Consider the following 144,179-nt stretch of genomic DNA (forward strand, 5'->3'; position numbering starts at 1 on the left):
CCTCCAGCCACAGACCTCAGGAAGTGACCACTGCTCAGCGCCCAGGAGGACCCAGATAGAGCAAACCATACGACCGACTGTTCAGGCAGGGAGGAGTCTGGTTCTCCTCATTCCCACAGACTGGAACTATTTACCGGGAAAGCGGATCACCGTGCGTGAGACAGGGAGAAGCGTGAGGAATGAGGACCAGCAGAGAGGGGGCTCTGTGCATCACGGCATGTTTCCCGCATGGAACTCTTGCGCCTGGCCTCAAGCTCGCGTGTTGTAGCCACATGAAAGCCCCCAGTTCGGCAGACCCATTCTTCTCCGGAAGCCGGGGAGCACCAGGCTCCGACCCTGCACCTAGGGGCATATCAAATAGCCCTTTGTTTTGGAGCTATCCTCTAGCAGACGGCCCCTTCTTTTGGCCACTGCCCACTGCAGATTGCTGTCCAATTCAACATCTCTCTATAAGATAAAGCAACCACTGACCTGTCACCAAAGAGACAGGGCAGCTTAAGAAGTCTGAGAGACACAGCCACCTGCTAGCTTGGGCTACTGCCTGGGCTCACTCTGTTGATGCAGCACAAGGGCTGTTTGGGGCAGGACAAACGTAACAGGATTTCAGGCTCTTCCCTCCAGCTTAGAGACCTGCCTTAACGACCTTCCCTGTGTGCTTCTCTGGGGCTTATCCCTTGCTGAGATCAGACCCCATTTTCCTAGAATGTAAACACTTGTTTCTCTTTTTAATAGAGATGCCTTTGGCGGAGTGCAGGGAGATGGCACAAATAGAGCATAGCCACATGTGAGCTGTGAGACACAGCTTGTTTACCTTCAGACTTACCATTTAGGCATCTACTTCTAATGGCGTGTGTCAGCACTTACATACGAAGACACGGCAGAAAGGCCATGGTGATGGGTTTAAAAGATAAGCTTATTTTGATGCCATTTTTTTTTAAATCCATGCATAGTTTTTTCTTAATACTCAGTTTCCATGAACTTTTGGAAGCACCCTTGAATGTGATTAAAAGACATAAGGTTGGGGCCGGCGCTGTGGCGTACCAGGTAAAGCTGCCGCCTGCAGTGCCGGCACCCCATATGGGCGCTGATTTGAGTCCTGGCTGTTCCACTTCCAATCCAGCAGATAGAAGACACCACTCTCTCTCTCTTTCTCTGCCTCTCCTTCTCTCTCTGTGTAACTCTGACTTATAAATAAATCTTTTTTTAAAAAAGGCATAAGGTTGGGGGCCGGCGCCGTGGCTCACTTGGTTAATCCTCCGCCTGCGGCGCCGGCATCCCATATGGGTGCCGGGTTTTAGTCCCGGTTGCTCCTCGTCCAGTCCAGCTCTCTGCTGTGGCCTGGGAAGGCAGTGGAGGATGGTCCAGGTGCTTGGGTGCCTGCACCCACGTGGGAGACCAGGAAAAGCACCTGGCTCCTGGCTTCCGATCAGCGCAGTGCGCCAGCCATAGCAGCCATTTGGGGGGGGGGGGTGAACCAACGGAAGGAAGACCTTTCCCTCTGTCTCTCACTAACTCTGCTTGTCTAATTAAAAAAAAAAAAAAGGCATAAGGTTGTTCAGGGCATCTGAGGGGACTTCATAAAGTTCATGGAAAGCATGTATTATGAAAAAAAAAAGCAGATTTCAAAATTTTGTGCCCCCAAATAAACTTACCTTCTAGTTCAGTTCCCATGAATTTCTTTAAAAAATTTATGTATTTGAAAAGCAGAGTTACACAGAGAGAGAAAGAGAGGGGGAGAGGAAGAGAGGGGGAGAGAGAGAGAGAGAGAGGGAGAGAGGGAGAGAAGAAGAGAGAGAGAGAGAGAGAGAGAGAGAGAGAGAGATCTTCTATCCTCTGGTTCACTCCCCAAACGGCAGCAACACCCAGGATGGGCCAGGTCAAGGCCAGGAGCCGGGAGCTTCATCCAGGTCTCCCAAGCACTTGGACTATCTTTCACTCCTTTCGCAGGCACAATTGCAGGGAGCTGGATAGGAAGTGGAGCAGCCAGGACCTAACCTGGCACCCATGTGGGATACCTGAAGCTGGATTAGCTTGCTATACCACAAGGCTAGTCCCTTCCATGAACGTTTAAAAATATCTTCATATAGCGTTTCTTTTTAAGAGGAAGCCTCTTTACATACAGTTTTTTTAATTTCCCTTTGGATCTTGAGAATTTGTAGTATTTCCATTTGGTTCCTCTTGTAGACTGGCATCTTGGGAACTTCCTACCGATCTGCCTCTCCATTGCTTGAGATGAGAACTTCCAGACCCATAAGGGCTCATGAAACCAAAGCTTCTACCCTTTCAGCATTCCTCTGAGGGCTCAGAAGGAGCCATGTGATTAGAATCAGGGTGGACAGGAAAAGCAAAACGGGCTCAGCATTCATGGTCTTGTGCTGAGTTCTCGCGGCACCCCCGCCAGGCAAGGAATCTCTAAGGACAGAAAGCCTGGTGTGTGCAGCACCCTGTGATGAACGCACAGTGCAGTTCCATCGTTCCCTTTTTTAAGAGCAAGTGATCTCATACTTTTCATTTGGCTGTGGAAGTGCTTAGCTGTGACACTTTGTAAACACACTAACATCGGCTGAAATAAGAGAAGCAAAGGATTACTACTAGTTTAGCATGAGGCTATATTTGGAATTGTGGATTTATTGATAAAGGCACTGCCTTAATATTCTGTCTTCTGGATTCCATTTAAATCATCTTTTCTCGACCCACAATTATTTGCTTTGATGGCGTATTGGTCAGGATTCTTTTAGTTGCAAGTGACAGAAACCTAACCCCTCCCAGCTTGAGGAGAAAAGAAAATTTATGTGGGGCTAGACTCAGAGACTCCAGGGGCACCCACAACACATCAGCACTTTTCTGACCCCTCCCTGCTATGCCCCTCCTCCCCCTGTGAATTGGTTCAGCTTCTCTTGCTGATTGGTTTTCTCCATGTAGCCAGGCATGTTGGTGGAGGGGCAGCTGACATGGCTGCAAGACAGCTCAAGTCTTACAGCAATTCAATACTGGAAAGAAAGAGAGAAATCAATTCTTTCTAGAGTTAGAATACAAACATATGAGGGAAGCCTCCTGAATTGCCCTGCTTGACTGTTCTTCAAATGGATGGTTCATAGCCTTAGGCACACATTTATTCCAAATGCCTTAAGATGCAAACACCTGAGCCCTATGCCTAAGCATGCTCGTTCAACTGATTGGGCTGGAAACTGGCTTCATGCAAACGATTCTAATCAGTAGCTAAGACTAAGAACCACTACTTTAGGCTCATTCATTCATTTATTCCTTGGGAAACCTTTCTATTGGTTACCTTCTCTATACCAAGTGATTTACTACACACAAATAGAGCAGTGAGCAAGAGAGATAAAATTACTCTCATAGCCTCTCACATGCTACCAGCAATATAGGCAATATAGCCACAAATATATAAATACATAGTGTGAATGGATACATTAGTGTGATCGAGAGAATAATACAAGTCTGATACATGGGTGTGAAAAGGAAGCCGCACAGAACAGCTGCCAGGGAAAAGTATTCTGGGCAGACAGAATGTACACTGCAAAGCCTCAGCAATGGGAACAGGCTCGACCTATTCCAGCAGCAGTAGAAAAGGCCAAAGTGACCTATATGCAGAGAATGAAGGGAAGGATGGCATGGACTGAGATCAGAAAGACAAGCAGTTGCCACCTGTCATGGAGCTTTACAGACTAGGCTATGAGGTGTGGTTTTTATTCTATAGGCAACACAATGTCAACAGATACAGAGTACTGACAGGATCTGATTTCTACTTTTCAATGTTTATTCTGGCTGCTGTGTGAAGCAAGAGTGGAAGTTGGACCAAGTAGCAGACAAATGCAATTGTCCAGGTGAAAAATGTTGTTGGCTTGGATGAGGTTGGTTTTGAGGGGAGGAGTGAATAGTTCCAGGCTATGTTTTTGCAGTTTGAGTTGTAAGGACACTAGAACATAAGTAACTTAATTGTCTCTTTTTTATCTGGGGTGGGGAGAAGGGATGATGCACTTAAACCAATAGGTGCGCAAGGAATACTTGTTGAATGACTAGAACTGGAGTTAAAGGCCTGAGGATGGAGGAACAGGCATGGAAATGAAGCTCTGAGCTTGCAGAGCCCAAGAACAGACTCTTCCGATGGTGCACAATACTTAGCACCATGGAGACTCAAACGCTGACCGCTGGAAAGGCTAGTTATTGACCTTGATGCCTGTGCAGGAAACCAAAATACACAGAGGAGAGAGGCAGAGAGGGATCTCAGCTATGCTCCTGGCCAAGTGTTTTGATGTGGAATATTCTGCATCACCATGGTGGTAAAAGAAGTTCCACAACTGAATCAGTGCAGTTATAGCTTGTGCTATTGTTCTGGAGAACAACTTGATATTAGCTGGTGAAATTAGATAGGGATATACCCTGTGCCCCAGCTATCCCAGCCTTACCGTATTTCCTAGAGAAATTCTTGTATAGGCCCATGGGGACTTGATCAAGCATGTCTATCATGGCATGCTTAGAGTGGAGAAGAGGCAATATCAGAGTCTGGCAATGGAGGAATGGATAAACAAGAGGTGGATGCAAACCGTAGAACAATATGCTGTTGTTAGGACCATTGAATTCAGTGTGTACAGAACAATATGGAAACCTTACAAATATAGTGTTGAATGGAAAATGTGGGAGCAATATCATAGATAAAACATAGACCATCACTATATATAGAGCGAGAGATAGATAGATAGATAGATAGATATAGATATCTTAAGTAAAAACACATATACAGATGGTATATCCACAAGGAAATGTGCATATTTCAGGGACTATGTTGAACACATCAGAGTAGATGCTGACAAGGAGAGGAAATGGTTGTGGGTATGAGGATTGTGGTAGGCAGAATAAGGCCTCCAGTCCCCAAAGATGCCTGCATCCCCATCCCAGAGCCTGTGGATCAGCTCTGTTGGATAGCAAGAAGGCAGCAAGGTGGCCCGTGGGATTAAGGTTGCTAATCAGCAGGCAGGGAGATTATCCTGGATTACTAAACACAAAGTTCTTAAACGTGCAAGAGGGGAGCAGAAGAATCGGTTAAAGCAAGATGTGACCTTTTAAAAGCAGGGGCAGAGCAAAGCGGGGGGGGGGGGGGTGATTCCTGAAGTTGCTGGCTTTGAAGATGGAGGGAGGGGCTGTGAGCTAAGGAAAGTGGGGGTGGCAGAGACAGAAGCTCTCCCGAGCCTCCAAGGAGGGCAGCCCCGGCCAGCCCCTTCCTCTTACCCTAGCGAGATCTGGGTCAGACTCTGGGTCCCCAGAACTATAAAATCACACATTGGCATTGTTTTAAGCCTCTGTGTTTGTGGTAATTCATGATAGCAGCAGTGGGGAACTCATACAAGGACCTGGGGACTCACATGGTCCAATGGTGACAGCTCACATTCCTCATCCAAGGTCAACAGCAGCAGCGGTAGCAACAACATCAACATTGAAGTGAGAGAAAAAGAAAAAAAAAATCACCCCAAATATAAAACCAGATACTTTGGAAAACAGTAGATTTAAGAGTGAACGCCTGCTGTGCCTCGCAGACTGAACTGAGAAGTTTATAAGCATACACTCTTCATTGGCTCCTGGAGGATGAGGAACAGTGACTGGCCAGCGAGGCTCACACGTGGACGTGGATGAAGATGATGGTGATGATGATGATGATGATGATTCTAAGACACCTATCCATTTCCCCTTCCAGTGAACATCATTGTACACCTCTTTAAACTTACAGACAGAGCCCTTCCTCCCTCCTGCTCTCCCAGCTGCTCTTCTCCACAACTCTTGTCCCCTACAGCACCTATAGTGCCAAGCACTGAGCCTCAAGTGGAGCCAAATCCCTGTGGACACTCAGGGAAGCCTGCAACTCATATTGCCAACCACATCCCAGAAATTTCACATAGGCAGGTCCATTCATAAAAGAGCGCTGGGACTTCCATGAAGTATTTATTCTAAATGACTTAGAGCAACCCTCGGGGCCCCAGTGTGATGTTTGCACGTCTAATTTCCGTGAGCCATAGATAAGAGCCCACTCCAGCCAGCTAGTTGTCAGCCTTGACTCCAAGGGCCTGGAAAATGTACTATTTGCAATTACTTGAAAAGAAACTAATTAGCTTTAAGGAGGAAACCATAGGTAGAAATGACTGAAATCAGCTGTTCAGCTGTGCTTGGCAAAAACTGAAAGGAGTAGGCGATCCTACCTCCCGTTTGTTTCACGGGAAGAAAGACCGGGAGGAAGGAGAAACCAGACAGGGAAGTTTTTCTGCAGCAGTTTTCTAGAGGGAGAGGCCACAAGTCTGTGCCAGCAGACTTGTTGGGAATGAGAGGTTACCACAGGGCCTTGAAAGGTACACTTGGACTTTGTTCAGTGGCAGCAGTGGAAGCTATTTGAAGAGGAGAGTCGTCATCAACTCAAAATGTCACAAGTGTGTCTCATGGAGATACCACTGTGGCACAGAGGGTTAAGCTGCCCTTCACAATGCCAGCGTCCCATATCTGAGTGCTGGTTTGTGTCGTAGCTACTCTGCTTTGGATCTCTGCTAATGGACCTGAGAAAGCAGCAGATGCAGGCCTAAGTCCTTGGACCCCTTCACCCCACATGGGAGAGACCTGAATGGAGTTACTCACTTGGCTCTTGGCTTCAGCCTGGCCTACCCTGGTTCTTGGAGCCATTTGGGGAATGAACCAGTAGATGAAAGATTCTCTCTCTCTCTCTCTCTCTCTCTCTCTCTCTCTCTCTCTCTGTCTCTTTCTCTCCCTCTGTCAATCTGAGTTTCAAACAAATAAATACACCTTAAAAAGAAAAAGAAATGTGTACTGGTCTTCAATACACATGTTAGGTTTCTGCATTTGGTAATGAAATCATGTGTTCTTCAGAAGTGGCCATTCTGAATCATTCCTCAAAGCAAATTTGAAAACACCATGATACCAAGTCTTCCACTGACCCTGTACACAGCAAGCCCGTGGTGTAGTGAAATAAGGGGTCAGTAGCCTGGGCACAGTGTGGCTCCACCTTGCACGTGGGAGAGGCCGATGTTAGAGAGCGTTGTGCAACAGCACATGGCAGCAACCATGGCAGTTCAAAGATGCTTCTGCACGGGAGTCAGAACTAAGCCCAGTGTCACTGCCATTTGCAATAACATGATGACAGAATCGTATGCTTACTGCTCCTTGCTGTTTCCTATACTTTACATGTGTTCTCTATGTCATTTCCACTTTATTCTTAAGGAAATGGAAGCTTAAGTACTCGCCCAAGGTCACACTGTTCCTAAGTGGTAGGGTGGTTGTTCCGAGCTCCAAAGACTCCAAGGAAGGGTTAGGGTACAAATAATCCATTTGGGAGATGAGTCCAGGAAATAACCCATGGGGATGTGAAATACAACATAGGGAAAGGGAGGAAGAAATAGAGGTTGAGTTATCGAGCTGTTTACCCTGGTGGCAGCTGGAGCTCAGCGCCGCTGGGGAACTCCAAGAGACAGCAGAGAACACTTTTCAGAGCCGCAGATTCCCTGTCTGTCCCTGGTCAATGCTGCTTTGGAAGCATTAAGTCTGCATCCTCCCTGTGGTCCTGCGTGTTTGGCCCAGACAATTCCCATCTGTAATTACTGATTTCCCTTTTCATTCTCAAAAGTGTCCTGCTTTGGATGATGATTTTATAGGGCACTCGTGAAAGAGAAGATGCAGAGTTTCAAACCCTGATGCATGTGGCTCCAGAAGCTCGGTTTTTGCCTCCCTCCGGTTCTCTGTGCATGCTATTGTGGCTTCACTCGTCATGAACCAGGCAGTAGCACTGCACATGGTGCTTAATGACACACTAATTCCTGAGTCCTGTCTGTAGCCTGCTGCATCAGGATCTCGGGGGGTTGGACCCCATGGTTTGCATATTTTGCACTCTCTCTGACTCATTGTTTTGCACGGTAAAGTTTAAAAAACTACATGCCTGGCAAAGGGAGACCATGAATGTTAGCTTTTTAGTGGTTTTTTTTTTTTTTTCCTTTTTTTTTTTTAAGAAACCGTAATGTGAGGTGGCTAATGGCTGCTTGCCTGGTTCAAATCCCAGCTCTGTCACTTAGGGCTAACTGATCTTGAGCAAGTTACTGAACTTCTGTATTGCTCATTGGAAAAACAGAGATAATAATAGAATCTACTTTATCAGGGCTGTTATGAGGATTGGCCAAGTTAATCCATATAAAGCTCTTGGAAAGGTGCTGGGCACGTAGCAAACACTTGAAAATGTTAGTTAGTGTTATTCCTGACTTGTAGCCTTATGCCAGGGCTTTTACCTAAGCTGCGATATTAATCTTCGGAACAGCCACACAAGGGAGGTATTATTAAGGATTTGGGGCCAATAACTCATCCTGGGCTCAGAGGCTCAACCACAAACTGGGTGTGGTGGTGAGGGGCCGGGTGGGATGGGATCTCCGTTACATCTGCCTGTGAAGCCCTAGCTCTCTCCCTGCCTCAAGCTGCCTCTCGCAGACTCACAGCCTGCAGCCAGCACAGCATCCTGGTGTGCGCGCAGCCCTCAGGCCCACTGGGGACTTCTGGGCACAAAGAGGAGGGAGGCGGCATATTGGTAGCTTTGACCTGCGGCACCCCCTCCGCCCTGGCAGGCTGGAGCAGCTCTCGGGGATCTGGTTAGCAGCTAATGATCAGTGGGCTCTGGCTATAATGATCGGATTAGCTGTGCTTTAATCACTGTCTATTGTTTCAGCAGGGAGAGAATTTCACAGCTCATTGACTGCTCTGACTCCTAATCTACACGGAGGAAACAATGTTGCAGCTCATCAAATGCAATCAGCTGCTAATTGAAAGGAAATGGAATTTTACAATTACAGGCCACCTTTCAGTGCTTAGGATTTCTAAGCACTGCTCCCCACCCTCCTTTGCCAGCTCAGCACTGGCTCCAGCCCTTGACAACCTGCTAGAGACTTCCCTGAGAGCTGCATTGAGGACCTGGCCCATTTCTCCCTGGCTCCAGAGCTGCAGCAAAGGGAAGCAGTGTCTTTGCCAAATCTTGGACTGTCCTTCAAGGCTCAGTGCAAGGAAAAACACCTGAGGACAACGGGTGACCTGAGTGATGGCCCTGGTTCACCTCCCCTGCCCCCATGGTTGAGGCAGGGTGACCTTGGATGTGTCCCTTTTCTCTTTGTGCCCTACTCTGCCTCTCTCCAAAATCAAGAGGCTGAATTTGATGATCTTCAATATTCCCCCCATCAGCTCTGATTCTCTTTGCCCGGTTCTTGCTGCTGTCCCTGTCCAATGGAAAACATCTACATTGACTCCCTCTTTCCTCCCCAGATATCTGCTTTTCCAAATGTTTCCAGACCTACTTTCTTAGGTCTCCCTAATGAGACTTTAATGGGACAGAAAGCGAATTTGGGAACTCTCCTACTCAGCCTTCCGATCAGACATCTCCCCCTCCTGGATCCATTCACTTCCTTGGACAAATATCAATCACGGTTAATTTTAAAGACAGTCACAAATTTTTCTGGGTTCTGTCTCTTTCCCAGTAAGATTCTGCGGAGACAAGGCTGGGACGAGGGCTGCCAGCCAGAAAGAGCATTGCTCCTTTGACCCTGTCTCAAAGCCCCATTTCCAGCTGACTTTTCCTCTGAGAACAGAATGAACCAGCATCTGCTTTGGGCTCTGGTCTGTGTCAACCCACAATAGCACTTGTTCTGTCCGGGAGTACATCCGAGGCTCATGTAACCCCCCAGTGCCATTTTCTCTTGGTTCCCATGGTCTCTAGGCTTGTCTGGTGTGCTTATCAAACAGACACTGGAATATCACCACTTTGCTGCAGGGAGGGGAGTTATGGTGTGTCTCAGAAAGAAAAAAAAAAAAGCAATCAGAAATATTTTTTGTTTGGCCAAGGTTCAGTCTCATCTCATTTCCCTCTCTGTATTGGAAGAAGCGTACATTGAGGCCTCAGCCTGACCTGTGGCTTAGAGAAGCTGGCTGCAATTGAGAGAAAGAAAGGCAGCAATGGGCTGGCTCTATCTCCTCTCTAGCAGCACGGCATTGAGCTGGAAGGAGGCTGACCATGGAACTCCTGATGTCTTTCTGGAACCTTGGCTTCAGGGGGGAGGCTAGGGAAAGAGAGTTGACAAAGGCAGGGGAGCAGGTAGGACCGGAGAGGAGGAGAGAATTAAGGAAGCTCTGGGGTTGCATTCTAAGTTGAGCTGCTGTGTGCACAGGACAGAAGCTGGAAGTGAGTCCAGGTTGGAGGCAGAAATGGGAGCATCAGGCAGACTCCACCTGTAGGACTGGCTAAAGGATGTGGATTCAAAAAGTCAATCTCTGGAGAGGGTGAAGTGAGTGCCAAGAGTGAATGGCCCACATGGGAGGTTTAGGAGCATGAGAAGTATCAGAGGGCAGCGAGCAGAAGTTGCTTGCACCTGAAGGGCTGGGTAGCACTGCCTCATGGTCCCACCAGCCATCACTCAAACACCACCATTCTAATAGAAAAGTGCTAGCTGTTATGAGATCTGTGATTGGACTTCCCAGTGGAGGTATAGTGAGCTGTAGGAGAAATTTCATTCAGTGCACAGGAAGCAGCATCTATAGAATATAAAAATAGGTACCCTACAGCATTTCAGAGATGGAACTGGCATTTGGGATCCTAAGCCAGACCCCAGGATGTTCTGACAAGTCTATGGAGCAGAATGACAAGGATTCAGATCTTCTCAAGAAGCAGACCTTGATGATAGAGACAACCCTGGGATGTGTAAGGATTTCTTTTATGTTGTTAAAAAATATCCAAAACATCTTTTCCTATATAAGACTTTTAAAAAGTTTCCTGAGGTGGTCATAATTCTATTAAGTAGTATAAACCTAGAACCACAATTTTGGCATTTTGACTAAATTTGGAATAGCCCAGGTAGGAGTGGGCTTTTGACACAGCAGTTAAGTCTCTACTTGGGACATCTGTATTTGAGTACCTGGGTTCAAGTCTTAACTCTGCTTCTGATTCTGCTTCTTGCTAATGCACACCTGGGACAAAGCAGGTGATGGCTCAAGTACTTGTGTGCCTGCTGCCCACTTAGGAGACCTGCAATGAATTCCAGACTCCTGGCTTTGGCCTAGTCTACACCCAGCTGTTGCAGGGATTTGGGGAGTGAACCAGAATAAATCAATCAATTAATCAATCAATTAATCAATCAAACTTTAAAAATAAAAAGAATGGCCCAAGCAGCATAGGACAAGGAATTTTCAAAAGTTATTTTTAAAAATACAACTGGAACACTTTGTGAGGCCACCAAATGTTTTAAGATACAATGGATAAGTCCTATGGGTAAAAATTTTATGTATCTGTTTTCAGGTTTGCTTTCATCCATTCTACAGACATTTATTGAGTACATATTACATGTTACATACAAAATAGACAAAATATCTCCCTACTCCCTGGAGCTTATTGGCTAGCCCTAATTAAGTATTCCTTTAAATCACTCAATCTTCATTTTGTTCTATATAGGAGACTACTAAACATTTTTAAAATTTTCTATTAAGGAATAAATAACATGTGAGCATATGAGGTAAGATTATTTATGTCAATCTAGAAATGTTCAAGCTGGGGAAGTGGGCACACGGCCCAGTGGTTGGGATGCCTGCCTCCTATACTGGAGTGCCTGATTTGAGTCCTGGGTTTTGTAAGCATTTGGAGAATGAACCAGCAGATGGAAAATCTCCCTCTTCACGTCTCCCCCACTAGCATCCACCCCCATGTTTGTGTGTCTTCCTTTCTAATAAAATGAAAATAAACAAGAATTTAGAAAGAAACAGGGACAGTGTTGTCAAAATAATCTAGGCATGCATAAACAAAAATGTTGAAAATTGACTCTAATGGTCTACCCGCCATGCAGAGCAGAGCTTCTCTCTACAATGCCCATTTGCCAAATGGCTGCCTAGCTTCTGTTTGGTCTCTCATGTTACTGAAGCATCCATTCCTTCCCCGCAGCCATCAACGGGTATCAAGTTCTCCAGCTAGTACTATTGTCACTCACCTTCCTCCAGTGGGTCCTCATTCTTCCCTCTGGGACCACACAGAACTTTATTACTCTAAGTGCCATCCTCAGAGCAGCAGCAGCAACCTCACCTGGAAGCTTTTTAGAAATGAGCAATCTCAGGTCCCTTCTAATTCCTCCTGAATTAGAATCTGAATTTGCCAGATTTTCAGGTGATGGGTGTGGCCAGTAGAGTTTGAGAAGTGCTCATTTAGTGTATACCTGCTGTTTGTCTCACAAAGAACAGCTTTTCAGCTACTCAGATATCTATTCTAGTCGTTGAAAAAAAGATTTCTGGCTTTTGAATCTTACTTGCCCTATTTATTAGACAATGGACTTTGGGGCAAGTGCTGTGGTGTAATAGGTTAAGCCTCTGTCTGTGGTGCTGGCATCCCATACAGGCACCTGTTCAAGTCCCAGCTGCTCTTCTTCTAATCCAGCTCCCTGCTAATGGCCTGGGAAAGCAGTAGAAGATGGCCTATGTGTTTGGGCCCCTGCACCCATGTGGGAGACCCAGATGGGCCCAATTCTGGCCATTGCAGCCATTTGGGGAGTGAACCAGCAAAAAAGAAGACTGATCTCTCTCTCTCTCTCTCTCTCTCTCTCTCTCTCTCTCTCTCTCTCCCCCTCTCTCTCTCCCTCTCCCTCTGTCTGTCTCAAAGAAATAAATAAAACATTGGACTTTGTATTTTAAAACAGACCATCCCCAAGACCCTCTGGAGTTAGTGGAGACACATTCAGTTATTTAGGAATAATGAACAATGTAGTGGGAATGTGTTATGGAAACCAGAAAGTTCTTCAGAACTCAAGACAGGTATAGAGACCCTCCCTCAGAGATCTAAGTTTATTCTGTCTACTCTCTCTAACCAACCAATGTCCCTGTTCTCTACTCAGGGTAAATGTCATTTTTGCCTTATTCATTACTGTTTACTCATAACATCTGATGTCTCTTGGTACCCAAGTTGGCCTTCTCCAGTCTTTTGTCTTCTTCAACTATTAACTGGCTCTTTCTTTATCTCAAGGTCCACTTTAAAAAAAAAAAAAAGATTTATTTATTTGAGAGGCAGAGTTATAGTGAGAGAGAGGGAGAGATGTTTTCTATCTGCCAGTTCACTCCCCAAATCACTGCAACAGCCAGAGCTGGGCCCATTGGAAGCCAGAAGCCAGGAGCTTCTTCTGGGTCTCCCACACTGGGCAGTGGCCCAAGCACTTGGGCCGTCTTCCACTGCTTTCCCAAGCCAACAGCAGGGAGCTGGATTGGAAGTAGAGCAGTGCCCGTACGGATGCCAGTGCATCCAGACATGGTTTGTTAGTTCATGGCCAACCCATCAATTAACCCTTTGTTAGAATTCTCCTCATAGTATTCTCCTCATAGTATGGTCCACGAAGCATTACTCAGTATACAGAATGGCTGTTTTAGTTCTGTGCCCTCCCTGAGCCCAATCAGATCCAAGGATAGTGACTTATGAAGGACCCCACAGAAATGGCTGGTTGTAAGACATGCCAATTCAGTACCTTCTGCATCTCATGTATTTATTCTTCACATATGTAGTGAGTATATATTTATGCCAGGCATAGTACAGAACATAACTACAAAGATGCATACATAAGACGTGGTCTTCTCTATTACAAAATTCTCAATCTAGTGAAGGAGGTAAACAAGCAAAGAAATGTGTTTGCACAGGATAAAGGCTGTAACAGATATCTGTGCAATGTGCCAAAGGGTAAAGGAGAAGAGACCAATCCTACTTGAAGGTGATGAATAAAGATTTCAAGAAGTGAAAATAAATGCATTTGGGACTAAGGATGGGTAGATTTGAGACTGGTGAGTTGCTCAGAGTGTGTTTGCGGAGGACACTGGCTGTATTCTCTTGGTATGGCTAGGGTGCTAGGTTGGGGCTTCTAGCCAGAGGTGATTTAGTAGGGTAGGGATCAAATTTCTGTGGGCTTGCTTGGCCTTGCTGAGGAGTTTGACTACATTCTTTGGAACAAGGAGAAAATCCCTGAATGACTTCAGTGGAGGAATATCATGGTCAGATTGATTTTTTGAAAAAAAAAAAAAAAAAAAGACCATTTTGGTGGCAGAAGCCAAAAATGGATTAGGGTTCAATAACAATGGAAGATAGAGACCAGTTAAGAAGCAATTAGGTTGAGTGAGAAAATAAGGGTCCAGGCAAAGAATGGTGAAATAAATGCACGCATGCTACTATTTTCTAATCCATGCCCATAGCAGGCATCATTAAGTGATCATAGCACTTCCATATTGAGTCTAGATGAAATTTCACACTCCTCCTCAATGTATTATACAATGCAGGCATTACTAAAAGATTGATAAGCAAACTTCTTTGCTGCCTAGGTCTAGTTTAAGTCATTGACAGTGGAGGTAAGGAAGAAGGAAAAGAGGCTGAAATGTATACTAACCTCCCACAATACCGAGAAAGTCCTCTCTTTGGACTGTCATTGGTACTGCTGGCCAAATTTGTGACTGTAACTTCCATGGCCAATCACATACAACTGGATGGTGTTTTAGAGCTCACAATAAAATGTTCGTATTTTAATCCTCACTCTAATTCCTGCAAGCAAGGCAGAGAAAGTAAGTTCCACTTTTCCTGTCTCTATAACCTAAAAAAAAAAAAAAAAAAGTGAGGCTTAGAGCACCTGGACTTCTTTAGCATTTTGGGTTCTTAGGGCTTTTCATCCCTTCAACAAGCACTGGATAAAAAACTATTATCCTCAACATTTTGCTACGCACCAAGGATATAGCTAAACATGACTTGGTCTTAGTGTTTTTTTTTTATTGCTCCATATTGGATTTATCTCAGTGTATTTGTTTTATACCTTCTTCCAGATTGTCAGTTCCCTGAGGGCAAAGTCTCTGGAAAATATTACTGCTCCTAATCACAGCCTGGTTGCCGCACACGAGAACACCCCACAGAGACCAGGCATGCGGCCTGGATTTGCCGAACCTTGGCTGAAACATCAGAGCCAGGGATCTAGTTGCAGATCAGCCTAGAGGTCTGTTTCTGATCAGCTTGGCAGCCATCTTTAATGCCTGCTAGTCATTTAACCTGGCAGAGAGTAAAGGCCTCTCCCCCAAATAGAGTGTAAAACCACAACCACAACCCACAAGACCTTGAGACGTGCAAATCTAGTGATTACCCAATGGCAAGTATGGGTTTGCTGGGAGGCCTTTTTCATAGAGCCTCTAAGCCTAGATTCACTTGGATCACACTATATTGGCCCAGGACAGACATCATGGGATGATTGATCTTGCAGCTCCAAACACTCTGACAGTTTCAAAACCCTGAGGGTGAGTTTGAACCTGAACACTTCTTGGGTCTGAAATTGTCAAATCCCTTGGGGATTCCGCAAGGAGGAGCTGCGGCATTCATTAGTGATGATGCCACAACCATGCTGGCACTGCCTTCTACATGGCTGTCTATCTCTTTGACTCACACCCATCCCCACTTGATTTATACATGATACTTTATAATAAACCAAGTGATGCTCAAAGAAACTTCCTCTGCCTCAGCCTCTCACCAGCACCCCAGGCATGTCCTACTGTCATAGAAATGCATGGCGTGTCATGTCTTATTACTCAAATATAGGCCTGAGACTCTTTTCTGTGTGACAGCATGAGGTGAGCACTACCCAGGAATGGCCAGCACTGGAGAAGAGGGAGACAGAGTACCAGCATCTCGGGGTTCTTAAGCAGAGTTATTCTCTCTTGATGTCATTCCAATTAAAGCTGGAGAACATGGGCACATGGAGCCAACTCTCTTTTCTGGCACACTGGGGTAGGAATGAAGCCAGGGCCTCTGCCACCCACAACATGAGTGTCTTGGGCAAGTGCCGCTTTCTGAGTTATGGTTTCCTCCTCTATAGTATGACAGGGAATGCCAAAACCTGCCAGGAAGGATTTCAAAGGCTTTGTAAACTAGAGCTATGCAGACTCTGTAAAGCTCATTATAATGATGATGATAATAGTAATAAATCTGCACTCCTGTTGGCCTCTAGGAATCATCTAGTTCCCAAACAATGGCATTGTCAACACAAAGTGCGCGATGATTCCCATAGTTACAGAGGACTTTGATTATCACTCTCATGTTTTATTTTTTCCCAGACCTAGTGCTCTTTCTCGTGTGCTTTCTCTCCATCAGTAAGAAAGGGAGAAGTGGCTGGCACCATGTATACGTGGCTATAGAGTTCAGGCTCTATACCTGGGACTCTGCACCTCCATGTGGAGCAAACCTTGAGCCTTGGCCCATTTACCTGGAGGCAACTGTTGTCTAAGCTGGACCTATGCTTCTATCCGAAGACATTGTGTTTATTGGTCTTATTATGCTAAGGCCCCAGGTACTCTTAGCTGTGGTAGCTGTCATTTGGAGGAATTTTGCAAAAGTAATTCTACTTGCTGGCTCTTTGGCACTGAAACCAATCTGCGAAGCAGACCCTTTGTGCTGAGGTTGCTCCTGCCCCAGTCATTCTGTGCTCAGGCGACTGGGGCACCTTGTCCTTCTGTGTGAAGGTGTCCCTGGCTTCATTCCCTTTGTTCTTGGGAATCCATGTGCTCTGGTCCTTCCAAGTCAATTTTTGGGGGGCCTAGTACTATTCTGAGCCCAGCGTTCCTGGGTGGAAGCAATCTTTGGGTTCCCCTGGAAACAGAGTCAGAGGCAAAGGCAATTATATGCAAGTAGATTATTTAAGAAGAGAGGGCACTTGTATGAGGGATGAAACAGTAAAACTGCATAGTAGGGAAAGCCAATGCCAGAATGTGCTAAGGAACTAACTGGCTGCTCCTGTGAGAAGCTGAGGCTTCTCACAATGAGGAGCATCATGAAATGTGCCCTGGAACTGTCACCTGAGAGTTTATCTGTCATCTTCTCTCTTCCATTGGTAGAGATAGATCCTTGGCCACTCCTTTGCCCACATGTCCTGTTGCAAATGCATGTGGCTAACTAGGTTCTACCACTGCCTCTCACCACCAACTCAGAGAAGCCCTGGGGAGGGAAGAGAAGGTGTATGGTGTACACCATGGCAAAGAAAGCCCTGCCAGGTAACCCCCCGCCTTCTCTGATCAAGCTCCGAGCAGAACTGGCAGAGGTGGGAGTGGCTGGAGAAAGACAAGTGGAGCTGCAAGGATGAGAAATGATGCAAGATCAGACATCCCAGAGCGTGCAGTTCTTCTGGAAGCCACGATTTCAAGGCAGCTGCTTGGGCCGGTAGACATGTGAACTGACTGATGGAAGAGCAGGGTACTGTTCCTTGGCTGCACATCCTCAGAGCAGCGGCTTGGGAGGAGCCTGCCAGGGTTGATGCAGACATAGAATGAACTTTTGATTCCATGTGAACAGTTCTTTCTGTAACCCGACTCTGGTACCAGGAACAGCACAAGCCATTAAGGATTTGCTACCATGATAACGACAAGGCGACATAGTGTGGGGAACAGAGAGGCACTTGGCTGCCTCAACAGCATGCTCAGGCCTCGCCGAGGACCACTCCTTCACAAATGAAGGGGAGGGGGGGGGCTTGAAAATGCAGAGCAGAAAGATTGATAATTATTTGAAACAGGCTTAAACATTTGGATTGCCCCAGCCGCCCTAAATCACTCTGCCATATTTATACTTGACTAGTGTTCTACATAACAACTTCCAAATCAAAGACTTTTGAAAAATTTCAATCACTGTGTTTTGAAGTGATTGAGAGCTCAGGGCGTGAGCAGTGTAGAAATAAGGCATATTAACATTATTAGCGCGACAAATTTCCTGAAGTAGTTACATTAAGAAATGATCAAGGCCTTAGCCTCTGTAAAGGAGCAGGAGAGGCATGTGGCTCAGGCATTTGGTTTTGAAAGGATCTTAACTCTTTTGATGCTGAGAGGAGATCAATGGACTGAAAATGATAATTCCAAAGGAATTGTGTTGTCAGGAAGAGCTCTTCTGTCCTATCAGGACCGTGGAAGAGAAGATACTAGAGAGGGAGGGAAGGAGGAAAGAAATTAACCATAAAAATAATTTGTACAGGGCTGTAGTGAGCTAAGCCTCCACCTGCGGTGCTGGAATCCAAAATGGGTGCTGGTTCTGGGCCCAGCTGCTTCATTTTCGATCCAGCTCTCTGCTGTTGTCTGGGAAAGCAATGGAAGATGGCCCAAGTGCTTGGGCTCTGGGCACCCAAGTGAGAGACCCAGAAGAAACTCCTGGCTCCTGGCTTCAGATCAGCCCAGCTTCCGGCCTTGTAGCCATCTGGGGAGTGCACCAGCAGATGAAAGACTTTTCTCTCTGTCTCTCCCTCTCTCTGTCTGTAACTCTACATTTCAAATAAATACAATCTTTTTAAAAAAAAATAATTTGTATAGAACTTACTCTATGCCAGGTGATGTTCTCAGTACTTTGCATATACTAATAACTTATACTTAATCATCCACGATTAACCAATCACATAAGGGAAATACTCTTGGTAGCCCATTTCACAAGGTACAAGGGCAGTTATGGTCCTGCATCTAAACAGTAAAGAAGCAGACTCATTCCAGCAGCCGCTGCTGTAGGAGGGAAGGAAAGGTCATATTCCTAGCCCCACAGTGCACCAACCTCATTTTCTCATTAAACCTTTGAAGAACGTTCTGAGATTTTTTGCCTCTCATTCAGTATATATGAAAATGGAGGCCCAGATTGTCCAAAGGCATATGGTTAAGTGAGTGGCAAATAGGAGAGTACTTCAAAAGATTCATGGAAAATGGAACCAACAGTTAAATTTATTTTGGTGCAAAAGAACTTTGAAATCCATGCAAAGATTTTTTTGTTTTTTTTTCTTTTTCTTTTTTTCTTTTCTTTTTTTTTTTTTTTCTTTTTTGACAGGCAGAGTGGATAGTGAGAGAGAGAGACAGAGAGAAAGGTCTTCCTTTTTGCCATTGGTTCACCCTCCAATGGCCGCTGCGGTCGGCTCATCGCGCTGATCCGAAGCCAGGAGCCAGGTGCTTCTCCTGGTCTCCCATGCAGGTGCAGGGCCCAAGCACTTGGGTCATCCTCCACTGCCTTCCCGGGCCATAGCAGAGAGCTGGCCTGGAAGAGGGGCAACCGGGATAGAATCCGGCGCCCCGACTGGGACTAGAACCTGGTGTGCTGGCCGCAAAGATTTTTTTATAATGCACACTTTCCACAAACTTTCTGAGGATCTCTCAGATGCATGGTTTTTAATAATGTTTGCACCAGAATAAACCGATCATTTAGTCCCACTTTCCATGAACTTTTTGAAGATCCCTCATACAGGCTTTTAGCTCAGAGCTGTCTTTCTGGCCCCTCCAGCTTCTATTCTGAACATTTATTAAGGGGCAGATAGCACATTATGTGCAGGAAGAACGAAATGATTATCTGTTTACATGTTAAAAGCTAAACATTTTTCTTGTTTCTACCTACTGAGATCAGGCAACCAGCAACGGGGCTGTGAAGACAGGAAGAGTCAGTTAGAGGAGATCTGAGGTTGGGTGCGGGACGGGGGTGCCCAGGGAGAAGGCAGACAGAACTGGAAGTCAGGCAGCCCTGACTCTGAATCCTGGATCTGCTTCTAGCAGCAGTTTAGCCTGAGCAAACAGAGATTCATTTGGAAAATGGAAGAGATAATGGTTCCCTTGCAGGCTGATGTGAGGATTAAAGGAATGAAAGTACATATCTTAAGAGTGCCTGATATACACTGGGTACTCGGTAAATATCAGATGCCAGACTGCCATGAAAACAGACACGTCTGCCAATCGTAATTATAATAATTCCATACTACGGGCCTCCTTGGGGAATGTGAAAGCAAACCATAAACTGTTAACAGATAGAATCTTAGGAAGTTTTTGCCATGGGACTCAAAGAAGGCTCCAGTTTAAACTTTCATAAAAATTTTTTAATTATTTATTTATTTATTTATTTAGACAGGCAGAGTGGACAGTGAGAGAGAGAGAGACAGAGAGAAAGGTCTTCCTTTTTGCCGTTGGTTCACCCTCCAATGGCCGCCGCGGTAGGCGCGCTGCGGCCGGCACACCACGCTGATCCGATGGCAGGAGCCAGGTGCCTATCCTGGTCTCCCATGGGTTGCAGGGCCCAAGGACTTGGGCCATCCTCCACTGCACTCCCTGGCCACAGCAGAGAGCTGTCCTGGAAGAGGGGCAACCGGGACAGGATCGGTGCCCCGACTGGGACTAGAACCCGGTGTGCCGGCGCCGCAAGGTGGAGGATTAGCCTAGTGAGCCGCGGCGCCAGCCTAATTATTTATTTTGAAAGGCAAAGTTACAGTGACAGAGATTGGAAAGAGAGATCTTCCATCTACTGGTTCACTCCCCAGATGGCCTTAATGGCCAGCATTGGGCCAGGTCAAAGCTAGGTGCCAGGAGCTCCATCCAGGTCTCCACGTGGTGGCAGGGGCCCAAACATTTGGGGCATCTTCTGCTGCTTTTTCCAGGCCATAGAAGAGAGCTGAATCAGAAGTGGAGCAGCCCAGTCATGAACCTATGCTCATATGGGATGCCAGCGTTGTAGGTGGTAGGTTACCCGATACACCATAATGCTGGCACCTCAAGTTTAAACTTGATTCAGAATGTCAAGATTTCATAAACTGGATTTTTTGCCTATACTCATCAGTTCTGTTCCCTTCTGAATGCACCCCACAGCCACTCTCTTCCTACTGGGATGGAAAGGGAGAGACATGATAGACCCCTCATAGTTTCTACCTTAGTTCTGAAACACACGGCCCTTCTTCACCAGGGGCAAGAGGAGATGTTTCCTAACTCTGACTTCTTTTACTATTCCAAAAGGATTACGGCAAGATTTGTTAGTATCTTAGGCTGTCTGCTTCTAAGTAGTCTGGATTTTAAAACAATATTAGATATAAGAAATGCAAGTTCTTTGTTTTCCCTACATCCCTTTTGCTCAAGGCAGGTTGTAACCTTAAACAAGCCTTAAAACAACATGATAATTGATACTCTGATTTGAGTCTCACACAGTGCTAGCGGGTCAGGATTATTATCCTTTCTTCACGGCTGAGGAAGCTATCGGGACAACCGAGCCTCACCCGTATATACAGAATGATTTAATTTAAGCAGATAGTAGCAGTTGCTCAATATTGTTTTTGGAGGGATTTGCTGATTGGAAAGCTGTATTTCAGCTTCCAAATCTGTACAAGAGAAAACTTGGATTAGATGATTTCAAATTCTATTCTGACTCCTACATTCTAGAATCCCCACAGACTTTGGGAAAGGGAAGACAAGAAAGAAAGGGCAAAAACAGTATTTTTTTCCTTCAATTGTGAGCCAGATGGTGCACCAGATGTTTTTTTACTTAATCTCCACAAAAATCGTTGTAAGAAGTGTACCAATATACCCACTGAACAGAGGAGAGAATAGAGATAAATGATTTGAGTGGCTCAAGATCATGAAGCCTGCTGTCTGCAGGTCTTTCTGGAGCTCCCATCCTCTGTCTGAGCACAGAACCCACAAATTTTCTCTACCTGGAAGCCAGACAGACCTCAGCTTATGAATCATCCTGCAGATGCTAAGGGTTTGCAAGACTTGGGGGCCCTTGTTATAAAAGGACAATGATCTCGATTCTGTCCATCAGGTATAAAGAATATTGACACCATGTGATCAGGTACTGTAGAATTAATGCCAAGGACAACTTTCTTAGACCAGTAGATTTCATTAACTACCTCTTAATGGGAATTTTGCCTCTCTGAAGTTGGAAAATGTGGCAGTGCTACTTGTAACATGTTCCAAGAGTATTTGGGAAATTTCTGTGGCAGCAAGCATTCCCCAAGGCTGCAATTGCATGTTTAATGTCTGTCTCCCTTGCTGGAGTCTAATTCTCTCGAGAAAAGGAACTGAGTTTTGTTACCAATAAGAACAAGTGGTGTCAGCTCACCTAACGAGGTGTGAGCTGGCCAGGCCAGCACACTTAAGAGTCCTGGAACTCACCAGATTAGGTTAGTTTCTGTGGCAGCCTTTTCTGGTTGACTCTGTAGTGGGCTGTTTCCAGCTGTGGATTTATGAAGCTTTTCTTAGAAAGTTGGTCCCCTTCGCCCCCACTGCCCAAACAGACTGATTTGCTCATCTTTTGAGGCACAGTGTCTTTTGAACTAGGTTGAATAGGAAAAGAATGATACTGAAGGATTGCAAGGTTGTGATTGACAGGGATAAAAAGTCGGGGTTGTAAAGGCACAGGTTGGCAGGGTGAAGGGAGGATTGTGAGAGGAAGTAGAGAGATAATCAGTGTCACAGCAGTGGCCAGGACATTTGACAGCTAAGTAGGCTGAAGAATGTGGCTTAGGGCCAAGAGTATGAGTAGAAACTGTGTTTGAGGGCACCACTTTTGCACAGAATCTGCTCTGTGCAAAGAGTCTGTGGGTACCAAAGTCAAGTCGTATCAGTTTGGACACTCAGGCAATTATGAGAAGTGTTGCTCTGCCTATCTGCCATGGCTTCTGCCAAGTTTCCAGGCAGTTGGCTCTATTCCAGTGACTGTAATGAGATTCTGCCTCTGTAGTAGTTGTGACTGGACTTGTAGAATTTTTCTGGACTTTGATCAAGTTGTCCTCTGCATCACTTAGGACCAGGATTCTTAGAATAAAACTTGGCTGAGGAGACAGGCAGCAATCAGTCTTAGATTCCAGAGCACTCTGTTCCCTTCCTCGGGATAAATGAGAGAATGGATGTGAAAATGCTTTATAAACTACAAGGCACAAGCAGATAGGAGATGAATATCACACATAGTCTGAACAGACATGTCGCCATGATCCATAGGGCACACTGCTATTTGAACAGTAAGTCCATCCCCTAGGCTGAGAATGCGTGACTCCTTAGCACAGAAAAACCAAGGACAGGCCCCTAAACTTTCAGCCAAGTTTAAACACACACACAATCATTCCGCTTCCTCTTCATTTCCTTTGCTTTCTGTGAGAAAGGCTTTCTGGTTAAAGGAGGAGATTCACAGGACGGGTAGTCCAATGAAGACAGCTCCAGGACTTTTCAACCCTCTCTCCCTTTCCTGCTTTTGTCATGGCTTCAGCCCTCTACTCAGTCAAACCTTTTCCTTGGCAAGCTTTCTTGGTTGACTTCTGTCAAAGTTGGATGATTATTGGAGAATTGGATTCCTATAGCCCTGGACAGAGCCCAGAGACCACACTGCTGTTCATGTTTGATCTCCCATTCAACTTTCCAGAAGTTGGCTGAACTGAGGATCAAAGATTTCTCCACTTGCTTCCTCTGCTCTCCTATGACAGTCTCAGGGCCGGCAGTTTAGCAAAGCAGCAAATTAACCCCTCAACTGACCAACTGCTCTGAGTTTCTCACATCCTTGCAGAAAGAGGAGTTCAGGTGGACCCCAAGCTGGCACAGGAGGGCATTTCTGTTTCAGCTTAAAGGTACCTGCAGGTAAAGATAAGAGTTCAGGGGCTGGCACTGTGGCACAATAAGTTAATCCTCCACCTGTGGTACTGGCATCCCATGTGGGCACTGGTTCTATTCCCAGCTGCTCCTCTTCTGATCTAGCTCTCTGCTATGGCCTGGGAAAGCAATGGAAGATGGCTCAAGTCCTTGAGTCCTGTACCCACATAGAAGACCTGGAAGAAGCTCCTGGCTCCTGGCTTCAGATCAGCCCAGCTCCCATTTTTGTGGCCACTTGGGGAGTGAACCAGCAGATAGAAGACCTTTCTCTCTGTCTCTTGCTCTCACTGTAACTCTCTCTCTAAATAAATAAAATCTTTTTTAAAAAAGATATAGTTCAGTTTTCATTCTTGACAAGAGATCTCTCAGAGGAACCTGTTTATTCTGGCTAAGTGATTTTGTTTGCTGGACAAAACTCCTTGTAGGGCATTCTCCCATAAATACAAAGAACTTGGATGCTTCCTTCCATCTGAACATCTTGGCTTCCCAAATGGTCAGACTGAAGACTTAATAATTTTCAGCAGTGACTTGAGATTTCCAGAACACACATGTGATCAGAGCATCTTGTTTTCTGGAACCCAGACTCTACTAATTGATTGTGCTACCATTTCCCACATTGGGCCTCAGCTGCCTAAATCAGGCCATCATTTAGGGAAAAATCAACTCTCAGCTTCTTGCTATGTCTGGTACTGTGCTGCTTTGTCCTCCATAAGCTTGAGGGTGTTTACACAGCACCACGGGATTGTTGACATGCAGATTCTGATTCAGTAGGTCTGGGCTGAGAACTGCGCTCCTACGTTTCCAGTCAGCCCTTTGTGTGGTGCTGGGGCTAGTCCTGAGCATGCACTCTGAGGAGGAAGGCTCTGGAGGAGCTCATATTCTTGGGTAGATCAAGAGGAGTTAGCATTGATCCAAAAGGAAATTTCACATATAACATAAAAATTGAAATTATTTTGGGTAGAGGAAGGAGATGTAATATTTGAATGCATCCCACTCAGCCCTTCTCATCCACTGACAAGGAAATCTGCAAGGTATCACCCTGGCACAAGTGAGACCAAAGCAGGTGCAGCTTGAAATTCAGAGAAAATGGGTGATCTCCAGGTAGACTTCTCACATTCTATGGGGGAGGAGACATATCACCTGCGTGTGAGGTAACACAGCCACCCAGAAGGATAATTTTTATGTATAGACTTGGTCAAACATCAGCCTGGATGTTGTGTTTTATAGGAGACTTGGAGTCCATCTGACTTCCTCGAGTAGTGCAGTTGGGTCCTCATCCAGAAGATTGGAAGCCTGGAAAGAAAATAAACTGAGGGCCCCTGAGGAAAAAGGAACTCTAGACCTAGATGACTGGAACATTAATTTGTCTCTGGGTCTTCAGCCTACTGGTCTACCTTAAAGATTTTGGACTTACCAGCCCTCACAATAGCATAAGCCAATCTCCTTAAAATCTCTCTCTCCTTCCCTTCTCACATCTTACAGGTTTGTTTCTCCAAAGAATCCCAATAAATTCTATATAGCCCCTTCAAACATAAAAGAGTTCATTGGTGAAAAGTCCTACCTTCCACCATGAAATACAAGTGGTCATTTGATTCTTCAAATGTGTCATTTGTGATCTGTGATCCTATAAATGCCCCTTGTAGCTTGAGTCTTTGGATGTCCCATAGCTGGCTCTCTAACCACACCTTCCTTTGTCATGGTGAAACATGGAACTTGGCCCATCCTGAACTCAGGACATCCTGGGAATGGGGGCAGGGTGGGGTCAGGGTGAAGTGATTTTCCCTGACCTGAGCTTTGGTGTCTTCCTTTATGAAATGATACAGTGATCTGCAGCAGCAGTTTCTTAATGCCATTCCGAAAGATATTAGTATTCTTTGGAAAAAGATCTATCACCAAGTACATTTGAGAAATGCCGTGTGCATCATCCCCTTCTTGGAGAGTCACAATGAGCCTTGATTTCAAAGGCTCCGAGAAACCTCACAGCAAAGAGGTCCACTAAATTGTTTTCTCAGGCTTATTTGATGCCCAGAGGCTCATGCCTACTAAATTTGGTAGAGCCATATTTTGGACACTATAATCCCAGATGGTTGCTGTGGTCCTCTTCAGTCCTCAGATCACTTATCTTCCCCGTGTAATTCCAAAGATGCAAAGATGGAAGAAAAAAAAATGGTAGGAATCTCCTCCTTAATGCTTGAAGAATGTACTGCTTTTTACATCCTTGGAATAGAAACGTTAATAGACCTAACTGCACTGGGTTGTTGTAAGGATTAAGTTAAATAATGCATGTAAAGCACTTAGCACAAGAGCCTAGCACCTAGTAGGCAGCCAATAACTTTTTTAACCTTGAGCCAAAACCAGTCATATTTAAAGGGTTCAGTTCTAAGAGGAACTCAGGCAATTCAATCCTTCAAACCGAACTCAAACCATTTTATGCTTGGATTATTTCACCCTGGGTGAAGGGCAACTTCCAGGCACTTGAAAGCTCTGACATCCCTCTGGCAACCCATGGGCATACTGGAGCCAAGATACTAATGATTTAAGCATTAATAAATCCAGGGATAGGTCATTCAGTTTTCTTTTAAATGCAGATCATAAAAGAGGGAGGAATATTTGGGTCAAGATGTACTGAGGGTTTCACTGAATCTGAGGGTGCTGGAACATTTTTTTAGCCACTGATTATGTTTAGTACCACAATGCATTTTCTTTACTCCAGTGCTTGGAGGGGGGACATTAGCACCTGGAGCAACATCCTATTGACCCCCCAAATACTCAAAAAGGTATGTTTTTTCTGATCCCCCAAATTCTCAAAAGAGTATGCTGTGTTTGCAGAGCTTTCAATCCTGGGCAAGGATTTTCATTTCTGTATTCTGTCTTTGACCTCTCAAAACCCACTGACTTTAAGAAAGGCAAGTTAGCAGATGTGGAAGCTGAGCTTCAGAAAGTTATGGGATTGATTGAAAGTCCCAGAGTGAGCTTCTGGGGCACCAGGACTAGACACACCTCCTTCTTATCCCCAGTGCTGAACTCTGTCTACCAGACCTCACCCCTACACAGGGGATGCCCGGCAGCAGCGACCCAGCCCTGGGATCACAGCAGCCTGCATGTGGGATGCAGCAGATTGGTATGCAAGCTTGGTGGGCTCTGGCTAATCTTGCAGGGAACCCTTCAATCTGAATAACAATCAACAAGATTTTAAAGAAATTTGGGCCAATTTCCTGGAAGTCTATGATTAATCTAATTGCTGGGTTTTCCTCTGTTTTTGTCTCCCACTGTTAATTTCATTTATTTTTCTCTTTCTTCCCCGACACAGACTGCCTTGTCTCTATGTGCGGTTTTGTCACTGTTGTTATTTGTCCGTACATAGTTTATCATTGGCAATGCATTCAATGGGATTGTTGTACTCTGTGTTTGGGAAAGGAGAATCTTTCAATAGGGACAACATCGTGCCGCAGGAAGAAAGAGCTCAGCTCTGGGCCAGATTTCAAAGACCTCTTTTTCAAAGCCTAGCTTTGCAGATACCTTCTATGGCTCTCTCTATATATACCTTTCCTCGGATACACCCAGAGTAAAGAGACCCCATGTGTCCCCTGGCCCCTCCCTCTATTAAGAATATCTGAGGTTGCGTGAGAAATTTTATGGGCTGCGTTATTCTGCCAGCTTCTGTGAATTAAGAAAGTCATTCGAAAATAGACTAAAATCAAATATAATAGCAAATGCCTCTTCCAGGAAGGAAATTTGGTTCTCTAGCAAACACATCAAAGCAACAGACGATGGTGACAGTATTCTCAGAATCAAGTGGCCACGGGCCTTCCCACACTTGGATTCAGGCAGAGGTGGAGGGATGAGTTGGGGAGCAGAAGAGTAAAGGGAAGTATGCACACTGACCAAGGTTGTACGCGTTGGAAGAGCCAGAGGTAGTCAAAGAGGCCTTGGATAGAGATGGAAGCGCATCAGTTGGGTGAATGAAGAGGGAAGCCCATTTTTCTGCTGCCTACTTCTGTTACTTGCCTGTGCTTGCTTGGGAGCACAACCAGCAGTCACTGATTTCCATACATTCCAGTGCAAAACAAAAGTATTGGGTATCTTGTTTAAAAAAAAAATCATTGAAAATTTCAAGACAGTAGGAGAAGAGTATTAAACCAAGTTACAGGGGTCTTCTGACCACAGGGCACTGTACACATGTACCGGTCACAAGCCCGTAAAACTGTCCCTGCTTGCAATTATGATTGAGATGTAGAGATGCTGATTAATTACCCAAGATGATGATGTTAACAAGCTAAGGTCTGCCTGCCTGCAGAACCTCAACTCCTGACCACTCAGCTAAACTGTCCCAAGCTAGGTAACTGGATAATGGGTGGATCCTTCAGCTCTGCCAACATGCCCCTGTGATCAGTGGAGGACTCCAGGAGCAGCTGGCTGATTTCCCCTGGATGGGGCTTGCCTTATTTGCTCTATGAGCTGCTAAGGAGGCTGAGTGCATGGTCAGAGCTCCACCTCCTGGTACTCAGTACCCAAGCTTGCAACCTCCACTCCAGAGGCAACAGATTCTCCTGGACTTCATTTGCAATAGCTATGTACCAACAGCAGCAGCAGCAGCAGTAGCAGCGGCAGCAAGCAAATCTGCACATCTGGAAATGGGCTAGCAACATTGGACCACAGCCCTCCTCCCCTAGATGTGATGCAGGGGAGTCCTCTGTCAGCCAAACTTCCCAGCCCATCCTCAAGCCTGTGCTCCTGGCTGTACTCAGCCCCGGCTTCTCTGCCTTTGCCCCTGCAGATAGCGACAGAGATTGTGCAGAGGTCTCCTGTTCATTTCTCCAGGACTTCTTGACCAGGGCTCCTAATTTCTCTCTTATGTTTCTGCCCGGCAGCTAGAGTTCCCTATGCCTCCACAGTTAAAGACCATTGACATGCGCAGCAGGCTAGGCTGTGTGCTGATTTTCCTTACCTCTCGCCATCTGGGAGCTTGCACCTTCACCTTCAGATGTTCAACGATGAAGGCTGTCAGCAGAAACTCTCTTACCTGGGCTCTCTGCTATTTGTATAGGTGACACGGGGCACAGTTACAAATTGCACCAGTGTGTGAGACAGGAGGCCATCTGGGCGTCTGCTTGGCAGGGGAGGAACATTTGGCCATGGGTTGAGATTGACGAGAGGATGAACCTTATATTATGTTAGGCATAGATAATAAAGCAATGACTGAGACACATATGGCTCCTCTCTTCTTCTTCTTCTTCTTCTTCTTCTTCTTTTTTTTTTTTTTTGGACAGGCAGAGTGGACAGTGAGAGAGAGAGACAGAGAGAAAGATCTTCCTTTGCCGTTGGTTCACCCTCCAATGGCCGCTGCGGCCGGTGCATCTCGCTGATCCGAAGGCAGGAGCCAGGTGCTTCTCCTGGTCTCCCATGGGGTGCAGGGCCCAAGGACTTGGGCCATCCTCCACTGCACTCCCGGGCCATAGCAGAGAGCTGGCTTGGAAGAGGGGCAACCGGGACAGAATCCGGCGCCCCGACCGGGACTAGAACCTGGTGTGCTGGTGCCGCAGGCAGAGGATTAGCCTATTGAGCCGTGGCGCCGGACTGCTCCTCTCTTCTTGAAATTCATAGTTTGAAAGTCAACACAGCAAAAATGAATTTTACAATCACTTAGTTATAATTATGAAATGTGCTGGGTAACAATAAGATGATATGAAAATGCACACTACAGCCTGCTCTAGCCAGAGTCAGACAAAGGTCTTTAGAAGTGACATTTAAGCAGAAACTTCAACCAGGGCCAGGAGTTAGCCAGTAACTGGGGAGACAGAAGCAGCTGGAGGGGGTTCCAGCAAGGAAACACTGATTCCAAGCCAGGAACACGCCTGGCCTTTGCCTAGGCATGTTAGTGAGGTCAGCAGGAGAAATGCTCCTGCCCAGAACACCCCTCAAGTGAGAGGGGTACAGAGAACAAAATAGCACAGGAAGAAGGGAGAGAACAAGAGGAAGAAGGGCCCAAGTGAGCAGGGCTGGTGTGAGGCAGAGTGAGGGCGAGGAGGAAGAGACCTGTGCCAAGAAATCAGAATATTAACATGTCGCGTCCTATATCAGACTCCACGAGCTTAGCTTTCTTGGGAGGAGCAGAAGCCAGGAGAAACAGATGCCTTCTGCCCTCTCTCTCCACGGGTGCCCCTGTCCTGTAGCCTTTCTTCAGATGCACACTCGCACCCTTCCTGGTGGGGTGCTACGACACCAAGGGATAGTTCAGCCATCACAGGGGTGGACGACCCTCGCTTTGAACTGTGGACACCTTCAGCACATCTCAGCCTGTGTGGAGATGACCGCGGTTTTGCAGGAGTGGTGTGAAGATCAACGGAGAGAATGCATGGAGAGAAAACCTTGCATGTGTGGTTCTTGGCAGGTAAGGACCTCTTGCAAGTGTTTGCTGCTTCTAACACTCTGGAGTTGGAGGAGGCGGGGGACAAGCTTTGGAGTTAGAAAGGCCTAAGTTTGAAACCTGCTTGTCCTATTAGTTTTGTGATCTCCAGTTGATTACTTATCCGTTCCTAGTCCCAGTTTTATCAGCTACAAAGAGGAGGTCGTAAGACTTAGTGCTATAATATCTGTGGCACAAACTTCATAACCACCCCTTCCTCCTTATTTGCTCTTAATCTATTAGTCTGTTGATAAATTTGGCCTGGTGCAGCATTCGAAGGGATGATGGGATTTGTGCAAGCAGAATACCATTCTTCACTCTCCTGTCTAAAGGCTACCATTCCAGCTCCAGCCAGGAAGAGGAGAAGCAGGTCCCAGTGCACTGCAAGCAGTTGATAAAACTTATTCATACGCATCACAGCCGAAAGGGGCCAGCAGGTAGGAGCCATCCTCTTCGTCTGCTGGAGAAGGAACCACAGCCTGGAGAGCTCTGTTGACTCCTACACATCATCAGACTCTGAGGCCGACCCATCTTCAACCCCACACAGGAGAGCACCCCCGTTTACCGACTTAAAAAAGAAAAGAATGCTGAGGTTCCTACAAAGTGAAAACTGCGATCGCAGGATCTGATCTTTCACTAGGGACCAGCCTGGGGTAGATGAGGGTTTGGCAGAGGCGAGGGGAGGGGGAGAGTCGGGTGGTGCGCCCGACAGAACTAGCTTATCTCACAGGCAAGGCAATCTGGGGCCCAGAGAAGCCAGGAAGGGCTAAGAACGCCTGCCTGTGAGGGCAGGCAGACCCCAGGGGTTTCTGCTCCCAAAAAGAACAGCAGGCCCCAGAGGCTCCTCCTGGCTCCTCCCCCCCTCCCCAGCAAGAGCCTTCCTTCCCGCTAACCCCTGGGGGCCCTGAGCCCCCTCCCAGCTGGGCTCCGTCCAGTCCTGCTCTGCCTTGCCAGGGGCTGGAGTGCTGGTGGCCGGCTCCTCCAGCTCGCCTCCATTGGCCTGAGTGCGTCCTAGCGCACTCTGGATATTAGAGCATTCTCTCATTTGAAAGGCTCCTTTATTTTTAGTGCTAAATCAACAAAGCTGTTACTGTCATTTTCCATCAGACCGTCATCTTCCACGGATTCAAAATTACACTCAGCTGCAAACTATTGACACTCCTCTTAACAAAAAAATGGTTTTAATAAATCTTTACATTAGCCTATGAGATAAAAAAATCTTTACCATGAAATATACAAGTGTATAAGTGTTTTATGAAAGTTTTATTAACTTTACAAAAGAAAAATTGGCAATGGACCATGAACATCCTGTACTCCTAACACGTGGTTATAAATTACATGTTCTTTCCAATAACATCTGAAAAAGAGACTGTAATTTAAATTTCAAAACCACTTGGCATACCTACTATATAGTGCTGACATGAAGTAAAAGGAGGAACTAGAGAGGCCCAGACAAAGAAGGGAAATATAAAGACGTCCTTAGCTAAAAAGCTGCTGATGGGTACAATCCCCCCTCCAGCTGGACAGGGATCAAGTACTTGCTTGTCATATCATTCAATGCAGTGTTCAATCTGGGATTCTTCCTTTCAACAAAAAGAGAACTTAAGTGCTGGTAATCATCGCTTGCAGAACTTTATCTCCCAGATACCTTCTTTATGTCAGGATTTCTCAATGACCATTGCTGCTGGCAGAGAGATCAAAGTTGTTATTAAACACAAATGCAAACCCCAACCCATGCGGGAGGTGTGAGCCGCGCTGCTCGCTCGCTGGGCTGTGAGTCTACTCCCACCTGAGTGATTTCTCATTGTCTGTCCCTGCTTCTTACATTTCTGCGTACACTTCCAGTAGGGTCGGTCCCATGTGGGGAACTGGACTCCAGCTTTTCTTTGCACGTTGAGTGCCTGAGCATCGGGAATACTGTGGGTGGTAAAGGCCACCTGGTGGGATGTGTGGCACTTGGGGGAGTCCTTCACAGGAGAGCACATGGCAGGGAGGTGATGACGGCGGCAAAGTTTGCTGCCTTGAGGAAAGCAGGACTCCACCGTGCTGTCAGCAACACAGAGCCTGCCTTCCCGGCAGGAGTCTCTCTGAAAGGCATAATCTGCAGTCATGATAATCTGGACTCAAAGTCCAGTCGTGCTAGAAATTAGCTGTGTGGCTTGGGGCAAGTTACTCAAGCCCTCTCTTCAAGTCAAACTGAGAATGTGCGAATGTCTTTCTCTGGTGTCCAAGTTCCTCATTTACATAGTCTGGAGACCTGGCCCAGAGTCTGTTATGGGAAATAACTAATGTGAGATGGAAGGAAGGTGAGACTCCATGGCGGCTCTGTAGACATGAGGTCCCAGAGCCCAAGATTCTGCTGTTTCATTCAAGCGATGAAATTTCCAGTTTGCCACTGACAAAATCTCAACCCGTAGTGGTGCCTCCAAGCAGCAGGCACATGCAGGCCTCCTGGGAAAGTCTGTAAGTGGGGTGATGGGTGGCACTGCCAACTCCATCAGTAGAGACAGGGCCCAGGTCTTAGATGGGGCCCTTTAGGACCTTTCTTTCCACAGTAGAAGGAAGGTAAACAGGTGTCCACATAGGCGAGAGACATTTTTAAAGTTCAGATATTTTAAATATCCAGGTTGGGAGATGCCTGCTAACACACCTTTCTTTGCCTTTCACCCAGGTATGGCTAATATTTGGATGGAATGTTCTCAGTTGCTGGAGTCTTTCATTGAAATAAACTGAGCAAGGAAGCCCTTAGCTGGAAAGACCTTGGAGACTAGACTAGGTGGGGATCCCACATGCCTCATTTCCCCTTTCAACAGGGAAATATGTGCCCCTAATGGAAAAACACAACAACTTTGGACCAAATAAATTATTTTCTTCCAGTTCAAAATAAGTGATGGTCCTTACAAAGTAGAACTTGCCCTCCTTCCAAATGTGCTGAAGGAAGATGACATGTGTCTCGGATGTGGAATTACAAGAACATCATGTGAATCTGCTGGGCTGAGAAGGCAGCCACACGATTCAGAGCCCCGGGGGCGGCTCACAGTGTGACGCCTGAGAACAGCTGCGACTGTGTGGAGGTCACACCCAGGGCCCCGGCAGAAGCTGGCAGCGGGCAGCCAGCGCTGCCCAAACTTCATTATGTGGGGGGAAATGCATCCACAGGAAGATGCAGGAGATCTGAGAATCAGTGAGAAAAGTTCATTTGGCCTGATGGGAACCAGATTAATTTGAAGCCTGGTGTGTTGCTATGGTCTTGCTGACTTAGTCTGCGGAATATTAACAAAGAGTTGGAGGAAGGGAAGAGGCACAGAAGAGGTACCTGGGATTTCTGCCCACACTTCTTCATGACAATTGCAACCATGGCAGCGGTAATGTCCACAGTCACGGTGACATGGAAGAAGGCTCACGTCTCTTCCGTGTTCACCATGCACTTGACACTGAGGTTGATACTCATTGTCTGATTTATTCCTTACAGCGATCCTCCAGAGTAGTAATTATGTGTTCTGATCTCTGATTTGCAAATGAAAAGCCTTTGGCACAGAGGTAAAATGAGTTGTCCAAAGACACAGGCCTCAGGGTTGTACCGTAAGCAGTCATTCTCCATGGCCTAGTCCAACCTGAACCCCCTCCGTGTGTGCTCCCCACCCCCGGCAAACTGAGCCTTCCTTAGAAATGATCCCCAGCCCCGACTGCTGTCTCCTCCCCAACTCAGCATTTGGCCTGGCATAGCCAGATTTTCCCTGGCAGGCAGCAGGGAGCTGGACACTGGTCAGGGACTGCCCTGAGGCCTGGGCGTACGCTCCAGTGTCTGCCCCAGGGCTAAGAACTGAAATCAGGGGCTCCTAATGTCAGGTAGAGCCTTGTACGTGAGGATGTAGCCCTCTCCCAGCTGGAATAGCAGGGGAGTCAGACACAGGGATGGGAAAACCCAGCCTGGAGAATCGGAAAATCATGTCACTGGACAGCCACAACCCCTACCAGCCATCAGCCAGGACAGTACGTGGGAGGGAGAGTTCAGGAGCTGGGGAGAACAGTGGAACTTCTTGCACTGAAGCAGACTAGCCAGAACAAGCAAGGGTGAGAGTGTCCCTGGCTGGTGGCAGGGCAGATCACTGTCACGGAGAATAGGGGGCCAAGCTCCAAGGCTGAATCCCAGATACCAAGGTCAGATCCAGATGCCAAGGTATAGGAATGGGGTTCTGTGAGCTTGAGTTTAGTTGAATGCCCAGGAAGCATGAGATCAGCAATGGAACTGCAAGAATGACTTGTTCCCAAGTCAGTCCTGTGAAACTGGAACCATCAAAACCCGGAAGCCATTCACCGATGCTCTCCTCACTCCCTCCCACTCTTTCTCCTTCGCCCTCTGTGTTTGATCATTAGAGTGTACTTATCCCATAAGTATCATTTGAGCAACTATTCTGTGTCAGACGCTAGCGTTAGGTTAGATGAGAATGGGGCAGTTGTTTGGTGCAGCAGTTATCACCATTTGGGATGTCCCCATCCCCCATCACAATGCCTGGGTTCAAGTCCTAGCTCTGCTCCCGATTCCAGCTTCCCGCTAACACATACCCTGGGAGGCAGCAGATGCTGGCTCAACTGCTTGGACTGCTATCCACACGGGAGACCTGGATTCAGTTCACTGGTTTCAGTCTGCCCAGTCCCAGCTATTGTGAGTATTTGAGGAATGAGCCAGTGGATGGGAGAGTTTTCTCCCTCCTCCTCCTTATCTCTTTTTTAAAATTATTAGCTAAAAAATAATTTATTATTTTTTAATTATTATTTTTAAAAAGAGATAAATAGGACTCATGAATGCTTCCAGTCTCTCAGGAAACAATTCTTTTTTTTTTTTTCTTTTTTTGACAGGCAGAGTGGATAGTGAGAGAGAGAGACAGAGAGAAAGGTCTTCCTTTATGCCGTTGGTTCACCCTCCAATGGCTGCAGCGGCAGGCGCATCGCGCTGATCCGAAGCTTGGAGCCAGGTGCTTCTCCTGGTCTCCCATGCAGGTGCAGGGCCCAAGGACTTGGGCCACCCTCCACTGCCTTCCCGGGCCATAGCAGAGAGCTGGCCTGGAAGAGGGGCAACCGGGATAGAATCCGGTGCCCTGACCGGGACTAGAACCCGGTGTCCCGGTGCCGCAAGGCAGAGGATTAGCCTGTTAAGCCACGGCGCCGGCCAGGAAACAATTCTATAATCAAGGCATACACCAGAAAAAGGTTCATAGTTGGGGTTTAGACATAGGGCTATGAAAACAGAGAGAAGAGAGTCCTTTCTGCCTGCAGTCATCTCGGAAAACTTTCTGGAGAAGGTAAGGGATAACTGAGTTGAATCATAGAGCAATAATTCTTAGCCAGGAAAACACAGGGTAATAAGAGAGGCAGTCAAGTTGGGGGAGGTCGCTTAGGCAAAGGTACAGTGGCCAGAGAGTAAGTGGCCCATTCGAGCTGGGTGCTGAAACCTGGTGAAAGCATGCAAGGTAAAGACAGAAAGTACTGTTTTCTCCTTCAGAGAAGGAAACAGGCTTATGCATGCTAAGCCCGTGGTGAGCTGATGCTAGATTTCAGTCTCTCCTCTCTCAGTGCCCAGTCTGCTCACCTCAGGGAGCAGGGTGATTTGCAGAAGAATCTTGCACTTCCAAAGAGCTACAGGGAGCCACTGTGGCCCCCACCAAGCTGAGCAGCCCCAGAAAACTGCTTATTCCTCTGAGCTTCAAGATCATCGTTATCAGTGGAGAGAGGGACACTACACTAACATCGACCTCATGGACTGGTACGCAATGCAAAGGGAGAGCTAAGTCAGTTATTGCTGAACTGAGTACCTTGTTGTTAGTGGAGCTTTGCTGTTTGTTTTGTTCATTTGTTTGGGGGAATACAGGCTACCATGCATGCCAGAAAGACAGGGCCCAGAGATTTGGGTCATGGTACTAGTTAGTGAGTCGGTAACCCAGACCAGAGACGATGAGAGCAGTGCTGTACACATGCTGTGAAGGCTGGGGGCATGTGGAGAAGATAACACTTATTTAACACCTACTGTGTACCAGGAGTTGCACTCGAAATTTCATTTACATCATTTCATTCCATCTTTACTACAACCCAATGTCCCATGCATGGTACAGAAAATATGGTGGCCGGGAGGGAAGGAGGACCGATGTACATACAGCAACAGCTGGGGCATTGATTGCTACCTATCTGATGTTTCATGTGTTTTTTTTTTTAAATTTAATTTACTTACACTTTATTAAAACGGCAGAGGGGGCCAGCACTATGGGTACTGGGTAAGGCCACTGCCTGCAGTGCCAGCATCCCAAATGGATGCTGGTTCGAATCCAGGCTGCTCCACCTCTGATCCAGCTCCCTGCTATTGTCTGGGAAAGCAGCAGAAGATGTCCAAGTCCTTGGGCCCCTGCACCCACATGGGAGCCCTGGAAGAAGGTCCTGGCTCCAGGCTTCAGATTGGCCCTGCTCTAGCTGTTGTGACCATTGGGGAGTGAACATTTTGGGGTGTAAAACCTCTCTCTCTCTGCCTTTCTGTCTTTTGAGTAAATAAATAAATAAATCCTCTTAAAAAAAAAAGGCATAGAGGGAGAGGGAGACAGAGAGAGAGAGAGAGAGAGAGAGAGAGAGAGATGTCTTGCAGATGTTGGTTCATTCTCCAAATATCCACAATAGCTGGGGTTGGGTCCAGCTAAAGTCAGGAGCCTGGCATTCCATCTCCCACATGGGTGGCAGGGACCCAAGTAATTGAGCCTTCATCTGCTGCCTCCAGGGTACCCATTATAAGGAAGCTGGGTCGACGTGGAGCCAGAACTGGAACAGGCACTTCAATATGGCATGTGGGAGTCCCGAGCAGCATCTCAACTGCTGAGCCGAACACCTGCCTCTCGTGTATTCTTTCTGAACACACCTATAATACAGACTCATGCTAAATTTGTGAGAACACTATTATTCTCGTTCTGAAGAGGAGGAAATGAAGGCTAGAGGGAGTTAACGGCATGCTCCAAATGACATAGTTACACAGGATTTAAACTCAGCACTTCCCTGGTGCTCAAGTCAGTGTATTTTCTGTCTCCCTAGGTTTCAGGTCCGAAGAAGACAACCTGGAAGAAGATCTTTCTTCCCACAGTCATTCACTTGTTTTCAACACTTTTCTCTGCCCTCAGCTTGTCATGTTAGGCCCCAGTTCTCCTTCCCCCTGACTCACCTTCCTCCTCTGTCTCTGTCCTGTATCAGCCCACAAGACTCCAGAGCCAGCTTAGGACAAAAGTAGTCATTTAAGGACTGGGAGCCCAAGGAGCAGCCTCTCCCTCTCTTGGCAAAGTACTGAGCACTCAGGGCAGTTGTCAGCAGCGAAGACATTAGCTTGTCCTTCCTGGACTTCCTGGTCTCATGTCAGGGTGAGGCGGTGAGGAAGGTGGGAGCTGCACACGAGGAAGATGGCAACCTGGCTGGAGCGGGAGGCTCAGATAGTGAACTCTTCCTCCTGACAGAGGTTTCCAACTTCCTCTTCTCAACATTAGCTCTGGGCCTTTTTTTATTTTATTTTTATTTTTGACAGGCAGAGTGGACAGTGAGAGAGACAGAGAGAAAGGTCTTCCTTTGCCGTTGGTTCACCCTCCAATGGCCGCAGCGGCAGGAGCCAGGTGCTTCTCCTGGTCTCCCATGGGGTGCAGGGCCCAAGCACTTGGGCCATCCTCCACTGCCTTCCCGGGCCATAGCAGAGAGCTGGCCTGGAAGAGGGGCAACCGGGACAGAATCCGGCGCCCTGACCGGGACTAGAACCTCTGCTAGGCAGAGGATTAGTCTGGTGAGCCACGGCTCTGGCAGCTCTGGGTCTTACAAATGAAATTCTACTAGTTAAGTGCAGCACTGACAGCACATGAAAGATGTGCTCCTCTAGTTGAATTGGGGGTTGCAGATGGAGAGGATTGAAGGGTTGACCACTGATATTTCCTAGCCTTGCACCACCTTCCAGGAGTTCAGGACTTCTTTGAACCCCATTAAAAAACCATGGATCTGCTCCCGGTCTCTGGAGCCAGAGTGTCCAATATATAGAAAATTAATGCACAAGGAAATACAGGCTTTAATTTTATCAGGGCGCCTATGTGCTTAGTGCCTGTATTCTGGACATAGGTCCTGACTCTTCAAGGATACAGGAAAGAAAAGTGAGTTCACATCTACTGAGCACCTAGGAACTGAGCACCTAGGAAGTAGCAGGTGTTTTGTGAACATAGAAGCATTGTTCCAATTATTTTATATGGGAAGTAGGACTTCTTCACCCCACGACCCATTTCCACATGACTTACAATCTAAAGGGTTAGGGAACACAGCCCACAGGCATACAGGCATACGAGCAAGGAGTGGATAGCACAGACACTGAGTCTTGCTCCATTATGGAGAGGAAGGTGGGCCATCGCAATCCTGTGTTCAGTGACAGCCTGCTTTATGGAAGAATGCAGAGGGGTCCAGGATCAGAGATGCAAAAGGGATGACTTGTGACACATGCTGTCACACTGAGAGCACTTGGCAGGGTTGGGGGGGGGTGTGGGGAGCCAGCAGATTGAGATGCAAGTTCTGGCTCTGCCCCTGAGTTCCCAGAGAAGGGACTGCTCTGCCCACATTGCAAGCCTAGGCTGAGGAATGGCTGCACGGACACCAGACAGGAGAGAAACAGGACTCGCCAGGTCAAGTTCCCACTGACCCAACATGTACCACCTGCTGAGCCAACAGGGATCCATCTCTGACCACAGGCCACTCTACCCACCTACAAGCTGGTCAGGAGCAAGGAACAGCCAGATCCTAACTGCAAAAGACTCCCTATGTCCATGTTGTCCATGTTATGACTCCCCAGCTTGCATGCACTCCCAGGCAGTGGCGAGCAACACCCCCACCGAGCGTGTCATGTGCAAAAGAAGCAACCAAGCCTGCACAGAATCCCAAGTCCAATGCAAAGTAGAGTGCTGTATGCCAAGGGGGAGGAGTCAGAAGCTGAAAGGCTGCGATCACTCCTCCTCAGTCCAGTAAAAACTTCTGTTCAGCTCCCATCACAGAGCCAGCCAGAGGCAACCCTCCCTAGTGCCTGAGCATAGCCTCCAGTAAACCTTGACTGAGCTGGACGCTGACCACTCGTCAACTTCCATTACCCGTGGTTCAAGAACCTCAGTTACGTGTAAGATAGGATGGTGCTTTGTGGACCTGAAGCCTCTTGGAACAGATGAAAGGATCTGATAGGGTTGACTGTGAATAAGAGCAGTTGCTCAATCTGTTCAACATGATTTAGGATCATCTTATCTCTGAAAGTGCATAGCATGCCACAAATAAACTCCATTAGCGTACACCTCCCGTTGGCTACGGATTCCGGCAGCAGGGAAGGAGCCAGGGAGTCAGGAGCCAAAAGAACTGGATGGATTTCTGGCCCTAGGCCTTGCTAGCTGAGTGACCTTCTATAAATGACTCCATGAGCCCTTTTAGATGCTAAGTTTCCTCCCTGTGAAAACACCGTCTCATGTGGTTATCATGGGGATTAAAATATGCAAGTACATGCAGAGTGTGAAATGCAGGCTGGCAGATTGCAGGCTTTCTTCTTCTCATTCTCTAGACAGAAAAAGAAATCATTAAGTGGTAGTTCTTGAAGAAACTCCTCTTCATCCTTCAAAACCCCTATCCAAAATTACTTGGTACTTTTTTCAGTAAATCTTTTTTGCACCTCCGAAGCAGAACTAGTGACACTGCCAAATTATCTCAGGACTTCGTGCTTGCTTATATTACTCCATGTTTTGTAACATTACTGACATGTTGTAATTTCCTGTTTTTATGTCTGTCTTCCCCAGCAGACCGTGAACTCCCTACGTGGAGCCTGGCACATATGAGTGTTAAGCACACATCTGAGCAGTTGTATTTACAGCCAATAACCCCTGTGCGACTTCTACCATCAACCCAGCCAGCATTCCACTGGTGACTGGGAAAGTGAGAGGACCTCCCACCCAAAACTTGACAACTCATTTGATCCGCTCTCCAGAAGAGTCCTGTGTGGCTGGCCATCTTTTATAAAAAACAATTCTGCAGGGCCCTCAGGGAAGAACGCTGAGGGTGTGTGGTGTGGTGTGTGTGTGTGTGTGTATGGAAAAAAACTCTGGAGTCATTTGTTTTGGCACTGAAAATCCTTGGGCTTTTTAGATTCTTGCACCCAGTATGATGGAAACATAAGAAATTGCCAAACCCTGCTCCAGGCCAGATTTTTTTTTAATTAATATTATTTCAGCCCTATTGGGGCAAGGTTCTGCCCACGACAGGATAAAGCTGCAGAGAATGCTGGGAAGAGCAAACTCTGCAATCAGAGTATCAGACTGAGCTCAGTTCTGGACCCTGGGCTAAGCCTGTTCATCTCTGAGCTGGAATGATGAGCACCTGCCTTGCGGCCTTGTAGTCGGGATTGCTGAGACCGTGTAGGCTGTGTGCCTGGCACAGTGCCGGCTCACGTGAGCTGCCTTTCTTGTCTCCAGGTTACCTCACTGGATTCTCACAATGCTCTATTATATATGGTTACCTGGAACTACAGGGCACGTGTGTTAATTTGGCTTGAGGCTATAGCTGTACCTTTTTTTTTTTTTTTTAAAGATTTTATTTATTTATTTGAGAGGTAGAATTACAGACAGTGAGAGGTAGAGACAGAGAGACAGGTCTTCCGTCCGCTGGTTCACTCCCCAAATGGCCGCAACAGCCGAAGCTGCGCCAATCTGAAGCCAGGAGCCAGGAGCTTCTTCCTGGTGTCCCACACTGGTGCAGGGGCCCAAGCACTTGGGTCATCTTCTACTGCTTTCCCAGGCCATAGCAGAGAGCTGGATGGGAAGAGGAGCAGCCGGGACTAGAACCGGCACCCATATGGGATGCTGACACCACAGGCGGACGATTATCCTACTGCGCCACAGTGCCGGCCCTATAGCTGTACCTTGAGTCACATGTGATGAACTGCAACCTAACTTAGTGCATAAACAAACTGAGAGCCTCACTTGGGAGGGTGAATTTTTGTGATGTAGTAGCTGAGCCTCATCAATCCAGGCAGCCGAGTTTCAGCCAATCATATGACACCAGTATAGCAGCCCATGGTCAAATAAGGCAAGTGCTGAGCTGCAGCCGAGGAAGCTGGTTGTGTGCCTCACTTCCGTTTTCTGACTATAGTTTTCTGTAGTGCAGAGGAGCACTTTGAATCTTCTGGTTCCGGGGGCTGCTCAAGCTGCAAACCGATCCCTGCTCTATTAAACTTGGTTAAATTCAATTTGTTCAAAGTTTTTACTACTTGGAAGTCAATGCAAAGTGCCTCTGCACAGCAGAGCTGAGGTTGGAAGTCAGGGTTGTTGGACTCCAAAGCCCTGGAGGAACTCATCCCTTCTTCCCATGGGAAGTCTGAAATCACTCATTCAGATCTTTCTCGTTAACTCTACTTCAGCTGCTCTAAGGGCAAGAGGAAAACCCCATGGATGAGAGAAAGTGCAGGCACCGTTTTGTTAGAGTGTGACCTGTTCACCCCAGAAGTGAGAGCCTCACAAACTCTCCTTTGTCCTCATTGTGCCCGGAAGAAGGATCTGGAGGTGGGGCAGGGATAGGCAACAGTGAGCATCTGATGAGTGCAGAAAATGTAGCAACAGAGCCACAGAAATGGCCACACTGGGGCTGGCTGGAAACTAGGGCTCCAGAGAGAATGTGGTGGTCTCAGGAGCCCTAGTGGCCTCCTCCCCACCCATTTCATTCCAGAAACTTCTGTGGAACTTGGGAGATGAGTGCTGAACCCCAACTGCTGCTCGGGAACCGCCTGGACTCAGAGTATCTGGGTCCTCAGGCGTGGTGGATGGTGTAGAGTGCGCTCCACTTCCCCCTCCAGGACCAAGGATTGTTCTCAGCTGACACTGAGTCAGACACTGATTCTGTCTCAGGATTTTCTCAGCTGTTGGGCACTGCCCCACCCAAGGTCTCAGCTTCCCCCTGGAGGCATAGAGACTCAATCCCCCTGTGCTCACTTGGGACTACTTTGAAGGAACCGTCCCATTTCCAGAACTCCCTATGGGATCAGCTGAGGCCACTGTTCCCCTCTCCACTGCTGCTTTCTTCCCTTGGGTCTCCTCAGGGCACACCAAAGCCCTCATGACAGTATCACATGTACCTCCCAGCAACCACAGCTCTGTCTCACAGGGTCCTCCCAGGAACCACAGCTCTGTCTCACGTAGACCTCCCAGGAACAACACCTGAGCCCAGGGAGACATCCAGCCTGATGACAGAAAATCCTAGCTCTGTGTAGTTTTTTTTAAAGATTTATTTTATTTATTTGAAACACAGAGTTACAGAGAAAGGTAGAGACAGAGAGAGAAAGAGGTCTTCCATCTACTGGTTCACTCCCCAGATGGCTGCAAAGCCAGGAGCTAGGAGTCTCCTCCGGGTCTCCCATGCAGGTGCAGGGGCCCAAAGACTTTGGCCATCTTCTACTGCTTTCCCAGGCCATAGCAGAGAGCTGGATCATAAATGGATCAGCTGGGACTAGAACCAGTGCCGATATGGGATACCGACACTTCAGGCCAGGGCTTTAACCTGTTGTGCCACAGAATGGTCTTGGTTTGAGTACATTTTTTGTTATCCTCTTGAAGTAAGCAGTAGGGAGAAGAAACCATGGAGTGAAATCAGAGGGTCCAGAGGGCTGAACCTCTGTCTCCTGCCCCATCTCACCAGGTAAGTCGCAGGCCTGCAGATTCAGCAGCTCTGCCTGCCTCCTCCATTATCCCCTGGGGCCCACAGATGGAGGACACTCGGTACAGCTAGGTCTTTATCAGGGCAGCAAAGAGTTAATGAAGCTCCTAGGGTGCCAGACAACAGCCTCATCAGCAGGCCCTGATTCTGATTAAACAGCTGTGCTCACAGAGGTGGAGATGTGTGAGTGAGCGAGCGAGCGAGCAAGCGAGGGCGCACAAGTGTGGGGGAAGGTGGCTCTGTAACCACGTATGTCTGAGACTGTAGGTGAGGTGTGTGGGTGAGTACAGCTGAGCCGGGGACCCAAGCACACAGGTGCCTCTGCATGCATTTGTGTACACACAAGCATATGAGCACTTGGAAACATGTGTTTGAATAGTGACACATGTCAATGTAGGCCTGAATGTGCACACGTGTGCATCTACAGATGAGCCTATAGCCTGTGTGAGTCTATGAATCATTTGGAAAGTTACCAATTATTTAACAACAATGGTCATGATTAAAATGTGTGTTATGGGGCAGGCACTGTGGCAGAAGAGGCAAGCCTCCACTTGGTACACTGCAGTCTGTCTCAGAGTCCTAGGGTTCAAGTCCTGCCTCCATTTCTAACCCACCTTCGTTTTAAGGAACACCCTGGGAGGCAGATGACAGATGATGGCTCAGGGACCTGAGTCCCTGCCACTCACACAGGAGAATGGGATGGAGTTTTGAGCTCCTGGCTTCATCCTGGCTCACCCCCCAGCCCCAGGAGATGGTTGAGATCCCTCTCTCTCTCTCTCTCTCTCTCTCTCTTTCAAATAAATAAATAAATTTTAAAAATACATAGTGCATATGAGCGTCTAGAGCTGTGTGGATGAGAAGAGCTGGGAGGAGAAGTGGCACGTAAGGAATAGGAAGGCCATCTGGAGCAACCTTAATGCAACACGCAGTCAGACATCACACCCAGCCGACCCGGAGCCCAACACACAGCTGCCAGACTGCAGCTGACTTGAATTTGTATGGGCATAATGATAAATGTTGTAAGCCCCCGAGACGAGGCTCTGTAGCTGGGTTCCCAGGCTTGTTCAGGGTCACCCGAGGGACTGAGTTCAATCCCAGAGATGGTGATCTACCTGGTCTGGATTGGGGTCTTCGCTTTAGAATTTCTAAAAGGCTCCCATGCGCTGAGAGTGTGCAGACAAGTTCTCGAACCTGTGCCCTGTACCACAGGGGGAACAGGATCTAGGGATGGGAAGAGAGGTAAGGGCAGGCTTTGTGAAACCTTAAGGACCAAGTCACAGAGCTCATGCTTTATTCTGAAAATGACATGTTACCAGGAGAACGAGAAAAAGGTTTCTATTCATGTTATAAAAGGACCACCAGCTTCCATCCTTTTCATGGTTGCATACTGCTCCACTGGGTACATGAAGCACCATTTTCTTCGTCACTCATCAGTGTAAGGACACTTTGATTGTTTCCACGTCTGGACTGTTGTGAACGGAGCAGGGGCAGATGTCTGACCAGCTTTACCTCCCTTTGATATACGCCCAGTGGTGGAATAGCTGGCTCCCATAGCAATTCTATTTTTTCATTTTTCTTAAGAAGCCCCCTACTGTTTTCCACCGTGGCTGTGCCACTCGACATTCTCACCAGCGTTATGCAAGGTTTCTCTTTTCTCCACCTTCTCATCAGCACTTGCTTCCTTTTGTCTTTTTGATAATCACCCATCTAACTGAGTGAGGTGGTATATCTCATTGTGGTTTTGATTGCATTTCCCCGATGATTTTAGTGATATTGAGCATTTTTTTCCCTCAGATACCTGTTGTTCATTTGTATGTTTTCCTTTGGAAAAAAAAATGTCTGAGTTGTTTGAGGTTCTTATATATTTTGGTCATGGATTCTTGGTCAGATTTTAGCTTGCAAATGTTTTCTTAATAACATGGATGGGATTGGATGTTACTATGTCAAGCAAAACAAGCCAGACACAGAAAGACAAGTACTGTATGATCTCACTCATACAAGTTGAGATTAGAACGGTAGATACCAGAGCTGTGGAGAGGAAGGGAGTTGTGGGGGGAGGGGAGAAAAAGAGGTGGAGAAAGCTTGATTAATATTAACGGGTGCTAAGTTATAAATTATAACTTACATAGTAGGAAGAAGTTCTGATGTTCTACTGCACTGTGGGGTGACTGTGTGTAATGACAATGTAGTGTGTATTTCTCTAAAACATAGAAGCTAGAGACAGGATCTTGAATATTTTTCTCATAAAGAAATGATAAATGTTTGAGGAGATGGATACGCTTACCCTGAATTGAACATAGCACGACGAGTATGTGTATCACAACATCACACGATTCCCCATAAATGCATACGATTTCCATGTATCGGCTAAAAGCAAAAATAAAATAAAGTTTTAAGTATAGATGAAAAGGACTGCCAGGCAGTGGTGGGGCTTCCTCTGCCTGGCTAGGCCCCAGCATCCTGCTGTCCTGCTAGCCTCAGCCTGGCCAGCTGTGGCCTGCAGACCTGCATTTGGGCACTCTAGAACCCATTTCCAGGGTGCTCAATCCTCACGCAGGTGGCCCCACAGCTGCTGATAGCTGTCATGGAAGAGGAGGGAGAGAAAAAAGTCACCACCTTTGCCCTACCCATGGCTGCTGCTGGAATTCAGGCCTCACCACCTCATACTCAGAAGATGACAAACCCTCCCTCTGCTGTCTAATCCCTTCCACAGCCTCTTCCTGCATGTGAAACACGGCTGATCTTGTTGCTGCCCTGCTGGGGAGCCTGCCCAGCTCCTATTGCCCTAGGACAGATCCACACTCTTTCCCAGGGAGTCAGAGGCCCTCTGGTTCCAGCCTGGATCTGTCTTACCAGCTTCATCCTTCACCGTATCCCTTAGGGGCCTTAAGAAGAACGCATCTGAAACTCCCTTCCTAAATGTTTGCAGACATACCACTGTCTGTCTGGAACATTCTCCCCCAATCTCTCCACCTGTCAAAGTCGTGGCCAACTTAGGGGCCTCCTTCTCTGTGAAATATTCCTGGACTCCCACGGCCTCAGACAGAATGAACACCTCAGAACCCTAAGTCTGCCCTTTGTCCCTCCCTGCCCCACTTCCCCCTGCGCAGTGTGCTGATACCAAGACCCATTGGCCTCTGTGAGCCCCCCATGATCTAGGATCCCACCTGTCCCATCACCTCCAGCACCCCTGCCCCTGGCAGTGCCAAGCAAGCAGGAAGTACCAGGTAAGCACGTGCCAAGTTGGCCTGGGTTCTTTGCATCATGTGTGGATTGAAATGACAGCAAGAGCAGTGATGCTGGACATACCCTGCACAAAATCTCCCTCCTCCTGCATCCTCTCCTCCCCCTCTCAGAGCCTCCAGGATCCCTACCCTCTGCTGGCCCTGAGGACTCAGAGACATATCCCTGCCCTGGAATGCTCTTGCCCTGCCTTATCAGGACAAGGGCTGGCTTACTGACAGTTCTCTGGTCCACAGGCCCAAGCGCCCTGAAACGCCACAGGCTTTATCTTGTTTACGTCTGTGATTTTCCCGGGGCTCTTCTCTTCTTGACAGTGTCACAGAGCAGGCCTGCTGCCTGGGATGTGTCTGGAAAGTGGCCCGCTCCTGCAGGGGCAGGGAAGATGAGGCCGTCACTGTTGCTGGTGGGGCACTCCCACGGCAGCCCGAGGTCCTGGGATGGCTACGTCCAAGGCTGGGGCTGAGCAAGAGTACACGGCACAGCATTCAGGGCAGAAGGAAGCAGGGTGAGAGCAAAGGGCAACACCAACCTGGTTTTTCTTTGATTACCTGTAGTGACCAGCTCTTGAAAAATGGAGATATTTGATGGGGCTGGGAAGGAAGCAGAACAGCAGAAAGAGGAAGAGAAACTGAGAACTAAGAGACCTTAAGTATGAGGTCAGTGCAGCTGGAATGGATTGGGCAAGAGGAAAGTGTTAGGAGATGGAGTTAGGAAGGTAAAGGAAGACAAATTCACAGAAAGCCAAGGTAAAAACGCTGACTCTTTCTTTGGACAATTACCTGACCTCATTCATTTTCCTAATGGGTAATCCTGGGTGCTTCTGGGAATCACAGGGTCCCACTTCATCCACCATGGGGCCCTGCCTTTTGTCTTATTCCCATCAGCTTTCTAGCACTGAGCATGGTTCTTCTTACACAACAAGCACTCGATAATTATTTCTGGAAGGTGTGGCCAGGATTCTGTCCTCAAATTCTACGTTGGTGCATTAGGAGGGTTCAGGGCATTGTGACTGTCACCCAGATGGACCTCTTGTCTAGGAGCTTCTTCTCTTGTGGAACCTGTTCTCCAGATGTCTGATGGGCAGAAATTGGCATATGGCACTCCTTACAGCTGGCAAAAGCACAGCTGGATGCAAGGCTGTGCACATCTGGTACCCACATGTCTAACCATGGACTTGATACTCAGCCAGATATCTGTGACTATGCTGTCGGCAGGCAGGGGGGAACGGGAGGGCCTGAGGGCTAGCAACAGATGGTGAAGACAAGTAGCTTTCAGGATGGCCTGTGGCCACTTTTCCAGAGGGATCTGGGTGTCCATGCCAAGGAAAACAGGCAGGGCTTCAAGCTGAGAGATGCTTAGTTCCTCCAAACACAAGCTCCCATAGTTTGGGTGGCTCTTTGGCCTAATGGTGAGGCCGGTGGTTGGGATGCCTGCATCAGAGCTTGGCTCTGACTCCCAGTTCCATCTTCTTGATGATGCAGACCCTGGGAGGTAGCAGTATTGGCTCAGGTAGTTGGATTCCTGTTACCTGCATGGGAGACCTAGACTCAGTTCCTGGATCCTGGCTTTCCCCACCAACCTATCAGCCACTGTGGACAATTGGGTAGTGAACTAGTTGATGTCTCTCCCTTTTACTCTCTCTCTCTCTCTGTCACTGTCTCTCTCACTGCATCACTCTGTCTCTCCAATAAAAAAATTAACACTTCTAAATTGTTTATGCAGTTTGCAGGATTCAGGGTGCTGGGTGCCTACTTTCCTCAGCCTCAGTTTCCTCATAAGTAAAATGGCTGGAAGAACTTAAACATCATTAGGTCAGGGGCCGGCGCTGTGGCATAGTGGGTAAAGCCTCTGCCTGCAGTGCCAGCATCCCATATGGGCACTGGTTCGAGTTCTGGCTGCTCCACTTCCAATCCAGCTCTCTGCTATGGCCTGGGAAAGCAGTAGAAGATGGCCCAAGTCCTTGGGCCCCTGTACCCACATGAGAGACTTGGAAGAAGCTCCTGGTTCCTGGCTTCAGATTGGCACAGATCTGGCCGTTGTGGCCATCTGAGGAGTGAACCAGCAGATAGAAGACCTCTCTCTCTGTCTCCCCCTATGCCTCTCTGTAACTCTGCCTTTCAAATAGATAAAAAAGTAAATATTTTTTAAAAAAAATAATTAGGCCAAAGGGCTTCTTTGCACAGCTGGGTAGATGCATAGTCTTGAATGGGTCTTTCTTTTCTCTGGCCTCCGTTCTCTATGAAGTAAAGATCTCTGCAAGGAGAGTTCTTTCTCTGAGCCCCAGGCAAAAGGGAGAGGGTATCTCTCTCTCTCTGAAATTCTGGCTGGCCTCCCTCTCTGTCTGGGAACAGATTGTCTGGTCCTTCAGTCGGCTGTGGAAAAAATTGACTTCTTTTTATTTTCTCTTTTGCATCCTTCCCACCTTTGTGAATGAAAAGGGAGACTCTCAGGCACAATTAATAATGGAATTTTAAAATACAACATCATTAGAGCTACTCTCCTCCAGCCCCCAATGGGTATTTAATTATAGTCATGTGCAAATTCACAGGGGTCTATTTTAAGCACTAAAGTCTCCAGTACATTTTTGTGATCTTTAAAAGACAGAACTGGATGTTTCTCAAGGCTCTCAGTGTCTCTGAGCTGAACCGAGAAAGAAAATGTCAGTTAGACCCCTCTGGGGAAGTTAAAGTCAGGTTGAAATGCCTCACCCGGGGCTATATCAACCAAGAATCCCAGGAGGAACGTGCTTCCTTCCTGTGAAAGCAGACTTGACATCCAGAGGTTCCTGAGCGCGGAGACCATTTGAGAAGGAAGAAGGAATTGCATGAAGGCTGGGAGGGAGCCTGCCTTTTTCTACAGACCCACCCCGACGGCTGCTTGCTAACCCAGCTCACCTCAACCTCACAGGGACCCTAGGAGGGGGGTGATGCCATCCCTGGTCTGCAGAGCTGGAAACGGAGACTCAGAGAGGCTGCCTGTCCCCTGGCAATGATGAAGCCAGAACTTGGGGTTGGGCTGTTGTCATTTGCCCTTCCCTAGCTGCCCAGGCAGCCTGCAGAGTTCTTAGGCCACCAATCGCTGCTCATTCAGTGTGAAAATCTGGGGCAAAGTCTCTAATCTTTCTGTGCCTACGTTTTCCTCATCTAAACTATAGCTGCCTCACCAGCCTGTTGGGAGGATTAAAGCAGTTAAGGCGTAGAAAACCTCAGATGTGTTAGGATGTGCACGTTTGGAATAGGTAAGAGTTAGATGAGATTAGCTTCTTTTTTTAAACTTTATTATATAAAGAAGACAGATTTCATATATTTCATAGGTACATTTCTAAGAAGATAACTGTATTTCCACTCCCTCCCTTCTTCCTTCTCCCTACTGGCTGATGTGCCTGACACAGGCAGGAGTTGTTAGCCCAGGAATAGGAAGATGTGCTGGACTTCTCCCCACCGGTTCATCTGTGTGCTTTGGCAGGACTCCATCAGCCCAGCCTCCCCTACGATCTGATGCTTGCAGAACTGTTTGTGTTGCATCTGGCTTGAATCTGCACACCCCCCTGCCATGTGACCTGTGCTCTTCCCTCCTTGCTCATCACTTGAATCCCAGCAAGCACCTGGGGAAACCCTTGTGCATTCCATCACTGAACTTGCCACTTCATAACCCTGTGGACTGTGAACAAATTCTTAAGATTTCAAAGACTTGGTTTCTTCATCTGTAAAATGGAAATAATATGACATATCTCAGAAGACTACTATGATAACCAAATGTCATTAACATATACACAAATCTTAGATGATTATGCATTCAATTCTAACTATCATTACTATTTATCATTGCATAAAGATGCTATTTTTTTTTCTAATTTCTACCCATCATTCCAAGAGCCAGCTAAAATTTCACATCCCACTCATCTCCCCTATACAGTCTTCCCAGGATTACTCTTCTCTCACCCCTGAATTCCCTGAGACGGCTCCCATCAGACACTGCTGGGCCTTTTGGTCTAGTGTCTACGTGTCCTTTTCCTTCCTAAAGAGTAGATCCTGGCTCTTGTCCACCACCAGTGAAGACTGGCTTTCCCTGTGGTGTCTGACACAAATCAGATGTGGTCTCCTTGTCTTTCCAGTGATCCTGGCTCTGCTGTCCTAAAGAAGATGGCATTAGTGAGGAGAGGGGATATCACAAATGACTGAACCCTGCTCTCCATCGTAGGAGGGAGGCCACTGAGGCCAGGAAGGAAAAACGATTCTCCCCTAGTCACAAAAACACAAGGAGTCAGAGAGAGTGGAGAATTTTTGATCCAGGAATGAATCTCAAATGAAACCCCTCCACTAATCACTGTCACATTGAGCAGGTCACTTCACCTCTCTGACCCCTGACTTGCAATCCTGCTAAGTAGGTATAAGGACACACATCGTACCAATTGTGGTATTTAATGAGCAAGCAGAGTTACAGCATAGAGTGGGATAACCATTCTTATTATTCCATACTAGACGAGATGATTTTCCTCCCACTGCTTGTGGCTGATTTGGTTTTCTCTAAGCAACTAGCTTCCAGTAATACCCTTGAGGGACAGGGAGAGCCGATCGCCACCCCATCCCTGGCAGTCATCCCCCACATCCCAGCATCAGCCTTGTGGGGCTGCACTGTGAAGTGGAAAGGTGATGGCGATGCCTTTAGCAAGGCCATCTCTACACCCATCTGGTTTGAGTCTCATCTTTTTCACAGAGAGGATGAGATGCTCCTGTCCAACATATTTCATGTCTTTCAAAACAAACAAAAAAGACTTTCCCTGGATTTCCTATTAATGCTGGTAACAGTCACCATGCCACACCCACAGAGGAGGCTGGGGTGAACACTCACTTGGAAAAGGTAACTTTCCAAACTTCTTTATTGTCAGTGCCTGGCTGGAACATTGTGTGGCTCTGTTGGGTGTTCAAAGGACAGTGAGACAGAATTCAGTTCCTGGCATCTTTGGATTGCATGGCTTTGTTCCCTTCTAAACCTGGTGTCTCTATTGAGAAGAAGAAGGAGAAGGAGAAGAAGGAAAAGAAGAGGAGGAGGAGGAAAGAGAAAGAAAGAAGAGAGAGAAAAGAAAAAAGAAAGAGAGAGATTGAAAAGATAGATCTCTGTGTTCAACTCACTGTGCACACATGTAGGGGCCGCCTCCTTTACAAGCTTTCCCATCTACAGGACCCACATCTGGGGGAGGCATGCACCACAGGTGGGTAGGTGGGTTTGTTTAAGCATCCTAGCACCCTTCCTTTAGCAGAAGAATATGTGAGCTAGGCTGGCAGAGCCCAGGCATCCCGGAGCTGAGATGTTTACCCACGTGTCTTCTGCAGTTTCCAGAACCTGTATTTCATTCCTCTCAATCTGGGAGATGCCAAGTAAAAAATCTGGATTTTCTTTCAAGCCCCTAAGCTTTTGCGATATTTAAAAAACATAAGTAAACGTCAGTGAACACTTCTGAGTGAAAGCCAAAAGCTAGAATCTACTGGATCCTATTCAACAGAGGGCCAGGCTCTCTGTTGACTGTGCATTCATACTCAGAACTGTGTTGGCAGGGCCGGTGCTATAGCATAGGTTAAGCTTCTGCCTGCAGTGCCAGAATCCTATATGGGTCCTGGTTCGAGTCCTGGCTGCTCTACTTTCAGTCCAGCTCCCATTTAATGACTGGAAGGAAGCAGAAAATAGCACAAATACTTGGGCCTCTGCTATCCATGTAGGAGACCAGGAAGAAGGTCCTGGCTCCTGGCCTTGGCCTGGTCCAAACCCGGACATTGCAGCCATTTGGGGGAGCGAACCACTGAAAGGAAGATATCTCTCTCTCTCTCTCTCACACACACACACACCTTCTCTCTCTGTATCTCTGCCTTTCAAATAAATAAATAAATAAATCTTTTTTAGAAAAAGGAAATGTATTGATGACTATTTAAGCAGGGATTCTTTGCGTGCAAGCAACAAAACCAACTCTGGCTGATGTAAATTTAAGGGAATTTATTGGAAGCACAGCAGGATGTTAAGGAATCCATGGGAAAGTTGGAGAATCAGGTTATGAGATAGTCTGGAACCAAATACGGAATCAAACACCAGAGGTATATTTCCATAGCAGGAGCAGTCAGACCAGCAAGCTGCTGGAATAAATGAACTCTGAGCCTCTTTCATCTTTGCATTTTTACCCAGAAATAAGATTTCTCAGAGAGAGCATCCATAGGTCACCAGGTATTTCCCCTGAGTATGGCAGGAAAGCCTTATGGGCTCCTTTGGCTTCCATGGCGAGAACGCAGGCATTTGAATTTGTCATTCCATCAAAATTGCAAACAACAGGGTGCCAGTGGTTTCTCTAAAACATTTAGTTCTGGATGGAATGGGGAATAGAAGATGTGCAGCCAAAAACAAATTCTACCTAGGTGTTCAAGGTCCAGGGCGTGTGTATGTGTGTATGTGGGTCTGGGGGTGGGGGTTAAACACCCATTCAGCAAACATTTCTAAGCATATACTCTATGCTAGGCGTGTGCTAGCTACTGGGAATGAAGTGGTGTTAAAACTGGCTCGTGGGGGGACAGAGACCCCTCAACAAACATTCCCAGCACAATGTGATAATGCACACACGTCCTACAGTGCTGTGGAAGCATACCCCTTCCAACTTCCCCAAGGAAGTGACAGAAGCCAGATCTCTAAGCTGTAGTGCAATGGGAATATAATGGATTGCTTGTAATGCTAAGCTCTATACATCCTTCTGTACATTCATGAATGCATTCAACACTCACTAGGTACCTAGAGTGTGTGAGGTCTTGAATTGAGTTGGGTTAAAAAAATAACTACAACTGCACCTGACTGATAGCAACTTTTCCTAATTTTCTCCTGACTTACGTGCATCTCATTTACCAATCCAGTGGTAGCTCCTGTTACCCACTCTGGTAGAGGGGAACCAGTCCCTCAGCCACAGGCACTCCCTTTGTGCTTTTTTTGTTTGTTTGTTTGTTTGTTTGTTTTTGTTTTTGTTTTTACAGGCAGAGTGGACAGTGAGAGAGAGAGAGACAGAGAGAAAGGTCTTCCTTTTTGCCGTTGGTTCACCCTCCAATGGCCTCTGCGGCCAGCACGCTGCAACCGGCGCACCGCGCTGATCTGATGGCAGGAGCCAGGTGCTTCTCCTGGTCTCCCATGGGGTGCAGAGCCCAAGCACTTGGGCCATCCTCCACTGCACTCCCTGGCCACAGCAGAGAGCTGGCCTGGAAGAGGGGCAACCAGGACAGAATCGGTGCCCCAACCGGCATTAGAACCCGGTGTGCTGGTGCCGCAAGGTGGAGGATTAGCCTATTGAGCCGCGGTGCCGGCCTCCCTTTGTGTTTTGCCCCAGTTGCATTTTGGAGTAGCTTGTCCTTTTCACAAAGCTATTCCCTCATCTCATCTTGCCTCAGGGCCAAGATGAGGTCAGAGTGAGGCCCTTGGGGCATGAGAGGATGGAGAAGAGGAGTTAGAGTCCTGTGTTCCTTCTCTTTCCTATTCTTTCCGCCTCAGCTCAAATAAGTTGACAGCACTCTCAGGTCTGGCCCTGTCCAGCAGGTTCAGAAGATCAGGGCTGCCACCCAATCTGTGGGCATCACTCAAGTGTGGGGCCTCTGGACAAGGTCCTCCCTCTCCGTGTCCTCTTTTCCCATCTGAGAAACACAGGATGAGAGCCACGATTGTTGTGTCCCATCTGTTTCTTGGATCCCTTTTGCCTGGCTTTCCTCTCCTTCTTTGTGCTGTCTGGATGGGGTCTTCACCTCAGGTACCCCTGCTCTCTCCACCTCATTGGGGAACCAGCCTAGGACTCACTCCCTGCATCCCTGGTCCCCCTTAGAGACTCAGTGCCAGCCACCTCTCCTGGCCTAGGCTTCGCCATTGGCTCTCATGAAGAAGCTGAAGCAGAGACTGGTATCCACCACCACACACAAATGTGTCTTGCCTCCAGCAGCATAAAAACATTTATGAAACTTCTGATGAGAGAACTTCAAGAGCAGGTAAGAAGCAATGCAAGTTAGGAAAAGGCCTACAGAGACGGAACCTCATTCTCTGCCCAGTGGTCCCATGGACACTCCTCAGGAGCCTTTGGACCTGCTGTGGATTGTTGAGAGAAGCCAGCTTGGCGCCACCTTAGTAGAAACCCTCCCCTCCCTGTCCTCTCTCCCAGTGTTGTGGCAGATGCTGTTCTGATACCCTTGCTACTCGGCTCTCAAAGAAGAAAACAGATCACCCATCACTGGGTAATTATAGAGCAACTGAAAGGCCACTTAGCTACTGTGTGATAAGCAACAGACTATTTTAATAATAACCAATTACCATACATTATAGTGTATCATTTGGCATTTGATGATCTACTGGGGTCTCACCTGTTCTTTCCCTTATGGAGCATTTCACGGCTGTTCACACCTTTCCCAACAGAAGTTATGTCAGTTTCTAATTGAAGCACTATTTTTAGGGAAGAGTTAGGAAAAGTTTGTAGAGGTGATGCAAATTATATCGTGCCAAGTAGAAGGATGCATTCTGCCAAGTGTCTTTTCTGACAGCTCTACCATTACATTGCATTCAAGCAGGATGGAGAATGAGATTTGTTTCATGACCTGTGTTAGCCTTTCAACATTATGTTAGCCTTTAAACATTAAGCGAGCGGTAAACCTGGAGGCCCACAGTTCCAGCAGTCATTTGGGCAATCCAAACATATGCCCACTGTCTGCTGTTGGCCACTCTCTCCCATTCTGAGCTACATTTTTCTGCCTGTTGAAGTTGAAGCCCTGGGGTTGAGCATCCTGCCACAGAATCTTCCACAGATGCTAGAAAAGCCCTGCCCAGGTCAAAGCAGTTCTTCAAGGGGACAGAGAAGATGATCCTCTAGCCTGAATTCTGGCTTCTCCACTTTCAAAGTGTACCTACAGTAAGTTTCTTAAACTCTCTAATCCTTAATTTTCTCATCTTCAAAAATGGGAATAATTTATGGCTATTACTCTGTGACTGGCACATAGCAAGAATTCCACAAATGGTTCTTGTTTTATAAAGGCGAAGTCATTATGTTACCAATTACCAAAACAAACAGGACAACAAAAAATCCTGTAGGAGTTTAGAGAAAGGAGACCTCAAGACTCCAGGGCGATGGAAGACTTTGAAAGGCCTTCAAAGGAGACGGTGAGCCATCAGCCAACTGTGATAATTAATCTATGTGACAACTTGATTAGGACACGGATACCCAGAAATTTGGGCAAATATTATCCTGAAGGGTCTGTGAAGGTGTTTTGGTGTGAAATTAACATTTGAATCAGTACACAGAGTAAAGCAGATGGCCCTCCTTTGTGTGAGTGGGCTCCACTAAATCAGGTGAAGGCCGGAATAGAAGAGAAAGGCTTGCCCTCCCAAGGTAAGAGAATTCCTCCTGCCTGACTCCCTAGAACTAGGCCATTTCCTTTTTCCTGCCTAAGGATTTGAACTGAAACATTGGCTACCTCAGGGTCTCAAGCCTGCCAGTCATTAGACTAGAAATAAACCATTGGCTCTCTTGGGTTTTCAGTCTGCCTGATCCACCCTGCTAGTCCCGTAATCACATGAGTCATTCTTCATAATAATCAGTCTGTCGATCAGTCCGAGTTATTATGTTTCTCTGGAGAACCCTGATTATCATACAACCTTTAAAAGCTAGGTTAGGTTTGGATGGACACAGAGAGGAAGAGAGAGAACAAGGACAAGAACAAAGGAAAATGGATGAAGACCAACTGACTGCATTGACAAAAACTGGAAGATTCTGATTGATTAGTGATATTAGCCAACATTTACCAATCACATATCATATGCCAGCCTCTGCTTTACCTGCCTTGTCTCATATAGCCCTCTTCAGAGTCTGATGGCGGCTATTCCAACTTTAGAGATGGAGAAAGCCAGTCCCAGATAAGAATTGTTTTCCAAAGTGCCATGTCTGTCAAGCAAGAAGATCAGGACTCATACCACAGTAGTTTGACTCCAGGCCTATACTCTTAACCATTATGCAGATAGAATTTGAAAAAGTTGAGTGGATAAAACTGAATAAAGTTGGCACAAACACAGGTGGGTCATAGAAGCCATACTAAGTGGGTTAGGCAATTGTAGACCCCACTGTCTCATTCTATGGAATTGGAAATTGAAGTTCAGACATGGGAAGAAGCTTGTTAGATTCATGCAGGCCAAATGCCTGAACAAGAACTTGAACTTGGCACTCTGTTCAGCTGTGTTAGCTCTTTTGACTTGCCTCCGGCAGAGTGCCAGCTCCTGGAGCCTCACTGTTATGGGAACGACTCCTAGAACTGGACCCCTCTAGGGGAACTCTCTGGCTGAGGATGCCTCTAGCCCAGCCTCATCCTTGAAGAGTCAAGAGGAAAATGACCAACCCTGTGTCTCTAGGTCACTCACCATCTCAATCTATGAGTGGGGGGGGTAGTTCAGATCCCTCTCTTTCCTCTACTTGTACTCTCTTATTTGTGGACCATTCCCTCTATGGGACCCATTAATCACTCTCCCTCATTTCCAGCTGCCCCTGTCCCAATTTTTCCGCAAAGAGAATCAAGTGACATCAATTACAGATCAGCTCCGTCGAGGCTCAGGAGTCAAGGCCTATCCTCAGCTAGTACATTTTAAATAGCTGTGGTTTGTGCTGCAGGATCGCTTAGCCTGTGGTTGAAGCCTGACATAGGCCTCAGGGCCCAGTAACAACTGGTTCCCAGTCCCACGATGTAGTAGGTGTGACAAACTGAGCATTTCACTCCAGCCTGGGAGGGGATGTGAGTCCTGGTACTTCATTTCCTGTGTTGCTCTCATTCAAGTCTAATGTTTCCCTGTTGGTGCTGGTCTCACCTCATGGGAGTGCCTTGAGTTCTAATGATGTCACGGACTCAGTCTGTGGGTCACTCTGGAAAAGAAATGGTCCCCCACCCAAACACATGGAGGCTATTCAATCAGTCATCAATAAGGATCAACCATTTACTATGTGGCCTACACTAGCGACATGATGATGAAAAAGACAGGCAGCTCACACTCCTCAGGCTGAGAGTGTAAGGCCCATCACAGACAAATAGGCAATCATAATCCAGTAGGCAAGTACAGGATAGGGGAATCACAATTGCTCTGAGGAAACACAGCAAGGGCATTAAAACTTGGCTTGGCCATTAGGGCTAGAGTGGGGTTGGTTGAGAAAGGCTCCTGATAGCAGTAACGTAAGAGTTACAAAATAAATAGTCCTCCATGCAATAGGGAGAGCATGGGAATGCAGGTGGTGGGGCTTTGAGGTGAGAAAGAAGTGGCACTCATTTCAAGGACAGGGAGCCACATGTCCCTGGTATACAAGGAAACCTGGTATGCTATGGATTTAAAGCTGTGTCATGTTAATGAAATAAAAATTATAATGGGGAGGTGACTGATGAGGCTGAAGGTACAATCCAAGACTGGATTGTGGAAGACCTTAGACATCATTTTAGGGATCTTATCAATCATTTTAGACCTTATAAATCACTCTAGGGTTCCTCCTGTAATCTAAGGGAGCCACTAAAACCTGATGAACTGAAGAATGGCATGGCTCACTTTGCAACATAGACAAAAAAGTAAGTGTGATAACGGAGGTGTGGAGACAGTCCTGGCGAGCTTGCTTTGGGAGGTGGCACCCCATTAATTCACCCCTGGGGCCCACAGTCCTGCCTCTGAATGCATTCCTGATGAGGCTTAGAATCAGGCTGAGAACTGAGGCCTCCTTCGAGCCTGACCCTCAGTCCTGAGGCTGAACTCCCCGCAGCTTTCAGATGCTGCAGACCCTGCCTCCTGCCCTGCTACCTCCAGTGGCTGGCAGTCAGGTCAGAGACCGAACTCCTGCTCAAGGAGATGCCTTCTCCCTGCCCTCACTGAGCTGGCCCCCAGGCTTCAGGTCCTTCTAAACCTGCTTTATTCCCCAGCAGTCCGAGATCTGAGTTCTGACACTATCACCGGTTTGAGGTCAGATCATGGTGGGTGGGGAGGGGAGGCACAGGCACTCCTCTCACTCACCCTTTAAGGATCCTAACTTCACAGACATGACCACCTTGAGCAAGTTGTTTAGCCTCTCTGTCCTGCGTTCCCTCATCTGGAAATCGGTACAGCAAGAACCACTATGGGAGTTTGATGTAGAGACTGAATGACTTAATACATGCACAGCTTTTTAAGTCCTTGGCATATAGGGAAGTTAGACACTGTTGTTACTAAGAGCAGCCCCTCCACCCAGGATACACTGAGGGAATGCAGAAAGCAGAAGAGGGCACAGGGCAGCAAACTGGGGAGAGGGAATGTTACTGGGATGTTCCTCAAATAAGCAAAAACATAAAATGTGCCCACGATGAAATAAAAGTGCGAACAGGAAATGCTTCTACAAGATAGGACAGCCACTCAATAGGTCATTTAATACTGGCTTCCAATTTTGCAGAGCCTCAGGTCTCCCTGACCTTGAACAGTAGGGGTAGAGGCAAAAGTGTGGCCTTTGGATCCGGAAGGAATTGAGTTTGAAAACTGACTCTGCCACACTCTGCCAGTGGGATCCTGGGAAGCTCAGTCAAGTTCTCTAAGCCTCAGACTCTTCATCTGTAAAGTGGCACACTCCCCTCTACCAGAAGGCACAGACAACTGTCTTTCTAAATAGCCTGGCATGATGGGGTAGTCAGAGGAGGGTTCTGCCCGACCTTTCAGATCCTACATGCAAAGGAAGGCCAAGAAACCCCAAAATGTGAGCAGAGAGAGCCCTTGAGAAGTGATTTTAGAGAGAGGGCACTGCAGATGCCTCTGTATCATCTTTCTTGGGAAATTTTGGCCATGGCCATCCTCGTGGCCAAGTCCTTTCAGGATTGTGAGGGTCAGAGGAACTCACAAGGAGAAACACAGACCTCCTTCAGTGTTCCACATCCAGCTGCCCTAGGCTGGGCTGGCAGCCCAGGAGCCATTAGCAGGTGGCAGGGCCGAGTGTGGGGCCATCAGTCAGAGGAGAATGTGTGCCACAGTTTCTGGGACACAATGGTGCCCTGAGGAGCCATCGGCAGTAATGATGATGGGTATTTAAGCAAATGAACTGTTAATGACCAGGCAGAGGTGAGCTGCCTCCCAGACCAGCTGGAGCCTAGAGTTGGCAAAGGAGGGTGAGGTAGGAATGAGGAGAGGGTGAGAGGAAAGAGATTTCTTTTTTTCTCTGAAATGTGTTCCTGTAGGGAGTCTTGGCTGGCCATAGAGCAGTGCCTGCTGCATAAGCTGTCTCCGACTCCAAAACTCACCCTCACTTCCATGAAATACTGCCCAGACTCTGCGATGCCCTGCCCAGGTGCACCCCTGACCCATTTTACTAGCTCAGTCTTTTCTGCCACAGAGCAAGAAGGAATTTCTTTGGAAGCCCACATTTGGAGACCCAAAACAGAAGGGAAAAAACGGGAAGGATGCTAGTCAGTTGGCTCAGGTTTGGTGGATCCCAGGAACTGGGGATTGAGTGCCTGGGAAAGACGAAAATAGTCACATCAACAGCCACACTGTCTACTGCTATTCCTGCTATGACAACTGTGTATGAGGTGACATAGTTGTGACCTCTTAATTGACATTGTTCAATTTATTGCCCACACAATCCTTAAATGGAGATGAGGCACCCATTTTACAGAGGTATAAACTGAGTTTCAAAGTGTTTAGGGCCAAAAGTTTGGCCAAGATTCACCAGAGTGAGTGAAGCTAGAGGATTTCAAAACTACAAACTTTGAAGTAAGGACACCAGGGTGAGGTCCAAGGAAATAATGGACTGAGGACATGGTGAGGAAGCCATGATGTTCTTCTGTTCAAATTCACAGAGTCTAATGGACAGGCCATGGGGGAATGTGCTTATTCCATCCTCTTTGCTCTTAACTTACACTCTGATGAACTCCGCTCCTTTCAGTAAACCTGTCAAATGTACAATGCTGGAAAAATGTGGTACGTGGCCAAAAGCACCAGCTCTGCCCTTGGACAAAACTTCCACAGCCTTGCTGTGTGAGCTTGAGCAAACAACCTCTCTGAACCTGCTTTCTGATATGGAAAATTAGATAGCGATTGTTTTGTAATTCTTAGGCAACACACAAATCCACAACAACAACCTAGGGATCGGTGTGACATAGGAGATGGATCACTTTTCATTCCCTGGACCTGGTTCCTAACGATAGTGTGGGCAGGGTTACATATTTACCTGCTTTGACCCTCTGGTTTCTAATCTGCAAAAGTGCAATAATTTCTCCTACTTGGCAGGACTATATCAAAGTTAGAAATGACTTACATAAAGTATGTGGCACATAATCAGTCATCAAAAATGTCAAGTGCATTAATCAATTGTATATTCTACAAAGTTGTATATAATCAACTTTTAATCAATTGTATATTCATACATATACAAACGCATATGCATATACATAGAGATACAGTGCCTGACCTCAGGCCTGAATCCCACACTCAGAAGTTTACTTTCCCCACATCTTCTTTCCCCTCATCTTTTTTTTTTTGACAGGCAGAGTGGATAGTGAGAGAGAGAGAGAGAGAGAGAAAGGTCTTCCTTTTTGCCGTTGGTTCACCATCCAATGGCCGCCGCGGCCAGCGCATTGCGCTGATCCGAAGCTTGGAGCCAGGTGCTTCTCCTGGTCTCCCATGGGGTGCAGGGCCCAAGCACTTGGGCCATCCTCCACTGCACTCCCGGGCCACAGCAGAGAGCTGGCCTGGAAGAGGGGCAACCAGGATAGAATCCAGTGCCCCAACCGGGGCTAGAATCCAGTGTGCCGGCGCCGCAAGGCAGAGGATTAGCCTGTTGAGCCACGGCGCCGGCCTTTTTTTTTTTTTTTTTTTTTTTTTTTTTTTTTTTTTTGACAGGCAGAGCGGACAGTGAGAGAAAGAGAGAAAGAGAGAGACAGAGAGAAAGGTCTTCCTTTTGCAGTTGGTTCACCCTCCAATGGCGGTGGTGGTCACAAAGCTCATTCTGTACTGTCCTCTGACGCTTCCTTTGTTGGTTAGCAATCACTCTGCAACTGCATTAGCAGCCTTTACTTGTCTGTGTGCATTTGCACACATCACCCTCCGTTCCTGAGCTTCACGCCCCTCATCAGCACATGGAGGTTTGGATCAGAACTGGACCTTTCATCCTCAGACCACGGGCCCGCTCACTCTTCTTTGAATGTCCTTACCCTCCCTCCACATTCCAGGACCCACTTTAAATACCTCTTTTGAATTCCTTCCAGGTAGAGATGTTTTCTCCTTATGAAATTCAAGAATCCTTGATTTTATCTGCTCTTTCACGTAAAGCTTGCTGAATTTCAACCAAAACGCTCCTTGATGGGAACCAAAGTCTCCTCACAGATGTGTGAGTCACGCATCCTTATGTCTTGTGCAGCACTAACACTTTAAGATGTGATTGTCCCCCTGGAATCTTACGGACTTCTTATGGGGCCTGCAAAGTAGCCCAAAGCCATCCTACACAACCCTTTATAAGGAGCTTATCCATCTGAGTCAACGTCTCTGCTACAAGGGGACAAAAACACATGGGATCCCTGTCTCATTTTTGCAGGGATAGGAACCTACTCACCTGTACCCCATCTTTCTCTTCTCCCCATGTCCTTTCCATGGCAAGATTACCTGCACTCTATCCTGTTTCTTTAACACCTGTGCTAGGAGTGCTAGACCAGGGTGAATTCCCTGACTCCAGGCACTCTATTTTTCTTCTGTAACTGGCATCTGTTCAGGCAGATGAGTGAATATTTATTAGACCTCAGCAGGTTTCAGTCACTTTAATTGTTTGCCAGAGAAACGTGCCTATAGTTGAAACCAGAACTCATTGGTCATTTATCAGGTCAGTTAAGTGAAAGGGGAGCAGTGTAGAGATGAGAGTTCAGGCAGGTCCAGGAAATTTTGGCTGCAGAAAGAAGTCACGCCAAAGAAAAATGAGTCCTTGGATGGTCATCTGGAACTGATGGATTAAGAGATAAGCACCGGAGTTGTGATCGCAACACACAGAATCACTGGACCAGCCGTTCGCATAATTAGATGCAAGTGGCAAGCATTTAGTGTATTTTTTTTTTTTAAGTTTTAAAAGTGCATGGAGAAAAAGTCATTGGAAATGGCAATTATCATTTTTTTAAAAGAGGTTGGGGAGAAGAAGTAAACAATATTTATTAAGTACCTAATATACCTGTATAGTATGCAGTTGCATACATTGCTCCTTATTTATTTATTTAATTTTGGTAGAAAAACGTTTTTTCCATCTGAGTATTTTCCTAGAAACCCAACATATAACAAAGATATAAGTAGGGCTCTCTTGTGGAATCTCGAGTGAGAGATCTGAAGCCCACCTATTCATTTTGTCCTTTGCCCACTGAAACTCCTACCAAATTAGCCCATGAAAGCAATACTCCAAGGATGGCATTATTTTCCCAATTTACAGATGTGTTGAGACTCAAAGAGGTATAGTTACATGGGTGGAAAATGGAGAAGACTCGGGCTTAGAACTCAGCTCTCCTGATTCCAAAAGACCAGTGGTCCTTTCACACTGTCAGGCCCCCAGCTGGAAAGGGAGAGTGTGAGATCATGGAGCCCAGAGTGAGTGTCCTAAGTCATTTCACATAACTATAACAAAACACCTGAGATTGATCTCTTATAAAGAAAGGAGGCTTATTAACTTTACGGTATTGGTGGGAATAAATCTGAGATAGGGAGGCCCTCAAGCTGAGCCATAACAGGGTGATGGCATCCCACTGGTGACAGGCACGCAGAAGAGAGAGGAAGCAAGTGTCCTGGGACAGGCTCATTCTTTCCTCACAACCCACTCTACAGGAACTAATCCACTCCTTCAAGACCAGCATTAATCCCTTCATAGGAGCAGTCATGATCAATCACATTCCTCAGGGCCCCACCACGTAAAAAAGTCTTAGCACATTTTAACACCATTATGCTAAGGAATTAAGCCTTCAACTGAGTTTTGGCAGGGAAAAATCACAGTAGTGATGCTACTCACATAACCCATGTGACAGGGGCAAGGATAGAGAGAAAAGGAGACCCTGGAGAGGACCAAGCAAGGGAGTAGACAGTGGAGGACCCAGCCAGCTTTTACACAGAGAGCGCTCCCCAGAACAGAGATTCTGTATTTCACTCTGCCTCCTGTGAGGTGAGACAGCTCTCATCCCCTTGCCCGATATCCTCTGCCATCAGCACAGCCCTGGCTCTGGGTGGCAAAAGCCATCCGCCTGCTGCTGATCAGTCCTCGCAGTCAAGGAGGTTCTGGGCTTTGAGGCTTCACAAGAAGGAGGCTGATAAAGTCCTCAGTGGGCAGTAAAATTCAGTGACGAAGATGATTTGGGGTCTGATAATGCCAATTTGTTTGTGGACTCAGGGCCAAGTTCCCACATGGACCCGCCCAACAGCCTGGCATGCTGGGAGCGGGGCAGGGTAGATGTTTTCCCCTTCCTAGTCCTCAGCAGTCCTTCTGTACATCACCGACCAGATAGCCCTTAGTTCCTGATCAGTGAGGATGCCCGGATAATGACTTAATCCACTGGGCAATGATCAGAAGCTCAGGACGTGTGTTGCCTTCTCACCAATGCCATCATCTTTCCTGTATTCCATAGCTCCTGGCACACTATAGGAGCCTTCAGAAAGAAGAAAAAGGAGAGCGTGCACTCAACATCAAAATACTTTTGCCATGGTGTAGGGGTTTTATGCTGGCAGATATAATAGGTTGACCATTTCCCAGGTCCTTCTTTGCCAGCTTCCAGTCAAAGATGCCTGTGTGACACAGCTCTGGATATGACAGAAGCCTGCTGTAGATTCATGGGAAAGCTTTTGATTTCCTGACAGAGACACTCCTCCTTTCCCTTACCTTTTCTGCTGGATTGCAAACATGATGGAAGGCGTTGCAACAGCCATAATGCAACCATGAAGGAAAGAAGAGAAGAGGAAAGACACCCGCCCACACAGCACTAACGCTGGCAATTACTTGCCTCTAGGTGTAATTTTGTATGAGCAAAGTATATCAGCATGTGTGTCAATCACCATGGCTGTGTTTTTCTGTCAAAGGCATTCCCGATACAGTGCATGATCTTATATGACCTTTATCATAAAATTAAGAAGTAGGTAACTTTAGCCTCCTTTTAAACATGAGGAAATAAAAGTTGGAAGGAGGTGACTAGACAAAAACCACAAACCTTGTAAGTGTAGAGTCAGGATTTACTTTCAAGCCATACTCACAAACCCACAGCAAATAAGAAGTTAATACATTAGATGTTGGCTGGCGTCGCGACTCACTTGGCTAATCCTCTGCCTGTGGCACTGGCACCCCAGGTTCTAGTCCCGGTTGGGGCACTGGATTCTATCCTGGTTGCTCCTCTTCCAGTCCAGCTCTCTACTGTGGCCCGGGAAGGCAGTGTAGGATAGCCTTAGTGCTTGGGTCCTGCACCCGCATGGGAGACCAGGAGGAAGCACCTGGCTCCTGGCTTTGGATCAGCGCGATGCGCCGGCTGCAGCGCACCGGCCGTAGCAGCCATTTGGGGGGTGAACCAATGGAAAAAGGAAGACCTCTCTCTCTCTCTCTCTCTTTCTCTCTCACTGTCTAACTCTGCCTGTCAAAAAAAATACATTAGATGTCATATCTGTGTTATGTATAATTTCTCACATATATAACTTTATATGTTTATATTTTCTGTATATATCTACCTCCTCTCCCTCCCTCTCTTCCTCCCTCCCTCCCTCTCTCTCTCTCTTACTCTCTCTCTCTCTCTCTCTCACACACACACTTTTTAATCCTGTTGCCTAATTTCCATTGAGCCCATGATAACGATATCTCATGTTTCTTGGACCGTGAGTGATTTATCTGCTAAGCTAACACATTACTCTAGGACTGCTAGATACAAGGAGAAATAATCCTGGAGAAAATGCAGATGATTGGGAGTACCACGCTTTCTAAATATGAAGAAAGCAGAGTCTGAGGGTGGGAGGCAGTGTGTATAGCATAAAAAGCAGTGAATCTGGAGTAGGAGGGGTAAGTAATAGTTGAGCTCTGTCTGACGCCAGCTTGCAAATCATTCAACAAAGCACTTCCCCACTGCGCACCTGGGTTTCCTACCTATGAAATCAAATGAGAGTCTGCTGGGGGCAGGGGATATTGTACGTGGGGGGGGGTGGTTAGAGGGAGATGCTGGGAAACATTCAAATTCATTTTAATGTGAAAATGCTATAACTGGGGGCCAGTGCTGTGGCGTAGCGGGTGAGGCTACTGCCTGCAGTGCTGGCATCATGTATGGGTGCCAGTTCGAGTCCCAGCTGCTCCATTTCCGATCCAGCTCTCTTTTATGGCCTGAGAAAGCAGAATAGGATGGCGCAGGTCCGTGGATCCCTGCACCTGCATGGGAGACCAGGAGGAAGCTCCTGGCTCCTGGCTTTAGATTGGTGCAGCTCTGGCCACTGCGGCCATTTGGGGAGTGAACCAGCAGATGGAAGACCTCTCTCTCTCTCTCTCTCTCTGCCTCTCCTTCTCTCTGTGTGTAGCTCTGGCCTTCGTATAAATAAATAAATCTTTTAAAATGCTACAACTGGGATCTATATCTATAACAGATATCTGTATCTATAGCTCTCCTATGGAAACACGAGTCTATCGTCCAGTAGCTCTACGTCAACAGAATTGCAGAGTATTTCATGCCTTGTTAAGTGTGCCGAGGAGAGGATGGGGTGGACGACAGCAATGCACAAAAGACATCAACCAGTGGAGAGCCAGTGCTCGTGAGCTATCAGGCTCCATGGTACCGCAGGAGGCCTTTGGGTTGTGGCCCAGAGACTGGAGTTGCCCGTTTATTCCTAGTGGACAGCTTGCTCTCAGAAACCACGTCTTCATAACCTCGCCCTGTTGGAGACGAGCAGAGCAAGTATTCATCCTGGGCATCGTCACCACTTTCTTAGAGGCCAGCTTGCTTTCCCTTCCTTTGTGCAATGAGTTCCAGTAATTGCTGTCTGAGTCCATTTGGTGCTGCTATAACAGAACACCTGAATCTGGGTGATTTGTAAAGAAAAGAAATTTACTGCTCACAGTTCTGGAGGCAGGGCAGCCTAGGATCAAAGTCAGGGCATCTGGCGTTGGCCTTTTTGCTGTGTCCTCACATAGCAGAGAGTGCAAATCTACTCCCATAAGCCCTTTACATAATGACATTAACCTTCCCAAGGAGCTCTGCTCTCATGAACTAAACATCTCTGATTAGGCTCCATCTTCCAACAGTGTTGCACTGGAGATTGAATTTCCAACACATGAATATTGGAGGACATATTCACACCACAGCATCCACACCCTTAGACCTATAGAGGCAGAGTAGTCTTCCTATACCTCAGCCACTGGCAGGTCAGGGGTCCCGATCCTCCCCATACCATCATGATCTGGTGAATACAGCAAGCTTCCAGGTCTGACCATGCCTGACTTAGACAAATGATTTCCTCTCTAGACTTCACTTATATTCTCCTTTATTACTGAGCCGTGCCAGGAATAAGCCGCTCACAGCAGCTGCTTGTTCTTGGATTACCCTTTCCTGAGATCAAAATGTTTACTGGGATTACGCAAAAATAGATTGAGATTAACATGTGGTGTTTAACGGAGCAGCCTCAGGCTCTTGGCTCCCCTTCATCACTTGAGCTGCCAAAATAAATTCCCACCCACGGATGTCCTGGGTCTGTCTGGCTTGCTAAGAGTGAAAACATGGAGACAGAGGAGCTGTTCCATAGCACATTTCCCTGCACTCACAAAGGGAGCCTCAGAGCACTCCTGCCCTGAGTGGACTTCCTTTCCTTCCTGACCAAAGACCAAGCCAAAGTCTCATCACCTTTCTCAGGGGGAGAGAGAGCCTCCTAGGACCTCCATGGACTTTTACTGACGCAGTCCAGTTTCATTCATTCATTATGCATCCAACAGATATCCAATAGCAAACATGTTACTTACTGAAATACTTGGCATTCCAGGCATGGTGGTAGCTCATGAGGACTCAGTGGAGGGGAGGACGTGGCGTGGTCCCACCCTTGGTTTACACTGGATTGTTTAGCTTTAGCAGGCTAGCTTCCTTCCTCAAGGCCATTACTTTGTCTGAAAGGAAAGAATCATGGAGGAAAACACCTGGTTATGGAGTCCATGAGGGGGTTTCACATTTAAACTTATCTAACATTAGGTGAAATTCCACGGGATGGATTCTGGGCTGTAGGCAGTTTCACATACACTTAGAGGCTCAGCAAATGTCTGTGGAATTGGACTGTTTGTTAACCTCATCACAGCTGTGAGAAAAAGCTTTTGCTCCAGTATTCGGTTAAGATGAGGTATAGATATTACCCCAAGAAAATGATGGTTGGAGCCTCCTCGTGTCACTACCATTGCCATTCTATAACTCCTACCATTACTACCAACACCACACCACCACTACTGTTATTGCCACCACTGCCAACGACAACTGCTATTACCACACTGTCATTATCCCTACTATTCCTTCCACCATGGTGCTACTTCCTGACTTCTACTGTTTGTACTATATAACTGCTAACAGATGACATTTATAGGAGATAAGTGCCAGCCACTGTGCTAATATCATAAAAGCATTAATTGAGAAAAACATCACAAAATCCCTATAATTTAAAGATCATTGTCTCCAATCTGCAGATGAGACAAGTGATAGTTATACAGCTACAAAATTGGACTCCTCCCAAAGGCAGGCTGAGTTCTAGGCCCTTGCCCCTAAACATCAACCTATAATTCCCCTTTTGAGTATTTTTTAAGACCTAGGAAGGCCTGATTCCAAAACCATGATCCCAATTGTGAGATTTGTAACTACTCTGGAATCCGGGGAACAGGTACATGAGACTCAAGAGAGCTGAACCTGACCCTCATATATTGGCATCTCTCTACCTCTCTCAGTAGGAACATTCCAGAACACCAGTGAGGTGAGCATGAAGGTTAGGCTGAGTAAGTGACAGCTCCTGAGAAAGTGAAAGGGAAGGTGAAGCATCTGACAGAGAGCGCGGTCCACTGTGAGATTCAGAACACTGAGCTCTAGGAACTGCCAGCAATGCTGCTGCCGCCGTGTGCCAGCCATGCTCGGGAGAAGCTGGTACATCCTCAACGTCTCAGGTCGGGGAGGACTGACAGCCTGGGCCAGACCCCTGCTACACAGCCCCTCCCTCATCTTGAGTGACAACCTTTCATTTCAATGCCTCCATCCCTAAACATGATGCCACTCAGGGCCACGACACCAGTCCTCTTCTTAAACCTGCAACCCCTATTCCCTATTAGCAATGTGCTCCTGGCAGGCGAGGCCGATGACCCGTGCCAGGTGCACATCCCTGTCCCCTTTCCTCCACTTGCCAGAGTTGCACATGCATCAGGAACGAACTCGCTGGTCCTCCGCACTGGGAAGCCTTCCACTATGATGGGAATCAGCATGTTGTACATCTCAGCTGTTGGGCAACAAGAGCTCTTTCTACGATTGTGTAGGCTCATCTGTTCTGGGCCAGCTTGCTGAGGACCAGAAACGTGTATTATTCATCTTCACATTCCCCGCAGTATCTGAGCCAGTGCTTCCTTACAATAGGGGCTCCGTAAATGTAGAAGGAAGGGAGAAAGAGGGGAAGGAGAGAGAAAGAGAGAGAGAAAGAGGGGAGGAGAGGAGAGGAGGGAGAGGCTGGGAAGGGGAGAGGAGGGAGAGAGGAGGCGAAGGCATTTAATAGCTATGCCTGTGACTTTTCTTAACTCCAGCCCCCAAATCATGTAAACATCAGTTTCCAATAGAGAAAGCAGATGAAAGTAGTTTTTACTGTAAGCTTAGGCTCATTACCATGGGCTTAGCAATGTGGGAAAGCCATCTCTCAGGATCTCTTACCAACCATAGAGCTGAAAGAAGTCCCTAGAACAACAGAAGGAGAAAGCTATAGGAATTATAAGCTCCAGGACTTCCATTCAGTCTCAGCAGGTTTTAGCTTAGATTGCCTTTTGACCTCAGTGCACCTCAGCTTTCCCGTCTGTGAAATGGGGACACCGTCACTCCCTTCCAGGCAGTGCTGTGGGGATGTAAATAACAACACAAAGAATGTGAGCGTGTTTTGCGAATGGGAGCCAGGCCAGGCCGATGTTATTATTCTCATCCAGATCAGAGAGTCTGCATCGACGCTTTTACTGTCTAAATTTTCACCTTGCCCATGGCCACGCTGCTCCAGAGGTGTGGACCCCTTTGCCTGAGGGACTCTGGCACTGCCACTGCCACCAGCACTCTCTGGTGCCTACTTCTCCACATCTCCCCATGGGGATCTCAAAGGAGGAAGCCAACCCAGGAGGCATTTTCTCCAGCATCTGAGTTCACCTAAGCCGACCAAGAAGGAGAAAGCAGGAAGGAGGAGAAGGAGGAGACGGAGTAACAGCAACAGCCCCCTGGCAAGCAGGGCACTCTAGAATAGCTCTTCCTGAGCTTTTCCGCAGAGGCCTCGCCACCGAGAAAATGCCGGAAAAATGCTGGCTAATTTCAGAGGCTCCACGTTGGTGGGCCAACATCCCAGGGAGAATGAGCAATTATGATTTCCATCTAAGCAACATATGCTGTTTGCTGGCCTGTTTCGAACAGCTGTAGGTTAGATGCTGTTAAGATTGGTCTCCTTCTCTCCTCCATATTTCAGAATTCAAATTAAACTAAAATAACAGCACCTGCTGAACAAAAACCCCATTGGAAATGTGTCCTCGTACACAATTACTGCAGGGAGGCTGGTCACCATTGTTACCCGCCTATTCTTCCTGAATGGGAACGGCAGAAGTTTCCCAGGCAGCTGCAGCAATTCAATTGTATAACTGGAGCTGGCCCCGCGCCAACCCTCAAGAACTCAAGTGGCACCAAAAGATACTATATTGATTTGCAATCGAACATAATAGGCCATCAGCTTAATTATTACTGAAGTGACAAGGTTCTGGGTATTTCATATTTATATTTCAGGCCCTGTGAAGGATGAATGTAAATCTTTTAAATGCACGGATTTGCATATCTTCAGAAGGGTTGAGTGCTCTTATTACATTCATAGCCTTTGAAAGACCAAAAGGACTGGCTATGGAACTCAGGTTGCCAGATCCCACCGGCATTTGCTTGCTTGAAGAGACAAAAGGCATAAAATGGAAATTGCTTTTAGTCAAAGAAAAAAAAAAGGGCAAAAAAAAAAAAAAAAAAAAAAAAACAACACTACTCAACTCCATCAAGCTCAGACCTCTTTGAGGGCCTTCTAAGGGACATTGGTTATAGGTCTTATTAGTACAGAGGTATTTATTGGGAAATGAAACCAATGACTTGTGGACCCGTGAGGTCCCCTCTTCTTTGTCCTTCCCAGCCGGTTCCTAACCTCTTCGGCGTTCTGAGCAGTGGAACCTTATGAACTGCTGAGATGTGGGCAAAGGAGGGATGAGGAGAGATCAAGATCCATTCTCCGAATATCCGCTAGACACCTGCACCACATGACGGCCCAAGACACAAAGACAAATTTTCCCATCCCTATCCACTTGTCATCATTGGATCTTTCCCCCATGCCCCTTATGACAGGACCTGTCACTCAACCATGACATTTGGACATCAGGAACTGATTCCAGGTTCTCCCCGGCCTTCCCCTTCTAGATGCAATAAATCACTGTATTTTATATATTCTGCCTCCTATGTTCCCTTTGAGTTAGTGCTACTGCTGCTGCCTTCTGTCAGGTCCCATCATAAAGCCTAGACTCTTAGATTTCCCTGTCACACATTTTCTGCCTCCCTGTTACTGAACAGCGGTCCCTTCTCTAACCTGCCATCAGAGGACCTTTTTGAACATGCTGGGAGCACGTGCTCCTGCCTTCAGTACCTTCTCCCACCCCCCACTCCCCACCCCGAGGGTACAGTTAACTCTCTGCACAGCCTTCAGCCTTCTTGCCATCCAAGTAGAATCTAGGCATACACACTCACCCTTTAGACGTGCCATCTCAGTATTTCTCTCTGAATGCCTTCTTCTTATGAAAGGGAAAATAAAGGATCACCTTCCAAGATTCCTTTTAAAACATTGCATCCTGTTTGAGAAAGCCCATTTCCTCTGTTCATGTGTTATCAGGAACTCACATCATAGTGTGGTTTACCTGTCTGATCCTCTACTAGGAGAGCCTCACAGTTTCAAAATGTGTTTTTAAATATTTTTGTTCCCAGGACTCAGTGCCCAGAATGTAGAAAGTGCTCAGCAATTGTTAGTTGAGTAGATTTTTATCCCTAAGAAATATTGAATATATATCAAATGTATATATATGAAATGCTGTTCTGGGCATTGACCCAAAAATGGTGAGTATGGAAATTCATTCCAAAGACCAAGACACTGCTGTAAGCATAGCAATCAATGCTAATTTTTAAAAGAAGGCTTGGATATCACATATTCCCCAAACACAGAGAAACAGGAGATTTGCAGCCTACGGTATTTGGAAGAAAATAGGACTAGCCTCAGCCTAAAATCTTGACACTCTACAATTTAAGAAGCAGCAGGACTATTTGAACACACCTACACATATTCTCACATTTTACAGATGCACAAATTAAGAACCCAAAGGGTAAGATTTACATGGTTTCAAGAGTAGCCAGGAGTTCTGACTCCCTATTTCTTTCCATCATGAAGTAAGATGGGTAGGACTTGAGTGGATATGGAATAGGGATAGGAATCCGCATGATAGCTCTACACCCCCTTCACCATCCTCAGCAATTTCCACATCACCACCATTGCTGCCACTCCCATCCCCAATGCCACTATTGTGACCCCTTCATTGTCTCCACCAGTGTTACTATATCCCTGACATCCACTTTTCCAGCCTGTCTCCCACCACTATTCCCACCACCCCGATTCACATCAGAGAGACTTCTTGATTTAGTGCAAACAGAAGGTGCTTACTTCTTCTGTCCAAGCTCGTTACCACTTTTATTCATACCTCTGCTCTACTCCCTTTTCCTGCACCTATCCCTGCAAATCCTGGGCTCCAGCACAGAGCTCTCCTGGCACATCCAAGGGGCACTGTGATAACCTCCCACTCTGGGAAGAAATTTTTATTCCCCTGTTTTTTCCCCTGAGAAGCTATTTCCAAGGCAGCTAGATCAAAGAGGATTCAGGAAATGAAAAAGAATTATGGAAGAAGAGAGAGCATTGTAAAACTTGGGACACCGGAATTCTCTCCTCCAGGGTCATGTGAGCAATAGGAGTTAAGAACTAATCCTTTGAAGAGGAGCAGCCCAGGGACTCTGACTGCCTTGCTGGATCAGATGTGAGGTTCTCCAGGATACAGCTGAATCCCTCTACTTCCAACTCCTGATGTCCTGGCTCATACTCTAGTCCCCCACCCCCACCCCGCTCCATTCCTCTCTTTGGCTTCTGCCTTATTTGAGGGCCCTATTCAGACCCCCTTTCCTGGCTTTCATCCTTTGGGGAGAGCCCAGCACCATTGAAGAGAATCCTAGGGCTGCAAAGGCTGAACTCCTAGAGTCCACAGGCAGCAGCATCCTACAAGAGCCTCTCCTACCAGGCTGAGCACAAAGAAAGACATCATCCTGTGCCGAGCAGAGGGGCTGCGCAGAACCACCTGCTCGGGCAATTCTGTGATAAAAGGAAGTGAGACTGGAAATTGGGCAATTGCTACTAAGTAGCTGAGGACCGAGCTGAGTGGGGTTTTCTTTACTAGAGCTGATAGAAGCCAGCTTTAAAGGAAGACAGAGGCTTTTCAGAACCGAGAAGTTATGCAGAAGAGCAGAGGAGGGAGCAGGGCTCTAAAGGACAAGTCTTCACCTCCTTGCTAACAGCAAAGAGTGGGGTTCTTTCATATGGGCTCCATAAGCAGTTCACACATTTGAGTTTTTACATCTTGTCCTGTTAAAGGCACAGTCCTTGTTAGTACCTGGAGGGAAGAAGCGACCCCTACAACTTGGTAAGGATTCCCTGAGAAATGACCTATCAAAGACCAACCACTTTTTCGCTGCTTCTTAGGCTGAAGAGAAAGTACATCTGGACATCACAGAAGTGTTTAACAAAATCTATCCTCGTGGAAAGGATGGATGGCAAGGTAATTAAGTGAATTTAGAACGAGTTAGTGTCTACAATCTGCTGAACATGTACCACATGCTGGGAATGATTTTCCATCCATTGTGTCGCTGAATCACCTCACTACCTGTTTAGAGAGTAGGAGAGCTGGGCTCAGGGAGGTTTGGGAAATCTGAACCCAGGGCATGCTGGGAGGATGTGTGCCACCTGCTCTACAGCACTGTCTCCAGGCTGGAGGAGTGCACCCATGTGTGCTCACAATGCACACTGTCCTCTTGTGTAGGACACCAATAACCATGCTTCTAGTCACAATCACATCTCACTCCTACCCCACGTGCACTTGTGTGTGTGTACATGAACACAACAATCTATAGGTACAAACATGATCCCACAGTAGGGACACCTGGGAGAGGTTTTCCTATTTACTCTGCTGTCTCCATCTAATGGGTAGAACTGTTCTTGTCCTGTCCAATGGAGACACCGATGATCTAATTCTCAAGTCCAGTGGGTTAAGCAATGTCCCACGGGAATGCTAGGGGAAGTGAAACCAAAAGACCATGAGGGATCCACGGCCTAGACCTGCATTCTTCTGCCCAGCCTTGCCCTGTATTAGCTGTGTAACTTCAGGGAGTCCCTACGCCTCTCCAATCCTCAATGCCCCATCTGTTAAGATGGGATAGAAATTTCCATCACATAGCATTGCTCTGAGGATTGGAGAGTCCTGAATGCAGAGTTGGTACAGATTGCCAGGGCCTGCCCAGTAGTCAGCTCCAACCCATTCTGCCATGTTCCCATGCTGCCACCTTCTGATGCCAAAGCCATCTCTGTGGCACACTGCACCACACCCTGTCAACAGCCCCCAGAGAAAAGGAGGTGGCAGAGAGTAGGGGGGAGGGGTTGAGACCCTCAGCTGCTCCTGGAGAGGCAGGGCTGACAAGGCGAGGATTGTTTTTCTCCCCTGGTGTGAAGCATGTTGACTTGCTGTTGATAGATGGTGGGATGATATTAATTAAAATGCAGGCAGGTGTGAGGGCGCCTCTTAGAGCTGCGCTTTCCCTTGGGGGGGAGGGGAAAGCATCCGGGCTCTGTTTTGTAGCCATAGTGGGAAGAGCATCCTCTTACCCTCTCTTCCCCCCTCTGTGAGCAGCTGCCACTTGGAGGAAAGGGTTTGGATTTCCCTGTCCCTGCCAGAGGCAGGCCACAGAAGGGCTGGGCTCTACGTGGAAGCACAACCAAGTCATCCCAGCCTGATGAGTGAGGTAAGAGGAGTGGTTCAGCCTCGGGACACTTTTCTTATTTGCCACGAGGTCTGCAAAGTGTCTGCCTTTGGAGAGTGTACTCTAGGGACCATTTGCTTTTTATCTTCCCTGCTAGCTCTGCCTCTCCTCCAATAGGCAGAAATGGGATAAACAGGACTTCCTAAAGGGGAGAGTCAGATGGCCTAAGACAGAGCCCACAGGGAAGCGCTGAGACAGAGCACCATAACACTCCAGAGCAGAGTCTATGGCCAGAGGCCCAGCTGGAAGAGCAGGAATAAGAAATCTGAGTACAGAATGTTTGCTGCACGCAGCCATGGTGCATACCCAGCCCGGCTCTTTATGCTGGAACAAGCTGGGCTACAAGAGGACACATGTGGGTTCCTCTTTGATTTCCAATGTCTTCTTTATTGCTTCTTCCCTGCAAGATTAAGAAGTGGTTCCTGAGGACTCTTAGTTCAGAGGTGTTGGTATTGGAGATGGTAGAAATTATTGATGATCTCGGCAGTCAGGTGACACGATCGAAGTGATAGAAAAGAGATTGGGGTGCCTCATTTCTGCAACTGAAGCCCTGAGTCACTTCATTTCTGAAAACTTGTATTTGAACAGGAGTCCCTGAGACATCTCAAGAGCAAGTCCCTCTGTTTCACTCCCTCTGCCGACCCCTCAGAACACAAAGAGGGCAGCGAGAAATGAACAGGGGCGAGCTGGAGAGCAGTCCTGCTAAGACCTGAGCCAGGAGCTCGCACTGAGAACGCAATCTTTCCTTTTCTGGGGCTCTGGTTACCCATTTGTAGAAAATAACAAATGAGGTTATGAAACCTCTCTTCCTTCCTTTCTTCATTCCTTCCTTCTTTCCTTCCTCCCTCCCTCCCTCCCTTCCTCCCTTCCTTCCTGACTTTCCTCCTTACCCAGCCACAGGGATAATTTGACAATCTGCATTTTGGGTTCTTAAATATGTGTAATCATTTCTCCACCATCTGACCTGTAAATAACAGCTTTAATGAGAATTGTTGGGAAACATTCCCCAGGGATGGCAATGAATTATAATGCAAATTGAACCAAGCTCTCTTGCAAGCCTAATAACTAGAACTGTTAACAATGAGGATTATTGTGGAAGTGTTGAAAAAGAGACAAGGTGAAGTGGTAAAGAAATCTCCTTAAGTGCAAACAGTCCCCCACTGTGTGCTCCATCTCACTTAGGGACAAATTCACTGATCTTAAGAGATCAATCTCTTTCCAATACACTCTCAGGATGTCTCATATATTGAATGTAATCAAGAATGTCATTCTAAACTATGCTTCTGGAAACAAACAGTCCATCCAAACAAGAAGAATAATGTTTCCAAATAAGATTTTTCTTTGGGATGGGCAGAGTTTATAGATTTTAGTATTTTTTTTTTAGAACAATTGTAGGTTCACAGCCAAACTGAACAGGAAGCAAGAAGACTTCCAATATACCTGCTGTTCTCACAATGCATAGTCTTCCCATTGTCAACATAGCTGGATAGAGCAGTGCATTTGTTACAATGGGTGAATACATAGTTATTACCTAGAGTTCACTTGACATTTGAGTTCACACTCTGTTGTGAAAATTTCATGGGTTTGACAAATATGCAGTGACATGTGTCCATCATTATAGTAGTATACAAAAATAGCTTCACTGCCCTAAAAATCCTCTATCATCCACACATTTAATCCCTGTCTACCCTGACCCCTGACAACTACCAATCTTTTTAATATATAGTTTTGCCTTCTCCAGAATGTTATGTAGTTGGAATCACACAACGTGTGCTCTTTTCCAATTGCTTTCTTTTATTTAGTAATATGTATGTCAGTTTTTCCCATGCCTTACATGGATTGATTTCCATTGTTTAGATTTGCCACAGTTTATTTATCCATTAAGTTACTGAAGAATATCTTGCTTATATTCAGTTTCAGGTGATTATACATAAAGCTGCTATAAATGTCTAGGGATAGTAAGCAGGCATTTAATCTAGTGGCTAAGACAGCCACGTCTCACATTAGAGTCCCTAGGTTTGATTCCTGGTTCTGGCTCCCGACTTCAGCTTCCTGCCAATGCAGACCCTGGGTGGCACCAATAATGCATCAAGAAATTGGGAGCTTGCCACACATGCAGGAGACCTGGATGGGGTTTCCAGCTCCTGGTTTTGGCCCAGTTCAGTCATTGCACTCATTTGGGGAGTGAACCAGTAGATAGGAGCTGTGTGTGTGTATGTGTGTGTGTGTGCCTGTCTATCCATGCATTTCTATCTGTCTCTCTGTCCCCACCCCATGCCTCTCAAATAAGTAGACAAAGTTTAAAATGTCCAAGCATAACTTTTTGTGTAGATAACAGTTTTGCATCCCTTAGGCTAAATACTCAGAAGAGTAATTGCTGGATCTCTTTATCAAAATATGTTCAATTTTGTTAGAAACTTCCAAACTGTTTTCCAAGGTGACTATACCATTTTGTACTCTTATAGCAATAAATAAGAGCTCCTGTTGTTCCGCATCCTCACCAACATTTGGTGGTGTTAGTGTTCTGGATTTTGGCCATCCTCCTAGTTGCAGAGTAGTATCTTGTTCTAATTTGCATTTCCCTAATGACATGACTGGAGTGTATTTTCATATGCTTATTTGCTACATGGATTTTTTCATTGATGAGGTGCATGTTGAAGTCATCAGCCCATTTTTACATTAGGTTGTTTATTTTCTTATTATTGAGTTTTAAGAGTTTTCCTGTGTGCTTAGATAAGAGTTCTTTATCAGATTTGTCTTTTGCAAATATTTTATCTCAGTCTGTGGTTTGTCTTCTCATTCTGTTGACAGCATCTTTTGCAGAGCAGAAGTTTTTAATTGTGATGAAGTTTAGCTTAGTAGATTTTTTTTTCCCTCTGCAGGTCTTGTCTTTATTGTCATGTCTACAATGTCATTGCCAAGTTCAATGTAATCTAGATTCCATCTATTACTATCTTCTAGGGTATAATTATTTAACTTGAGCCTTTTCTTAGGAGATTCTGCTTTCTTTTTCTTTATTTTGACCTCCTAGGTCAGGTTTTATCACTGTGATTCAACTAATGGAGGAAAAGAACAAAGCTAGGAAAGGCCCAAACTTTCTTGACCATAAAAGTTCTAAACACAAAGTTTTTCCAGGACTCCTTTGGTGACAAAATATATATATCTGAGCTGACCTGGGAGGGGCCAGTTGCATTTATCCCATTTAGACAGTGTTCATACATTTTTAGATGTTTGATCATGTAACATATGATCTATGTCCTTTATTAATGTTCTAAAATAAATTTTCAAAGCAAAATTCTGAACTCATTTAGTCCCAAGAGACTGTGGATCTGGAATATGTGATCTCCAAAGAGAAACACAAAGTTCATGAGTTTCTGAGGAACTCAAAAACAGCAACAAAGAAAGTTTCAATGCCACTTTCATTAAATGTTCATCCTACCAGGATGGCTTTTTGTGGATTTAATCATTCTTTGTTTTTTTCAGAAAGTTTTTTTTTTTTAATTACTTTGTAAAGAAAGCCAGAAATCATCCATTTCAGATGACAAGATACACTCCCTTTCTAGAATTAAACTGGGAGACTTTAATGGCCTACACATGTACTAGTTGAAATATTTTAGTAAAGCAACAGTAATGAAATTAGAGATACTTCTTGCTTTGAGTTGTTTTCTTGGTATTTCTGTGCTGCTCTAACAAAATACTTGAGACTAAGTCATTTATAAAGAATGGACTTCAGTTCTCACAGTTCTGGAGGCTAGACTAAGATCAAGATAAGGGCACCAGCAGGCTCAGTGGTCTGGTGAGGGTTGCTCTTTACTTCTGAGATGACACCTTGTAGCTGCATCCTATTAAGAAACGAGGTTCAATGCTGTATCCTAACATGGCTGAAGGCAGAAGAGCAAGAGTCAAATATTATGTGATGCTTCTTTAACAAGAACCTTAATTCCACTAGTGAGGGAGGAGCCCTCATGGCCCTATCACTTGCCAAAGGCCCCACCTGTTCATACTATCACATTGGCTACACCTAAATTTTGGAAAGGACACATTGAAACCATAGACATTGTCTTAAACAAACTAACTAGAGAACTAAGAATTTGCATTAGTCAAATAAAGTCGAACTTTTAGAGTGTCAAAGGACAGGGCCTGACCTTGAGCCAGGAAGGAGAAAAGGGTTTCAGATAAGTAGATCATGGATCATCCATGTTCAAGAGCAGCCAAAGTGGTTTTCTGCTGAGAGGCGTGATTTGATATGAGTGACTTCCACTCTTCAATTCTTTCCACTTTTATGATTTTACTCTTAGTTACAATGTCATAATCAGGCTTTACCTCCTTTTCCTAATTCCCACAGACTTCCAAAGAGGATACCCTATCTCACTTCTTCAAAAATTAACAGATTTAAGGATTATCAAAAGCATACAAAAATATTTTCCCTTCCAAATAAAGGGATCATTCTTAGGATTTAGAACTATTATTCCCGTATAAAACAGATGCATTCTATTAACTAAGAAGGAAATTTAAAATTTGACAGACCATGATCTTCTTAAGATTTAAGAGAGGCTGGCGCCGCAGCTCAATAGGCTAATCCTCCGCCTGAGGCACCGGCACCCCGGGTTCTAGTCCTGGTTGGGGTGCCGGATTCTGTCCCGGTTGCTCCTCTTCCAGTCAAGCTCTCTGCTGCGGCCCAGGAGTGCAGTGGAGGATGGCCCAGCTCCTTGGGCCCTTCACCCACATGGGAGATCAGGAGGAAGCACCTGTCTCCTGGCTTTGGATCGGCGCAGCGCACCAGCCATCACAGCCATTTGGGGGGTGAACCAATGGAAGGAAGACTTTTCTCTCTGTCTCTCTCTCTCTGTCTATAACTCTCTCTCTGTCTCTCTCTCTCACTGTCTAACTCTGCCTGGCAAAAAAAAAGAAAAGCGAGAACACTATATCTATCTAAAAAGGAACATTGAAATCAGAAAAGAAAGTCTAGACGAAAATATGGCCACAAAACATTTATAATAGCCATAGTGAAGCAGTGGGTAGCTGCATAAATATTGCAGAACATTAAATTGTCTTTGAATAGAGAAATTGTCCCAAAATTCAAAATAAATTGAAGCAGATGAAAATGATCAGTAGAAAGATGACAGAAGTGAAGAACAGATCCAGACTGCATTGATAATAGGATGCCAGAGAGTAAACTGACGCATATGGAAAAGGAAAGAATGGATAGAAAACCGCCCTGTGCAACATATTTAAATCTCCAGAGCCAAATCTCTGACTGAGCTCTCAGGTAGAACTGATAAATAAAGATGTTCTCTTAGATACATCCTAGTAACATTTGGAATTCCTAAAAGCTTTCTGATCAAAAATGGCAGATTTGGGATAAGTAATTGGCTCAACGGTTAATACGACTGCTTGGGACACCAGCATCCGTAGCAGAGTGCCTAGCTTTGAGTCCCCACTCTGCTCTTGATTCCAGCTTCCTGCTAATACACTGTGAGAGGCAGCAGGTAATGGCTCTGGTAGTAGCATCCCTGGCACAGACTGAACTCCTAGCTCCTGGCTTCTGCCTGCTCAGTCCAGGCTGTTGTGGACATTTGGGGAAGAATCAGCAAATGGAAAATATCCCTCTCTTTCTCTCTTCTCTGCCTTTTCAATAAATTAAATAAATATTTTTTGAAATGGCAGGTTGAACACATGCCTTTCATTTTATTTCCTCTCATTAAAATGAAAGTCAAATTATGTTTAAAAACAAAGGTTAAAACTAAGAAAAAAAGTGCAGAAGACAACAGAAACAAATCTGAGAACCTAAAAGTAGACAGACCAATCTGACTGACAAAGCTGACTGAGAATATAAGGACCCTAAGTTTCCAGGCAGGAATAGCCAAGAAGAACACAATTTTCAGCCTGGAAAACTGAATCAGTATCCCCTAACAAGAGTTAGGTGGATGATGTTAAGAAGCTAAAATAAAGACTGGCTAAATTCTTTTGAGAATCTAGTTAGAAATATAAGCAGGCTATTTAGGCTTATAGAAGTACATTTATTTATTTATTTATTTACATGGGCTAAAAAAGTCGAATGTGGTTGTTTTTGTGGAATGGTAAATGGGGGAGGAGAATTTTATTGTTTTTTTTTTTTTTAGGTTACAAGAATTACAGAATTATTTGGCTTTTTAAATTATCATCATGTGTAAATTGTAAATATTAAAAGCCAATTAAAATATATAAATAATTTTAAGAACAGGAAAAGTAAAAGTTAATTTGGAAATAGTCTCTTGTTCTGAAACCCTAAACACTGGAAGACAGTGGAGCAATGTCTAGAACTTTGAGAGGAAATTATTGTGATCAAGATTTCTGAACCAGGAAAAACTATCAATATAAAGGGACATGAAAAATGACTTACAAAGCAAAACAACCATATATCTTTATTAAAAAAAAATTTGAAGCAATTCTCTACATGTCTGAGAAATTAAGAAAAATGAAGGCCTCACGTACGGGAAAAATCTAACAAGGTAGAATAGATGATGAAGATGACAGACTTTCACAATACATGTTATCTTCACATTTGTGAAAGCTGGCGATAAAGTCTAATGCGAAATTTTAAAAATCCTTAAGGAATATAGGGGTAATGTATATGGAAGTAAATTTTTAGCATCTGAACCTAACAGCCAATATTTAGTCAAAACCAATGTATGATATAATGGGGAAATAGCAAGTGAAATCATGTGTGTGTTCAATATTTCAACAAATAGTCTTACCATGTGCCAAGCCCTGTAGAAGACACTAGAGATATAATCCCTCTCCTCATAATTACTAGGGTTTATGGGTGGGTGAGAGTAGGACAATCTATAGAACATGCTTATATGTTTCAAAGTGACAGAGAAATATAAGTACAATATGCTTTTGAAAAAGCCCATGTAATCATTAGCAGGATAATACGAAGTTGCTATTTTCCTAATTAACTGAAATTAAAAAGAGAATCTTATCAAAAAGTTGTGTCTATCTATACACTATTAATGTGAGATGTTCTAAAACTAAATTAATCTAGAAAGGTTCACAGAGGTCAAGAGTAAGTGCCCCAAACAAGACATTAATGTCTATAGCACTAACTGTTAGAACTCAAACTGAAATTCAAGTAACAACATATAAAGGAATAAGGAAATAGAACACAATTTAAGAGGGATTAGGGGATACAGTCTAAAGTGAAATTATCATGATTAACGTTAGTCTAGGGGCTGGTGCCGTGGCTCACTTGGCTAATCCTCCGCCTGCGGCACTGGCATCCCATATGGGCGCCAGGTTCCAGTCCTAGTGGCTCCTCTTCCAGTCCAGCTCTCTGCTGTGGCCCAGAAAAGCAGTGGAGGATGGCCCAAGTCCTTGGGCGCCTGCACCCATGTGGGAGACCAGGAGGAAGCACCTGGCTCCTGGCTTCGGATGGGCGCAGCGCGCCAGCTGTAGCGGCTATTTGGGGGGTGAACCAACAGAAGGAAAACCTTTCTCTCTGTCTCTGTCTCTGTCTCTCTCTCTCTAACACTGCCTGTCCAAAAAAAAAAAAAAGTTAGTCTAATAAATAACATTACTAAAATTTTTAAAACTGATACAATTACGAAGACAAATTAATGAAAGTACAAATTGTATTGATGGGTTCAAAGACATGTCTCATCTGTTTTACAATACAGATTGTTAACATATGAGTGAAGCTTTTCAAAATAAGTTGAAGAAGATGCTGATCTAAATGGAGAGTTGTATGTAATACAAAAAAAAAAAAACTCCATTGTTTTCCAAAGTTCAGGCATTTTCATAAAATGTTTATATCTTAGGGCATAAAGAAAAGCTGATTGAATTTTCCATATTTAAAACTATCCCTGCCACATACTAACAATGCAAAGCAAAAAAGGAGACATTAACAGGAAAGGTAAAGAGGAAAATCTAAAATTCACTAGAACATGGAAAAAAAAATGCTGTCTCCAAAGTTACTTCTATGTCAAAGAGGAAATGAAAACTGAAATTGCAAAGTATTTTAAAAGTTGTGATAATGTAGCAAAAAGCATGGAGGTGTAAGTGGATATAATAAAGGGGAGAAGTAAGTGGTTTTCTATATTTTAAAGAATGCTGAAAGAAATCAAACAAGCTATGCATGTAACTTAATGAGTGAAAAAATATAAGTAGCACATAAAACCCAAGGACAGCAGAAGAAAAATAAAATAAAAAATCAAATAAATAGGGAAGAAAAAAAAGTTGATAAACATATTCAATCTTTTTTTCTCATTCATTAATGTCAACATTCCCCTGACTTAAATTTTCAGAGGAAAAAAAAATTAGTAAATAAAAAATGACTGGCATTACAAATGAGAAAGAAGGCAAAACTAGATATATGAGAGAAATTTAAATAGGTAATAATAACTTTTATATCTCTATGGAAAAAAATAACATTTAGATATCTTGATAAAAAATGAATCCCAGAATAGATTTTTAAAAATAGAGAATCCTGATTTTAGTTTCTGATATGTAAAGTGCATGGGAGATGTCACTCCCATCTTTATAAGAAAAATAGCTGAACAAATTGAAAGTCACTATTTTTTTAAGATCCATCAGGTAACGAAATTTTAGGGGAAACTGTGCCCCCCCCCCTCAATCTGGAGAGATAGATGACCTCAGAGATTCAAAGTTAAGATCATCTTATCTGAAGCAAAATTCACTGGAGTTAATAATAGCTGGTAGAAATAGTAAAACACTAATGTTGATGAATTTTGTGATGCTGAGTATGAACAGGTTAGAGAGTAAGAAATTCCTGGTGCTGAAATCTTACATGTCCCCACCTACTCCTAGGTTTCCCACCCAGGAGCACCACAAGATTCTCATGAAGTACCTACAAATATTTCCTGGCTCTAGCACAGGAAGATGTTTACACTGTGAAACATCCAGAACCATATCCAATCTGGGGAAGGTCACTTTTCCTACTACAACCACCTCTAGCCCTTCTGTCTTACCTGAGTAGGTCCTGTCTCACACAGTAGGGAGAAAAAGTTAAAACACTCAGGAAGGGCATAACCAGGAATACAAGTCCTCCAAAATACTGATGTAATCCTTAGATAATAGAAATCCACACTCCAAACTTTATGACCTGTGTATTACCAATGGATCATAGTTGAAAACGCTAGGAAAAAGCTCTGAAAAGGTGTTCACAGGGAAACCCAGACACAACGGGAGAGACATAAAGAACACAGAGGAATTTGAAGCCTCTACCACCTACATTAAATTCAGTTCAACTCCTGGCCAGATTAGCATAAATGCTCACACTAAAATCTGTTTACTTTTGTTTCTAACATATAACATGACTGGCTTTCAGGAAAAAAATTACAAAGTAAGCCAAAAAAGGAAAAAGGAAAAAAAAGCAGTTTGAGAGATAAAGCAAGTATCATTAGAAGCAAATTTAGATATGACACAGATGTTGGAATTATCAGACAGGAAATTCAAAATAACTATGACTAATCCATTAGGACTCTAATGGAAAAAGTTGATGACATGCAACAACAGATGGATAACATAAGCAGATAAATTGGAATTCTGAAAAAAAGGGTCAAAAGAAAATGCTAGAAATAAAAAAACACTGCTATAGAAATGAAGAATGCCTTTGACCATTAGTAGATTGCCTTATCTCATCAATAGACTGGACATGGTTGAATCAGTGACTTTGGAACTATGTCAATATAAACTTCCCAAACTGCGATGAAAAGAGAAAAAAAAATGAAAAGAAGAGTCAAATATCTAAGAACTGTGTGACAATTTCAAAATGCCATGCATGTAATTAGAATACCACAAATAGAGAATAATAAATAGGGAATACTTGGATTAATAATGACCAAGAAGTTTCAAAATCAGATACAGAAAATTCAGATATCATTATGCCAGATAAATATATATAAAAAATCTTTAGCAGATGTGGCATGTTCAACCAGCATAAAACTAAACTTCAAGTCTCAAAGGAAGCCAAAGAGAAAAAACCCACCCTACCTATTGAAGAACTAGGTAAAAATTATAGTCAGGTTCTTCTCAGAAAGCAGGCAATTCAGAAGTGGGGTAGCGAAGTATTTAGAATGTTGAAAGAAAAAAAAAACATTAATTGAGGGCTCTATAGGCAGCAAAATTGTCCTTCAAAAGAGAAGAGGAAATAAAGGCTTTTTCAGACAAACAAAAACCGAGGAAATTCACTGCCAGCAGAAACCATACAAAGGGGGATACAGGAGCAGCAAACAAGCTCATGAAAAGACGTTCAGTATCATTTGTCATTAGAGAGTTGCAAAATAAAGAATAATGAATTACTACTTCAATTCTATCAGAATAGCTAAAAATCTAAAACAATACTGATTGCTGGCTGGGATAGGAAACAACAGAAACCCTGATTCATTGATTCTGGGAGTGCAAAATGCTACAGCCATTTGGAAGGCAGTTTGCTTTTTGGCAGTTTCTTGCAGAGTTAAACGTAGGCTTATGATATAGATCAGCAACAACACTCCTAGGTATCCACTTAACTGGTTTGAACATTTATAGCCAAACAAAAATCTGCACATAAATTTTATAGTGGCTTTATTCACAATTGCCAAAAACTGAAAGCAACCAATATGTCCTTCAATTGGTGAATGGATAAGCAAGCTGTGGTACATCCATGCAATGGAGTATAACTCAGTAATAAAGAGAAATGACCCATAACGTCTAAAGGTGTGGATTAATTCTAAATGTACATAGACGCTTCTACACTTACTGTGGGGTTACATTTTGATGAATCCGTTGTAAGTTGAAAATTGTATTTAGTATACAACTAACCTACTAAACATCATAGCTGAACAGTATAGTACCCTGTAGAAAATCAGTGGTTTATTCTCATGATTGCACATGTCACTGGGGGCCGTGGTTCATGGCTGCTGCTGCCTGGCATCCTGAAGGAATCATACTAACGATTGCTAGCCTAGGAGAAGATCAGAGTTCAAAATTTTACCTATGATTTCTACTGCATATATATCAGTTTAGAACTATAATAAAGCTGAAAAATCCCAAGGCAAATCATCATAAATTATGGGCTGTCTACATTGCCAAATGGAAGAAGCTGGAAAGGCTACATACTGCACTACTGCCATTGCATAATATTCTAGAAAAGAACAAAAATACTATAGACTTAGTCAAAAGATCAGTGTTTGTGAGCATTTGTGAGGAGAGAGGAGAAGCACAGGAGATGTGTTGAAACTAGTTTGTATGATGCTGCAATTGTGGACATATGAAACTATGCAATTGTCAAAACCTGTAGAACCTGATAGCATAAAGAGTGGATCTTAATGTATGAAAATCTTTAAAAATCATTTGCAAGGTCATGAATCCCAGGATGGAGTAGCGAAAGTGATGAAATAATTTATTTCACAAATGTATGAAACAGCATACTGACCCATGAAAACATGCTGCCCCATGCAATACTGGAAATAACTGGAATCTGAAAGACTACAGGCTAAAGAAAGTGCATAACGGGGCGGCGGAAGCGGAGCCGTGTGCGGCGGGAGCCAGCCGGGCGGCGGAAGCGGAGCCGTGTGCGGCGGGAGCCAGCCGGGCGGCGGAAGCGGAGCCGTGTGCGGCGGGAGCCAGCCGGGCGGCGGAAGCGGAGCCGTGTGCGGCGGGAGCCAGCCGGGCGGCGGAAGCGGAGCCGTGTGCGGCGGGAGCCAGCCGGGCGGCGGAAGCGGAGCCGTGTGCGGCGGGAGCCAGCCGGGCGGCGGAAGCGGAGCCGTGTGCGGCGGGAGCCAGCCGGGCGGCGGAAGCGGAGCCGTGTGCGGCGGGAGCCAGCCGGGCGGCGGAAGCGGAGCCGTGTGCGGCGGGAGCCAGCCGGGCGGCGGAAGCGGAGCCGTGTGCGGCGGGAGCCAGCCGGGCGGCGGAAGCGGAGCCGTGTGCGGCGGGAGCCAGCCGGGCGGCGGAAGCGGAGCCGTGTGCGGCGGGAGCCAGCCGGGCGGTGTGCGGCGGGAGCCGTGTGCGGCGGGAGCCGTGTGCGGCGGGAGCCGTGTGCGGCGGGAGCCGTGTGCGGCGGGAGCCGTGTGCGGCGGGAGCCGTGTGCGGCGGGAGCGAGCCGTGCCACAGAACCTCGCCAGCGCGGGAACCAACGGAAGAGGGTAAGACCTCAGAAATCCAAGACATTGAGGGGGGAGGGAAACAGAGGCCTCACCCTTCACTCAACAAGCAAAACAAAGAGCACTGCGATTTTACATATCTAAAGCGCAGCCAAACTCAATAACTTTAGCAAAACTGGAGAACACATTGAGGGCTGAATAAACTCTTGGTGTGGTCCCAGAGGTAGATCAAACGAATACTCACAGAGGCCAGATTTCAACTACCCTCAACTCCACTCCCAACTGAGTCAAAAAAAAAAAAAAAAAACCATAAATTATCTCCAACATGCCAAACAATAAACATAGAAGCCGAGGTAACAAAAGCAAGGAAGACACTATGACGCCCCCAAATGAGAAAGACACGCCAAAGCAAGATTATGAAGATGAAGAGATAGAGGAAATGCAAGAAGCAGATCTCAAAAAAGTGATAGGAACATTAAGAAATTCTCAAAAACAAATTCTTGAACTACAGAAATCCTTAATGGACAAGGTAGAAAATCTCTCCCGTGAAAATGAAATATTAAGGAGAAATCAAAATGAAATGAAAAAACTAGTAGAACATAAAATTGAGATAGTGACAAAAAACCTCAATGAAATGAAGAACTCAATAGATCAAATGGCAAACACACTAGAGAGCCTTAAAAACAGAATGGGTGAAGCAGAAGAGAGAATATCGGAATTAGAAGACAGAGAACAGGAAAGGCAACAGTCAAATCAAAGAAAAGAAGAAGAAATCAGAAATCTAAAAAACACTGTCAGGAATCTACAGGATACTATTAAAAAACCCAACATTCGGGTTCTAGGAGTTCCTGAAGGCATGGAAAGGGAGAAAGGATTAGAAGGCCTTTTTAGTGAGATACTAGCAGAAAATTTCCCAGATTTGGAGAAAGACAGAGGCATCCTAGTACAGGAAGCTCATAGAACCCCTAATAAACATGACCAAAAGAGAACCTCACCACGTCACGTCATAATCAAATTCACCACAGTGAAACACAAAGAAAAGATCCTAAAATGTGCAAGAGAGAAACGCCAGATTACTCTCAGAGGATCTCCAATTAGACTTACAGCTGACTTCTCATCAGAAACCCTACAAGCCAGGAGAGAATGGCAAGATATAGCCCAGGTACTAAGAGAGAAAAACTGCCAGCCCAGAATATTATATCCTGCAAAGCTCTCATTTGTGAATGAAGGTGAAATAAAGACCTTTCACAGCAAACAGAAACTGAAAGAATTTGTCGCCACTCGTCCAGCCCTGCAAAAGATGCTTAAAGATGTATTACATACAGAAACACAGAAACACGGTAGCCAATATGAAGGAAGGTAAAGGAAGGAAACCTCACAACAAAAGAACACAGGAATCTCAAACCAGATATCAGAAAATATCTTTGGCAAATGGCAGGGCAAAGTTACTCCTTCTCAATAGTAACATTGAATGTTAATGGCTTGAACTGTCCAGTTAAAAGACACCGATTGGCTGATTGGGTTAAGGAACAAAACCCATCTTTTTGCTGCTTACAAGAAACTCATCTTTCCAACAATGATCCATACAGACTGAAAGTGAAAGGCTGGAAAAAGATATACCATGCCAACAGAAATGAAAAAAGAGCAGGCGTAGCCATCTTAATATCGGACAACATAAACTTTACCATAAAAACTGTCAGGAGAGACAAAGAGGGACACTATTTAATGATTAAGGGATCCATTCAACAGGAAGATATAACAATTATCAATGTATATGCACCGAATCACAGGGCACCAGCTTATTTAAAAGACTTGTTAAGGGACTTAAAGGGAGACTTAGACCCCAATACAATAGTACTGGGGGACTTCAATACTCCACTCTCAGAGATAGACAGATCATCAGGACAGAAGATCAACAAGGAGACAGCAGATTTAAATGACACTATAGCTCAAATGGATCTAACAGATATCTACAGAACATTTCATCCTACATCTAAGGACTTTACATTCTTCTCAGCAGTATATGGAACCTTCTCTAGGATTGACCACATACTAGGCCATAAAGCAAGTCTCAGCAAATTCAAAAGAATTAGAATCATACCATGCAGCTTCTCAGACCACAAAGGAATCAAATTGGAAATTAGCAACTCGGGAATCCCCAGAGCACGTGCAAACACATGGAGATTGAACAACATGCTCCTGAATGAACAATGGGTCATAGAAGAAATTAAAAGAGAAATCAAAAATTTTCTGGAAGTAAATGAGGATAACAACACAACATACCAAAACCTATGGGATACAACAAAAGCAGTGCTAAGAGGAAAGTTTATATCAATAGGTGCCTACATCAAGAAATTGGAAAGGCACCAAATAGATGAGCTTTCAAGCCATCTCAAGGATCTAGAAAATCTGCAGCAAACCAAACCCAAACCCAGTAGGAGAAGAGAAATAATTAAAATCAGAGAAGAAATCAACAGGATTGAATCCAAAAAAACATTACAAAAAATCAGCCAAACGAGGAGCTGGTTTTTTGAAAAAATAAACAAAATTGACACCCCATTGGCCCAACTCACTAAAAAAAGAAGAGAAAAGACCCAAATCAATAGGATCAGAGATGAAAAAGGAAACATAACAACAGACACCACAGAAATAAAAAGAATCATCAGAAATTACTACAAGGACTTGTATGCCAGCAAACAGGGAAATCTATCAGAAATGGACAGATTCTTGGACACATACAACCTACCTAAATTGAGCCAGGAAGACATAGGAAACCTAAACAGACCCATAACTGAGACAGAAATTGAAACAGTAATAAAGGCCCTCCCAACAAAGAAAAGCCCAGGACCAGATGGATTCACCGCTGAGTTCTACCAGACATTTAGAGAAGAACTAACTCCAATGCTTCTCAAACTATTCAGAGCAATCGAAAAAGAAGGAATTCTCCCAAATTCTTTCTATGAAGCCACAATCACCTTAATTCCTAAGCCGGAAAAAGATGCAGCATTGAAAGAGAATTACAGACCAATATCCCTGATGAACATAGATGTAAAAATCCTCAATAAAATTCTGGCCAATAGAATGCAACAACACATCAGAAAGATCATCCACCCAGACCAAGTGGGATTTATCCCTGGTATGCAAGGATGGTTCAACGTCCGCAAAACAATCAACGTAATACACCACATTAACAGGCTGAAGAAGAAAAACCATATGATTCTCTCAATAGACGCAGAGAAAGCATTTGATAAAATACAACACCCTTTCATGATGAAAACTCTAAGCAAACTGGGTATGGAAGGAACATTCCTCAATACAATCAAAGCAATATATGAAAAACCCACGGCCAACATCCTATTGAATGGGGAAAAGTTGGAAGCATTTCCGCTGAGATCTGGCACCAGACAGGGATGCCCACTCTCACCACTGCTATTCAATATAGTTCTGGAAGTTTTAGCTAGAGCTATTAGGCAAGAAAAAGAAATTAAAGGGATACAAATCGGGAAGGAAGAAGTCAAACTATCTCTCTTTGCAGATGATATGACTCTTTATTTAGGGGACCCAAAGAACTCTACTAAGAGACTATTGGAACTCATCGAAGAGTTTGGCAAAGTAGCAGGATATAAAATCAATCCACAAAAATCAACAGCCTTTGTATACACAGGCAATGCCACGGCCGAGGAAGAACTTCTAAAATCAATCCCATTCACAATAGCCACAAAAACAATCAAATACCTTGGAATAAACTTAACCAAGGACGTTAAAGAACTCTATGATGAAAACTACAAAACCTTAAAGAAAGAAATAGAAGAGGATACCAAAAAATGGAGAAATCTTCCATGCTCATGGATTGGAAGAATCAATATCATCAAAATGTCTATTCTCCCAAAAGCAATTTATACATTCAATGCAATACCAATCAAGATACCGAAGACATTCTTCTCAGATCTGGAAAAAATGATACTGAAATTCATATGGAGACACAGAAGACCTCGAATAGCCAAAGCTATCTTGTACAACAAAAACAAAGCCGGAGGCATCACAATCCCAGATTTCAGGGCATACTACAGGGCAGTTGTTACCAAAACAGCATGGTACTGGTACAGAAACAGATGGATAGACCAATGGAACAGAATAGAAACACCAGAAACCAATCCAAACATCTACAGCCAACTTATATTTGATCAAAGACCCAAAACTAATCCCTGGAATAAGGACAGTCTATTCAATAAATGGTGCTGGGAAAACTGGATTTCCATATGCAGAAGCTTGAAGCAAGACCCATACCTTTCACCTTACACAAAAATTCACTCAACGTGGATTAAAGACTTAAATCTACGGCCCGAAACCATCAAATTATTAGAGAGCATTGGAGAAACCCTGCAAGATATAGGTACAGGCAAAGACTTTTTGGAAAAGACCCCAGGAGCACAGGCAGTCAAAACCAAAATTAACATTTGGGATTGCATCAAATTGAGAAGTTTCTGTACTTCGAAAGAAACAGTCAGGAAAGTGAAGAGGCAACCGACAGAATGGGAGAAAATATTTGCACATTATGCTACAGATAAAGGGTTGATAACCAGAATCTACAAAGAAATCAAGAAAATCCACAACAACAGAAGAAACAACCCACTGAAGAGATGGGCCAAGGACCTCAATAGACACTTTTCAAAAGAAGAAATCCAAATGGCCAACAGACACATGAAAAAATGTTCAAGATCACTAGCAATCAGAGAAATGCAAATCAAAACCACAATGAGGTTTCACCTCACCCCGGTGAGAATGGCTCACATCCAGAAATCTACCAACAATAGATGCTGGAGAGGATGTGGGGAAAAAGGGACACTAACCCACTGTTGGTGGGAATGCAAACTGGTTAAGCCATTATGGAAGTCAGTCTGGAGATTCCTTAGAAACCTGAACATAACCCTACCATACAACCCAGCCATCCCACTCCTTGGAATTTACCCAAAGGAAATTAATTTGGCTAATAAAAAAGCCATCTGCACATTAATGTTTATTGCAGCTCAATTCACAATAGCTAAGACCTGGAACCAACCCAAATGCCCATCAACAGTAGACTGGATAAAGAAATTATGGGACATGTACTCCATAGAATACTATACAGCAGTAAGGAACAATGAAACCCAGTCATTTGAAACAAGATGGAGGGATCTGGAAAACATCATGCTGAGTGAACTAAGCCAGTCCCAAAGAGACAAATATCATTTGTTTTCCCTGATCGGTGACAACTAACTGAGCACCAATGGGGAAACCTGCTGAAATGAAATGGACACTATAAGAAACAATGACCTGATCAGCTTAGGTCCTGACTCTAGATATAGAATGTAATACTTTATCCTTATACTTTGCGTTTCTGTGTGGGCACAAACTGATGAGCTCTATACTAATGATATACTGAAGTGATCTTCTGTATATAAAGAGAATTGGAAATGAAAAAAAAAAAAAACAACCTGGAATTGAAGGGGAAATGGCATAGAAAGTTAATTAATTTGAAAAAAAAAATCATGTGGGTTCTCTGTCTTTAATGTGCTGTACATTGTTATTTGATGCTATAATTAGTAATCCAATGGTAGTTTTTTTCACTTTGTATTGCTATATGGGCAAAATGTTGAAAACTTTACCTAATATATACTAAGCTGATCTTCTGTGTACAAAGAGAATTGAAAATGAATCCTTACATGAATGGAAGGGGAGAGGGAGCGGGAGAGGGGAGGGTTGCGGGCGGGAGGGAAGTTACGGGAGGGGGGAAGCCATCGTAACCCATAAGCTGTACTTTGGAAATTTATATTCATCAAATAAAAGTAAAAAAAAAAAAAAAAAAAAAAAGAAAGTGCATAACATTGCACTCTAATTGATAAAACTGTTTTCTCACCCACATGATAAAGCCAACAGCAGTGATAACTCAGGATGAGAGTACACGTACCCTTAATATGATGTGATAAAAATCGCACTTTACTTCTGGAAACTTCCTACTCAAAATCCATAAACTCCAGTTTAATCATGGGAAAAGCAACTGACAACTCTTGATATAAGGGCATTCTACAAAATGCCTGTATATTACTCAAACATGTCAAGGTTATCAAAAACAAGGAAAGGCTAAGACACTGTCTCAGCCAAGAGGAGACTAAGGAGACAGAATAATTCGATTTACTGTAGTATCCTGGAGGAGAAAAAGGACATTAGGTAAAAAGTAAGGAAATTTTAATAAGAAATGGACTTCAAAATGGCGCCAATGTTAGCATAGGAATATTAGTTCATTAATAGCAACAAATATACATTATAGATATAAGCTGTTAACAATGAAACTGGGTAGGGGGTAGATGGGAATTGTTTGTACTATCTTACAAATTTTTGTCTAAATTTAAAACTGCTCTTAAAAGTGATGTTTATAGGAACACCTATCAAATGTTGCAGAACCAAATATGAATACATTGCATTTGCACACTGGAAATTATTTTTTTCTCCAGAGCTCTGAAAAAGACAGAAAACTTCTCAATTCCTTTCATGGAGCTAATATAACTTGCTAACAAAATTCAAGCAAAATAGCATATACAACACAAATATATAACCACACAACTCTGATGAACAATTTTATTTAAGAATACAGATGCAAAATCCTACAAAACATCAAAAAAATGAATGCATAGGTGTTCCATTAATGATATCTGTGTCCACATTCCCCCAAAGAATATGATAAAACCTAATTCCAATGAGAAAGACTTTGGAGGTGGGGCCTTTCTAAAGAAATCAGGTCACTAGGGCAGGGCAACCTCATAAATATATTGGGTTGGTTAATATCAGCATATATTGTTCCTCAATACCAAAGATTATTTCTTCTGTGTTTTTAGGCATTTGAGAAGTTAGTCTCATTGGATTAGCTGTGCATTAAATATCAGGAGAAAGATAGGGGGTTGAGAGTTTGGAAAAAAAACACAGTTTATAGCAAGATTTTAGCCTTAAATTAGAGGAGAAATAATTACATTTCTCACCATTGTCACAGTGAATTTACTATTATAATGATAAAATGGATCATAATGACTTTGGGGGTAACAAGGAGAGATTTAGGATCAGAAGATAAAAGAAAATCATGATAGATGTGGCAACTACAGAAAGGAGAACCTTGGAAGAAGTAGTGGTATACCTTGAGGATATTTTAGAAATATTTTACTGCTCTTTGTCCCCACGATTCTGCAGTGAAAAATACACATCTTCAAGAATTCTGGATTTGTCTTTGTGTTTTCTGACATAAAGATGTGAAGATTGTCCTGCAGATGGGTAAATTAGCAAATGAGACCAAGGGGCCAATTGGATTTGTGAAATAAGCAAAACAAGAAAAAAAAAAAAACAGTAAATTTTTTGAGCATTTATCATTTGATAGGCATCCTTATACTCTTCCTCCCCTTCCAGTCTTTACCTCTCTCTCTCTCTCTCATTTCTTACAACTGAATGTAAGAGCTGAATGTCTTTGTTTCTTGTTGCCTACCCTGCCATCCCCTAATTAGTATGTTGAAGACCTAACTCTCAAAGTGATGGAATTTGGAGATGAGGCTTCAGGGAGGTGAATAAGTTTAAATGAGGTCATGAGGGTGGACCTCATTATGCTGTTCTTATAAATAGGGGACAATCTTTCACTCTCTCCTTTTGCCTGTATCTTGGAAGGACACGTGAACACACAGGGAGAAGTCGGCTGCCTGACACCACAGAGGGCCCTCACCAAGAACTGAATTGGCCAGCGACTTGATCCTGGATTTCCCAGCCTCCAGAACCCTGAGAAACAAATGTCTAAGTCATCCAGTTCATGGAATTTTTTAAAACAGCCCAAGCAGAGCAGGACAGACACATACAGTTGTTCCTCCCACTTAACGGAGTGAGGAACCATGTACAGGTGAAACAGCCCCAGATAGTAATGACTAATAAATAATAGACGCAGGATGCGAACCTAAACTGACTGGCTTCAGCGTCCACATTTCAACTATCTCAACTTCAATCTCTTGCTCTTTCTTCTTTTCACTGTTAAAATTTTAAAGGAATTTAAGAATAAAATGCGAAATGAAGTAAATGCCAATTTAAAAAGGAATGTTCCAGAAAGTTTAATGGTCAGCTGGGTCTTTACAGACAATTACTTTGAAAAGAGATGGCTTCATATTTTATAAAAATCACCTACATATGCTTTTTTAAAATCCCCCTGATCCAAATGTTTCCCATATTAAGACATATGTATTAAAGCAATCATTTAGCTAAAATCATTCCTGTAAATATTACAGAGATAAAATAACATTATTTTGATAGTTAAGATTACCTATACCTCAAAAAAGTCAGTAGTTTGACAAAAACTTGAAAAACAATAAAATTAATAGAAGCATTCAATGAAACATTAAAATACCAAATTAACTTTAAAATTGGGTAGTTTCCATATACCATGGAAATAGCTATTTGGAAATACACATAGCCCAAGTCCTTGGGCCCCTGCACCCATGTGGGAGACCTGGAGGAAGCTCCTGGCTCCTGGCTTCAGATTGGTGCAGCTCTGGCTGTTATGGCCAATTGTGGAGTGAACCATCGGATGGAAGACTTCTCTCTCTCTCTCTGCCTCTCCTCTCTCTCTGTGTAACTCAAATAAATAAATAAATCTTAAAAATTTTTTTTAAAAAAGAAAGAAATACACAAAGAAAAAATAATTACTTTAGCAAGAGTGGCAGAGAACTATGGTCTTTTAACTTTTTAATTGTTATTTTATTTAGTGGGCCTTTAAGCCCGTGGTAGTTATGTAAATTAAAAATGTGGCCTCCAAAACTAAAAAAGAAAGAATGAAAGAAAGAGAAAGTGAGGGAGTGGAAAGGCAAGAAGTAGGAAGGGAATATCATCATATTCTTAGAATTGTATCTATGAACAACATTGAAACTGTTCTCTTCGTATTAATATTATGTTAACATAAAAAATAGAATACCAAAAAACGCCCCCCAAAATATAAAATAACAAGCTATATCTTAGATATTTTACAAACTTAACTTAGGGACGTGAAAGATGTTAATAAATCAGGAGACATTCCATGTTCAGTATTAGAAGATTCAGTATTTTAAATATGTCATTTCTCTCCAAATTTATTTGTACATTTAATGCAATCCCAATTAAAATTTGATGAGATTTTTGTTTGGAACTTGACCAAATGATTCTAAAGTTCATTTAGAAGAGTAATTATGTTAGAAGAGTCGTGAAAAGACCAAGAAAAATGAGTAATGAGATTGACTTGTGCTATTTGAAATTAAATTATCACTATGCTATGCTACCAAAGTCAAACAGATCCATAAAACGAAAAAGAAAATCTAAAAACTGAGCTATGTGTATATGATAATTTGGCATATACTAATGGAGGCAATTTAAAGTACTAGAGAAACAATCAACCATTTATTAAATGAATATGATTGGGGGCAAGTAAATAAATACCACAGACACACACACACACACACAAGTTCAAGCCTTATACCATAAATATTTCATTATGTTCTTAGAATTGTATCCACAAAACACATGGGATCTGTAAAACACTAAACAAAATTAAAATAAAAAAAACCTTAAAAAATAAAGATACCTATTTAATGTCAAAAAATTAAATCCCTAATGCTTTTAAGTTTTGACTGGAGAAAAAGATCAGTATGTAAAAGTAGGTATTTGTGTAATCTTAGGTTGAACAACTTAGAATGTATATACTCAATGGTTGAAAGATTAATAATGCCTTTGACACTACAAAATTTCATTCAACCATGTGAATAGCAAAGACAAACCCTGATCATCTCTTCTACCTAAATACTATAAGCAACATTAAAAGACAGAGTGTAAATTATTTGTAAGAAATAGCACAAAGATTAAGTCTCCTTAATCTTTTAGAATTTCATAGAAATCAGTATGATAAGGAGTATTTTCCAACAGAGAGTTGTCCAAGGACAAAACAGGCAATTCATGGAAATATAGACTTAATATTTTTAAAATGTTGAACTTCATTAGCTATCAAGAAAACATAAATTAAAACATCAGTGAAATGCCATTTCTCACCTATTAGTTGGGAAATAATGAAAGGCATTGAGGATATCCAATGGTGAACAGGGAATAAGTAAACAAGCATTCCCATATGTTTTGGTGTAAATTCAAATTGATACAAGAAACTTTCTAGACAGAAGTTTGGCAAAATATTTTTAGAGTTAAGAACATGCATATCCTTAGATGTGGTGGGTCAGATTCTAGAATTTATTCTTAGAGATATAACAAAACAAGTAATACAAGATTTAGGTTCAAAGAGGTTCATTTCAGCATTAAAATAGGAGAAATTAGAAGACCCTAATAATGTTCAAACATGAGACATTCATAAAATAATTATGGTATCTTCACATGGTACAATATCATGCAGTAGTTTCAAAAGATGATGGAAAATCTATATTCCTTGCATAATATCATATCTATAAAATACAAAGTGAGAAAATTTCATTTAAAGATTTTGTACAGTATGATACAGTTTATATATGCATTTGTGCATGTATATATGTGTGTAATTGTAAATATTAATTATTTCTTAGGGGATCTTTCTTTTCATATATGAAAAAGCTATTTCACTGTAATTCTAGAATGCTGTCACAAGCAGTCATAGGCAAGTTACCCACTCTGTTCCTTGGAGTATTTGTCCATTTTTTGTTAATGTATCTCATCCCAGAGGCAGGCAAAGGATGTGTTTAGCTCCCAGTCTTGGAGGTTTGAGGGCCTGGCATCAGCACCAGCTCAGCTCTGGGCTGGGGGGACACATGAAGGATGGCAGCATTAGGGCAGGAGTGCATGAAGAGGGACAGACCACATCCCCAGGGAAGACGCCAGAGATGCAGGAAGGGGTCAGGCTTGATTCGCTCATAACAACTCTCATGAGACTCAGAGGGCCCTCAAGAACTGCCTTAAGCCCCTTTGAGAGGAAACTTCCCAACCAGGAACTCTTCGGGGGCACAGTCGAACTACAGCCCTCCGTCTCCCCATCAGTAAAATACCTTTGCTGTACAAGGTGTTGTGAGAATCAGATAAATTACATGTAAAGCACTAAGAACAGTACCTGGCCCAGGGTAAACAGGGTTCACTAATTCACAACTATCATTTTACAATTATCTCTATCGTTATTGCTATTAATACGCACCACCAAAGTAGAAAGAGAGGGGAAGAGCCTTCTCCACAGCAACACAGATCACTGAGCAGCTCAGGTATCTGTCTTCCCTACCAGCACCTCATTGCTAGGTGTAGGACAGTCCTTGCAGGATACTGAACCAGGCCTATGCTGGGGCAGGGGGAGCGGCTTCAGAGCGAGGGCCACACCCAGTTAGTGTAAGCTGCCTTATGAGCCTTTCTTAGACATTTCCGGGGATTTCTGGAAATAAGCAAATTAAGATGTGATGCTAGAGGCACAGGGTCATATGTGGGGACCAGATCTGGTGAAATTTCTGACTTTGTTGCCATATCTCCATTCAGAATGTAGGCTTGTGGAGCCTGAAAAGCCTTTCTCTATAAATAAAATTAAAGCACATGAGTATTTTGCATGCTTAAATTTTCTATTTAAGGAAACACACACAGTTGTATTATGCCATGAAATCCATCTCAACTAATCTTACCCTTGAAAAGTTTGAATAAGGATGCACTGCAGATATTTCTAGGAGTCTTTCATCTGCACTAGTTAAAACCATCCAGAACTGTAGAAATGACCCGAGTTCATAGTGGACTGTTTCTCTTTTAGGTAGTTGCCCTTCATAATGCCCAAGTTGAACCCCTTTCAAGGAAGCAGATCCTTCTTCCAAGCCTTTTATTCCTTTAGCAAGTGACATTCAGGATATCTACCAGCAGCAGATGGACAGTGAGATCTTGTTTACTGTGAAAAAAATGGTGATTTCATATTTGTCTGTACGTGTGGGATGAGTGCTGGGCTTGATTTACTTACTCCAGAAAGTGTGGCCTGTAATATAGAGACACAGGACAGTTTAAAAGCAATAGTAATCACAGCACATGCTATTCATCTTTGGCTGTCTCTGAGAATCAAGAGTTGATTAACTCTTGCAACAGCTGGCTGCGTGAAGTAGCTGCCAGCTCCCGCCTCCATGTGGGCGCTGTCCTCCCCAGCTCATCACTGGCATGAGGTCCCCTGATGCCCAACTCCCCACTTCAATCTCTGGATCTCCTTTGATAGGGCTGAGAATTATGTCACTCACTGTTTTCTTGAAAAAGGCTCTTGAGGTTTTGCATTGCTCACGCTCACCAAACCACTATTATTGTTTTGTCAGCTCTGGATATCTGAACCTTCATCTTAGTTACCAGCTAGCTTCCCGGGAAGGAGCAGATGATTCCTCAAGGAATTGGGTCCCTGCCACCCACATGGGAAACTTGGATAACATTCCTGGCTCCTGGCTTTAGCATGGCCCAGCCACAGCCATTACGGGCAATTGGAGAGTGAGCCAGTAGGTGGGAATTTTCTCTGTCTATGTATATCTCTCTGTCTTTGTTTCTCTCTGTATTTGTCTCTTTGCCTCTCAAATTAAAAAAAAAAAAAAAACTACTTTTAAGATAGATGGATAGGCCGGTGCCACGGCTCAATAGGCTAATCCTCCACCTTGTGGCGCTGGCACACCGGGCTCTAGTCCCGGTCGGAGCACCAGATTCTGTTCCGGTTGCTCCTCTTCTAGTCCAGCTCTCTGCTGTGGCCCGGGAGTGCAATGGAGGATGACCCAAATGCTTGGGCCCTGCACCCCATGGGAGACCAGGAGAAGCACCTGGCTCCTGCCTTCGGATCAGCGCGATGTGCTGGCTGCAGCGTGCTGGCCACGGCGGCCATTGGAGGGTGAACCAACGGCAAAGGAAGACCTTTCTCTCTCTCTCTCTCTCTCACTGTCCACTCTGCCTGTCAAAAAAAAAAAAAAAAAGATAGATGGATAAATAAATAAAAATTTAGAGAAGATGAAAGGCAGAGAGGAATGGAAGAGGAAGTATACATGCCACTTGTGTTCCACCTAGGATCTGTGGTTGCAGGGGCCATGAACTCAGACCGAGCTCTGTGGGTTGAGGCACAGGGAGGTCTGGGGCCTCAGTCTCCTGGCGGATGGAACTAAGCCAACACAAGAATTCTTTCCAAGGAAACTGAAGGCAAGGAAAGACAAAATACCTTGGGACGGTCTACATGTGGAGTGGGCCCTCTATACTCACAAGCCCCCCACCCCAATCCTGTGTGTTAATGAAGAAGAAGAAGAGGACTTTTAGACAAGAATAGGACACAGTTGCCCAAAGTTATTCTGTGAGTTAGGGTTAAAAAAAAGTGAACAAATCAGGGAAAACAGACACTTGGAAGCCAAGAGAAGTTTTTAAGCAGACACAAGCCTTGAAAAGACATTTGACTCACTTAAGTATTCTGTTTCTGCACCATGCCCCCACGGCTGGAGTCTCAGGGCCTGCTCTGTCACACATGCAAAACCAATCTGCTCCCGTGACATGGAGCATGAAAGTTCATCTCCTAAAACATTACACCCTATTGAAAGAATATAATAGTGTTAAAGAAAAGCTAATTCTGTGATCCGTTCGCATCGGGCTACAGATGGGATGCCATTTTCAAGGGACATTTTTTTGCCCCAGTTCCCATCAAATAGCTCCTGAAATAGGCACGATACAGCCCCCTTGAATAAAATAAAATACCTTATTTAATTGCCTGAATGACACTCAGGATTGTGCTGTCAAAGCAAGCCCAAACAGGCCCAACCAGAGGCAATATCAGGGGGATGGATACTTGGCTATGAGGCGGCTCGAGCCCCAGCCCACGCCAACTGCCAGCCCGGGCTGATGGAAATGAAAACGTGTCTGGGGGATGCAAATGCAATCTGCAAAGGAGCTGGAGGGAGAAGAAACCACCTCCCAGGGGAATGAGCTCACTGATTGCAAGTATAGCTCCTCAGCCCGACCTCCAGTTTCCGGAGACCCCATTAAATGTAAAGGACAGGGCCAAGGCCTGGCCAGAGAAGAGGGGCACCTGAGCAGCCTCAGCCACCGTCTCTGCTCACCCACTTGCTGCCTTCATAGGTCCTGCCAGCTCCAAAATTTAGGGCCAGTTTTTGGCTTCCCTCTTGTATTTCTGCCATTTGGGAGGATTTTCCCAGGGACACTGTGTTCTTAACAATTGTCCTAATAGCTAAGTCTTGGATATTCCAGGAGAGCGTCAGTTTTATTTCTCTCTTGAGTCTATCCCAATTTTAAACATCATTACCCAATTACAAGGACACTGACTATCAACAGTGTCATCTGTTGCTGGTCTCCAAAGAACTTGGATAAATTTTCTGTGGAGGATATAGTTTTTGGCCTGCAAATATGTATTACACTAAACCAGGTGATGATTCCCTCCCCACATTGTCTTCCAAGAGCTACTGCAACTGCACTCTATGACAGGAATGGGAGAAACCAGTAAAATGCATAGAACCAAGTGAGTCATGGGGAATTCGTCCTACTGGGAAACTCTGGGAGTCAGTGCAGGACACTTGCCTGAGGGTCATCCCACTCGAGGGGCCAGCCAACTGGGCTACTTGTCCACTGAGCCTCATCAGCATCCTCTCCGGCAGGGAAACAGGAAGAAGGACCTTATGTCCCTCCTGTTTGCAATTTTATTTCCTTCTTCCAGATCTACTTGCCATTTGTTGTGTTAGGCACTCTCTGAGGAGACACTTGTGTCAAGGGAGCATTGAGAGGAGATTCGTAAGTAGAGTCCCATTGACAACCCAGGAGAAGTCCCCAGCTAGGTAGACCATAAGTACAAAGGGTTGTGCCTGTACAGATCGAGCTGGCCCTCAGAAGTCCGTGAGGGTGGAGCTCCACTATGAGCCCTGATCAGGGCTGCATCCACCTGCAGGAAGATGCACATTGTTTTTTCTCATCAGGCACTGTCCATTCTACAAGCAGGTGTTTGTGGTAGTTTGTATAAAGTTAGTGGTGTGGCAGCTGGGAGACATCTTACGTCTCAGTTTCTTATGGTTATTGTGCCTGTTAGCAATGAGCTCTTTCAAATGAGGTTGTAGAAATCAGAGAATAAAGGCTCCAAAATATTTGTATTAAAACATCACAGTCCCTATAACTACAATATTTCCTTCAAGATTCTACCTGAAAAATAAACAGAGTCCCATCATGGTATCAGCACAAAGGAATGAGGCAGGTGCAATCCATATACAAGCCAATAGCATGGACACCTGGGTTTTGTAGCTCAGGATGGGAGGGTCACAAAAGGTGCATTTTGGGGGTTCCTAAAGAGACATTTGCAGACGAACAAATCTTTCAGTTTCTGTGCTGCTGAGGACATTATGCAAAGACAGGGAAATAAACCTCCCACAATTTCTTTACATGAATTTTGATAAAGAAGAGTAATAATTTGTTGAAGTGTAAAGAGCTCTGAAGAAGAGGCAGGCGTGATTGTAGTTTGACCTTAAAATATTAATAACGTATGACCCAATGATTTCACAGGTGTGTATCAGTCATAGGGAAAGAATTGAAAATGTAAACCGGGATTTATTCACAAAAATGTTTATTGCAGTATTATGTGTAATTAAAAAAAAATCTGGAAATGGCCAGAATAGCTGGTGGTTAAAGTAAGTTTAATCTAATACAATCGATGTTTGAGTGTAATTTTTAATAATACAGGAAAGCAAGGATCAATGAGCAAACTGGGATACAAGGACACTAGATAAAACTAAGGAGTGGAGAGGAGTGGGAATAAGGCTGAATGGAAAGATTCCAAAGCATTGAAATTGTTTACCTCTAGGTATGGGATTGTGTGTGATTTCTTTTTTTACTTACAAGTGTTATTTTCCTATAATTCTTTCTGTATAATATGAAAAAAAGCAAAAAAAAATTATTCTAGCTATGAAATCCCAACTTTAAACTCCGATAAGTGTGGAAGCCCCTGAGCCATCAGTTGGCCTAATGCAGAGATGTCCAGGGTGTGTAAGTGCAGTTTTCAGAGAGCCCTTATTCTCATAAGGGCCAGAGCTAAAGACATTGAGAAGGTAAACGTTTAATTCTGGTTTTCATTAAATTCTGTTGAGTTCACATAGGGCATTTCTTCTAGATTCCATAAGCTCTCTAAGATATACACAAAAAATCTTTTTTGGGGGCTGGTGTGATAGAACAATGAGTTAAGCCACAGCTTGTGACAACAGCATTGTGTATTACAGTGCCTGTGGGAGTTCTGGCTGCTCTGCTTCCAATCCTGCTCCCTGCTAATGCTCCTGTGAAAGCAGTGGAAGATGGCTCAAGTACATGAGCCCCTGCCACCCACATCAGAGACCAGGATGAAGTAATAGGATCCTGGTTTTGGTCTGGCCTACCCTTGGCTGTGGTAGCCATTTGGGGAGTGAACCTGTGGATAGAAGGTCTCTCTGTCTGTTTCACCCTTCTCCCTGTCATTCTGCCTCTCAAATAAACAAATTAATCTTGATTCGGGGATCTGAAAGAGGAAAGACCTTTCTTCGCTGGGTCCTGATGAAATTATCCCAGTATTGCCTGGCACAATGGGCTTCTCTGGGACACCACCGGGAACCACATCGTTGGCATCTCTATTTCCATTCTCTACAGTTGCAAAACTGACATCCAAAGTGGGTTTTAAAGGCTGAAGGGGAGATCCGCTGTTTAACACAGAAACAGCAGAGAGCAGGCATTTCCAGCTTGTGGATAACAAAGGGATTTAGGACAAGGATGATGGGAGAGAAGGAAGGAGCTTCACGTGGCTGTGCAGGCTGTACAACTGGAGAACGGAAGGAGAGAGTCCAATGGTGAGGCTGAATACTTAGTCGCGATCAGATAGGAGAGGACTTGGGAGTTCTACTCAGGACCTTGGATATTATCCTCAAGATCAGGGGTGCCTTGGACACCTTGCCACAGAAGAATGGCCCTGGTAGTTGTTTCTGACATCGGTTATTCACATTTTGTCACCATGATTTTTTAGATATTTGCATCCCATGTTTACTCTAATTTTTGTAAAACCATGGACTTATTCTTTTAAATTTAAATATATCTCCAGCCTTCATCCTAAACAGTGTAATGTCATAGGCTTGATGTGCTAGATAGATTTTATCAACCTATTTAATGTAATAACATTTAATAAATAAAAATAATTCACACAGGTTCATCTGTTGATGAGCAACTTACTTTATACTTTATCCCTTTTAGTATTTTTTTCTGTTTGTTCTACTTAATACTACTGGTTGAATTCTGTAATTAATACACAATTATTCTTAAGTGTTGAAACTTAACTGAAAAGTGATCCCTGTTAAATATAAGACTGGGAATAAGAGAGGGAAGAGATGTACAATTTGGGACGTGCTCCATTGGACTTGCCCCAAATGGTAGAGTTAGAAACATACCAGGGGATTCCAATTCAATCCCATCAAGGTGGCATGTACCAATGCCTTCTCACTAGTCCAAGTGATCAATTTCTGTTCACAATTGATCATGATGATAGGACTAAGAGTCAAAGGGATCACATAAACAAGACTAGTGCCTGCAAATACTAACTGATACAATAAAAAAGGGAGAAAACGATCCAACATGGGAAGTGGGATACACAGCAGACTCATAGAATGGCAGATGTCCTAAGCAGCACTCTGGCCTCAGAATCAGCCCTTAAGGCATTCGGATCTGGCTGAAAAACCCCTGAGAGTATTTCAGGCATGGAAAGCCAAGACACTTTGGCAAAAAAAAAAAAAATCTAAATGAAAGATCTCCACGAGTAAGATCCCAGTGGAAAGAACAGGTCATCAAAGAAGGAGCTACCTTTCTCTGAAAGGAGGAGAGAACTTCCACTTTGACTATTACCTTGTCCAAATATGATCAGAGTCGGCAAATTCAAAAGGCTTCCATAGCCTTGGCAACTCATGACAAGAGCCTAGGGTGATTACTGATGGCAAAAACAAGAGTGTCAATTTGTTAAGTCAACAACAGGAGTCACTGTGCACTTACTCCTCATGTAGGATCTCTGTCCTTAATGTGCTGTACATTGTGATTTAATGCTATAACTAGTACTCAAACAGAATTTTTCACTTTGTGTTTCTGTGTGGGTGCAAACTGTTGAAATCTTTACTTAATATACACTAAACTGATCTTCTGTATATAAAGAGAATTAAAAATGAATCTTGATGTGAATGGAAGGGGAGAGAGAGCGGGGGGTGGGAGGGGAGTTATGGAGGGGAAGCCATTGTAATCTATAAGCTGTACTTTGGAAATTATATTCATTAAATAAAAGTTTAAAAAAATTCACACAGGTACCATCTTATCTCACTTTGCAAATGCACATTATACTTGGAAAATGCTGTAATGCTGTTACTGTTTGTTTATTCAACAACCAATTTTGAATATCAATTATATATTGATATATATAATATAAAGGTGAGAAAATAGTAGCATTAAAAACAATGAATGGGGGCTGGCCTATGGCACAGTGGGTTAGTGCCCTGGCCCCAAGCACCGGCATCCCATATGGGCACCAGTTTGAGTCCTGGCTGCTCCACTTCTAATCCAGCTCTCTGCTATGACCTGGGAAAGCAATAAGTAGATGGCCCAACTCTTTGGGCCCCTGCACCCGCGTCAGAGACCAGGAAGAAGCTCCTGGCTCCTGGCTTTGGATCGGCACAGCTCCAGCCGTTGCAGCCAATTGGGGAGTGAACCATTGGATGGAAGACCTCTCTCTCTCTCTCTCTCTCTCTCTCTCTCTGCCTCTCCTCTCTCTGTGTAACTCTGACTTTCAAATAAAAAAATAAATATTTAAAAAAAATGAAGGGGGCCGGCGCTGTGGCTTAGTTGGTGAGGCCGCTGCCTGCAGTGCAGCATCCCATGTGGGCTCCAGTTCAAGTCCTGGCTGCTCCACTTCTGATCCAGCTCTCTGCTATGGCCTGGGAAAGCAGTACAAGATGGCCCGAGTCTTTGGGACCCTGCACCCACATGGGAGACCCGGAGGAATCTCCTGGGTCCTGGCTTCAGATTGGCACAGCTCCAGCTGTTGCAGTCATCTGGGGAGTGAACCAGCAGATGGAAGACCCCCCCCCCCATTCTGCCTCTAACTCTGCCTTTCAAATAAATAAATAAATAAATATTAAAAAAAGAAAAACAATGAAGATACTTCATAAAGCATTGTGAAATGACTATATAGTTGAATGGGTATACTGACAAATGAACTGTATTTTTTTGAAGATCCATGTGGAAAATGGTTTCTAGGTAATAAAACTGGGGCCAGAAAGCCCTGTTAGAAGGCTCTTGCAGTGGCCCATGTCAGAATATATGTGATGGTTTGATCTAAGGCACTGACAGAAGAAAATGAAAAAAAAAAAAAAAAAAAGGAAACCTATGTGACGTATTTTTGAACAGTAAAATCCACAGGCCTTGATTACCCATTTGACACACGCTGTCCTCTGAGGGCCAGCAGGCACGGAAGGCGCAAAGGCTGATGAAGTGTTTCGGTTCACATGTTCTCTTCTTTGCTGACACCTCAAGTGCCCTGAGGGAGATGGCCTGGCTCAGCCTGCTTCCCGCCTGCACGTCCCAGGCTGCCGTGTAGTTAAGTTGTCAGTTGCGGCTCAGGTTCCAACAATGAAATGCATTCATGCAAGACTGAAATTTGGATGTGAGAGAAGGAGGGGGAAAGGTGTGACAGAGAATCATTCATTTTTTTTTCCTGGGTGGATCTAGAAGTCACACCTTGACTTCGGAGCCCATAGTTGTGACCAAGGCCTATCACCCACAAACCACTGCTGTGAAGGCATGACCCTGAGGCCACAGATAGCTTGGTAATCTCCTGATTTCTCTACTTGCTGAGCTAACAGTAAAGCACAGTTCTCTCCGTAGATCATTTTGACATCATCACTGAAGCCAGGCTGGACCCTGCTTCTTTAGTCCTTCCAGTGATTTTATAAACACCCAATTTCCTTTGTTAAATCCACTCTTAAAAATGGCTGGGATAGGGGCCAGCCTGGTGGCACAGTGGGTTAATCCTCTGCCTGCAGTGCTGGCATCCCATATGGGTACTGGTTCTAGTCCCGGCTGCTCTTCTTCCCATCTAGCTCTCTGCTGTGGCCTGGCAGAGCAGCAGAAGATGGCTCAAGTCCTTGGGCCCCTGCACCCGCGTGGGAGACTGGAGGAAGCACCTGGCTCCTGGCTTCAGATCAGTGCAGCTCCGGCCATTGCGGCCATTTGGGGAGTGAACCAACGGAAGGAAGACCTTTCTCTCTGTCTCTCCCTCTCACTGTCTGTAACTCTACCTTTCAAATAAATAAATAAAATATTTTTAAAAAAGTGGCTGGGAAGGATTCTATTTTCCAAGATCAGAATGAGATTAGGCGTGTTCAGGGTGGTATGGCCATAGGCAATGGATTCTATTTTCTACCCTTGCACCCTAATATCACCACTCAAAGTCACATTTAGGTAAAGGTTGTCTTACAGAACTCTAATATTTTTGTGTGTGTAGGTATGCAATGATGTGCATGAATGTTTGTGCATTTCCGTGCATGTGAATCCCCCATACTCAAACTGTAGGGTCTTTGAGACTTCCCAGTTTTAAATGCCTCTTCTCCTCCATCACATATATGTAGAATCTTCACACAGTTCATGGGAGGCCGGCATTGTGGCACAGTGGGTAAAGCTTGCAACACAGGCATCCCATATCATAGCACCAGTTCAACTCCTGGCTGTTCAGCTTCCAATACAGCTCCCTGACAATGCATCTGGGAAAGCAGGTTTAAGTGTTTGGGTCCCTGCCACTCCTGTTTGATACCTGAACTGAGTTCCAGGCTCCTGACTTTAATCTGCCCTAGCCCTGGCTATTATGTCCCTTTGGGGAGTGAACCAGAAGATGAAAGATCTGTTTCTCTCTCTCTCCCACCTCTCTCTCTTTCCCTCTCCCTTTCTCTTTGTCAATCTGTCTTTCAAATAAACAAATAATCTTTTTTAAAGTTCTTGGAAAATGAAAACCTATGCAAGATTTTTAAAAATTTATTCCAAAAGGTGTACCTTTTAATCATGTTTTTCATGAATTTCCTGAAGTATCCTTGTACAATGCCTCATATGTAGAAGCTAAGATTGAATTCATTTTGAAGAAAGCACTACTTATCTTCTCAATTATGACTCCAGAAACAAGTCAGGATCACACAAAAGACAGCATTATTGGGGCCGGTGCTGTGGCATACTGGGTAAAGCCGCCGCTTGCAGTGCCAGCATCCCATATGGGTGCCAGTTTGAGTCCTGGCTGCTCCATTTCCAATGAAGTTCTCTGCTATGGCCTGCAAAAGCAATAGAGGATGGCCCAAGTCTTTGGGCCCCTGTATCCGCGTGGGAAATCCGGAAGAAGCTCCTGGCTCCTGGCTTCGGATCGCCACAGCTCCAGCCGTTGCAGCCAATTGGGGAGTGAACCATTGGATGGAAGACCTCCCTCTCTCTCTGCCTCTCCTTCTCTCTGTGTGTAACTCTTTCAAATAGATAAATAAATCTTTTAAAAAAGAAAGAAAGAAAGAAAGAAAACATTAGTGACTCAGGGGAAAGGGGTTCTAGGGCCAGTGGCTGAAAATTAATGTTCTCTTCTGTGCGTGTACTCGTAGTTGAATGGAAGAGATGCTACCTGTTATTTGAGCACCATGGTGAATTCAGATCGAGCCACAGCAGAGATGGGGGTGAGGGAAGATATGTAATAGATTCAGTGTTTTGTGAGGTCCGCTACGCAGCTCTTGTAGGAGGGAAGAGCACCTTTAGGGGCTTATCTCTTAGCAGCAGGGAGCTTGTCTAATGAGCCTTCACTGCCCAGGGCAGGGGTTCTAGACCTGGCTTCCATTAGAATTCCATGCTGGAGATGATGACTAGCCTTGCCCTTGGGGATTCTAATTTATTTCATATCGGAGGGGCCTGGAATCACCAGTTTTTAAAAGTCTCTAATAAGTCAAACGTAGCATGGTTGAGGGCCACTTATTGATTTCAAATGTCTTGCTATGCAGGCAGTTCCTCCCCCCCCCCCCCCCCTTGGTTTTAAGACTTCTTGCATCTCTACGACATGAGTATTTACTGTTAGGTCTGCTTTATTCATTTGCGGCGTTTTACATGTTTGCCTTCTCTATTCATTTTTTCCTTGATTAATTTTGTCAGAAAAGTTTTCTTATTAATTTTTTGGTCATGTTTATCCTGTAATTCCACAGATTTTGATATACAGCTTATTTGGCACCATTTAGTTCTACATATTTTCTAATCCTTCACTATGATTTATTTTCTGACCCATGAGTTATCTTTTAAAATGTGTGCAAATGTTTATTTAAAGTCTGTGGATATGAATAATTTGGGTTATCTTTTTCTCATTAATACTTTTTCCTTTAACCAACATCCTCCCATTTACCCCACCATTCTGCTTTTGCTTCTATGAGGTCAGCTTTGTCAGATTCCACATGCAAATGAGATCACACAATATTTGACTTTCTGTCCTGAGATTATTTCATTTAGCATAATGTTCTCCAGGTTCATTCATGGTGTCACAAATGACAGGACCTCCACATACATTCATTCACTCGTGTATGTGTGGGCTTCCTTCCACAAATGTATGTATGCGTGTGTATTCATATAGATCTTCGTTCTATCAGTAACTGTATTCTACCTCAATGAATGCATATACTCGTCTATCACTATCTCTATCTTTATCACCTATCATCACATTTTCATTATCATCTCATCTGTCAGGAGACACTAAGGTTAATTCCCTATCTTGGCTTGTGACCAAGAAAATGTTGTGTATAATGTTACAGGGAACAGAGGAGTGAAGGTATCTTTGGAGATACAGATTTAATTTCCATTGGATATATACCCTTAAGTCGGGTTGCTGTATCATATGGCAGTTCTATTTTCAGTCACTTGTAAAAACTTCACCCTTCTCTCCTTAGTGACCGCCAAGTAGTATACAAGGAATTCAAGTTTTCACATCTTTAATATTTGTTATCTTCTGTCTTTTTAAAAAAATGTATTTTGTTACTTATTTGAAAGGAATAATTACACAGAGAGAGGAGACAGAGAGGGGGTGGAGAGACAGAGACAGACAGAAAGAGAGAGAGAGAGAAAGGGAGAGAGAGATAGATTTCCATCACCTGGTTCACTCCCTAAATGGCCAGAAACCGGTAACTCCTTGGACTATCCTCTGTTGGTTTCCTAAGGAACATTAGCAGGGAGTGGGATTGGAAGTGGAGCAGCCCGGACTCAAACTGGCACACATATGGGATGCCAGCATCACAGGGAGCAACTTAATCCACCGGGCCGCAATAATAATAGCTATCCTAACAGTTATAAGTGATACATTATTGTGATTTAGATTGATTTTCCTGAGGTTAGTGATTTAAGCACTTTTTATTACATAACTGTTGGCTAATTATATGGTTTCTTTTGAGAAATGTCTATTCAGATATTTTCCCTCTTTTATATGGCTTATTTGACTTTGATTTATTTGAGTGTCCTATGTATGTTGGATATTAACCCCATATGAAATGCGATGTTCATAAATATTTTTCCTATACCATAGGTTGCCTCCTTACTCTTTTGAGTGTTTCCTTTGCTAGGCAGAAAATTTTGTAGTTTGATGCAATTCCATGTATCTATTTTTATTTGTTGACTGGGTAATATCCAGTAAATTCAATGCCCCAAACTAGTGTAAGGAAGTTGTTCCCCTACGTTCTCTTAGTAGTTTTATAATTTTCAGTTCTTACATTTAAGTCTTTATTCATGTTGAGTTGATTGTTGTGTAAGGTGTGGGCTAAGGGTCCAGTTTCATTTTTCTACATGTGGATAGCTGGTTTTTCCAATACCCTTTATTGAAAAGAATATCATTTTCACATTGTGTGTTCTTGACACCTTTCCTGAAGGTCAATTAACTGTAAATGCATAAATTTATTTTTGAACTTTGTATTCCATTCAACTGATCTATTTGTTTCTACAAATCAGACTTACTTACTTGAAAGGCAAAGTGACAGAGAGAGAGAAAAAAAAAAGAGATCTTCTATTTTCTGTTTTACTCCCCAAATGCCTACAGCAGCCATAGCTAGGTCAGCTGAAACCCAGAGCCCAAAACTCCAGATGGGTCTCCCAGGTGGGTGGCAGGTGCCCAAGTACTTGAGCCATCATCTGCTGTCCCCCAGGCACATTAGCAGAGAACCAGATTCGAAGTAGAGTAGCCAGGACTCAAACTAACATTCCAATATGGGATGACAGTGTAGCAAGCAGCGGATTAACTTATTGCACCACAATGCTGGCCCCTAGTTTTCTGTTTTTTATGCTAGCACCATATGTCTTACTATAACTTTGTAATATATTTTGATAACAGATACTGTATTACTTCCAATTTTGTTCTTTTTTCTCAAGATTGCTCTTTCTGTTCAGGGTCTTTTGAGGTTGTACATTAGTTTTAGAATGCTTTTCTGTTTCCATAAAAAAAAAAAAAATCTCACAGGTTCGAGTCCTGGCTGCTTCACTTCTGATCCAACTCCCTGCTAATGCATGTAGAGAAGCAGCAGAAGATGGCCCAAGTGCTTGGGCCCCTGCCACCTACATGGGAGACCTAGATGGAGTTTCAGGTTCCTGGTTTTGGCCTGGCTCAGCCCAGACCATTATGGTCATTTGAGGAGTGAACCAGTGGAAAGAAAAAAAAATCTCAATCCCTTCCTCTCTCTCTCACTCTCACTCTCTGTAACTCTGCCTTTGAATAAATAAATACATCTTTTTAAAAAATGTCACTGGAATTTTACTACAGATTGCATTAAATCTGCACATTGCCTTGGGTAGTATGGACATTTTAACAGTATTAATTTTTCCAACCCATGAACGCAAGATATATTTCCATTTATTTGTGTCTTCTTCAATTTCTCTCATCAATGTTTTATAGTTTTCAATGTGCAGATCTTTTATCTACTTGGCTGAATTTATTCCTAAGGGTTTTTTATGTTATAAAAGCAATTGTTTTCTTAATTTCTTTTTTGATAGTTTATTGTTAGTGTATAGAAACACAGCTGATTTTTGTGTTGATTTTGTAGGCTGCAACTTTACCGGATTTGTTATTATAGTAGTTTTTGAGGGCATCTGTGGGATTTTTATAAATAAGATCATGTTGTCTGGAAACAGAGACAGTTTAACTTCTTACTTCCCTATTTGGGTGTTTGTCATCGCTTTCCCTTTCCTAATTGCTCTGGCAAGGACTTCCAGAGCTATATGGAATAGAGTGGGCATCTTTGTCATGTTTTTGACCAACTTTTCACCATTAAACAGGATGTTAGCCGTATAGATATGGAGATACATTTTTGTATACTTAAATTTTGAAAGCTTTTATCATAAAAAAAAGGTGTTGAATTTCATCAAATGAAAAGAGGCAAGAAAAAAAATGGCATGATAATTGAATTAAAGTTCCTTTTCACTGCTGGCACATTTGCTTCTGAAAGTGCTGTCCAGAGACTTCTGGGAGGTCTCTGAATTTCTTTTGGGGAACCCATGAGCTAAAAGCTATTTTCAAAATAGGACTACAGTGTTACTTACACTTACATGCTCATTGTCTCATGAGTATACAGTGTGGTTTTCCAGAGGCTACATGATATGTGATATGACAACAGAGACAATGTAGAAACACCCTGTCAGAATCCAGTGCTATCTTCTATTAAGCTAAGTATTAAAGAGCTTTATAGAAATGTGAAATAATTCCTCTTCATTTTATTTGTTTTGTAAAATACTTATTTTTAACACAAATGTGTTTTATGTTGATGTATGAAGGGCTTATTACTATTTCCAGTTGAGGAAATCATAAATATTTAAAGATTTTTTTCAAACTATGTGCAAATATCAATTTATATAACTCAGTTAAAAAACTTCTTTGGGGTCATCAATTATTTATAACAGTATAAAGGACTTCTGAAATTTAAAGTACTGATAATTCTTCTACATTGAAAACCTAGGGAATCTACAAAATATCAAAATTAATAACTAAATAAAGCAATTTTACAGGTAAATGGCATTAAGTAAAAATAAATTACATTGTAAATGCTATCAATAAAATATAGAAAAGTAAATTTTAAAAATTCCATTTACAATAGTACCAGCATCAAAATACTTAGGAAAAAGCAAATGGAAAGACATGCAAGACATTGATACCAATAACTACAAATGTTACTGAAAAACATAAAATACATGAAGAGATAGATCACGTTCATGGATGGGTATATTACATATTGTTAAGATGCAGTTTTCTTCAAATTGATATTTAGATAGAATGCAATCCAAGTCAGACTTCCAGGACGCTTTTGTTTGTGCTTTATAGAGACAAGCTCATTTTTAAATTTATGTAGAAATGCAAATGACTCAGAATAACCTCCAAAAAGAGAAACAAAACTGGAAGGATTACTTTAGCTGATTTAATCACTTGTTATAAAAGCAAAGCAGGACAGTATTGGTGAAAATTAAGAAAACTGGATCAATAGCACAGAAACGGGAGGTCAGAAATAGACCCACACAGAGGCAGGCCTTTGGTGCAGCAGTTAGTCACCACTTGGGACCCCTGCATCCCATATCTGAGTGCCTCGTTGAAGTCCCAGCCATTCTGCTTCCTGTCCAGCTTCCCACTAATGCATACGCTAGGAGACATAGGTGATGGCTCAAGTATTGGGTCCCTACAAACCATGTGGGAAATCTGGATTGAGTTCTGGGCTCCTGACTTTGGCCTTGCCCAATCCTGGCTGTTGAAGGCATTAAGGGAGTGAATGAGCAAATGAAGATATTTCTCTCTTTCTCTCTCTCCTTCTCTCTCTTTCAAGTACAATAAAAAAATAAATAAAAATTTTTAAATTGCAATTCCCTCCTGACAATGTTGAACAAATAGATTCACACATATACAACCCACTGATTTTTTAATAAAGGCAATTCAATGGGAAAATTATGTTAGAAATGAGTATCCATATGGGGAAAAATGAAACTAGGCCTCTAGTTCATACCATATTTAATATTAATTCAAAATGAATTATGTAACTAAAAGTATAAAAATTTTAAAGAAAACTTGAGGAAATGTTAGCTATCTTGAATGTGAACAAAGATTTCTTACGATACAAGAAGAATAAATCTTAAAGAAAAAAATAAGTTGGACTTCACTAAAATTCTAAATTTTTGTTTTCAAAGATATTATTAGTAAGCCAATCCACTATGACGAAAATGATAAAATTTTTTGACAAAGACTTATATAATGAACCCGTAGAAGTCAGAGACAGCCTTATAAAAGAAAACACAGATACCTCACAACAGAATATATGAGTGTCTAATAAGCATATGAAAAAATGCTAGACTTCTTGAGTCATTAGCGTAATGCAAGTTCATACACAATATAAGGGCTAGTTGTTGAGAATGTAGATCTGGGCTGGCGCTGTGGCACAGTGGGTTAATGCCCTGGCCTGAAGTGCCTGCAACCCATATGGGCAGTTCAAGACCCGGCTGCTCCACTTCTCATCCAGCTCTCTGCTATGGCTTGGGAAAACAGAAGAAGATGGCCAAAGTCCTTGGGCCCCTGCACTCTCGTGGGAGACCAGGAAGCTTAAAACGTACCATGCTGCTTCGTTTATCTGTGCCGGTATTTAGAATTCTTCTCTAAAAATTAGGTAAGAACCCTCTTGGGCTTACTAATATTGGGAATTTATTAGTAAGAAATGGAGAAATCGTATGGCACCCCAAATTCCAGTAGCGTATGTGGCACCCCAGATAGCACTTCTGGGCAACTTTAAAGGGCCACATTTTAGTGTAAATTTTAGGGGGTCATGTCCGATTTCATAAGGAAAGCTGATATTTGAGAAAGGTGACATTACTAAAATATTTTTATCTGTATTAAAAAAAGTTAGACCCTATCTCATGGAAGACACAAGAATAAATATCAGATTTATTAAAAATCAAAAATCCAAATAGAAAAGTCACACTCTAATTGATTAGGGGAAACAATGAAAACATTTGAAACAGAAGTGAGAAATTTTTACTCACAGCAAATGCCATCCCACTCTGTCTTGACCAGGATGTGACTCACCCCTTTGTAAAGCCTACCTCCTCTGTATGCTACTCACTCATTAGTTGCTTAGTAGCTAGTGTTAGTTACCAACTTGATTGTCACTGTATCACAGTGCTCGTGTTCAAATAACCTTTATGTGGCAGTGTGAGGCTATGTCACAATGCCCATGTCCCTCACCTCACTCCATCTCATTCACCACTTCATCTCACCATGGAGGCATTGTATAATCTCACACCACGACAAAAAGAAGCATGAGAACAGTACTGTAAGATATTTTGAGAGCAATAAACCGAATTCACATCATTTTTACTACATTACTTGCTGTAATTGTTCTGTTTTATTATTGGTTGTTAATCTCTTACTGTGCCTGATGTTAAACATTACCATAGATGTGTATAAATAGAGACAAGCAAAGTTCAGATCCAGCTTATTATTCTCCAGGGTTTCAGACACCCACTGTGGGTCTTGGAATGTGTTCCTTGTGGATGAAAGGGGACTACTCAGCATCTCTGCTACCGTGGTGGAAGCAGAGTGGGACCCAAAAGAGACCCAGGAACAAAAAGCATAGAAAACACTGGGATCTATAATTTTTTTTTAAATTTAAAAGCATGTCAAAATGTAACGATTTTAATGGTTCATGACAGGAATTTGAGGGATTTACAAAAACTTTCACACTGTATAATATTTTTGCCATTAAAATTTTAAGAAGCCTGGGTTTGTAGCCAAGAGTTCTGCTACAACTTAAAGTTCCTTATCAGTTCACTGAAATATATTTTGAATGATGGAATGAGTTTTAATCTCTACCTTAGTTGACGTTCCTCCACTTCTATGGACTTGGGGAAATGCTTCATTTTTCCTTTAGCTAAGAAGGAAAACCTCCTGATGAAGTTAATGACCACAGTCCCCTTCCAGTGACAGGAGTGAAATCTTCCTTCTGTCCCTGGTTGTCACAAGACTACACATTTTTGTCTGGCATCTGGTCTAATTCTCTTCCCCAAACACACATTTTCCCATTGGCATAAACCTTTCTTCCAGCATCCAATGTCTAGGAGAAGTGTTATAAACAGAAACAGAAAAGTCCAAAGTGAATTAAGGTACCAGGTTGTTGACAGAGAGAAAAAAATAGCTCCTGCTAATAACCTGATTTGACATCTGATTTATGTGGCCCTAAAAGGACAGTCATAAAAAATGTGTAAGTGAAGGAATAACACCAAGTGATTTACAAAGGCCCCGGGAGTGCGGCGATGGGATGCAGCGAAGGGGAAAGCAATAAATCCAGCCAAGGGAGCCACGCTTGATCCCTTCACCCTCCTAGGCCAAAGTCTCCACTTGTGGTGCTTTTCATTCAGCCTTTCATTCAGCAACTATTTCCTGACTCCCTTGGTTATGGGACAGCACTGGACAAGGCAGGGTGTGTTTGTGTGTATATGGTAGGAATAGAAGCAAGAGAGAGTAAAGGCACAGGGTGTGGCTCAATGTGTGGTGAACTAATCAGATGAACCAGCAATCAGCTGAGCCAGATGTGTGATGCATCCATGTGTAATAAGTACAAGCAACTAAGGAATTTCAATTTTAAGAGGGAGAATTCCAGGTAGAAGTGAGTGCTGTTTTTGAATATCTCAAAAGCTTCACCAAAAAAGAGGAAGAAAACTCAGGTTGCAGAGACTGTAGAGATTAATGAGTACTAGAAAAACTTGTTCAGGTTAGCATTGTGATGTAGAAGATTAAGCCACCACCTGCAATGCCAGCATCCCATATGGGCACCAGTTCCTGTTCTGACTGCTCTACTTCCAATTGCTTTCCCTGCTCATGCACCTGGGAATGCAGCAGAGGTTGGCCCAAGTGCATGGGCTCTTGCACCCAAGTGGGAGACCCAGAAGAAGCCCCAGGCTCCTGGGTTCAGATTGGCTCAGTTCTGGCCGTTGTGGCCATTTTGGGAGTGAACCAGCGGATAGAAGACTGCTAGGTCTGTCTCTCCCTCTTCTTCTTTGCAACTTTGCCTTTCAAATAAATAAAATAAATCTTTTTCTTAAAATGCACATTTTGCCCATTGATATTTATTGAGCATTTTTCATGCGCTAAACATTGTTTAGGCGGTTAAACATCCAGCAATGATGCAAAAGGCTAACAAAATCATTGGAAACTACACGTTAGTAGGAATAGAAGCTATAATATGCCAATTAAATAAGCAACAGATCACTTCAGATATTAATAATTCTTATTATTGCATACTTTATGATAGAGTGTGGACCAGAGAGGGAAAGAAAATTTGTTTAGAGAAGGTGACTGGGGGTGTCTATTTGAGAATGTGTCATTTGAGCTGACATCTGAATAGTGAGAAGGATCTAACCTTGTGGTGATCTAGGGAAGAGAGATCTAGAGAGACAGAAAAGTAAGGTCAATGGTGCTAAGACTGGAATGAGTCTAGAATGTCTTGAAGGGAACAGAAAACTTCCTGAGATGTGAAGAGCTAGGAGATTGAGGAACATGGGATTGGAGATGTCGGCAGACACCATAACATGGGTCTCCTAACTGTGGTAAAGGATTTGGATTTTAACAGGGTAGGTTGCACAGACCCTTTGGCACCCAAAGCCACATTTCCTTAGCTCACATCTGATTTCAGATGTAGCTGAATGGGTAGTTCCCACTCACATTCCCAGTATTCCTACTTTGGAGGAAATATACTACCATATATCAAGAATAATATAGCTACAGTAGTTACTGTAATATGGTGATAACCTAAAGCTAGGCAAACTGATGGAATATAATAGAAAATCTAGAAATAGATCCATATATTCATAGATACTGGATTTATTACAGTCCAGCTTGGAAAGGATGGAGTTTCACACAATAAAGCTATAAATGTGAAATGTAAACAATAAAGCTCCTAGAAGAAAATACAGAAGAACATCTACATAATTTGTCATATGTAAAAAATTGGAAGCCACATAAAGTACCAACCACAAAGAAGATTAGCATACTGGAGTATTTTTAAATTAATAATTCAATGAAGAGTACACTAAATGGGAAAAGCAAATCGTAGAGTAAGAGAAGTGTTTTAAAGTATACAGCTGGCCCTTGGCCTTCATATTTGTGGAGTCTGTATCCCTAGATTCAACCAACCATGAACAGAAAATATTCAGGGAAAAATGCACCTGTAATAAAACATGACACTATTTTTTTTGACAGGTAGAGTGGACAGTGAGAGAGAGAGACAGAGAGAAAGGTCTTCCTTTGCCATTGGTTCACCCTCCAATGGCCGGTCGGTGCACCGCGCTGATCCAAAGCCGGGAGCTGGGTGCTTCTCCTAGTCTCCCATGCGGGTGCAGGGCCCAAGCACTTGGGCCATCCTCCACTGCACTCCCAGGCCATAGCAGAGAGCTGGCCTGGAAGAGGGGCAACCAGGACAGAATCCAGTGCCCCAACCAGGACTAGAACCCGGTGTGCCAGTGCCACAAGGTGGAGGATTAGCCTATTGAGCCGTGGCACCAGCGACACTATTTTTTAAACAAGGCAGCACATGACATTTATATTGTATTAGATATCATGAGGAAACTTCAAAACATTCATGGAAATTGAATTAAATTTTTTGAAGCCCATTGGAATCAAGGGTTCTTAAAAATTTTTATGAAGAATGCAGTTTATAAAAGAACTATGCATGGATTTCCAAAGAGTTTTACAACCAAATTTATCTTTTAACTCTATTTTCACAAACGTTTTGAAGTACTCCTGTATAAGTAAACTGCTGATTTTAAGTGCCATTGGCTGTTGACCCACATGAGTTTGAACTGTACAGGTTCATTTACGTGAGCATTTTTTCTTTTTTGGAAATTTGTTACAATTTGAGAAAAGCAAGTGAACTTCATAGCTTATAAATACTGAAAAAACAAGAAAAAGAAAAATCTTGAATGTTTAAAATGTTTGTAGATAAGTCTTTTATTTACTACCACAAAATAGACACAAACCTATCATATAAAGATGAATTTATCAAGACTTATATATGCAAGCATTTACCGATCACACATGCTGCCACTCACAGTTGGGGGAAATATAAACAATGTAGGTGCAGTATTATACTATAAATGCATACAACTAACTGTAGCTAATAGTGTAATAATACTGTAATAATTTCAGAGCCTCCTTCTGTTGCTATTGCAGTGAATGCCAGTATTATCAGCATATAATTAAAATGCTGTGGTGGGAACAGTATTGGCTATTTGGCATAGTGGTTAAAATGCTTTCCTCTCACATCTGAGTGGCTGGGTTCAATTCCTGTGCACAGTTCCTGACTCCAGTTTCCTGCTATGCAGATCCTGGGAATCAGAAGGTGATGGCTCAAGTGATTGGGTTCCTGCCACCCATCTGGGAGACCTGGATTGAGTTTCCCACTCCCAGTTTGGCCTATGTCCTATGTCCAGCCCAGCAAAGGCAGTCAGCATTTGGGAAGCAAACCAGTGGATGTGTGCTCTCTCTGTCTCCCAAATAAATACATAATATTTAAAATGCTGTGAGAGGCTGAATACCTACTCAGCTGTTCTTCTGTCTAGTAAATTACCTTCGTGAAAATGGATTTATTTCTATTCTTGCATATGATTCACCATATATAATAGATACACATAATTGTATGCAGGAGCATACAAAATGTAGCAGGAGCAGAAATGGGCCCCTAGAATGTCCTGAGATGCCTCATTGGTCACACAACATCCTGGAAGCTGCAGTTGCCTACTAGCCCGGTGAGCATCATGGCCTTATAACCACTGATGCAACCAGTTCAGCAGGTCCAAGAACGAACAGAGGCCCAGGACCCTGCCCTCTGCGTCTCCCAACTGAGCCAGCACCTTGGACAGCAACGGGGAGAGTGATAAACCACACTCATCCCCTAACTTCCATCACTCCCAGCCCCAAAAAGCCTCAAGTGGGCAGTGCCTGGCAGTGGGATTAATATTATCACAACAAAGGCTAGGGAAGCAATGAAGTAGTTTCAGTGTACGTCACCAAGGAAGGTGTATTTGTATCTCAGAGTGCCATAAAGAAAGTTAGCTCCAGGAAGTACCTTTCCAATGTAGGAGATGGAGAGATGCCAAGTGTAAGGTAGTTGAATAATAGAAGGTATTTAAAGCAGGATGTTACAGGCCCCTTTGGAGCTCCAGTGGATAGACACTACTTCCTAGGTGTCATCTAAGCAATTACCAGCAGAATTACCAGAATGATGAATGGAGGAAAGAATGAGGAATGATAGTCTTCCCAAAGTCCAAACCTAACAAGACTAGCCCTACTTCAGGCTAAGGTTTCCACCTTACTATATGTAGAAACCCTCTTGGCATTGAGACCCTGTGGGTGTGGAGACTCTGTGAGTGTGGACCCTAGTATTCCAATACTCCTGTGCAGGGAGAAGTGATGGAGGGTGCTGACAATAACAGTGCAGGAGAACAAGACAGACCAGTCACACAGACTACGTATAGAGTTAAATCCATGTATGTACATGTATAGAATTATAGACCACAATCCCACAGGGGTCCTCTTTGCCAAAGAGAACCCAGAGAGGACAGTAACAAAGAGGATAAGGAAAATCAAGGAGATGAGACAGCAGCCAAATCAGTGTTGGCACTGCTACTTCTATTGCTGTTACAAAAAACTCTGCACCACATGATGACAATAAGACTAACAGAGCCAATCTACCAACTGCGAGTATTTCTGCTCCTGAGATTGATTAAAGTGGGGCTAAGTGGTGTGTGCTGTTTCTATCATCATTGAGTCTTGAAACATGAAAAATGAGTCTGAAATTATAGCAATGAGAAATACACAAAAGATCAGAGCTGAACACATTAAATACTTGTTTTTGTTTGTTTGTTTGTTTGCCTGTTGACTGGATAACCGGATCTGCATTCTCTATGATGTATGAGGTTTTTATTATCTTTTACCTAAAAGCCTCATTTCTGGTGATAAAAGACATGTTTTTAAAGCCTCATTTTTTACAACATTCCTTTAAAAGTTTTAAAATTATTTCATTTCTGGTCAGGATTGAGATTTTTAGGAACTTTGTTTTTTAAATTTTTTTATTTTTATTTTTTATTTTTTTTCCAACTTTTATTTAATAAATATAAATTTCAAAAGTACAACTTTTGGATCATAGTGGCTGTTCTCCCCATAACCTCCCTCCTACCCGCAACCATCCCATCTCACACTACCTCTCCCATCCATTCTTCATCAAGATTCATTTTCAATTATCTTTATATACAGAAGATCAACTTAGTATATACTAAGTAAAGATTTCAACAGTTTGCACCCACACAGATACAAAAGTATAAAGTACTGTTTGAGTAGTAGTTTTACTGTTAATTCACATAGTACAATACATTAAGGACAGAGATCCTACATGGGGAGTTAGTGCACAGTCACTCCCATTGTTGATTTAACAATGGGAACTCTTATTTATGACATCGGTAATCACTGGAGGCTCTTGTCATGAGCTGCCAAGGCTATGGAAGCCTCCTTAGTTCACAAACTCTGATCTTATTTAGACAAGGCCATATTCAAAGTGGAAGTTCTCTCCTCCCTTCACAGAAAGGTACCTCCTTCTTTGATGGCCCATTCTTTCCACTGGGATCTTACTCACAGAGATCTTTTATTTAGGTCATTTTTTTTTTGGAAGAGTGTCTTGGCTTTCCATGCCTGAAAAACTGTCATGGGCTGGATCTGAATGCCTTAAGGGCTGATTCTGAGGCCAGAGTGCTGTTTAGGGCATTCACCATTCTATGAGTCTGCTGTGTATCCCACTTCCAGTGTTGGGTCATTCTCTCCTTTTTAATTCTATCAGTTAGTATTAGCAGATGCTAGTCTTGTTTATGTGATCCCTTTGACACTTAATCCTATCATTATGATCAGTTATAAACTGAAACTGATCACTTCGACTAGTAAGAAGGCATTGGTACATGCCACCTTGATGGGATTGAATTGGAATCCCCTGGCACATTTCTAGCTCTACCATTAAGTGTAAGTCCGAGTGAGTGAGTATGTGGCAAACTGTACATCTCCTCCCTCTCTTATTCCCTCTCTTATATTTAACAGGGATCACTTTTCAGTTAAATTTAAATGCCTAAGAATAATTGTGTGTTAATTAAAAAGTTCAACCAATGGTATTCTGTAGAACAAAAAAATACTAAAAGGAATAAAATAGTAAGTTGATCCTTGACAGTCAGGACAAGGGCTGATGAAGTTGTTGTTTCTCATAGTGTCCATTTCACTTTTACAAATTTCCTTTCAGGTGCTCAGTTGGTTGTCATAGATCAGGGAGAACATATGTTATTTGTCCCTTTGGGACTAGCTTATTTCACTCAGCATGATGTTTTCCAGATTCCTCCATTTTGTTGCAAATGACCGGGTTTCATTGTTTTTGACTGCTGTATAGTATTCTATAGAGTACACGTCCCATAATTTCTTTATCCAGTCTTCTGTTGATGGGCATTTAGGTTGATTCCATGTCTTAGCTATTGTGAATTGAGCTGCAATAAACATTGAGGTGCAGACAGCTCTTTTATTTGCCAATGTACTTTCCTTTGGGTAAATTCCAAGGAGTGGATGGCTGGGTCATGTGGTAGGGCTATATTCAGGTTTCTGAGCAATCTCCAAACTGTCTTCCATAGTGGATTTACCAGTTTGCATTCCCACCAACAGTGGATTAATGTGCCTTTTTCCCCACAAACTCACCAGCATCTGTTGTTTGTTGATTTCTGTATGTAAGCCATTCTAACCAGGGTGAGGTGAAACCTCATTGTGGTTTTGATTTGCATTTCCCTGATGGCTAGCTATCCTGAACATTTTTTCATGTGTCTGTTGGCTGTTTGGATTTCCTCTTTTGAAAAATGTCTATGGAGGTCCTTGGCCCATCTCTTAGGTGGGTTGTCTGTTTTGTTGTTGTGGAGTTTCTTGATCTCTTTGTAGATTCTTGTTATTAACCCTTTATTGGTTGCATAATTTGCAAATATTTTTCTCATTCTGTCAGTTGCCTCTTCACTTTCCTGTTTCTTTTGTAGTACAGAAACCTCTCAATTTGATGTAATCCCAATTATTAATTCAGATTTTGATTGCCTGTGCCTCTGGGGTCTTTTGCAAGAAATCTTTGCCTGTGTCTATATTTTGCAGTGTTTCTCGGATTTTCACTAATAATTTGATGTGTCAGGTCATAGATTTAGATCTTTAATCCATGTTGACTGGATTTTTGTGTGAGGTGTAAGGTAGGGGTCTTGCTTCTTGCTTCTACATGTGGAAATCCAGTTTTCCCAGCACCATTTATTGAATAGATTGTGCTTGCTCCAGGAATTGGTTTTAGATCCTTGATCAAATATAAGTTTTTTTTGCTATAGATGTTTGGATTGATTTCTGGTGTTTCTATTCTGTTCCATTGGTCTATCGATCTGTTTCTGTACCAGTACCAAGCTGTTTTGATAATAACTCCCCTGTAGTATGTTAAGGAACTTAAAGGGAAACTTAGACTCCAATACAATAATATTAGAGGACTTCAATACTCCATTTTCAGCAATGGATAGATCAACCAGACAGAAGATCAACAAGGAAACAGCAGATTTAATTGACACTATAGACCAAATGGATCTAACAGATGTCTACAGAACTTTTCATCCTACACTTAAAGAATACACATTCTTCTCAGAAGTGCATTGAACTTACTCTAGGATTGACCACACAGTAGGCCATAAAGCAAGTCTCAGCAAATTCAAAAGAATTGAAATCATACAATGCATCTTCTCAGATCACAATGGAATGAAGCTGGAAATTAGCAACTCAGGAATCCCTAGCGCATATGCAAACACATGGAGACTGAACAACATGCTCCTGAATGAACACTGGGCCATAGAAGAAATCAAAAGAGAAATAAAAAACTTACTGGAAGTAAATGAGGATAACAACACAACGTATCAAAACTTATGGGATAAGCAAAAGCAGTGTTAAGAGGAAAGTTTATAGCAATAGGTGCCTACATTAAGAAATTGGAAAGGCATCAAATAAATGGGCTTTCAATGCATCTCAAGGATCTAGAAAAACTGCAGAAAACCAGACCCAAATCTAGTAGGAGAAGAGAAATAATTAAAATCAGAAAAAAAATAAAAGGAATTGAATCCAAAAACAAACATTACAAAAGATCAGCAAAACGAAGAGCTGATTTTTTGAAAAAATAAACAAAATGGACACCCCATTGGCCCAACTAACTAAAAAAAGGAGGGAGAAGACCCAAATCAATAAAATCAGAGATGAAAAAGAGAATGTAACAACAGACACCACAGAAATGCAGAAATGACTGCAAAGAGTTGTATGCCGGCAAACTTGGAAATCTATCAGAAATGGATAGATTCCCAGACACATACAACCCACCTAAATTGAACCAGGAAGACATACAAAATCTAAACAGACACATAACTGAGTCAGAAAGTGAATCAGTAATAAAGGCCCTCCCAACAAAGAAAAGCCTAGGACTGGATGGATTCACTGCTGAATTCTACCAGACATTTAAAGAACTTCAATTCTTCTCAAACTATTCAGAACAATTGAAAAAAAGGGAATCCTCCCAAATTCTTTCTATAAAGCCAGCATCACCTTAATTCCTAAACCTGAAAAAGGTGCAGCATTTAAAGAAAATTACAGACCAATATCCCTGGTGAACATAAATGCAAAAATCCTCAATAAAATTCTGGCCAATAGAATGCAACAACACATCAGAAAGATCATTCACCCAGACCAAGTGGGATTTATCCCTGGTATGCAGGGATGGTTCAACGTTTGCAAATCAATCAATGTGATACATCACCTTAACAAACTGCAGAAGAAAAACCATATGATTATCTAAATAGATGCAGAAAAAGCATTCGATAAAATACAACACCCTTTCAAGATGAAAACTCTAAGCAAATTGGGTATAGAAGGAATATTTCTCAATACAATCAAAGCAATTTATGAAAAACCCACGGCCAGCATCCTATTGAATGGGGAAAAGTTGGAAGCATTTCCACTGAGATCTGTTACCAGACAGGGATGCCCACTCTCACTATTGCTATTCAATATAGTTCTGGAAGTTTTAGCCAGAGCCATTAGGCAAGAAAAAGAAATTAAAGGGATACAAATTGGGAAGGAAGAAGTCAAACTATCCCTCTTTGTAGATGATATGATTCTTTATTTAGGGGATCCAAAGAACTCTACTAAGAGACTATTGGAACTCATAGATGAGTTTGGCAAAGTAGCAGGATATAAAATTAATTGTCTTTGTATACATAGGCAATGCCACGGGTGAGAAAGAACTTCTAAGATCAATCCCATTCACAATAGCTACAAAAACAATCAAATACCTTGGAATAAGCTTAACCAAGGATGTCAAAGACCTCTATGATGACAATTACAAAACCTTAAAGAAAGAAATAGAAGAGGATACAAAAAAATGGAAAAATCTTCCATGCTCATGGATTGGAAGAATCAATATTATCCAAATGTCCATTCTCCCTAAAGCTATTTATAGATTCAATGCAATACCAATGAAAATACCAAAGACATTCTTCTCAGATCTGGAAAAAATGATGCTGAAATTCATATGGAGGCACAGGAGACCTCGAATAGCTAAAGCAATCTTGTACAACAAAAACAAAGCCGGAGGCATCACAATACCAGATTTCAAGACATGTTTTTTAAACTTGTTATAAAAGTTTACAACTTCATATTTTAAAACAAGTCAATAAACTGCAATCAGATGTTAATGAAGGTATTAAATGATTAAATAATTAAGAGAAAAGTTATACTTGAATTGTGAACTCTGCAGAGGTTTGTGCCCCAGCCCCTGTGTTGTTAACCAGTCAATTGTATATGGGAGGATGTGCATAGTTTATATACAAATATTACACATTTATATAAGGGACTTGATCATTTTTATACTCTTGGGGGTCATGGAACCAATCACAAATGGAGTCCAGGGGACATATTTGACAAAAGATTAGAATATGTGACAAACAGTAGATTCCATAATACATACAGAATTTGAGTAAAACAGTAAGAGAAAGATAGATGATGCAATAGAAAAAGATATAGAAAGCCTTAAAGGGGCACTTTATAAAAGAGAGTGTCCATATGACTAAAAGAGCTATTGAACATCATTATTCACTAAGAGGTGCAAACTAAGACTCATGAGTTACTGTTTCATATCCACCAGAATGGCTAAAATTAGAGAAACTTACAATGGCAAGAGGGAGTGGTAAAATGATTGGGAAAAAAATCCTTCTTGATTCCAGCTTCCTCCTCTATGAACATTGTGGTTATTTGAGGAGAGCATTGCAGACAGAGATGACAAGGCTCTCCAGCCATGGCAAAGCCACAGCAAGTTCAAGGAGTTAGGTATGGCTAGAGGGTAGGTTCAAGGAAAAAGAAATGATGGGAGACTGAGATGGGGCATGGATAGAACTGCAGGGCCTTCAAGAAATGACTTTGATTTCACCCTGAACAGAAAATCTTTGCAGAGTTTTAAGCAGAGATCATAAGGTGACATAATGTTTAAAATTTTGATTTTAAATTCTCCTTTACTCCTATTGCTCACAGTCTTTGTCTTTTTAAAAAATTCAACTTATAGCTTTTTTCTTTTATTCATAACAAATATGACTGAGCAGCTACCATGTGTCATGCCTTCTAGCCCACAGTGAATGCACAGGCCCAGAAAGATATTCCACCTTAGTTACTGGAGTACCACAGAGCTGATGCTTAAGTTATCTTCTCTCACCCTGCACATTCTTCTACTCATACTCATGATGTTAGCTACCACAAGCTGACTATAGGGTGACCAAACATCCTGGTTTGTGCTGGACCAAGATAGTTCCCAAGGCATAGACTTTCAGTACTAAAATTAGCAAAGTTCCAAGCAAAGGTAGCACAATAGGACTGAAGGTTCCCAAACACATATATAAACCCATGTGTTCAATTGGCTGGTAAATACCTACTTGAGATTCTGTGATCATCTTAAGGTACAGCTAGCTATCTAATCCCAAAGTCATGATCCATCCAAATTCTTCCTCTCCCAACGTCCCATTCTCAGTGAATGGTACTCCCAGCAAACCTACTGTCTAAGTTGGAAACCTGGTGGTCATCCCTAATACTTTCCCCATTCTCACTGCCACATCCAACCTCATCAAGCACATGACAAATATTTCTGACTATGCAACAATAAGCCTAACAATTCATCTGCTCTCAAGAAATTCAATTTGTGATAGATTAGGACACCACTTGGGTCACGCACATTCCATTTTGGAGAGCCTGGGTTCAGTCCTGGCTCTGCTCCTGGTTCTAGCTTTCTGCTAATGTGAAACCAGGAAGGTAGCAGGTGATAACCGAAATAGTTGGGCTCCTGCCACTCACTTAGGAGACCTGAATTGATTCTTATTTCCTTGCTTTTGCCTGCCTCAGTCCCAGTTGTTGCAGGCATTCGTGGAGTAAAGTAATATATGGGCAATCCAACCTCTCTGTCTGCCTTTTGATTAAATAAAATAAAAATTTAAAAAGAAAGATCCTCACATACCAGATAATCCATCCATCAATCAATCAATCTATTCAATATGTCAGTGCTATAAGGAAAGATAAAGCAGGATAAGATAATAGAGGCTGACAGTGGAGTAGAGATCTTTACAGGATAGCTAGAGAGGATTCCTATAAGTTGACATGGTTAAAGAGAGCCTGGAATAATATGAGGGAGGAAGCCATTCAAAGATTTAATGGAAGACTGCTTCTGGCAAAGAGAACAGCAAGTGCAAAGACCCAAATCATTGTGTGTCCTGTGTTGAATGTACCCCTCAAAATTCATATTTGGTAAATTAATTCCCAGTGCAAGACTGTTGGGAGATAGAGGTCTAATAAGAGGTGATTAGTTTATGGGGAATCTTCCCTGATAAGCAGATTTATGTATCATTTGTCCCACCATCCAGAACCATAAGCCAAACAAGCCTGTATTATTTATAAGTTACCTAATGTGCAGTGTACCATTATAATAAACAAGGGACTGAGACAGAGGAGGAAATGACAAGGAAGTCAATGTAGCTAGACTAGAATAGGAGGGCAAAAACGATGAAAGATTATTTCAGAAACTACAAGACCACATCATGTGTGGGTCATTGTTAGAGTTTAGGCTTTCATTCAAGCTGAGTGAAGTGAAAACCTGTTGGATACTTTGGAAAGAAATATCATAATCTAGTTTATGTGTTAACAGGAACATTTTGTAAAAAGAAAAGGTAAAAAGAGTAATAGTTAAGAAGCTTCTACAACAGTACAGACAGAAGATGGTGACTGAGGATTAGGTAGAAGAGAGATGGTGAGAAGCAATTAGATTGGATATATTTCAAAGATGTAGCAAACTGAATTTGCTAATGGATTTTATGTTAGGTCAGTGAGAATTAGAAGTGTGAAAGATTTCTCCAAAACTGTTGGCCGGCACCGCGGTTCAATAGGCTAATCCTCTGCCTTGCGGCGCCGGCACACCGGGTTCTAGTCCCAGTCAGGGCGCTGGATTCTGTCCCGGTTGCCCCACTTCCAGGCCAGCTCTCTACTGTGGCCAGGAGTGCAGTGGAGGATGGCCCAAGTGCTTGGGCCCTGCACTCCATGGAAGACCAGGAGAAGCACCTGGCTGCTGGCTCCTTCCTTCAGATCAGCGCGGTAAGCCGGCTGCAGCGCACCGGAAAGGAAGACCTTTCTCTCTGTCTCTCTCTCTCTCTCACTGTCCATTCTGCCTGTCAAAAAAAAAAAAAAAAAAAAAGATTTCTCCAACACTGTCATAAATATAGCCACCTTTTAAAAATTCCTCTGCCCCAGTGTGGTTCAAGATACTAACATCTCTCACTGCAACTTTTATAGTAGCAAAAAGACTTATGGCTAATCCATCTGTATTCTCTTTCCCTTTATCAATAATTCTTCATGGCACAATCAATGTAATTTTGATAAAAAAAAAATCAAGATTGATCACATGACATCTCTGCTCATTCCCCTTCAATGAGCAGGACTAGAACTCCAATTCTCCTTTCTTACAGAGATTGACAGTAATTAATTGTAAAATCAGCTATTAATGTCTATTTTTCCCACTAGAGTGTAAAATTCATAAAGGCATCAACTGTGTACATTTGGCATGCTGCTGTATTCCTAGCATCTAGCACATTATACTTGTTTGATTTCTTTTCTTTTCTTTTTTCTTTTTTTGGTAAATGATTGAATACTTGGAAATTGTGGTTTGTATATGAAGTCAACAGACCAATAATCTCAGTTACGCCAAGACTCACAGTGTTTGACTCATGCATTCTTCCTGAAAAATTACTCCAAGATCTACGTCAGCCAGCTGAAAAAAATGAATCAAAATTTAAAACTCATAAATAGTAAAGTCATGGTGTGGAATAACTGGTAATGAGCAACTGAAAGCATTTAAGCACATAATTTATTCTAAATAACTGTGGTAAATACGGTTACAAAACAGAATGAAAGTGTCATAAATAATTCTTGAAAGAGAAGATTCTTAATTTATAAAATTAACAATAGTTAACTGGGTAAATTATTATATCACACCAATTAAAATTGGTGGTAGCAGGTAAAATAAGGATGTGAAAAAGATGTATTGTCTATCTTCATTGAAGGTGGCAAATAATGACAGATGCACTCCTAGTATAGACTAAAGTGTTTTTTTAATAAAAGAAGGAGATACTTCTGTTTCTGACTATGAGAAAATAAAACTTCCTATCAGACAAACTCCACCACAAAATAACGATACAAACTGGATCTGAATAAGAAAGGAAGGAGGAGGGCAGGTGAGAGCATGTGCAGGAGAGGGTAGGGTGGGCAGGATCACTAGGTTCCTAAATCTGTACATATAAAATGCATTAAACTTGTTTACCTTATATAAACATATACACACAATATATATAATGAAGAAAGAAAATTAATAGAAGATAATGCATCTAATGCCTCTAGGATTTTTTATTTAAAAATCATATCTAAAGTTAGAAGTTAGACAGCATTTGAGAAAATAGGACTTAAAGTCAACAAAAAAGCACAATAAATATACACTTATTGATTTTGTTATATGGGGTTATCCAACATGGTCTTTTAAACAGATATATTCAAGAACATGTTTGAAAAGACGGGAATTTGACCTGAAATCTATAAAAAGGTTATAAATAAAAATTACAGAGCTGGAAAATATACTTATTGAAAATAAGAACTCAACAGACTATTTAACAACATATTAATCAATAATTAGAAGGAAAAAAAAGAGGACTCATATATATTGTATGACAACTCTGTAGAGCACACAGAATGAAGCACAAAGAAAAAGTCTATGGGAATGGAAATCCATGACTCAGTGCAACAGGGATTAGTTTATTGGGAAGTTTGAAATAGGTTTAATGTAAAAGAATTTCTAACTTCTGAAGAAGAGGAAAAAAATGTAGAGGAGAAATATTTGAAGTAATAGTGGGTGAAAATTTTCAAAACTAAGAAGGCTGTTAACTCACAAGTTCAGGAGGCTTTGTGATCCACAATGAAGACATATTTAAAACGCACATACACACTAAGACACCTCAGAGTAAGCAGGAACACTGACTTTTCATCAGGAACAAAGCCAGCGAGAAGACAGGAATGACAACTTCAAAGGCTAAAAGCACATTTTCAGTCTAAAATTCTGTAGCCAGACAAAATATTTTCCATGAATAAAGTCAAAGTGAATATTTTCTAATAAGAAAAGTCTGAGAGAATTCATTACCAGAAGATGTGCACTAAAATAAATGTGAAATATAGACTTGAAACAGAAGGAAAATAAAACGAGATAAAAGATGAAATCTATATGATGGAAAGATGAATGCTAGAAACGGTAAATACTTGTATAAGACTTTTCTTACAGGTAAACATAAATCTTGAACAATTTAAACCTTTTAAAAATAGTTGACTTACAGTAAAACTGATTATATATTGTCAGATAATAACATATGGGGAGGTAAAATATATAACTACATCAACACAGAAAATGGGGGTAAATTGAGGAGTACTTTTGTGAGATTAGTACATTATATGAGATATGACATAGTAACTCACCGTAGATTGCAAAGAGTTGTGATGCATAGTGTAGCTGCTAAAATACATAATATAAAACAGAATTATAGCTAAAAACAGAAGAGATCAAAATGAAATTTAAAAACGCAACTCTGAGTCGAAAAATTTGTGAAAAGAGAGAGAGTGATAAAAATAGATGTGATAAATAGAAAAAAAGTTAAGGTAGCTTAACATGCAATATTCATAATTATATTAAATATAAATGGCATTAACATGCAAATTAAAAGGTAGAGATTGATATATTGAAAATGAAAATAATATTCAATAATATGTACATACTAGCTATAAAGGTCAATAGCTTAGAATTAAAAGATTGAAAATGGTTTACCATGTAAACATTAATTTAAAAAACTGGTTTTGGGGACAGGGCTATGGTATAGTAGATTAAGCCATAGCCTGCAGCACTGGTATCCCTTATGGGTGCTGATTCAAGTCCCAGCTGCCCCACCTCCTACCCAACTCCCTGCTAATGTACCTGGGAAAGCAGTGGAGGATGGCCCAAGTGCTTGAGACCTGGAAGAAGCTCCTGCTTCCTGGCTTTGAATCCATACAGCTCCAGCCTTTATGGCCATTTTAGGAGTGAACCAGTGAATGGAAGATAAATAACTAAATCTTTAAAAAAAACTGGTTTGGCTACACTAATATCAAATTAAGCTGGCATTAAGACAAAGTTCTATTACTAGAAATAAAGGGGGAAATTTCAAAATGATAAAACTGTCAGTCCATCAACAACACATAGCAATCCTAAATGAGTAAGTATTGAAAAACAGAGCTACAAAGATACATGAAACCCAACTTTGTAGCATTTAAAGGAGAAATTGAAAAGTTCAACTTATTGTTGGAGATTTGACTGTTCTACTAACAGTCACTGTTTGAATAAGTAGACAAAAATGTAGGAAGGATATAGAAGATTTGAAAAGCACTACCAAGTAAAATAGCCTAACACTTAAATAAATCTATATTCAACAACTACAGTATAATTTTTTTCAAATGCATATGAAGCAATCACTAAGATATAACATATGTTGGGCCATGAACAAACTCTAAATAAATTTCAAAAGATTCAAATTCTACATATATGTTACTAACAAAATCAAATTATAAAACAAGAAGATAACTAGAGAAAACCAAAAATATCTGAAAATTAAGCAACAGATTTCTAAATAACACAAAAATCAAAGAAGATATTTCAAGGAAAGCTGGAAAATAATCCAGATAATCTGGATTAAAAGACCAAATGTTTATATTTAACTAAAAGAAGACATTTCAAGGAAAGTTAGAAAATAATCTAGATAATTTGGATTAAAAGATCAAATGTTTATATTTAACTAAGGCAGTATTTAGGAAAAATTTTTTAGTTTTGTTTTAGAAAACAAACCAAGCCAAAATAAACAAAGACCAGTTATCTAATCTTCCATCCTATGAAGAACAAAAGCCAAATAATAGAGAAAAGAAAAAATAACTAAAATAAATCTGACGTTGAACAAGTTGATTTATGCCACCCAATTGTTAGACATACTAGATATTAGCAGTACTTAAGATGTAATGGTATTTTCATTAAGTAAGATATAAATGAATGTAAAATTTGTAGCCCAGGAATTGACCCATTCATACGATGGTTAAGTTTTAACAAGAACACCAAGGAAATTCAATGGAGAAAGGATAATATTTTCAATAAACTTATTGCTGATATGATAACTTTAGAAAATATTTTCATAATATGACTTGGTAATTCTGCTTTTCAATATTTACTCAAGAAAAATTATGATTATATGCCCATTGAAAGGCTTATATAAGATAGTTCAAAGTTGTTTTATTTAAAATAGCTCAAATGTCCAACAATAGGTGAGAAAATAATCAATGTTTGGTATATTTATAAAATAAAATATTATAAACTACTGATACACAATGACCTGCAGGAATCCCAAAATTATTGTGTTGAATGAAACAAGTGAAACACAAAGATATTTACTTGAAGCTCAGGGATTTCCTGTGAAGGAACATAAGAAAACTCTTCAGACAGATGAAGATATTTAATCACAATTAACCAATAACAGAAATGACAGAGGGGATATCACTACAGATCCTACAGATACTTCAAATATTTGTTGGCTATTATTAAATTTTTTTTTAAAGATTATTTATTTTACTTTAAAGAGTTACACACACAGAGAGAGAGAGAGAGAGATTTTCTATTCACTGGCTCACTTCCTAGATGGCCACATGACTAGGGCTGGGCCAAGCCAAAGCCAGAGCCAGAAGCAAGGAGCTTCATTCACATCTCCCATATGAGTGGCAGGGGCCCAGACACTTGGGACATCTTCCACTGCTTTTTCCAGGCCATTAGCAGAGAGCTAGATCAACTGATCAAAATTGGAGCAGCCAGGACACGAACTGGTGCCCAAATGGGATGCTGGTGTGGCTGGTGGTGGCTTTACCTAGTAAGCCACAACATAGGTCCCTATTATGAAAATTTTAATGCCAGCAAATTTGGCATCTTTGATTAGTTGACAAAGTTCCTAATTATTTTACCCATTTGGTTTTACTTTAAAATATTTCAAATAATACAGAAAAGCATATATAAGAGTAGATTATTTAACAATTTCTCAGTTCATAAGTATATATATGTGTGTGTGTCTACATATACATACACACACAGCCTTTATTGAAAGCAGGGATGTATAAAATAATATCACATAATGTGAGATTCATGACAAAGACAAAAAAGTGAGTAAAGAAGAATATATTATTATGTAAGCAGTATTGTTTACTGAAGGTTACATTCATAAATGTGTATATACCAAGTAATATGGCTCCCATACATTTTTATGCTATGTATATATATTAACTTCCATATATGAGAGAAAACTTATAGTGTTTGTTTTTCTGTGTCTGGCTTATTTTACTTAGCATTAATAATCTCCTGTTCCATTCATTTTAATGCAAATCTCAGTATAGCATTCTTCTTATGCCTGAGTAATATTCTATCCTTATATATATACTGCATTTTATTTATCTGCTTATCTGTTCATGGACATCTAGGCTGATTCCATATATTTGCTATTGTGAATTGGGCTGCAAAAAATGGGAATGTGGCCGGTGCTGTGACATGGCAGATTAAGCTGCCACCTGCATGCCAGCATCCCATGTAGGGGCTGGATTGATTCCCTGCTGCTCCAATTCCAATCCAGCTCCCTATCAATGTGCCTGGGATGGCAGCCAAAGATGGCCCAAGTGCTTAGGGCCTTGCACTCATGGGGGAGGCCCCAGAAGAAGCTCCTGGCTCCTGGCTTCTGCCTAGCACAGGCCTGGCCGTTGCAGCCATTTGGGAATAGAACCAGCAGATGGAAAACCTCTCTTTCTCTCCCTCTTTCTGTCTATAACTCTGCCTTTAAAATAAAATAAATAAATCTTTTTAAACAAAACATGGGAATGGAGGTATCTCTTTTTACATTTTTATTAATAAAAAGAGAATAGATTTCATGTGTTTCATAGATAAAATTCTAACAAGATAACTGTACTTCCCTCTTTTCCTCTCTCTCCCTCCTTCCTTCCTTTCTTTTTTTCTTCAATTTTTGCAAAAACATGATTTCAATACACTCCATAATTACAGGCTTAATGTACCACTAACCAAAATATTCAAGAAGTAAAAAGTAGAAAGACCACAATTCCACAGGAGTATATACAAGGGCCAAAAACAACAATCAAATCACAAGATGTCTGTTTCATCCCTGTACATTTTTTTGTATGCTTAGTGACATAAGGCTGTCCCAAAAGGAGATATCTCTTTCATATGCTGACTTCATTTCCTTTAGATATATTCCCAGAAGTGGGATACCTGGGTCATATGGTAGATCTAATTTTATTTTTGTAGGAACCTCCATACTGTTTTCCATAATAGCTGTACCAATTGGCATTTTCACCAACAGCATATTAGGAGTCCCTTTTCTCTGTATCCTCAACAGCATTTGTTACTGTTTTACTTTTTTATAATAGCCATTGAGAAAATATCTCCTTGTGGTTTTATTTGCATTTCCCTAATGGCTAGGGATACTGAGCATTTTTTTCATATGTTTAGCATCCATTTATATTTCTTCTTTTCAAAACTGTTTATTCAAATCATGTGCATATTTTGTAACTAGTTTGTTTGTTTTGTTGTTGAATTTTTTGTGTTCCCTGCATATTGTAGGTATTAATCCTTTATCAGATTCACAATTTGTAAATATTTTCTCCCATTCTGTTAGTTGTTTGTTCTCTCGATTGATCCATTGGCTGTGAAAAATTCTCTCAGTTTGATATAATCCTATTTTTTTCTATTTTTCCTTTTATTAGCCTATATTTTTGGAGTCCTATCCAAAAAAGTCATTGCTTATGTCAACTTCTTGAGTGGTTTCTATATGTTTGTCTCTAGTAGTTTCATGTCACACATTTAGATCTCTGGTCTATTTTGAGCTTATTTTGTATAGAGAGTAATATAGGAGTCTTTTTTCAAAATTCTGCATGTGAAATCCAATCTTCCAACATTACTGAGAAGGCTGTCCTTTCTCTAGGGAATGTTTTTAGTACCACTGTCAAAGAAATTGTTTGTTCTAGAAGCTTGGGTTTATTCCTGGACTTTCTGTTTTGTTCTATAAGTGTACACATGTATTTTTAGGACAATGTCATGCTATTTTGGTTCTAATAGCCCTATATTATGTTTTGAAACCTGGAATTGTGATGTCTCCAACTTTGTTTTCATTGTTTAAGACTAACTTTGTGTATATTGTTTTGGCTATTTGGGGAATTTTATGTTTCCATGTGAATTTTAGGGATTTTTTTTTATAATTCTGTGAAATATTCTTGATATTTTGATAACATTAATTCTTCCAGTGCATGAGTTATTTTCAATTTTTTGTGTGCCTTCTTTTGTAATTGGTATTTTGTAATTTTCATTGTAGAAGGTTTTTACATACTTGGTTAAATTTATTTTAAATTTAAAATTTGTAGTATTTTGAATTGGATACAAGTTCTTTGTCAGAAAAAATCATTTTTGGTGTACAAAAATGCTACTGATTTTCTGTATTGATTTTGTATTCTGAAACTTTGTGTGAATTTTCTTATTAGTTCCAACAGTCACTTAGTGGAGTCTCTTCATTCTCCTACATGCAGATCATGTCATCTTCAAACAGGAATAATTTGACTGTCTCCTTTCTAAATTGTATACATTATTTTCTTTTTTTTACCTAATAGTTCCTGTAAAAACTTCCATAACTATATTGAATAAGAGTGTCAAGAGTGGACATCCATGTGTGGTTCTAGATCTTGGGAAAATGCTTCCAGTTTTTCCCTATTCATGATACCGACTATGGGCTTGTCATATATAATAACCTTTATTGTATAGAAGTATATTCTTTCTATATCTAACTTGCTCAAGGGCTTTATCAAAAATGGATATTGTATTTTATCAAATGCTTTCTTGGCATCTATTGAGATGATCCAATGATTTATGTCCTTCATTCTGTTGACATGATGTATCACACATACTTATTTGCACATGTTGAATCATCTCTGCAACCCTGGGATTAATTACACTTGGTCGGGGTGGATAATCAGCCAATGTGCTGTTGGATCCTATTTTCTGAGGATTATGCTTTCGATGCTCATCAGGGATACTGCTCTAGTTTTTCTTTTGTTGTTATATCTTTGTCTGGCTTATTTGGAATTAATTTGACCTCATATAATGAGTGTGGAAGGGTTCTCATCTTTTCAACTGTTTGAGATAGTTTGAGACAAATTGTTATTAGTCATTCCTTAAACGTTTGAATTCTGCAATGAAACCATCTGATCCCGGACTTCTCTTTGTTGGGAAATGATTCAATTTCATCAGTGGCTATAGGTCTATTCCAGTTTTCAAGTCTTCATGATTAAATTTTAGTAAGTTATGTTTTCAGAAATCTACCAATTTCTCCCAGTTTTTCAATTTATTAGGTTGTAGTTGTTCATAATAATTCCCAATGATTCTTTTATATTTATGTAGAATCAGTTGTAATATCTTCTTTTTCATCTCTTATTTTATTGATTTGAATACTCTCTTTTTTTCTTGGTTCTTCTAGCTAACAGTTTATCAATTGCTTTGAACTTTTCAAGAAAACAGCTCTTCATTTCATTATTCTTTTGTATTATTTTTATTTCCTTTTTGCTTAACAAATCTCTAATTGTTATTATTTCTTTTCTTCTGTGATTTTTGGGTTCAATTTGTTCTTTTTCTAGGTTCTGCAACTGTGGAATGAATGCTCTGTAAACATCTTTTAAGTCTATAATGTAGAATAACTCTGTTGTTTCTTTGTTGATTTTTGGTCTGGTTGATCCACTTATAAAAGTGGGTGTTGAAGTTCCCCAATATTATTATATTAGACTTTATATCTCCCTTTATCAATGTTTGTTTTATAAAACTGGGTGCTCTGGTATATATTTATATTGATCAAATCTTTTTGTTGAGTTGATCCCTTTATCATTATATAGTGACTTTGTCTCTTTTAACTGTTTTTGTCTGAAATTCTTTTTCATTTAATATAAATATAGCTACTCCCACATATCTATTTTCATAGAATATCCTTCCTATCCTCTCACTTTCAGTCTGTGTGTGTCTGTGCTGGCAAAGTGTGTTACTTATAGATAGCATATTGTTGGATCTTTTTTTTTTTTTATTCAGGCAGTTTTTATCTTAATTTACATTTAAGCTTATTATTCATAAGTGATGTCTATCCTGCCATTTTTCCTTAAAATTCCTTTCATTTGGTTTTATATCCTTTGGTCTTTTTTTAAAATTGGTTGAACAAGTTTCTTAACTGATGCAAAACTAACATAAAAAAAATTGGCACATTAGAAACAGCCCTATATCTGCTAAATAAATTGACCTTGTTATTAAGGATATTATTGAAAAGAGAACTTAGGAATCAAATGGCTTTCCTAGTGAACTCTAGCAAACATTTGAGAAAAAAATAAAGCCAATTCTAACAAAACTTTTCAGAAGATCGAAAAAGTGAATAATTTTCAAGTCATTTTATGAAGCCAGCATAACCCTTTATACCAAAATCAGTTAGAGATTTTCAGAAAGTAAAATTACAGAACAACATGCCTCATGAGGAAAGACATAAAGTTTTTAAAATTATTAGAAAATTAAGGCCAGAAATATATAAAATTAGTGATATATCATCTCCAAATGGGGCTTATTCTAGGAATACAAGGTTCACTTAACTTTAAAATATTAATTAACAGATTAAAGGACACTCATGAATAAATTAAAGAATATAATCATATGGCAAGTTAAATAGCTGCAGAACAAGCACTTGAAATATTCCATACACATTAATAATAGAGTGTGACAGAAACCACAGATAGAAGGGAACTTCTTCAACCCGAGAATACAGTTCCAGAACTCCCAGATATTTCTGGTAAGAATAAGAAGTGAAATAGCCTCTTTGGAGGAAAGTTTAACAATTCCTTATAATGTTAAATAAATACCTACCTTCTGACCCTAGAAATTTCATTCTTAGGTATGTTTCTCAAAATAAAGGGTGATTACTGACGCCATAAACAAGAGTGTCAATTTGTTAAGTTAACAACAGGAGTCACTGTGCACTTACTCCTCATGTAGGATCTCTGTCCTTAATGTGCTGTACATTGTGATTTAATGCTATAACTAGTACTCAAACAGTATTTTTCACTTTGTGTTTCTGTGTGGGTGCAAACTGTTGAAATCTTTACTTAATATATACTAAACTGATCTTCTGTATATAAAGAAAATTGAAAATGAATCTTGATGTGAATGGAAAGGGAGAGGGGAGGGTTGCAGGTGGGAGAGAAGTTATGGAGGGGAAAAAGCCATTGTAATCCATAAGCTGTACTTTGGAAATTTATATTCATTAAATAAAAGTTAAAAAAAAACTCATTGAAGTGTAACATTAAAAGCTACATATCACTCTAGAACATTTGTAATTCAAAAATGAAGAGTTTTTTTTTAATTTCTTTTTTTTTTAAATAAAGAGTTTTTTAAAAGCTAATGTAGCCACAGTAATATCAAATAAATGAATTTAAGGAAAATATATGTGAAATTCTCCCACATAGATAAAAAAAATTCTAAATCTGTGAGTACCTATGTCATAATTTCAAAACGTACAAAAGAAACAATCAAGCAAAGGATATCTTTTAAAAAACTTGTAACATTTAGGCTTAGAAATATTCCAGAGAAATGGAATCTATGGAAAAAGATGAAACTGAAATTGTAGAATCCAAGCCAATATTGTAAATAAAAGTAAGAACTCAGTATATGAGTTAAATAGCATGATTAGCTAATCAACATTGTATTGGAAACATTAAGATTAGAACATGAGCAGAGAACTTTGAATATTTCATCATTAAACAGTAAGTTGGAAAGGAAGGAAACATTTGGCAGAATTAAAAACATTATATATACATTGAAATGACCATAGGAAAAATTAATGAATGAATGGTCCAAAGAAAACAGCCAAGAAAGATCTAATATAATAAACATAACAAGGCCTCAATAAATGAGTATATCAGTTATGACAAGAAATATAAATAATTTAAACTTTCCAATTAAAAACAGATGTCTTCCTTAGCAATATTTGTACTGCAAAAATACTGGAAACATGCATGTCAACCAGAGGGAAAGGTTATATGTGTGATATCTCATGCCTTCAATGGAATACCATGCCATAGTTAAAATTGGTGTTAACAAAAACTTTTTTTAATACTGTGAGATATACATTTTATAAAATATAGAGTACAAGAAGATTCACAATTCCTATATAGTTTCATAATATCTTAAGGTAGAATGCAATACAAATGAAGAAAACCTCAAACACTAACAGTAGGTTAAAGGCAATGTTTATTAAATGTCCTGTTTCTTACTTCTCCTTCCTATAAAGATACTAAATTCTTCCAAAGAGAATGCATTCCTTTTGTGTCTGAATATTTTCATTCAAAAGTATACTTGAGTATATTGCTAATATAAAAATATGTGATAAAAGTTCTCCTTAAGATTCTGATTGGCAGTCTCCCCACCCCCATCCTAATCGTTTCTTAGGAGTAATCATGGCTATTTTCTTTTGCTGCCTTCCAGGTCATTTCCATGTGTTATTGTGATAATCAGAGGTGTTTCCTAATAAAAACAGAAACAGTAAAATTCCTACTGATGTAAAACTAGGCTCAGTGACTGCAGGCATGGACTGTGATTACAGAAAGGTCTCTTCATAAAGAGAGTTTGAGATAGGTGAATGCTGATCTTCCAGCTTGGGTACTACTGTACAAATGACTAGGAATCTCCTGAGAGACTGAGTCATCAGAATACAGCTTAGTCAAGGTTATAGGATGAAATTAGAATTGGCATGCATCCAGAAGTTCAGGTGGGATTTACCTAGTGGAGGACAGAATGAGAGCCTTCTTAGCAGGCTATGAGTAAAACTATGACACTAGGGAAAACAGGTTGGTGAGCAATTCACCTAGAGGGGAAGGGAAGATGTAATGAATGAGTAGGGAGAGAGGAAGCTACCTGGGGATGCCCAGATCAATTTCAGAGACGTTGATCGGCTTGGATGATTGGAATGTGTCCTGGTGTTTCTTCAGAAATTCTCTAGTCATCAAGTCAGCCACAGTTGAGTCCTGACTGAAATTTAGCTGCCTGGCTTATAAACTGGGAACAGGGGTTATATAAGAACTCAGGTCAAGAATGTGAGAACACTACACAGTATAAGTGGCGATCATAGTTGAAGGTTGAACATGAGACATATGGCATTGGAGTGTAGGTTTGTGTACCAGAAAGCTGCCTTGATGACTTTCCCTGTTGCTAGTTCTGGAAGTTATACAAAGTTCAGCCAAGTTCCTGTGACTACAAAAACCCCAGCACATATTTGCACCCACATCTTTGGGGTACAGCAAATAATTTTCTGATGCCCCAAGACAGACATTGTCTCTGCATTCCTGGGGAACAGCACACAGGGTCTGGTGTGGTTTTTTTCCTGTACACTTTAACATTTCTTTTTCAAGGAAAACATAACATTAGCTACTGTACATTGGTATGTAACTCATCTCTTTTAATTAGATGCTAATTAATGACTCACTAGCTTTAATCATATCAATCTGGTAATACTATTTATGCCCCCACAGAATAATGAACTACTTTATAAGAAATGAGCATGGCACATGTTGACATAGGAATGCATCCAGCCATAATTTGTTCCGGGTAAATATCCCACTCTGACTTAGATTCTGAACAATTTACAATGCAATGCTCACATGATACACAGGACAGAGAGGCAGAGACTACCATATGGAAGGAGAGGGAAAAAGGAGTAAATGTGGAGAAATATTACAAGAGAATTGTTCCCTAGGGTTAAGCCTCTATCCTGGTCAATTTTCTCTTGGTGGTGACTAGGAGAATCGATATCAGTATGAGAGGGTTGAAGGAAGGGTTTGGGTTCTTATACAGCACCTAAAGAAACTGCTTTCTGAATGAGGAAGGTGCCCTGATTCTGCCACAACTGGCTGCATGCCCTGCCAGGTCCAGCCAAGTTTACAGGGTGGGAATGGGCACTAGACACCATAGACTCAAACTGGGCAAAAATTAGATAATTCACAGGTTTTTCCCCAGTGAGGAGGAGTGGCCAGCAGTCGAATATTCTATGTCCAAATATGGATAGTGATACTAGACATATCTCAGATAGGCTTTACAAACCAATGGGGTCTAACTCAGTATTAAGGGAGGGATTTAATAAGGGGCAGGCAAAACCCAGGCAACAGATGACACTTGAAGTCTTAGTATGCAGTAATGCCATGGCTCTGAGAAGCATCAGTACTGCCAGTGCCTGGGAGGACGAAGAATCATGTTCCAATCCCATGTGGGGAGGAATCCCTAAAACTGGGAGGTATAGTGATAGTGATTACTTAGGGCAGGATTATTCCATGCTAGGAAGTTATATACTTCATCAAGCATACGTCATATATACATCATCAAGCATGGTAGAATGGGTATTCTTGTTGCCATTTTACAGGCAGGAAAAATGAATAAATAACTAGCCAGTGCTTCATAGATGGTATAAGGCAGAGCCATGGTACCAACTCAACACTCTTACTCATAAATCCTGTTATTAATGACTAAATACCCATCCTTTTGCTCCACTCTCTTCCCTCTCTTCATCCCTACACCTCTTTCAGCATCGTCCTGGAGCCAAAGGCCATGTCCAGGGTGCTGATGTCTCAGCAGAATTAGCTGATACATGAAAATTGTTAGCCCAGAAACTGATAGAGACCCACTACTATGCCATGGGATGATTTGATGAAGGGAAAGTGGTAATTTGATGAGTACTTGGGATTCCTGAAGCAAGTTAAATCTAGCCCCATTTTCTCCACAAGCTGATAATGGATTTTTAGTTCACACAGGAACCACTCTGAATTGGATGGTGGGTTGAAAAGTAAAGGCCAAAATCCTAACATTGGCCTATAAGACCTTCCATGATATGACCCTGTTGTGTGTCTTATATTATCACCTGCTATAGTCCCTCTCAACCACACTTTTCACGTCGCTGTTGCTTTAGTAACCAAATGCATTCCTATTCCAGTGTCTTTATGCTGGCTGTTTCTTTAGCCTAGAATATCCTCCAGAAGATAGGCATTTCTGCATGGTTTTGTCTCACAATTCATCCCTGGTACCCCAAACTATCCAGAACATAAAACGCAGTAAATGTGTTGACTGAATCAATAAGAGACCTTGGCAATGATTGTTTGGAATACCTCTAATGCAGAACTAAGGCCAGAGTAGAAATAAAAGAGAAGCAGATCTTAGTTGGTACAGACCTGCTTCAAAGCACAGTAGGTTAATGGTCCTTGGAAATACGTAAGCAGCATCTGGGCAGCCACTGGCCAAGGATGCTTAGACTGAATAAGAAGTAGACAAAGTGATTTCTAATGAACTTCCACCTCAAAGAATTTTCTGATTTTGCAAACTGATCTCCTCTGGTGGTTCCTGATAGTTTTAACTGGGCACATGTTGAGAGTAGGTTGAAAAAAGAGGTTCTGGACTATAAGAAATTACAAGTCCCACTTTTCTAAGAAAGCTACCTGTGAAGAATGACTCAGTCTGCGTAAAGGGCTCATTGGGTCCAGCAGTACAGGTAAAGTGCTGCTCCAGTGCCATTGTCCGGAAGACCCGCAGAAATGGCTGTATTACCTTCTGCCAAGGTTCAGAGCTGTATATAAAACAGGTAAAAAGGGTCGGCACTGCGGCTCAATAGGTTAATGCTCCGCCTGCGGCGCCAGCACGCAGGGTTCTAGTCCAGGTCGGGGCGCCGGATTCTGTCCCAGTTGCCCCTCTTCCAGGTCAGCTCTCTGCTGTGGCCCCGGAGTGCAGTGCAGGATGGCCCAAGTGCTTGGGCCCTGCACCCGGATGGGAGACCAGGAGAAGCACCTGGCTCCTGGCTTCGGATCGGCCTGGTGCACCCTGGCAGCGGCGACCACTGGAGGGTGAACCAACGGTAAAGGAAGACCTTTCTCTCTGTCTTTCTCTCTCTCTCACTGTCCACTCTGCCTGTCAAAAAAAAAAAGTAAAAATTACAGGGATAGAAGCCGCAAAGAGTAGCTGCATCGTGGCTCTGTGTCTCAACCTTACATCAGTTGTATGTGCTTAATGTTTACTAAGTACTGGGCACTGAGTCATGGCTCCTGTTCCCCAACAGGTGACTATCAGATGGGGAAGATGTGTATGAAGGTATTTGACTCACCCCAATATCCCCAAAGTCCTCAGCAATGGCTGGTACACAGAAGAAGCTCAATTAATATTTGTTGAATAAACAGTCTTACAATAGGTAAAGGCTTCCCCTTACAATTTAATCTAAGGCAGATGTGGTATTCAAACCCATTTTTGTTCCCACGTTCCTACCCGCATATATAGTGCTTTCTGTTAGCTTCAGGCTGTAAGATCAGTGGCTCTCACCCAGTTTGGAAGCTGGTCTTACAGTGTTTGCTGCTCTCTCCATCAGAGTAAAAAATGTCAGGTATAAACTGACAATGCCAATGAGCAATGTGGAGCATAAAAGAAGATGCTAATGTGTGACTTCAGGGCAACATCTCTGTTGGGAACATTGGCTATTCAAAGTAATCCAAAGCAGAGAGAGCTGGTTGGTAAGCAAGGCAATGCACACTGAAACCCCACAAGGGAAGGCTGAGGAAGGGCAATGACACACACACCCCAACTGACCCTCAGGCTGGGAGGATGAACACAAGATCCTGAATGAAAGATGAGCCATAGGAACCCAACCACCATGGGATATGGAACAGGTTAGGAGGTGAAGACCGGGAAAAGCAGGCATGAGACAGAGCACAGACGGTTAATAGAAAGGCCATCCACACCATGAGAGCCTGAAAGCTTTGTTGCTGGAAGCATCGATTGAGAATGTCTAGCCTAATATTTGATGGTCAAAGTCAGGCTGAAAGCTCTTACAAGATAACCCAAGGAAGCAGGCTTCTCTCTTGCTCCTCTCATGCCTGCTCTGGATGTGTGGGATCCCCAGCTCTGGATCCTGGTCTCTCCATTTTATTCATGAATGAGTTGCTTGCTTCAAACTCTCCTCAGATCAGATGTATAAGGCTGTGGCTGTTTTCTGCCCTATACTCCGAAATCTTGCTCCCCTGGCTCCCAAATCTCTACAGGAACTGAACAGAAATTGTCGCATGTCAGC

General features: G+C 42.9%; 1 non-coding gene across 1 annotated transcript; it reads left to right on the forward strand.

Annotated features, from left to right (window-relative positions):
• The first annotated feature begins 50,701 nt into the window (after positions 1 to 50,701).
• Positions 50,702 to 50,817, forward strand: LOC133764959 (small nucleolar RNA SNORA8). The gene has a single exon (XR_009866526.1). It is a non-coding gene; the product is annotated as a small nucleolar RNA SNORA8 (small nucleolar RNA).
• The last annotated feature ends 93,362 nt before the right edge of the window (positions 50,818 to 144,179 follow it).

The sequence above is a fragment of the Lepus europaeus genome, chromosome 7 (genome assembly GCF_033115175.1).
Source record: "Lepus europaeus isolate LE1 chromosome 7, mLepTim1.pri, whole genome shotgun sequence".
Taxonomy (NCBI): domain Eukaryota; kingdom Metazoa; phylum Chordata; class Mammalia; order Lagomorpha; family Leporidae; genus Lepus; species Lepus europaeus.